General features: G+C 38.4%; 1 protein-coding gene and 1 long non-coding RNA gene across 3 annotated transcripts; both read right to left on the minus strand.

Annotated features, from left to right (window-relative positions):
- Nucleotides 1–2,536: 2,536 nt before the first annotated feature.
- On the minus strand, nucleotides 2,537–22,346 carry RND3 (Rho family GTPase 3). The gene is made up of 5 exons (XM_007964953.3): nucleotides 21,930–22,346; nucleotides 21,377–21,464; nucleotides 9,217–9,326; nucleotides 5,954–6,088; nucleotides 2,537–4,578 (listed from the first exon to the last, which is right to left on the minus strand). The coding sequence occupies exons 1-5, from the start codon at nucleotides 22,077–22,079 to the stop codon at nucleotides 4,327–4,329; spliced, it is 735 nt and encodes a 244-aa protein (XP_007963144.1). The 5' UTR covers nucleotides 22,080–22,346; the 3' UTR covers nucleotides 2,537–4,326.
- Nucleotides 22,347–24,195: 1,849 nt separating this feature from the next.
- On the minus strand, nucleotides 24,196–72,559 carry LOC140712566 (uncharacterized). Of its 2 annotated transcripts, XR_012094184.1 has the most exons (5): nucleotides 72,514–72,559; nucleotides 58,870–58,944; nucleotides 57,019–57,143; nucleotides 25,750–25,844; nucleotides 24,196–24,373 (listed from the first exon to the last, which is right to left on the minus strand). It is a non-coding gene; the product is annotated as an uncharacterized lncRNA (long non-coding RNA). The 2 variants fall into 2 exon arrangements; XR_012094185.1 differs by lacking the exons at nucleotides 57,019–57,143; nucleotides 58,870–58,944; nucleotides 72,514–72,559 and adding an exon at nucleotides 25,973–26,310.
- Nucleotides 72,560–144,179: the final 71,620 nt, after the last annotated feature.

Raw genomic sequence — 144,179 nt, forward strand, 5'->3', positions numbered from 1 at the left:
AAAAAAAAAAAAGTCCAAAAGTAAAGTCCTGAAGAGTGAATTGGCTTTGCCATTTCTGCACATTTTCATTCTGGGGTTCACCAGAATAAAAATTTCCCTGTGTTCCCTGTGTTGCCAGTGGGGCAGAGACAAAGAGCCTTAGAATTTGTTGCTAGCAAACACTTTTTAAGAGATCTTTTGGACTGCCAAAAATATGTATTTTCAACATTAGATAAATAACGAGTTCTCCATGTTTAACCAAAATGCTTACTTTGTCTTTTTATCACCTCCTAAGAATTAATTTTATTTTTATAATTGAATTTTATATCACTTATTTCAAACATTAATTTCTTTTTTAATATGCTCAGCAATTGAAGATATCACAGCAGAAAGAGAGTACGAATCTATAATAATGCCAACATATTTTAAAACAAAGAGATGACTGTTTAAGAGCTGTTCATGCTCAACTGTGGAGGAAAATTTTCTCCTACTGGACTTCTAACCAGCCACAAAAACTTATGCTCATTGTGCAAACACTGCCATGATGACTGGCTACCTTGTCATTCACATTGCCTTGCTACAATCACTATAAATGGGCCACAGGCATTAGGATGCACTAGAAAATTCCTGTTGCAATGATAGCATCACATATGTGGTGTAACATATGTGGCTATTGCATTAACGTGCCTGGCCATGTATTGGAATATTTAGTGCCTGCTCATTTTCTATGATTCAGTTAATGTCAATGGAAATGACAACCAGATCTGGTGTACTATAGTTTGGTGGTGGTGACTGTCTCCCACTACTACATTATAAATTCCCCATGTCAGAGATCGAATTTAATTCATGATAATGTGCCAAACTTAGACAAGTGTCAGGCATGTAGTAAGCACTCAATAAATATTTGGTGAATAGAAAAATGATAAAAATAAAAACTTTGAGATTAGCAGAATGCTGGTGTCAAAATAACCCAGCAGAAAAAGGATAAGCAGCTTTAAGAGTTTCAGGAGGGTTAGAAGATGAGGTCATTTAAAAAAATTCTTTCTAATAAAAATAACTCCCCGAGTTATTTCTAAGTCTGCACCTAAGACAGACTCCCTGCAAGACTAGATTCTAAGAAACTGTTCTCGTAAAAGATTAAAATGAGACACAGTGTAAGTCTTACTCAGAGTTTGAAAACCACCTTTTTGTATTTAAAAAGGCATTAACCAAGATCATTAATCAATAGAAAGGAATGTTCACAGAATGCTGAGAAGAAATGTTTGCTAAGGCAAGAAGTCAGAGAAAAGGAAAGCATCCATGCCCAAGGCTGAAGACAAACGTTTCTCTTTTGCTTCAACAAATTAAAGCTGCTGGAAAAGAACAATTGACCAGAGGGGAACATTACTGTACAGCATATAAAATACTGCCAAGGTCAGCAAAACCTCAGCTTTTTACTTTTTTATTTTTCTATGCCAGTGATTGTTGAGAAATGAGTTTCTTGCAAGGCTGACTTAGACATTATGCTCAGAAGTTACTCAACACCAAGGATTTGGAAAGTACTTTTATTTCCTTTACTGTTTGATGACAACAAGAATGAGTTACAGACATTTTCAGTAAATCTCTGTGCTTAAAATTGTTTATAAGGCCATTTCATAATGTCAGTGTGCTTTAATTTGTTCACTCATGCTGGATTCTCTGCTTCCCCCTTTGCTTTGGGCTTCTGAGAATTATTTCCAAGCAAATAACTATACCTCCGAGATTCCCAAAGCCACTCAGGAAAAAAGAAGCCACAAGGATGCATTTTCTTTATATGAAGTGGCTTAGCTGTGTAGAAAGAAGCACCGTTTTAAAAATCCCACATAGAGTATCTTTGGACACTTATGTAAAACTTGTATGTCAGTATTTTAGCTGAAGACTGAGAATCAACTGGATTTATGGGGAGATAGTCCTCTATTTTACGGTAAGTTCTATGCTTACTGTACATCTCCCAGGTCAGTGGGGAAACTTGTATTATGTTGTACTGTGTTATTTAAAGATGCTACTACCATATGCAAGACAATTTGTTTTGCTTTTTTTATCCTTCCAATTGTTGCAAAAGCTGTGTGCTGGGTCATCCCCACAACCACTGTGAACAAGGACATGGACATGCCTTGCGACGTGGCATGGGTTAATGACCAAGGCTCAGGACCCCACAGGGCACAGAGGCAAACTAGGCTTGTATTAGCATTAAACCTGTGACTTGAGACTGCATCATACTGCTTCATTCTTAAAGACTTGAAGGACTTCCGTATTTTCTACAAGTTAATCTTAGGCAGTATCAGGGCTGTTTTTCGTATATGATCAAATCACTTAATCTAATTATGCCCCATTTTTTTTTCCTGTGATTTGAAAGCATCATGAAAACCTTTTATATATGCAGGTTTATCTGTTACTACTATGAAGAATTAAAAAATTCCAAAGTCTTCTTATTCAGAAAATGTTAGGCCAGATTCTGTAATCACCTATGTTAAAGAACAAAGCTAAACAGCGAAATCAGGAAGCAGGTAATAAAAGACAGATCACATTTAGACAAAGACATGGTTACTTTTTTATTTGAAGAAAAAAAAAAGTATGGTTTAATAAATACTGCAGAAACATTGACCAAACAAACATACAAAGTGACTTCAACAGTTTAAAAAATGCAACAAAAGTTCTGCTTTATAACAGTTATAACTTATTTTCTTTTTACAATATTTAAATACAGAAAGCACTCGCCAGCTATTTTGTAATACTGCCCAAAGCATAATGCTGCATCAATCAAAGCATATTATGTTGGTAGAATGTCTGTATTTTATGGGAAATGACTGGAATCGTATTTTCTTGCAGAGACAAAACAAAGTGCTTGTAAGACATAGAACTGAGTGTTGTAATTACCTTAATCTCTCCTGCCACAATTTAAGGGGAGCACAGCTTCAACACTTCAAAAACGAAGCATTATCATGGGAAAGAAAGCTCGTTTTCAACAAGCGCCAACAATAAACAGGTCAGATCTGGTTTAATAATCTCTAAAATGAACTGGTCAAAAATATCTGTAAACTATTTTAAATGCTTATTATTTTACGTAACAACAGCGACCAAGTGCTGAACATGGACCTTGGCTGTGTCTGCTCAGTGAGGTTTTAGCAATCACGCTCTAGAAATGCCCTGGTGTTGTGTCAGGACTGAAACTCTATTATATAATCTTCCACTAGGGATTCTCTAAAGCTTGGGTAAGTGAGTTCTCTCATCAATGTTCATTTAATGAAAGTGAAATAAACCAACAGATCATCAGATGCTGCCAGTTTTGGAGCTCCAACCCAAAATAATAGTCCCTTTGCTTTGTATTTTTGGTAACTTAATTCCAGACAGCTTAACTCACAAACTGTGCTTTCCGCTACTATTCTTTCCTTCACTCATTACCTCTTCTGGTGAAAACAGTAACTACCTTTTTTCTCTCCTTGGATCATTCTATGACGTCAAACCAAGACACCTTTTATTTGACTTTGCATTTTTATCAACGATGGCAAGAAAATCACACAACTTCTTTTCTAAACAGCGCACAAAAATATTACATTGAGCAATTTACCACTTTTTAATGACAATCACAATGAAGAACAGAACCATCAGACTGAATAAAAATCGACACTTTTTTTTCCTAGTTGATCTATGCGATCTTTGTAGTGCTGGTCTACAAATCTTGCAAGATTGCAAAGGCTTTCCTTAGAACCATCCTACTCAGCTATCTTCAGGAAGGCAAGATTTCAACGCCTCATAAAGTTTTCCTCTGGATATATCCCCATGGGTCCTGATACAATTTCCATTTTAATGATGAGCTAGAAAGAAATTAGATCACATCCTCTAGAAAACTAAATGCTAAGGTCACAGTGCCAGTTCCCCAGTGAGGACGGTATATTAACATATACTTTTTGTAAAGGAGATTAAAACATTTAAAAATGAAATCAAAGTAGAGATCCATGAATAGATTGTAACAAAAACAAACAAACAAACAAAAAACCAACAAAAATGCAAGCACCATTCAGAGTGTGATTTTTCTTCTTGGAGGTACTCGCATCCTCCCTCATCTTCCTCTAGCTCATTTGTATCTCCATTTTTTTGGCATATTTTTCAAGTCACACTTCAAAACTCTTCCATGTATTCACTTCTCACCACTTGGTCTGCATGCCGAATCTAAGGACAGGATTCCAAAAAGATGAGTATCCTCTCAAACACCTCCGAAGCCTCTGGTATACATGACTTTAGCTGTGCACTTCATTTAGACTTCACCTTTTTGTTTGCTGTTGTTTTTTACACTAGATTCCTTTGTCCTCATTAAAGATAATGAAAGATTCACATCACAGTGCAGCTCTTCGCTTTGTCCTTTCGTAAGTCCGTAGCAACTGCCGAGAGTTCTGGTCTGCTAGGCATGTGTGAAATCCGCTTTGTGGCTCTCTGTGATTTGTTCCGCTTAACGTTTTTATTTGTCTTATTTACACATGCCAAGGTGGCAACATGAAAAATGTCTCTGACACTATTTTCCGACTGTAAAGCTGAGCATTCGATATAAGTAGCTGCTCCAATCTGTTTGGCCATATTTGCCCCCTGAGAAGCAAAAGAAGGGATTTTAATCAGCAATAAGACTTTGGGGGAAAGTTAGCTAGTGTCTTCTAATACCACAAAATAATAATGCATTGCACAACGTTTACTGATATGTTAACTGAATTTTCCAAGTGTCACTGCAAAAATAAAAGTTGTTAAAATTTGAACTGCCTTATTTATTACTTCATAAATATTTGCAGTCAAGAGCCAATTGCTAAGATATCCAACTCTCATGGCTCATTAGAGGTGTTAGAGCTCTGAATAAATGATAAAGGCTGATCTTAACAAATGAGGACACTCATTATCAAACACTTAATATGAGGTGATTCAAAGAAGTATAGAGTGGAGCTAACGAGGTGATTCATCTTCACTATCAACTGCAAGCAAGAGTTAACTGGTTACTCAGGCTTTCCAGGGTCACAGCAAGCATGGAATGGCCCAGAGAATCTTACTGGTGAAGTAAGTTAGCTGAAGGTCATGAACATAAACTCCACATTTTCCACACAGCTCTGGCTGTGGCGATGTGGCCTTGAGAACCTGTTCCAGCGTCTCCTGGGGGACTCCATTTCTCTTTTCTTGAGGGTAAATGGCATTCAAGACTAGTGACTAGGTTGTACCAAAAACAGGGGCAATGAATGAAATTTAAAATTGATTTTGAAATGTACGTGATTGTGTCTTACTTAGGGCCAAAATAAGTTGAGGAAAGGAATACTACTATTGTGACACCTGTTATATCAAACACAAAATACGTAATTTCTAAGTGTGAACCATACCACCAATATACGCAACAATAAACATGTGCACATCAACCAAAACTACTTATTTAAAATACTAAATTTTTGCTAATGAGAAATGGAAGACTAAGAAGACTGCAGTATTTAAAATGATGATTCTTAATACAATTTTGGTATTTCAACATGAACTCTCTTTAGATTCTGGTTGTAGGTTTTACGAGAATGAGCTTTTGAAATTGATTCTCATTTCTACTTGGGGGAAATGCATATAGAAATGAAGACTCTCTGAAAGATGGTGTTACGGAGTGCTCCAGTTTACTGGAAACAGCCTTATTATTGTGCTGCCGACTGTAAAATCAGATTACCTCTCTTAAAGAGTATTACTGATTTTGACCACATTCTCTGTTAAACCTATTGAACTTTAAACATACTTGGAGTTGCAGAAATATACAAGGTTAGCATATCAACTGTTTATGTACCCAAATATCATGTAATTACACTAATAAATGACAGCATTTTAAATTTCACAACTGACCGCTGGCTGAGCATTTAGAAAAGCAGCTACTTTTTACTTTATTTATTGTGACAGTCCATCTCTTTCACTCTTTCTAAAATCCACTTTTGCACATGGGCAACATATATACCTGGTCATAGGACACTGGCGTCTGCCTGTGATTGGAGAGTTCTACTAATGTACTAACATCTGTCCGCAGATCAGACTTGCAGCCGACCAAGAGCATTTTGGTATTTGGACAAAATTCCTGGATTTCACCTTTCCACTATGACAGAAAAAAAAAAGATTAAAAATGAACAAAGTAATGGCATCCATATCATAAAAACCATTTCTCCACTGGCAGACATTAGAATGAAACTCAAAAAAGATGTTAAAAAAGAAGTGTCCCTTGAGATGAAGAAGCAAACTTTGCATTTATCTCCTGAATAGATGCGAAGTTTTACAACTTTTTAAGCATTAGAGAATGATTATGTATATTATGATCGATTCTCCCTCTCTGTGACTCATCTGTTGCTACTGAAAGAGATTTGGTAGATGTTGTCCAAAGGTAGCTTCAATAATGTCTTAATTATTGGCATGTCTCTGAAAGATAAATGTGTCTTAAGAATAATTATATATCCTAACAAGTGACCACATCCTTCGATGTGTGGATCTGATCCTCCTTAACTAGAAGGCTGGGGATAAGGCAGAGGCAACACTAGCACAAGTATGCATTCCCTGATCCCATCATGAAACAGTGAAGCATGCCACTGCGAGCTGAGGCTCTATTTAAGTACCTGAAATAGTTACTAAAACAGAACATCCTGCCTTGAAGGAGTTTCTATTCACATGGTTCCATCAACACAGATCATGACATTTGCAAAGGAACATCTCTTGGTGATCAGGAAGGCAGCCGGTCCTGTAGCTCATATGCCTTCGAATTAGTTTAAAACTATTTCAATCTATTCCAATTTGTCTAGTTGTTTCATGATCTAACAAGAATTATTAGAACCCTCAGCAATGCCTGGCTTGGAATTCCAACTGTCCTTTTTAAGAACAAGCAAGTGGCTTTTTGTAGCTTCATTTCCTCAAGCTTGAGCTCTGCAACAGCATGGGAGTCAAGGGTTCAGGGCGGTCACAGGAGATCTTTGGCCTTTGAGGGCAGGGCCTGGAGAGGCTGAGATGGGGAAGTGGCGCCTGACTCTTCCCACCCACATTCACAAATATGTAAGTGTTCTACAAAGTACTGTGGCCGTGACAATGATGATTAAGACATAGCTGTGTCTTCTGGAAAGAAATTCACAGAATACTGGGGGTGATGAAGTCATGTATTAAGTATAACACAAGATAAGAGGGACATCCTGCAAGAATAACTTAAAAGATCACTAGAGGAGACATCTCCAAATCTAGGGGCGTACTTTGGGTAATGAACTCTAGTGCAAACCAGTGGATTCAAAGGAGTAATATACTTTCCATAAGAGCCCATTGTGTTCACTTCTTCCTTTTTTCCTTCCTTCCTTCCTTCCTTCCTTCCTTCCTTCCTTCCTTCCTTCCTTCCTTCCTTCCTTCCTCACTGCCTCCCTCCCTCCTTCCCTCCCTTCTTCCCTCTCTCCCTCACTCCTTTCAGAATTATGTAGGAACACCTACCATATGCTAGGTGGCACTAGCATTGGAAGTGGAAGGTGAACTGGAAAAAAAAAAAAAAGAAATTCTTCCTACTTCAAGTCATTCTAACCTCCTCTTTGATAGTGAAGGACTTAAAGGCTTCCATTAATCAAGACAAACCACAGGGGTTATCATGAGCCTTAAACCTCACAGGAATGTAAAACATACTCATTAATATCTATAAGGCCAAAGTCACTATTCATTTGGTCTTAGAAGAAAAAAGCAAAATAAAACAGGAGAAAGGCTTTTCATCATAAATTATGGATAGCCTGATACTACATCAAATAAAATCTCCAGTAAATAAGCAACCCCTTTTATCTCCAGACAGAACTAGACATGTTGTTATGTTGCTCTTCAGCTATGTAATGACTTTGGCCTCCCTCCGCATGTCTAGCAATTGTTTACAAGCATTAAAGACAGGAAAGGTGTATTCCTGCCTGGATTTGACAAGCATTAGCATTATTTGTGTTAGATATGTATTACCCAAAATTGAAAGGAGCTAAAAAGGGAAAAAGAGCCTTTGATCTATTAAGGAAGTCATATTTTATTGAACTCTGTTTGTAATATTTAGTAGAGACAGAAGGATGATTATACTTCAAATCCTGATTTCACAATGACACACAAGCCAAGCAATCAAATATAATAGAGTAATGTAAACTAATAAAAACACACAAAATACAAACAAATTCCACTAAAAATTAAAACCAAAAAAACAAAACCAACCTAGGCACACCTGCATGTTTGTCTTTCTTAATCCATACCATACTCAGACTGGGCTGCATGGCTCACCCCTCAGCTGACACTGCCTTGCTCTCAGCCACGTCTGGTGTCTAAGCCAGTGCGTGGAGGAGAGGGAGTGCTCCACCAAGGGTCTGATCCTGAAGCCCCACAGCACACAGGCCAGGTCTGAGAAAACAGCTAGTGGCTAATAAATGCTGATCCATGGACTTACACAGCACGGGCCTTCTACAACTGCCTGCAGGCTGAGTCCCTGCTGCTGGAGGTCAAGAAATGCCCCTTCCTCCCACTGGCCTCCCTACTTCCTGTGACCCATCCTGTAATAGGTCCTCTTCCTCTTGATCTCCCTCTGGTTCCTTCCATCCATAGCTTCCTTAGTTAGGTTCCTTCTTCACCTACAGAACCTGTCTAACCTTTGACTCCATAAACTATGTGTACGTTATAACATATAACATGTTTACAAGCACTGCTTCTACATTACTAGAAAGATACCTGATCATAATTACTAGACAGATACCTGATCATCAGACAATTCACATTGGATACATCCCTATTCCTCCTATACTAGTTCCATTTCTGTTTCTAATACCATAACTAAAACACAGCTTATTAAAATAGCCATTATTGCATTCCTTTCACTAACTGACTTGAGGTCAAATGTAAATCTGTAAACTAAGGTGCAATCGGTTGAGTCACTGAAAGAAGGAAGGAAGACATGAATATGATAGTAATCAAATATAACTGTTTTCAGCTGTACTATTTTCTCCCGAAGGACAAACACGCAGGCCCTTGAAAGGTATTCTGTTTCAGAGCTTCATGAAATAAAATTTCAAGCATGTTCATCTTCAAAAAGTCGAAACCCCATTTTGGTGTGAAAGGGTTCTTTCTAGTGTTTAATTACAAATTGTAAGGCAGGGAATTGACTAGAGTCTTTGAGTTCCCCAGCAAACCCCATGTTTCTATTTATATATCACCTAGTACTGAAGTGTGTCATCATTCCCCAGCACTTGCCTTTTTGAGGACACTGTCCAGGGTCTCTGGTCTACTGATGTCAAAGCAAATCAGCACGGCATCCGAATCAGGGTAAGAGAGGGGGCGGACATTGTCATAGTAAGGAGAACCTGAGAAGAAACAAAGATACACAAATTTTCAGATGAGAGTCCCCTTGTCTGTCATGCATTAACTCTACCCTTTCGGGCTAAGTCCTTTGACTGTCACATCATGACCTGACCCCCACTTCCCCTAATTCTTGGAAAAGAATTCAAACAGACACACAAAAGCCTGCTTAGAAGCATATGATGAATGAAGCCTCACATGTATCTGACATAAATTCAAGAGGAGGGCCTGGATCTTAAGGTGAAATCTGTATGGTTCAAAGACTAGGGCCTGAAGTTACCTGGGTGAAGTAGGGAAGCACCTGGGGCCAGGTGGTCTTGAGTGCAAACCTGCCTCCACCACCAAAGAGGGAGGGGGCAAGGTAGCTTTAGGACTCTGTGCTTCTGATTCTTCACTCATAAAATGAAGATGCTGACAACATACGTACCTGAGATTAAGTAAACCCAGGCAGTGCCTGGCTTTTAGTAAGGGATCAATACATATTCACTATGGGTATTATGGTTGTATTACCACTACTGTTAAAAGCTGAGTGGTAAAAAGAATCAGAAACTGAACTACTTCTTGGGAAAGAGACCTAAACTCAAGATAAATCTGACAGCAGGATGGGGGTGAATGAGGGAGAGCGGAAGAGGGAGGGTTCAACAACTACGCAAAGAGAAACCACAGTGTTACCCCATCTCCAAGTTGTAAGTTTAGATAGGCTATTGACCTTTGAGCTTGCTTATTTTAACTTATTGCCAAACCCTATACAGATTTTCTTCCTGTTACAACCAAGAATGTAATAAATGTCATATAGGATCATGTCATTTTACAGAGTCCCATCTCTGAGAGTGACGCTAAGGCATGATCCAAGGATCTTAACCTGAATTAAATCCAGGGTACCCTAAATGGCAAAGGCACCAGCCAATTACTTTAACCACAGAACTCTCTAGTCAATCAAGGAAGTTTTTCTATTTCTTTAAGAATTCCAAAGGATGGGCAATTACATGAGGCCAATAGTTATGAAGTGATTGACTAGAAAACTAAATACAGCCTGTCAAATGCTGCTTGTTTAAGAAATCGTTTTAGGTATACTGACATTTCACAAGCATCACATGAAAATGATTTTACTAGGCAAATATATACACACGTATGTATCTGACTCCAGAGCAGAAAAAGAAAATCTAAACCACCAAACTCTTTTTAAAAGTCTATTTCAATTTGACATCACTTTCCATTTTGAGCAGAAAAACAGGACATGTTGTCCCCTGATAAATCAAAACCTCAACAGGCAAAGTCAGGAAGAGAGACTTAAAAAGCAGCTTTAAAAAATATCACTGTTTATATTTCTATCAAAACAACATTTGCTTGGAGGCTGTTCTTGTGATCTAAAAGGCACTGCAGTCAGGGGGCATCACCCTCTATTCACACAGTACACTCTGGGTCCCTGGCATCCGCTGCAGAACCCCAGGCAACAGTGCAGCTTTTTCCCTAGCTGCTTTACGATGGAGAGTGACAACTTCAAGCCACGTGTGTCTGCTAAGCAAGGAAGAAAAGAAAGTTACAAGAATCAGGAAGACAAGTGTGAATAAATAGAGAATTAAGTCAGAGCTGTTCATGAGCTGCAGCAGCTGCCTACCCACATCTGGAACCAGAACCCTGGCAGAGCAGAGGCTGACAGCTGAAAGATATTTCTCAAAAGCTTAAAGGGTTTAGAGTTTAAGAAGTCAAGTCATTTTAAGTATGAAGGTATATTAGAATGAGGCTGTCTCTGAAAATGACAAGCTGTGGCTGCCTTTTCAGTCGCTGAAAAGGTGAAACTCTGAGGTGAAGAGAATAATTCACAAATAGTTCACTCATTTGAACATTTGAGAGGCATCAGAAACTAGATGGTTGAACACTATTTACAGCTACATTAGTATTTCTGTATTACCTTTGAGAAGTTCACACTTTTGCAACTAGAACCTTTCCTGTTTCTGTGTCCAAAGTCTAACTCTAGCACAGCACCTGCTGTAAACATTTGAATGACTCTTTCCAAACAGGGAGTCAGAAAATTCTAGATCATAGAGTGGAGCTCCAAATACTGGACACATAAATGAGAGTTTCCTCTGCTCCTCAAAGTCAGCAAGAGACGACCTGATCCCAGACCCAGGAAGGCAAAGCTGCCAACAGTTAGGATTGTCAGAAACCTAAAGAGGCTTCAGAGATCTCTTTTCCCAGAAATCACTTACAACAGGAAAAACCACTGTCTCCCTGTGGAGAGCTTCCAGTATAAGCAGACCTGGTATCTTTAGAGGACAGTTTCAGGTACCTACCAGCTCCTTTCAGGATACGATCTGTATGATGTGAGGGGACTCACTGCTAATTCCAGATGTAAGACTACTCTATGACAATGGAGACCATCTTTTCCAAATACAAAAATTAGGAAACGCGATTGAAGAAATACAAAGAGGATGAAAGAGTTTAATTGAAATTGAGACTGCCCAGGAAAAACCTGAGGAATGGTTTCAACATTCAGGTCACCATGTGACTGCTGGGAATACCCCTCCCTTTGTGGACTATGTTTCCCGTCTCCCACCCATTTTATGGCCACAAAGGAGATCTGGCTTTGTGCTCAGCTCTGTGTCACCTGCTGGAGACTGCTACCTACTAAAATCCAGCAGGCTGGCTTCTGTGCTTAGTGCATATATCCAAGTATTTGCAAAATTTAGACTCTGGCCTGATTTTAAAATGAAACAGGGTTCTCCAGTTAAACCAGATTCTCAGGGAAGTTTGTATCTGCTTTTGTTTTTACCTGGTTAACAGTATGAGTGAAAATACATATGTAGTGCAAAGGTTTATAAGAAATAAACCACTGTGCTTGTGGAGGTAGACAGGTAATTTTTCAGAGCTTTAACATGATCTAATTAGGGATGCCACTTTGATCCCATTCTATTACTTTTGCTAATGAACAGTGCTGCTTTTAGATCAACACAAGTGTCCAAAGGTACTAGTAAAACTGATTCCCATATTTTTTAGTTATAAGCATAATTTGACTGGCAATGACAAGAGTAATTTATTTAAAATAATAAGACCATTTATTCACTATATTTTCGATAGGTTAAGTTTATCCTGTCATAGATAGCAGTGTCTATTGTCTCTATTTTTTCATAGTGAAAAATATTTATATAGAATTATCAAAGAACTGTCGCACCAGGAAAGATGTAATTCATCAGCTCAGCAGGACTTTCAGGATAAAAAAAACAAAGCAAAACAAAAAACAAACACGCACACACACACACACACACACACAAACACCTCCTGTGTAACATTACAGTGTTTACTCTGTGTTTAAGCACTTGGAATTCTTCCTTTTCTTCCCCAGAAAGTCCAAGAAACTGCACAAAGGAAGTAAGGCAAGCAAAGCTGGAGAGGGCATGGTGGAATCACAGGCATGCGTGAGATAACACAAGCCAACAGAAAAGGAAGAGGAATTCCAGAAATGATTCTGTGACGTGAGAAGCAATATAGAGGAGCAGAAATGTCACCAAAGGAAGGAGCTGAAAGTCAGTGGGTAAAGCAGGAACAATACCTGCCCCTAACTCCTATATCCCTCCAGGAAAGTCTTACAACACCCTGCGAAGCCAAACAGAAAACAAAAAAATTAACTTCTATAGGTATTTCTTAAAGATGCACATGAAAAACTCCCAAGGTGCTAACTATAGAACTAAACACAACACAAGCAGGAGGACTCAACAGTTTTTACTCAGTATGAAAGTATTCAACTTTCAGTGCAGTACATGGTAGGTGCTGATATACATAGAGTACGTGCTCTAGAATGGACTAAAGTCTAGTAACATTTAGGAACTGCGTTTTGCTTGTCAAATAAAACTCTTTTTCAGCATGTGGAATAGCCTAATGCATGTGGAAATTCTCAGATGCAGCATTTCTCTGGTACTGTATGAAACTTTTCTAAGCTCACAACCCTATTCCAAGCTCCTTTTTAAGTAACCTGCCAGACCTCTGAAGGGAAAACTTTGGGAAACTCTATATTGTAAAGAAACAACTACACTATATATGCAAAATGTGTGCCGCCCTCACCCAGAAAACATAATTGAAAGGCTTTGCTGGGGATAGACTGGAACAAGTGTACACTTGGGGTTCTGTGAGTTGCTCAACTTTGGCAAACATCAGCAAAGTTCTAGAGTGCTTTTGAAATTTCAGATCTACCCATCTTTATATTCAAGATCATTAATTCTGGGTGAGAACAAAATTTCCAGCCAAAGAAGAGTCACAACGTGCCTCACCCAGAAACTAATTCTTCAGACACATACCTGCTTGCTGAAGTCACCCTTTCGCAAAGATAGAACACACCATATATGTACATACTTAAATGTATATGTAAGAAGATTCATGCCCAAAAGGGAGGCTTTATGGAACCTTTTGCAAAATACCAGTTTAAACACTGTGAGGCTTTAGAGGAGTCAGGGAACTGGAAACTCTTCTTGTTGAATATTTCATAAATATAATTTATTTAACTTGAACCTTCATTTGAAAAGCTTCCCTCTTCCCCTTAAGAAATTTTTACCAACAACAGTAAGTTAAAGCTCTTGCATATTTTTGGCAGAGAAAAGTAGATTAACTTTTGGTATTTTTAGTGACCACCACGAGCACATCTGAACCCAGCAGCAGCTAACATGTGAGAGGGCCTGATCTGCCCAATTATTACAAGATTGCATTTCCTCATGCCATCTCTAATCACAGTAAAAGGTTTAAATTAGCAGCAATCTCAAGAATGTGAATCAAGTCTGGGCAGAACTTTGGTGTCTGACTCAGTATAAGACTGTTCAGTTCTTGTTTCAAGTAGTCTGCACAACAAATACCATGCCTGCAAATATGCAACACACACTCCCAGGAAGAATATTTTGTTTGTTTCTTCCATGGATTCAGATAATAGGAACTATGAACAATCTTATAAAATTTTGTGGGCATTTACATGTTGCTATTAAGATGGAATAAATGTTTTCTATTTCTGGGGGCAATGCAGATACAAAATTTGAAAGTCACACAGCTAGATATGTTTGGCCTTTAAATAAAGGTTTAGCTCTAAACTCCTAATCTTATTGAGATACTTAAAAATATGTAAGAATCAAAAAATTTTACTGACAGTGGAACCATGGTTAAGTCAAGAGCTTTAGGGATAAGAGTGTATGTATATGTATATGCCTAAAAGTAAATAGGGATAATGGATTCAAGGTTTTGTTTCATATGATATCTAAGAATCAGATTTCTTGGAGTAGAATCCCATAAGTGAATTCATCTTTCCACAAACTATGTCATCAGGCTCATTTTTCAAAACCAAAGTGCACAACACCTGGTCAAACTTCTGAGGCAACTACGTTCCATGTCAATAAAATGTCTGCCTTCCCAAGAGAGACTCTGAGAAAGTGGCCAATATGTAGCAACTGAGAAGTCATTTAAAGGACATCAGAAAATGACTGAGCCACGACTAATTCATTTGGCACAGCCCGCCAGGCACCATGAGCTAACTGGAGAAAGTATTGGTCCTTGGTGTCGTATTTACATGTAAAAGAACTGGATTAATGAGGAAACATCTGGTTATTTCAGGTGGTATCAGAATGACCAATTTGGATGCTTCACTGAAATGTGCAACTTAGCGAGAAACCAGATTGGAAAAAAAACAGCACTAAATGGGGCTAAAAAAAAAAAATCTACAGACAGATTTTTAGACATAGAAAGAGCATTCATATCGCCATCTCCCTTTTTTTAGGAGGTTCCATGGTTTAAATGGAAATTATCGCATGCTGGACAAATCTCCAAATGCAGTTTTATGTGCTGCTTATTGGAAACCACCATACAAACTATCTGTTTTACCTTAACCCAGGTCTCTTACAGAGTTTCAGTGTGGAAACTCAAGAACTCAAGTTAAGAATTAAACCTAGTTTTGAAACCCTAAGCTCCAATGGATCATTACTACCTGATGAAATGCCTGGTTTCCTGCAATTTCACACTTGATATTCAAATCCCAAGCATCCATGCTTCTCTGGCTCCTTCATAAATTCTTAACCTCTTCCTTTCTCCAAGAAGGTTAATTTAAGTTATAATTCTCAGCTTCCAGAATCTTGTTTTCTCTGAGAGCCACTACATGTAAGCAAGTTTCCATGTGGGAGGGATGTTAGAAATTTCTTAGAACTTAGTCAACTTCTAGAAAGGAAAGGAATTGTGGTGGGCCTCAATGAGCATTAAGTCATGAGTTAGGGAGCCTGGGCTACCCAGGTGACCTTCAACAACTCTTTGGATCTTGTTGCTCCTGGAAAAATCCAGCTTTAGAACCTCCAGGCTCACCCTCCTATAAACAGGTATTACAGCACTAGACAGGAGGAAGTTTTTCTATGTCCTCTGTTTGTCCTGTGGGTATTCAAAGAAGGTTGTCAGGGAAGAAGGATGTCTTTACCCTGTTCAAATCTCAGTCTACAGGCATCTCCTCTCACCTAAACACCTGACACTTAATCTGGGCTCCTCATTTGATTTCTTCTGTTCGTTTGGGAAAGCCTGAATATTTTAAATGTTATTGTCACTTGTGTTTTCACCATGTCTGTCTTATCACATGGTGAAACTGTGAGTACCTAAGGGCAGAAGCTGCTCTCGCCCAGTTCTGTACCCCTCCCATAGCATCTAGCAGATTGTATGCACACAGAAAGCACTAAACCATGTTTACTGACTTTATAATCATTTTTATGTCTTGTCTAGATGTGTTCATTTATACCCTAAATCACCAAAAAAAAAAGGGGGGGAGGGGGAGAGAGAGAGCAGTGATCTCTTTTTAAGCTGCTTTTCTGGATTAATTATATACTAATCTCCAACACTGCTGAACCATTTCCATCCCTATTAAGAAATATTTCATTAGAGAGCTTGTCACCAAGACCATTCTTCATACTTGATGTATAATAAGGTAAATATAACAACTTAGATAGACTTCTGTTTATAGAGAAGTTTGTTCTCATATTAAGGCCATTGGGTAATTAAGATATTTTTCCTCCCTTTTTCTCTAAGAAATAAAGGATACTACCTTAACTGTTAATAATGCTAAAAACTTAAATAGGAAGTACTAACTTTAGCACTCAGGGCTTGAAAGAAACTTGGATCATGACAAGATTCAAAAGAGTGTTCATGAGGCAATAGCATAGTTATTGTGGGGAATTTTAACGGCTGAATTGAATATATTAAAAGTAATAATAAGCCTTAAATAAAATGTGCATTAACTTGCCTTGGTTAAAAGCTGGAATGAATGATTATTACTCCCTAAATCACATGTGCTGAAATTACACTGCAATCAAATCTCTCAGAAAAAGATATGGTGATCCTTAAATGACTATGTTTCTATTATTAGTAGGCATTTGGCTTCATGCTACAAATTACTTCTATGCTTGGCAAATGTGGCCAATTTTGAAGCACAAGATATTAGAATTACTTTGGTCTTACTTATTACTTCACAATTGAAACTATTATCCATTGTTTTGCCGAAACTCATTGGGTGAAATTTGAAAATCAATGGGAGCATTTCTGCAACTATTAAGAATGTTCATTTTATAATGAAAAATATTTTTTAGGAAAATAAAGAAGTTATGGGTCTTAAAAATTCCCTCTCATAGATGATTCCTACAGCATTTTTACAAAGGTTTTGTTTACTTTTGTTGGGGGGCTGGAGTACTGTAGCCCTAAGAATCGACTGGCAAAATGCCTTTTGTAGTTGCTTTAACTGGTGTGTGCAATGGGAAGGGGGGGTAGCTGTTTCCTATCTGAAGAGGATCCAGAGGATCTATAAGCCCTAGGATGTCTGACAAAGGAAAAACATTGCAACCAAGTGGAAAAGGGCACTGGGGTTCAAGGACCTGACAAAATTGGGTACATTATGAGTTGTCAGTGAAATACACGCTAAACTGGAAGAGCTGCTTTTTCTCCATTATCCCACCTGAACTGTATGCTTCTTTTTTTTTTTTTTTTTTTTTTTTTTTTTTTTTTTTTTTTTTTTTTTTTGGAGACGGAGTCTCGCTGTGTCCCCCAGGCTGGAGTGCAGTGGCGCGACCTCGGCTCACTGCAAGCTTCGCCTCCCGGGTTCACGCCATTCTCCTGCCTCAGCCTCCCGAGTAGCTGGGACTACAGGCGCCCACTACCGCGCCCGGCTAATTTTTTGTATTTTTAGTAGAGACGGGGTTTCACCGTGGTCTCGATCTCCTGACCTTGTGATCCGCCCGCCTCGGCCTCCCAAAGTGCTGGGATTACAGGCGTGAGCCACCTGTATGCTTCTTAGGGGCAGGACCATGCTTAATCAACACTGTATCTGTAAGGTCTAACAGAGGGCCTATTTATAGTGGATGTGGAAAAAAAGGAAGAGATGGATGGAGAAAGGGAGAAAGGAAGGAAATATTAAGTTACTGTGCCTCAAAAAGCAGGAAATTAATTATTATTATTATTATTTTTTTTTGGTGCAAAGCGACTTCACGTATCCTACTTTCACTTGATAGTCTTACCCACATCCAAATTATCAGAGTTTTGCATATGCATGATCATGACTGCTAGAGGCAAAAGTAGACCCCTTAGGAGAAGCTGTCCAACTAAAGAGGCCAGATAAGAGAGGAACTACTTCTGTCTTCTAAATGGTTGCCCTTCTGCTAGGAGGGTAAACAGGGCAGGAAGTATCATTCAAAGGACAATGTTCACCCCGTCTCTCTCCCTATATAAGAGCAGTCAGACACACCCAATTTTTCCTGTATAAGTCTCTTTCACAAAGTTCTAGCAGGGAAATAAAAAGTGCAATTTATCTGACATTTAGAACTTTATAGACTTGGCTTGGATCTTTTCTCCAGAGTTAAATTGATGGCCTTTGGAAAAAATAGATGTATCAAGAGGCATAAGGCATATGCAATTATTTTTACAATCTGAACTAAATAAATATTTTAGTGGGCAAAGAAAATGTCAAACATTTACCAAAATATAATCCTGTCCAGAAATTTGCCATGAAAAGCTTGGAATTAAATGGAAAAATGTTAAAGATCCTTGAAATAATTAGTTGCTGATGCAATGGTTCCTGCTATATATAAACAACAAATCACCTTTGATGGAAACAGGCTATTCTTAGAATTTAAGTAAGCAGTGCTTGGTGACTGTGTTTAACTAACTAACATTTCTCCTTATGAACAACATAATGGAATTCTAAATAATTCCCTTATGCCTCTTTTTTCCATTTGTTTAAATCTAAATTCTAACTAAGATTTCATTACTGGATAATTTTGCAGTACAAAATTTTCTTAATCACATTTTCAAACCTTTATATTTTAGTTAAACACACATAGGTTTTGGTTTCATTAAATAAAAAGACAAGTGATTATTTCACTACAAACTTCATTTCAGATGATTATCTCTAATTCGGTGAAAGGCAATGTTTATAAAGTTGCCATTCTTTGTGCACAGGTAATTCAGTGTGAATAAATGTCAGGTAACCTCATCTCCTTGGAAACTATGCATATCATTACTCATTTATTCATTCATCAGATTGTATTGGATAACTACTGTGTGCAAGGCATTGTGCTAGATGTGCAAAGTCTGTAGAGTTTTGATTAAATGCATGAAGATACCTGAAGTGGTATTTATCTGCACATTCGACGGACAGCCTCCAACTATAAACTGCCCACATTTTATTTTATTTTCTAACCTTTATCAAACAATGTGCCTTTTCTCCCCTAAAAGAATCAATTTAGCCCTTTAGGCATCGAATTCAAAATATCCGTTGGTGGTCCTGTGACTCTCCAAGCTTGAGATAGGAAACGTATAGCCCAGCATTCCTATGATCCCACCCGTTCCCCCTCCCTGTCCAAATGGGTTTCATTCCTAAATCCACCAGGAAGCCTGGCTCTGCCCAGAACCCGGCTTGCTTTGTAGGCTGTAAAAACCCCAGCACGGGATGCCAGATCCCCTAAGACTAAGAGATGAAGTCAGCCAACATCCTGGGAAACAAAAAGACCTGCCTGTCCAGCGTAATGAAGCCAAGAGGTGTACAGTGGGAGAGACCCTGCACATCATCTAGCTCAGTGTCCTCTTTTTACAGATGATGAAAATGAGACCCAGGGAGGCAGGGGATTTGCACACAGAAATCCATGGTAACCAGGAGCTAAGATCTAAACACAGCTTTGTATCAACGACTGGATCAGACCCACTGCTCCACCCCGTGCCAAAATAATTTTTATCGTGCATTAGGTCCAGACAGGGCTGCAGGTCGAGGCAGGGAGTACTGGTGCTTATTATTGGTACCACACCAGCTGTGCCATCCAGTAGGCATAACAAATACATACCATGATGTCTGGGAATCAGAGCCCAGTAAGTACCAGGCTGTATAATAATTCTGATGATGGGACCTACTGAAATAAGGAACCACTTGAATTCTGTCTACCAACACCTTCTCCATAGTTTCGAGTCTGTGTACAATCTCCACCAGAAAACACGGCGGCAAAGACCTGATTCTGCTGCCCTTGGAACGGCTGGAGAAAGAGCCTGACTCCAGGGGGAAACAAAATCAGCCCTTCTCACTGCAGCAGTCGGAGCATCTGGCACCGACCGTGAGAGGCGCTCGCTCGTGCGAGACTTCTCGCTTGCCTTTGTGCTGGGACTGCCTCTGGCGACCCTGTCAGTCTGGTTCCTTTCTTGCTCTCTGATCTCCCGCGTCCCCTCGGGGGCTCCAGCGGTTCAAGCTTAGGGTTATGGGAAGCTCACAGGAACACCTCCACGAGGCCACTCCCCGCTGGGCGCGGCTCCACCTCAGGGCCTCTCCGCCTAACAGCAAACCTGCTTGTTGGCACTTGCGCGTTCCTCCTCGCTAGTTTCACCCCGGATTTGGCTCGGTCCACCAGCAATCCAGCTCCCTGCTAAATTCCCAGCCCTAAGCGCAGGGGCCTTTACCTAGCCTTCCCAGTGGGTCCTGCTTTTGCACAGCCGACACCCTTCTTGGAAACAAACTCGCTGGACACCGCAGATTAGGGCAGCGGGTGCCTATGTCCCAATCCAAGACCTCACATGGTGCTCCCTTGCCGCTCCCCGGCCTTTGACCTGCCCCAAACCCCTAACTCAGCCAGGGGGCCGGATGCCTTCCCACCGGGAGGGTACCTAGCCCTCCCTACCACCGCGCGGCAGGTAGGTGGGTGGGCGCACGGGAAAGCAATAACCCGGCCTTGAACCTCAGACCAATGAATATAACCCACCGCGGCGCCAATAATTCAAGTAGACTGGAAGGTCAAAGGCGAATAGTGTTGCCTGCGGCCTTGGAAGCAAGCAGAGTGGGGGATGCAATAGAGGTCAGGAGGGACTGGTGTGGTGAAGGGGGAACGGCGTGATCACTGGGATGGAGTGAGGAAAAAGGGGAGGCTCGGTACAGGTGGCAACCGAGGCGCCGCGGGCGGCCAGCGGCCCTAAGAGGAGGCCCAGCAGCTGCCGGGCCCCTGCGCCACCAGCGCATTCCTGGCTGTAGGCGTCACGGGCGCCGCGGCTGCCTGCGCTCAGTTTCTCTCCCCCAAGAGCGGCAATTGCACGTAACCGCGTCGCCTCTGGGATTTTCTCCCGCCTCCCATCACCCCCGCGGCGCTCCCCGCCTCCCTGCCAACCAGCAGGTTAGATCTAGGAGGGGCGCCCGCCTTGAGCCGGGTGGTTCCGCCGAGGCGCACGCAGCGCCGCTGCAACACCCTTCAGCATCGGGCCACCTCGGCCGACCCAAGGCGACTTGACCACGGCTCCGCGGGCAGATTGCTCCGGGCCACCTAGTCACTAGTGGCTCCAACCGCGGGGTCACCCTGCGGGCACACAGCGCCCTCCTCTCCCCACTGCCATCTCCTCGTCCACGCTGTCGTCTGCCGCCCCCGCCCAGAAGGGATACAATTTTCGCCCACCAGGGACCGTGGGAATCCTTTGGGAGGGCCAAAGTTAATGGAGGGGCGCAGACGGCTTGTAGCGCGCGGTTCCCGAGACCCGCCGCGCATCCCCCAGCGGCTGGAAACCCGCCCCAAGCGCCACGCGGTCCTCCCACTCTTACCCGAAGTGTCCCACAGGCTCAACTCTATTCTTTGTGTGTCGATTTCAAAACTGGCCGTGTAATTCTCAAACACTGTAGGAACATAATTCTGGATAGACAAAATGGGCGAAAGAGGGCAAAGAGGTTATGTTTAAATGCACGACACCCGTTGAACACCCTTCGCCTCCCAGCTCCCCAATTAAGAAAGAAAACCCTCACACATCAGACCACACACTAAGCACATAGACCCTTTCCGAAACCCCTGTCCTACTCCCCACCCACCCGACCCGGCTCTCACAGACGTGCTGACCCGAATCTCCCAACCCCAGGTTATGCACACAGGAACGAACAAGTTTCAGGAGCTAACCAGCCCATGTGCAGGCGCGTCCCAATCCTAAACGTTTCCAGCGCACTTTCCCTTTCCCCGCAGTCTAACCAGGGGAAAGTAGCAAGGGCGAGAAAGACTTTTTTTTTTTTTTTTTAAGCAAAAACGGGTGAAAGCGGGGAAGCCCACCTCAGGACTGGAATCCCACTGGCCGACCCCCTCCTGGAAGCCGCGGCCGGCCACACTCACCTCGGGGAAGCAGTCCTTGGCGAAGACATGGAGCAGCGCAGTTTTTCCACACTGACTGTCTCCCACCACAACTATCTTGCATTTCACGTTCTGATTAGGATCCATGATAGATTTGCTGGATAATTTCTGGCTGGCTCTTCTCTCCTTCATTGATGTTGCCTTATTTTCTCTTGGAACAGGAATTTTCTCTTAAGAAGAAAATATATTTCTCTCTTTATAAAAAGCAGATATAAAAATAAATCGCAAGGCTGATGGGCAACCCCTGAAACGCGGCGCAGACGAGGAGGAGAACGAGAGGAGGAGGTTGGTTACTCCCCTCCAACAAGTTTTAAGCCTGACTCCTCACCGCGCCTCCCAAGTCCAATTCCAAGCCGACTGCTTTGTTTCACGCTCTCTGCGCGGCTTTATAGGCCCGGCCTTCCAATCCTCTTCTTTCTCAATGAGAGGAGGAAACTGATCTGCCTCCTCCCCTTTTATGGAGCCTGGGAGTGAGCGCTGTTGCGTTGCTTGCCGAAAATGTAAGCAGTGCGCCCTCTAGGGTGCCCGTTCGGGATCTATTTCAGACCAAGGCTCTGGGACAACATGAAGACCCCAAAGATGCTTTGCTGACAAGTCCACAGGGCAAGGTGGGAAACTGGCATCTGTGGATATTGATTTGAACTACAATCCCTTTAAATATAGTTTAATATAGGGGCTTATCTGTAGAAGTCTCATGACTTTTTATGAAAACAAACATTTCCCACCCAAGTTAAAGCACAGTATAAAACATAGGAAGCAAATCTTGGGTGGAGAATGGTTGAGTGGTTCTATTTTTTTTTTTTTTTTTAAATGGTTTGTGTCAGGTACATAGGCCATGGACCAACAGATTAGCCTCATTATTCCAGATGCAAGAACTGACTTGGCTGGGTCACAGCAGTACACTGGCTTCTGAAACCTGTCAGGCAGAAAGGTTTTGAGGAGTGGGTACAGGAGGTGGGAGGGGAGAAGAAAGAGAAGTGGAAGATGCCCATCACTGAGTGACAAAGGCCATTGGAAACTCAACCCTAGGGACCCAAACACTTGTCAGCTTAGTTACACCTCCCCACACTTGCAGTTAGGAGACTGGGGGTTGGCGGGGGGCAGATGTTGATATTATCTGTTAATTCTTTTTTTTTTTTTTTTTTTTTTTGAGACGGAGTCTTGCTCTGTGCCCAGGCTGGGGTGCAGTGGCCAGATCTCAGCTCACTGCAAGCTCTGCCTCCCGGGTTTACGCCATTCTCCTGCCTCAGCCTCCCGAGTAGCTGGGACTACAGGCGCCCGCCACCTCGCCCGGCTAGTTTTTTGTATTTTTTAGTAGAGATGGGGTTTCACCGTGTTAGCCAGGATGGTCTTGATCTCCTGACCTCGTGATCCACCCATCTCGGCCTCCCAAAGTGCTGGGATTACAGGCTTGAGCCACCGCACCCGGCCCTGTTAATTCTTTATAGCCTCCATCTTCCTGGAATCAAAGCACCCTAGGCTTGACTCAGAAGGCACAAATATCTTTAGCTGAAAAATGCAGGTACAACCCTCCACCCTCTCCTCTCCCCTCCTCCACATCCATCTCTCTAGCCCTCCTACTCTTCCCCGCAAGCAAGAGTCTTAGAAAGGACCAGAATAGTCCACACATTTGTTCTTTTTCTATGAGAAGTCTTTTTCTCATCTTCATCTCCTGCACCCCAAATGCTCAGGAGGTTTCAATTGTTACAATATAGTGGGACATTGGCGAAAACCAACTTATATGGTCCCCTATGGAGACTCCTAGGCTTATAAATGAGAAGAAGATGAGGTGAAAACAAACAAAGCAGAAAGTTCAACATGGGAAGTGAAAAGGCACAATGAAGACTGATCAAAAGCACTGTTGTAAGTAGTGGACTGGTAGGGCCCCTGAAGCCTAGGGGATCCAGGAATGATGTCCTATTTGGGGCTGAGAAAATTGAAGCCCCCTCAGAGAGCACAGACTCAGACTCGATCGGTGGGTCTGTGTTTACACAAGTGGAGGGTTGACCCACAGACAAGCGGGTTGCTGGCCCTGCTAGGGTTCCTAGAGCAGCCTTTGCCAATGTTTGTTCTTCCGAGCTGTAATTCCCTGCTGACACAAAGGGTGCCACAGCCCAATTAGTAAGGGTGACACTGTACCAGCATCACCATTGAAGATTCACCAAACACACTGATGTTACAAACATTTAGAAAACCTAGAGAAAAGCAGACTATTTAACATAGTTTAACCTAGTATTTCCCAAAACTACTTAAACACAGGAAACATTTATTGAATTATTTACATGTTTGTTTGTTTAGTTGTTTAAAAAGCAATGGGCATAGTGGTTGGGGCAGATCACAAAGAGGTGTATTTGGGTCTTCAACTTCACATTTTCTGTATGACCTTGGGTGGATTATTTAGCCTCTCTGAGCCTCAATTTCATCATCTGTAAAATAGGAGTCATAATGGTAATTAGGAGGAAATGCAAGTGAAGTTTGTAGAATGGTTTCTGACACAATAAAGAGTCCTTGACCTATATTGTAGTTTGCATGTAAAACCTTATTTGTACTTTTCAGAACTGTTGAATGTGTCTTGAGAAATTTTGGCTTCATTAGTGGACTCACTAACTGGAGCTGGGTCCATCCCATCTTTTGTCTTATTTTTAACTTCCAGAGATATGATTTGATCCTCCATATTTCTGAACTGATGTAGCTTATATGGTTAAATCACTTTAACAGAAATAATTAAGAATGTTTACAAATTGGCCGATCAATGAATAGGGTAACCATATAATTTATCATCTAAGCTGGGAAACTTTTGAGAGCAGAAGAGGCACTACCAATGACTGTGGCTGGACAACAGGGGTAAACAGGGTCTACCCCAAGCAAAACAAGATGCATAATCACTTCACCATAGAATCATCTGGAATCATAGTGGATGACTATTTTTGGAAATCAGGTGACCTGAATTTCCAGGAATCTGCCAGTTGCTGAGCAAAATTTAATGGATGTATAATAAAGTAGAAAAACCAACTGCCTGAAGTCACCAGGATTTGAATCCCTCTAGGGTAAAAATTCTTCCTTTTCCTTTTAAAATCTCTAGTGTTCAGTGTGAAGTGGATACTTAATATATTTTAAAATTCATGTAACATTTAGTTTAACAATGATTTATTCGGCGTCTGCTGTAAACCAGGCACTGTTCTAGGAACTGCAGATATAGCAGTAAACAAGACAGACCTGTTTGCTACTCTCAAAAAGCATACATTCCAGGCAGGAGATAGACAATAAATAAAGAAGTAAGACCATCCCATGTTTTCTTCATAGAAAACAGGGCGTGGCATGATTAAAGCACAGTAGGCTAGGGATCAGACCCGTGGTCCAGAAGAAGGACGCTCACAGGCAGTGGAAAGGTTATAGGCTGGAGGGAAAGGGATTGGTCGGTTTGAGGAACAGAAGAAAGGCCAGAATGATGGGGGCCCACTGAAGGAGGGAGAGCGTAGGTTGGGAAGCAAAAGCAAACAGGCGGGGCTGAATAATTGGCTGTAGAATTTGGATTTCATTCTCAGGGTAATGTGAAGTCAGTCATGGCAGGACTTGGAACAAGGTAGCAGCATGATTACATGAATGAATGAATGAACGAATGACTCCAGTTCTTGGTCTGCACTGTCACTCACTAGCTGTGAAACCTTGATGACACTGCTCATCTTCAATGAGAATATGGGATCCAAGTATACCTAAATTCCTGGAAAAGACTAAAATTGTAGACTGCAATAAAAGGTTTACCTTTAAGAAACACATTCATTTAGAAAATGTGACGCCTTACCTGAGAGGATAGTATATTACCTAGTGTCCTTCCTTTTGTGATTCTTGTTTGTCTTCTTTTGTCTTCCGGTTACTCTCTCCTTTTTCTGATTTATCCTTAAGACCAAGAGAACAGAAAACCAATAATAAATAGTTATCTGTGATTTCGTTAATAGAACACATTCAGTTGCCCTAAAAGGTTTGAGTTTAAAAATTAATTTCTTCGTGGCTAACCCTTTACTTACCAGAGGAAATCTCCCCTCCCATAGAAACTACATCCCCTTTGACACAAAAAGGGTTGATTCCAGGCCTGGAGAGAGAACTAACTGAGAGAGAGTCCCCATCTAGGGATAGCACGAGACTGATAAACAATTGTTTCTGAGATTTGAGTGACTACAAGTCAGGGACTTGGGTTTTAGTCCAGGCTAAACCAATGAACTATCTGTCCTTGGGCAAACACTGACTAAATTCTTTTCCGCAGTTTCATCCTTACAGAGGATGATAACATCTGCCTCCTTTAAGTTGCACAATAGTACCGCTCAGAAAATCAAGTGCCCTGCACTTTCCAAAATTCTTCTTTAGAAACACACTACAGGCACCTCCCTTTTCATGTTCAGTGTATTTATGGAGATCTCAGCCCACAGTGGAATATTGTAAGGCGTAATCCTAATTGTTTATTCATGGTCACCTGCCTCTCTTCAGATTCCAGCAGAAGTGTTTGAAGGAGCAAGTGCACAATGAGGAGGAAGCACTGGTCTCTTATGGTCAGCATCAGTGGAGCAGAGAGATGGCTGACATCAAAGCAAGAAAACGTGCAGGATGCCTTCATAGACGTTATGTCACAAAATATGGATATGAGCCATGGGCATTCTCTTTGAGAATTTAATAAGATGATGGGTATTAAATAGTTTCAAATATAGGCATTTCAATACAAAATTAAAGACAAGAATGTAAACTTGTAAACTGTTCTGTACTGAAAGGTGGCAATTTCACATTGTCTCTTTTTGGGGTGGTCAGAAGAGGGTGATCACTGTTAGTCTTATATAGCATCAACAAAATAGAAGGCTTTTTTTTTTTTGAAGTGAGGAATTGAGGAAAGAAGATTCATAAAATTTAATGGATTGAACTGGTTATTTAGGAAGAATTTGTTTTCTTGGAAGAGAATCTTTTCCTTTATTTTCTCTTAAAATTATGCCTATTTGCCCTCTTAAGGACATTGCACTAAGTTCTCTAGGCTGTGTGGTAAGAGCACTCCAGTCTAGGTTGAAACATTCAGCCTTGTTTTTTCTAATGAATGCTGACTGTGAATATGATTTACTGCTGCCGTGTTGACTTAGTCCTCACTCTTTAGCCAACAGGAAATGACACAACCATGTGAGTACTGAAAAAGAAGTCATTTTGAAATTGATCATCCCTTTCTCTGTTTATGGTTAATTTGACAAATAGTCCATTGCATTCTTTAGAAACCCAGACCACATGATTTTGATTCTGTATATTATAGGGTACAAATAACCCTTTCCACCTGCCCCTCTCAAATTTCAGATCTTTGATGCCTGATGCCGTTTGTTTATACTTCAATATTTCCTAGGTAAACAAAACAAACAAACAAAAATACAAAACTATCAGACCCATTAATTACTTTATCTACTAAACACCCAATTATACTTTATGTCAATTTGTCAATGAGATATGAAAAATATTTAAGGAATTGCCCTAAGAAAACATTTTAAAGGATGAGTTCTTTATACATTATTCTCTTGAAGCATGTAGTATGTTCCAAAGATACACCTTTTCCAGTATTTTAGGAGTAGTCAAAGGGAAACAGAGATTATTACTGAGCACCAATTAGGTCTTCTTTTGGAGATTGCCAGAGCTTCATTGCCAAGCTGATGAGATGTACTGAGTGGAGTTATTTATGGCTATGTGTACAGTCAAGTGGCATTTAATATTTTAATCTAAGGCTTAAAAGAGAGATTTAAAGATGTCCTATCAAGTCTCTACAAAGATCTTATGTGGAAATTTTTGCCCCCTCTGTTGAAATAGCAACAACAATAACAACAACAAAAAAAATGTGAAAACTTAGTTGAGGTCTGTGTTAGTTTAATTTAAAAAAGCAGTAATTGTTAGGTCAAGCTTATTTAAAAAAACACTTAGTAGCCACTATTTTATTATTATTGAACTCAAAGTGAGGAAACAGAAAACAATGGCTAGGATACCTTGAAGAGAGTCATTAGCTCAGGCAAAGGCAAAGGCAGAGAGTAGATTTTAAAGCATTTAACTCAACGTGTTCTGTAGAAGAGTAGTTGTCAAATAGGTTTGGACATGGGCTACTACTTTGGCTGGCAAAACTAACCAACCAACAAAGAAAAAATATAGATGATCTATAGGATACTGCACCCAGGATGAGAGGGGAGATTACAAAAATTTTGATGGCAAACCTATAAAGAGATGTCTAAGCTTTGTACTCTGTCATATTTATTTAAAAGTCAAGTGCCATAGATGGGATTATATTAGAACTTAAATCCTGAGCAACCTGTCAACAAAGGCTATAATGGCTCACTAGTGTTTCCTGGCACTGAATTTGAAAACCACTACTCTAGACAAGTTTATTATTTATTTATTTATTTATTTATTTATTTATTTATTTATTCATTTTGATACGGAGTCTCTGTCACCCAGGCTGGAGTGCAGTGGCGCAATCTTGGCTCACTGCAAGCTCTGCCTCCCGGGTTCACGCCATTCTTCTGCCTCAACCTCCAGAGTAGCTGGACTGCAGGCGCCCACCACCACGCCCAGCTAATTTTTTGTATTTTTAGTAGAGATGGGGTTTCACCGTGTTAGCTAGGATGGTCTCGATCTCCTGACCTCGTGATCCGCCTGCCTCGGCCTCCCAAAGTGCTGGGATTACAGGCGTGAGCCACCGCGTCTGGCCAGTTTATTATACTTTTGGTGGGCAGAGGGTAATGTTTCCTTTTGACACAACTGATTTGACTTCAGCAGAGCAGATTCAGTAATTCAGATCATAGTTTCAACTAAATTGGTCGCAGCCAACTAGACTTACCAATCAGTTTATGGCTTACCTGATAAAGACAGTAGAAATATGACAGTATTGATTCTTTCCTTTTGTCACAGAAATGGGAACAAAATTATTTTATTCTTTTAATTATTAAAATACTTTGTTTTCATTTTAAATAGTCTAGTTAAATTTTTTTTATATCCAGGCTATATAATAAAACCCCAAATCTTATTCTTTCCTTTGAAGGACACCAGTTTGGGGGAAGAGGGCATCATGGAAAATATACCCAAATGCTCAAAATAGCACTCAAGAATATCTAAGGTAACGTAGATCCAGATAAGGTCTTGAAACCAGTTATTTTTGAAAAAGTACGTCAGGAAGAGGAAAAGTACTCTTTCATCAGTGACCGACAATAATCTTGCATTCTATAAACATCTTCTAGTCCTGGGGGTCTGCTGGGCACTGTTCCATCACAAGCTCATAGTAATGCTCTCTGAAAGGCTGTGTTGACTTAGTCCTCACTGCTTTTTACAGTGCTAGCTGAGGTATTACTTATTGATAACTGTTGGATATGACTATGAACTGTTAACACCTTAACACTGGCCACATAAGCAGAGGTCAAATGATTCATCGCAATCTGATTCTGGCTCTTGTCTAAGACATTTCTGTAGGTCACATCATTGTTACCAAACCATGGCAGACTGGCCATAGATTAAAGGAGTATGAAAGCATTTTGATGCCATTTCTGGTGACTAGGAAGGTATATAAGTTATATAAGAGAAAAAAAAAAAAAAAAAAAACCTACTGTCCTGTTCTTTAAAAGCAAAGAGGAGGTCCTAATACATCAATAATATAACTTATCTTAATTCTAACAGAGCAGAAAGCTATCGTCAGCACATCGTATGAAGCCATTGCTCTTAATAAATATTTACTGAGGATTTATGCCAGTACATTTTGTTCCGGCTTACATAGCCTTCATGCTGCCTCTGAAAATGCCCCATAGTGCTTCCACACTGTCACAGCTACACTATGGAATCAATCAAATGACTGCTCTCCTGAGTACCCCATGTCATCAAGTCCCACATATAGAAGTCTTAGTTAGTAATAGATGAAATCACTAATGGCTCTTAACACATTGGCACCAGGGCACATACGCTGGTTCATGTAGAATTAAGACAGACATATGAAACTAGATTTTGTGGTACATCAGAAATCTTGGCATGGTGGGGAAAAGAAAAAACAAAGAAATGTGAATGCATTTATTTTTTCATTAAAAAATAAGAATTAAAAAGAATAGCAAATATTAGCCTTCCAAAAGAGAGGTTTATTTATTATAAAGCACAATGGAAGTCATTCAACTTTGATGCATTTTCCAAAAAAGCTAACTAGCTGTTGCTCAATTAATATTTCTTGGGAACTTTCCAAGAATGGTACTTTCCAGAAAAGTCTGAAATACATGAATTTGTGGTTTAATTTTCCCCCCAGACTTTTCAGTTTGCATTTTCAATAGTCTTGTTGAATGCTTCCTGGCCTATATTTCTTGGTCCTCCTTCTACTCCCCGGCTATTCCCTGCTAAGCCTCTCTCTGTTTATGTGCCTTCCTCACAACACCTGCTTGCAGAAAATTAACATGGAGGGCCTGGAAAACCCTTCCATGTTAATTAACATGGAAGGTGAGGTCAAAAAGAATTGCAAAAAAGAGAATCAGAAGACTTTACAGTTTTTTGGAACTCACCTACCTGAAGTTGCCTATGGACTATAACACACCTTGAGTCCTCCACAACTGACCGATGTGGATAGAATTTTTCACAGGGCTCTCAAACATTCCCTGGTGAATAAATAAACTCTGGAAACTGCAATTCTAACCATAAAAGTCTCTTTCTGTAACAGTCCAGAATGGCTGGGGCATAGGCTAGGGCATGGGTGCAAGAATAACAGAAATCCTTTGGACAGCAAATTATTTGGGTAATTCCAGGTCCCCGATGTTCACTGTTCCCATATACACAACAGCCCTGAAGGCCTTCACTACTGTGGAAAAAAAAGTAGTTTGCATTAAAATATAAACAGAGTATTAGACTGAAAATTCAGTCTTCCAAAGGAAATTTGGGATATAAACAAGATCTCTACATTTTCTAAAATTACACAATGACTGCAAAAAATAAGGTTATAATTTGGAGAGTAAAATTTTGCTTGTATCTTGAAAACGTAAATGATCCTTAAATTCCTTCCAGAAAAAGAAAAAGAAAAAGTCAGCCTTATTACAATGAGTACAGTAATTGTAAATGAATGTTTGTGCTCACGTCATGGAATAGATGCATGCCAGTTGTATTCAGTGATGCAGTGCATTCCACTCTCTAATCTTAAAACCTCTGTAGGGAAGTTGCTGTAAGAAACTGAAATGCAATTTCCTTGCAATAAAATTCTTTCTTAGGCACGACGCAGCCCTAAAGGGTTATGGGCTCGGGCAAGCAGTTAGTTAGTCACTCTCTTCTTTCTGGTCTATATCAGGTTGGAATATATATCAAAGGGAGCCATAAAGTGGTTGGGGAGATTAAAAGGAAACAACAACAATGTTTAGACTGAATGTCTTGATAGTCCATCCATTCCCTTCTGCTTTGAAAATGGTGAGTAATTATAGCTTTAAGAGGCATACAGCTACAGTGACTTCACGTGGTGTTGGGAATAAAGATATTTGGATTTTAGCCTGAGATTTCCACTAACAAGCCGTGTGTTCCTGGGCAAATATTTAACGTCTCTGGGTGTCAAGTTCTCCACCTGTACAGTTAGTGGGCTGACCTGTAAGACCTCTGAGACCTCATATGGCTCTCATATGCCATGGGGTATTACTTAGTTTTTAGCTCAGTTGAAATAATTGTATCCTCTATTGCCTGCCTTCCCAAAGCCTGCAGCATGCAGGCTCCCAAATGCAAGATTTGGGGCACCCGCTTCATTTTCCTAGGCCCCAGATTCTCTGCAAGCAGTTCTGTATTTGGGCTTATGAATTCAACTATGTGACATGTTGAGATCATTGATCAAAAGGCACTGGATTTCTGTCTCATCTAGATAATATTTATAAGGCATTGAAAAAATTCATTCAAATCCAATTCAAAAGAGTAGATTTTAACATGAGCAAGCAAACTGGTTTCTTCATATGTGCACACACAAATATACCTGCATAAATATGACATATCATACATGCCAGATTTGGGGGTTTGAAGAGCTTCGTTTTATACTTTATGTCATTGAGGTACAGATCTTGAGTGTACCAACGAATGAATTTTGACAAATGTATATGCTCCTGTTATCAATATCCCAAGCAAGATACAAAGCACTGCCCAGAAAGTTTTCTCATGCTCCTTTCTAATCAAACTGTCTTCTTCCAGAAACAATTATTATCCCCACAAATTAGTTTTGCCTATATATATATATATATATATATATATATATATTTTTTTTTTTTTTTTTTTTTTTTTTTTTGGGACGGAGTCTCGCTCTGTCTCACAGGCTGGAGTGCAGTGGTGTGGTGTGATCTTGGCTCACTGCAAGCTCCGCCTCCTGGGTTCACGTCATTCTTCTGTCTGAGCCCCGTGAGTAGCTGGGACTACGGGCGCCCGCCACCACGCCCAGCTAATTTGTTGTTGTTGTTGTTGTTGTTGTTGTTTTGTATTTTTTAGTAGAGACGGAGTTTAACCGTCTTAGCCAGGATGGTCTCAATCTTCTGATCTCGTGATCCACCTGCCTCGGCCTCCCAAAGAGCTGGGATTACAGGCGTGAGCCACCGCGTCCTGCCCAATTTTGCCTATTCTTGAACTGGATGTATTGCATAATATAAATATCTTGTGTAGCTGCATTCATGTGGTTGCATGTATTTGTAGTTTGTTCCTTTTTTGCTGAGTAGTATTTCATTGTGTGAACATACCACAATTTGCTTATCTGTGCTTCTGTTGAAAGACATTCGGATTAATTCCAAGTTTTTATGATTATAAATTAAGTAGAGTGACCATTTCTTTTACACAACTTTTTGGACATCTTTTTACCTTTGCATGTAAATACCTAAAATTAGAATTGCTAGGTCAAAGGTTATGTATATGTTTAATTTTAGGAGAAATTGCCAGTTTTCCAAAGTGGTTGTACTATTTTACTTTCCACCGGCAATATGAGTAATCCATAGCTCTACCTTCTCTCTGACATTGAGTAGTTTTAATCTTAGGAATTCTAATGGATATATGACTTTTTTTTGTACTTTTAATTTGCATTTCCCTAATGTATTTAATATATTTTCATATGTTTACTGGCTATGATGAATATTTTATCCTGGTATGTGGCTAGACTTTTTTTTTATTAGTGTCTTGAATTTTTTTTTTTTTTTTTTTTTGAGACAAAGTCTTGCTCTGTTGCCAGTCTGGAGTACAGTGGCACGATCTTGTCTCACTGCAGCCTTCTGCCTCCTGGGTTCCAGTGATTCTCCTGCCTCAGCCTCCTGGGTAGCTGGGATAACAGGTGCATGTCACCATGCCAGGCTAATTTTTGTATTTTTAGGAGAGACAGGGTTTCATCATGTTGGCCAGGCTGGTCTCAAACTCCTGACCTCTGGTGATCCACCCGCCTCGGCCTCCCAAAGTGCTGGGATTACAGGCATGAGCCACCCTGTCCGGCCAATGTTTTGAATTTTGATAAGTCCTGTTTATCCACTTTTCCCTTTATAGTCAGTACTCTTTGCATTTTATCTATAAATTGTTGCCAGATCATAAGTTCACAAAGATAGTCTCCAGTTGTTTATTTTATAGATTTAACTTTTACATTATGTCTGTAATACTTCTCTGCTTAATTTTTGTGTATAATATAATAAGTTAGTCATATCTCTCACTTTTTCTTGATATGGATATCCACTTGATTCACCCTCTTTTGTCGACAAGAATAATCATTATAATCATTTTACCAATAAATTTTATTGACAGTTTGTAAAAAAAAAAAATCTTTTGACTATAAATGGATGGGACTGTTTCTGGGCTTTGTATATTGTATCATTAATCTATTATCTAGCCTTCTATGAATACCACATTCTCTTGATTGCTATAGCATTGTACTAAGTCTTGAAATTATGTAAGTACTCCAACTATGTTATTCTTTTGCAAGAGTGTTTTACTGATTCTAGGCCTTTTACATTTCCATTTAAATGTTAGTTTTAAAAAACATTCCTGCTGGGTATGTGATTGGAATTGCATTGAATCTACAGATTAATTTGAGGACAGTTGGGATATTAACAATATTGAGTCTTGTAATCCATGTATATGATATATCCCTCCATTTATTTATTTTTAATTGAAAAAGTATGTTTGTTTGGGTAAAATCAAAGTATTTATCAGTAAAGTCCTCTGAGGTGCTCATATAGAAAGACACTATAGACATATAAAATATCATTATTGTTATTATTATCATTAATAGCTAGCCTGGAACTTTAATGATTTTCTTTTTTTCTCTCTCTTGTTCTCTTTAAATTTTTTTTTTTTTTTTTAATTTCCATAGGTTTTTGAGGAACAGGCGGTGTTTGGTTACATGAGTAAGTTCTTTAGTGGTGACTCGTGATATTTTGGTGCACCCATCACCCAAGCAGTATACACTGAACCCAATTTGTAGTCTTTTATCCTTCACCTGCTTCCCACCCTTTCCCCTGAGTCCCCAGAGTCCATTGTATCATTTTTATGCCTTTCCATCTTCTCAGCAATACTGTGTAGTTTCCAATGTACACATCTTGCACATATATTGTTAAACATACCCCTAAAGTATGTTTTGTGCTATTGTGTTTAATTTCCAATTGTTGATTGATAACACATAGAAATAGAATTGATATTTGTATATTCGTCTTGAATTCCTAAACTTTAATCAAATCATGTCATCACTACTTATCTAGTAGATCTAGTAGATATTATCGGGTTTTATGGCTTTTCTTATGGGGGTAGATTCCTTAGGATTTTCTTCATATACAATCATGTCAAAAATGAAAACAATTTTAATTCCTCTTTTCTAACTTTTATGTCTTGCAATGATTAAGGCAAGTACAATGTTGAATCAAATTAGTGAAATAAACATACTTTTTATTTGACTTAGTGGAAAATGTTTAGTATTTCACCATTAAGTATAATGTTAGATGGAGATTTTTCATAGATTCCTTTTATTGTATTGAGGAAATTATCCTTTACCCCAAGTTCGCTGAGACTTTGTTTAATTTTGTTAAATGTTCTTTCCATGTCTATTGAAATGACCATGGGATTTTTTCCTTTTTGATTTACATGCAAAAATCAACAAAAAGTTTTTTCAAAAAGTTAATGAAATTGGCTCACGCCTGTAATCCCAGAACTTTGGGAGGCCGAGGTGGGCAGATCATGAGGTCAGGAGATCAAGACCATCCTGGCTAGCACGGTGAAACCCAATCTCTACTAAAAATTAAAAAAAAAAAAAAAAAAAGTTAGCCAGGTGTGGTGGCGGGTGCCTGTAGTCCCAGCTACCTGGGAGGCTGAGGCAGGAGAATGGCATGAACCCAGGAGGCGGAGCTTGCAGTGGGGCCAGATCACACCACTGCACTCCAGCCTGTGTGACAGAGTGAGATTTTGTCTCAAAAAAAAAAAAAGTTAATGAAATTAATAAACCCCTAGCAAGATTAAGAAAAAACAAAGAAATCACAAAATATCAAAGTCAAGAATAAAACAGGAACTACCACCACAGATCCTACAGACATTATTAGAAGGATAATTTTAAAATACATTATGAATAGATCTATGCCAACAATTTTGACAACATAGATGATTTACATTGATGTTTGAATGTAAACCAATATTGTTTTTTTTTTTTTTCTTGACACAGTCTTGCTCCAGGTTGAAGTGCAGTAGCATGATCTCAGCTCACTGCAACCTCTGCCTCCTGGGTTCAAGTGATTCTCCTGCCTCAGCCTCCTGAGTAGCTGGGATTACAGGTGTGCACCAACACACCCAGTTAATTTTTGTATTTTTAGTAGAGACGAGGTTTCACCATGTTGGCCAGGCTGGTCTTGAACTCCTTACCTTAGATGGTCCGCCCACCTCGGCTTCTCAAAGTGCTGGGATTACCAGCATGAGCCACCATACCCAGCCCAATATTGTATTAAGATAAGCACTATTTGGTCATGATGTCTTTTGTAAGAATTTACAAAAGAATCCCTTTTCAGATTTTGGTATAAGGGTTATATGGCCTCATAAAACTAATTGATATGTGTGCACTGCCCGTCACCACCACCCCCGACCCCTGCCCACCATCTATTTTCTAGAAAAGTTTGTGTAAGGTTGATTTTTGTTTCTTTTTTCTTAAATGTTTGGTAGAATTCACTCCCAAAGACATCTGGCCCAGGAGTATTTTTTTTGGGAGAAAGTTATAAATTACACGTTCAATTTTTAAAATATGTATACTATTATATAGATTGTATATTCCTTCTTTTATCACTTTGGAAATTATATATATATATATATATATATATATATATATATATATATTTTTTGTTGTTGTTGTTGTTGTTGAGACGGAATCTTGCTCTGTCGCCTAGGCTGGAGTGCAGTTGCGCAATCTCGGCTCACTGCAAGCTCCGCCTCCCGGGTTCACTCCTGCCTCAGCCTCCCTAGTAGCTGGGACTACAGGCGCCTGCCATCATGACCGGCTAATTTTTTGTAGTTTTAGTAGAGACGGGGTTTCTCTGTGTTAGCCAGGATGGTCTCCATCTCCTGACCTTGTGATCTGCCCGCCTCGGTCTCCCAAAGTGCTGGGATTACAGGCAGGAGCAACCGCGCCCGGCCGGAAATTATATTGTTCTGCTGAGATGGAGTCTTGCTCCCTCTCCCAGGTTGGAGTGCAATGGCGCAATCTCGGTTCACTGCTACCTTCGCCTCCCAGGTCAAGTGACTCTCCTGCCTCAGCCTCCTGAGTAGCTGGGATTACAGGCCTGTGCTGCCACACCTGGCTAAATTTTGTATTTTTAGTAGAGATAGGGTTTCACTATGTTGGCCAGGCTGGTCTAGAACTCCTGACCTCGTGATTCACCTGCCTCAGCCTCCCAAAGTGCTGGGATTACAGGTGTGAGCCACTACACCCAGCCGGAAATTATATTTTTCAAGGTATCTGTCCTTTTCATCTATATGGTCAAAATTGTTTACATAGAGCTGTTCATATTTTTTTATTATCCTTCTAATGTCTGTAGGATCTATGGTGATAGTTCCTCTTTTATTCTTGACTTTGATATTTTGTGATTTCTTTATTTTTGCTAAACCTTGCTAGAGGTTTATTACTTTTATTAACTTTTTGAAAAAACTTAATTTGTTGATTTTTGTATTCGTTGAGATTAATTTATTTATGTTCTTATCTTTACTTCCTTTCTTTCAATTACTTAAAACAATTTGCGTTTCTTTTTATGAATTTTTAAGGTGGAAGAAATTATTGATTTTAGAACTTAAATATAAGCATTAAAAGCTATGAATTTACTTTTAAGTTCTGTTTTAGCTGCGTCTTACAAATTCCAATTTGTTGTATTTTTTATTGCTCAGGTCAAAATATTTTCTAATTTCTTTTGTGATTTCCTGTTTGACCAATGGATTATTTAGAAATATGTTGCTTAGTTTCCAAATATTTGGAAATTTATTGATATCTTTTTATTACTAATTTTTACTTTAATTCTGTTGGGGGTCAGATAAAATACTCTGTGATTTCAATACTTTTGAATTTATTGAAAGGTTTTAATATTGTCTTTTTTGTTAATATTACATGCATGCTTGAAAAGAAAGTATATTCTGCATTTCTTGGATAACAGACTAGACAAAAGTCCATTAGATCACATGTTGATGGTGCTGTTCAAATATAATATAATGCTATTGGCTTTAAAAAAATTTACTTGTTTTATGATTTGCTACAAATAAGCTGTTGAAGTCTCCAATAATGATTGTGAATTTGTCTATTTCTCCCTTCAGTTTTGTCAATTTTGTTTTATGTATTTTGAGGCTCTGTTATCAGATGAAAATTTAAATTTACACATTTAAATTCTTTTTGAATAAATTCAACCTTTTATCATCACAAAATATGTCTCTTTATCTTGGATATTGACTCTTGTTTGAAGACTATTTCTCTGATATAAATGAAGTCACAATGGCTTTGTTGTGAATAATATTCACATGATGTATATTTTTTTCTTTTTACTTTTATACTGTTTGTGTCTTTATAATTAAAGTGGATTTCTTATTGACCGCATATAGTTGTCTTGTGTTGTTACGCATTCTGATAATCTCTGTTTGTAATTGGAGTTTTTGAGCTCTTTATATTTAATGTAGATTGACAGAGTTCAGCTGGCTATAGTTTTTATTGCCTTTTTTTCCTCTTCCATGGGAAGATTTCTTTTGTCATATATTGTCTAAATAGATTCCTAGGTGTCATACTCTCAGCTTGAGTTGCTTTCTATCTCTCAAGGAAAGGGGATCAATGGAACATATTGCTCTAAATAGAAGCAAATAAACTGGGAAGTGGAAAATAAGTCAGTTGGGTACATAGGTTCTAGGGTGGATCACACAATTCATGGTCATTTTAAAGAGAGGACTTATCAGAGGATCAGTGTCAACACTGGTGGTTCTTTTCCAGGGCCAGCACCACCCCTGACAATGCTAAATATTTTCTTTGGTGATTTGTGGGAATAATAATTAAGGGAGTAAATAATGCATTGTCAGATGGAAAGGTTAGCCAATTGTTGTCCAGATCATATATATAATGATATGTTGGAGGAATAATCATTAGTAAACAAAAGGCATGCCAATACATATATCTTCAGCTGATACATTGAAAAACAAAGTTAAACATTTCAGAGCTCATGAAGATGAGCAAGATTAGCAGAAACAAAACATCTTGAAGTCAACATGGATAATAAAATTACTATTTCACTGCAGGAGTCCAATAATTTGAAAACATTATTTTGAGACTACAATTCAGACATAGTAGTAAAACATGTCAGAATAATGACATTACTTACATACTTAGCACCAGCATACTGTGTCCAGTTCTGGATTCCCTGATTAATGTGGGGGAACTACATGAATTTCAGAGAAGAATTAGAACTTTGACTTTAGATGCACAAGAATAATTACAGATAACTGTCAAAACTTCACATTTAACTGATACTTAGCCTCAGAAAGCTTGAAGCAAGTTATTGGAAGCCACATAGTTAATATATGGCAGAATTGTGACTACAGCCTTGACTCTTAATCTCTTGTCTATTGATCCTTCCAGTTCTCAATGTGAACTACTAATTCTGAAATTAAAGGAGATGAGAAAGTATGCAGGGTAGTGAGATCATTTATTTTAGAAAGAAAATGGCAGTTCAAATACAATATCTATCACTGTATTAGTTTGTTCTCATGCTGCTATTAAGAAGTACCCGAGGCAGTGTAATTTATAAAGGAAAGATGTTTAATTGATTCACAATTCCACAAGGCTAGAGAGGCCTCAGGAAACTTACAATCATGGTGGAAGGGGAAGCAAACACGTCCTTCTTCATATGGCAGCAGGAGAGAGAAGTGCCAAGCAAAGGGGGAAGAGTTCCTTATAATACCATCAGATCTCATGAGAACTCACTGTCATGAGAACAGCATTGAGGTAACCACTCCCATGATTCAATTTCTTCCAACTGAATCCCTGCCATGACACGTGGGGATTATGGGAACTACAATTCAAGATGAGATTTGGATGGGGACACAACCAAACATTATCAATTATCAAGCCTATGAAATATTCTAATTTAAAAGATAGTGACTAGACATTCTTCATCTTCTTTAACAAAGAACTTCATTTCCACTGAGGACTAAACGAGGAAATGCACAAAAATGTGCAAGAGGCAGAATTTAGGAAACACATGAAAGAACTATTCCAAATAGGAATTATTACTAATTAGTATGGTAGAGTATAATATCTGGCCCTTAGAGGTTTGATTCTTTTAAAAATTAGGATATAGTTTCACCTATATAAGATGGTAAAACTTACAGATGAGAGAAATAAACGAAATATTTGTTCAAAATCCCTAAAATTTCATACTAGATATTTTTATTTGCTCTTATTTTTTGCTTGTTTCTATTTTTCTTGCAAGATCATTCCAAGAAAAAGAAACAAAAGTTGAGGTCAATTGAATGTTCCTGGTCTTAGTACTATCTAATGCCATTCCTAGAGTAAGCTGATTTCCTGCTAAGCCTTTACTGTGATATTACTGCTTCTATCTTTTATTGTAAACTATAGAGTTGTGGTGTTAGGTGGGACAATTAAGCACTCACCCTGGCTGACCAAAATGTGGTCACAAGATTTTTTAGAGAGTATGCTATTGCTTGTCTATGGCAAATGGAATTTTTGATAAATACTGTAACAAAATTTTAAATTGTCAGATTGTTAATTGTTCAAAATAATAACGTATTATTAGTTTATGGGAGAAATAAGATCCTCATGCCACAAACTATGTAAAAAACTAAAGCTAAATTACTTGTAGTGACTTTTGCTTACGTGACAGTTTTAAAATGAAAAGCAAATTCAAATAACATTAAAATCTGTATTACATAATTTAAAAGATATATAAACTGGAACAACTGCAATGATCTTAGAAATTAAAGATTTCTTTTTGTTATTTATTTTTTCGCAGAGTCCCTAGCATGAATAAAACAATATAGCATTTTTGATAATTAAAAGTAAATTTAAGTTCTTTTTTGTTTCGTTTTGTTTTTTGAGACGGAGTCTCGCTTGGTCACCCAGGCTGGAGTGCAGTGGTGCGATCTTGGCTCACTGCAACCTCCACCTCTCAGGTTCAAGTGATTCTCCTGCCTCAGCCTCCCGAGTAGCTGGGACTACAGGCACATGCCACCATGCCTGGCTAATTTTTTGTATTTTTAGTAGAGATGGGGTTTCACTATGTTGGCCAGGCTGGTCTCAAACTCCTGACCTCATGATCCACCTGCCTCGGCCTCCCAAAGTGCTGGGATTTCAGGCATGAGCCACCATGCCCGCCTGAAGTTCTTTTCTAGACAAATACTTTCAACCAAGAAAAATAACTGTGTTTTAGTTCATTTCAAGGTTGATTCTTTTCTATTAGAGTGTTTACAAATGATTCTGACAAAGTTCACACAACAAAAGCATTATTTTTCTTCCAAGAATGCACCTCTGTAATAACAAAATGAGCATCAACCAAGGGATAAAAAAAGTTTCTTTTCTTGAATATATGTGGGGTCCATATGTTACCAAATTTATAAAGAAAGAAAAACATTCACTATAACATCTCGTTGTTTGGAGTGGCATAAGTGTTTTTAAAAATATCTAATATTTTAATTTTTTTCCATTGAGGAAATGTACATCCCTTATAGTATTTTCTAAAATATTTTGCTATGTCATAGAATCTGTGGCATTCATGTTTTGGGCCCAGTCATATCTCCATATAAAGAGAGGAATTATGTATAGTTGACTGGACAAAAGCTTGAACAGTGGAGTGAATATTTGATGGAGAGCTGGTTTCAGATTTTGACTCTTCCTGTGAATGAGCACTGTGGGCGAGTCATTTTACCTTTCTCTTCTTTGTGCTTGTGGACAATGGCTCAATTACATTCTTTTGATTCTAGTAACAAGAAAAGTAACATTCATCTCTGACTTACCTGATATCTTTGCTTGTCCCTATGGTTACTCACTGTGAGAGAGGGCAGAACACCCTGGCAAATGCAGGAAAGCTTGGAGTGACCACATGGCAGCCCTGTAGGATGCCCACAGTAGTCTTCCACCCTACAGGAGACACTTATACCCCTCTCTATTTTGAACAAAATGAATCTTAAGAGATCATCTTTAATGGTTGTAAATAGATGAATATTGCCATTGTTCAGTTTAAAACGACACATGTGGTAAACATTATCTGAATATTAATTCCACAATGTCTTACGATAATTAGAACTACACCAGAGTAAGATCTTACCTCCTGAAACCTAATAGAGTGAATTTTTTAAGAGGGTACTATTTCCAGACAGTCAAATATTTCAGACAGAATAGCACCGGATCTATTTTGAGGACTCCCGTGAACTTCCACAGCATAATATTTTATTTACTTCTGATACTTTTAATAAATATGGAGAATGTCTTAGCTCAGACTCCCCTAATAAAATACCATAGACTGCATGGTTTAAACGACAGAAATTAATCTCACAGTTCTAGAGGTTGGAAAATCAAAAATTGAGATCTGGCAAGGTTCAGTTTTTGGTAAGGTCTATTTTCCTGGCTTGTAGTTGGCCACCTTGTTAACGTGTCCTCACATGGCCTGTCCTCTGTCCATGTGCTAGAAGATATTTCTCTCTCTCTTCCTCTTCTTAGAAGGCCACCAGTTTTATTGGATTAGGGCCCCACCCTCGTAACCTCTTTTAACCTTAATTACTTCCTAAAGACATTATCTCTAAATATGGTCACATTAGGGGTTAGAGCTTCAACATATGAACTTGGGATAGAGAAGGGCACAGTTCAGTCTGTAACAGAAAATAAATATGGAGATTTATTGGGAGTGTCTCAACTGCTGAAATTTTTTTTTTTTTTTTTTGAGATAGAAAATTACTTAAATGTGTAACTAAATGTGACTTGATTTTTAAATTTTGGTAATATTTTTAAAGATAAAATACTTTTGTGTCTTTGCCCAGCTTTGACAGACTTTTATATTTATAAAATACATTCAGACATTTCATAGATTAGAAAACAACCTTTGTTACATTACTAGCTTTTGGGTTCAGAAAATCACCATAGCATTAGAGTGCCTTTATAAGAACTATGAGGTGCGTGAAATATCAACATGATATAAAGCCAGAGAGATTGAGTTCTGTACCTTCACTATAAAAATTATAAAACCAAGGTGTAAAGAAAGCCATAGGCAAATTAGCAACTAAGGCACTTATGCAACCTTGACCAGCCTTCTGACACTCAACTTCACCTTGCTTTCCTCAGTACTCCATCCAGCAATCTTTCTTGCTTCTATCCAGGTTTTTTTAAAGTCCAGAATTAAATTTAAAACTCTGCTGCAGGATGTATGCCAGCGTAACCTGTCTACAGCTGAGCAGATTTTTATGTCTGTGAAGTGGTGGCACAACTTTGACCTTATATATTGATCCATAAATCTGAATTTCAAAGTAAATAGAGATTCTTAGGAATTAAAAAGGTCATAAGATGACCTTATTCAGAAGAATTATGTAATAAATATGACATTATTGTTGGCAGGTTTAGTGCTCATCAGATGGACTAGAATATTGATAAAATATATTATAGGTTATTTTATGAAATACATTGATATAAGTTAAGTAATCAACAACGATTGTCATTTATTCAGTACCTATCAGGAACACAGCATTAAATAGAAAAATGACACAATGACTCTGCTTCCCAAATTGCAAACAACCTTTCAATGGCACTTAAAGTATTTTAAACTAATATGAAATATATTCATTGTCTCATAAACAAAGGATGTTTATAACAAGATCATAATTAAAATTGAAAATAAAATCACAAATATTGTAAAGCTAGTGAATATTTTATTATATCTCAAACCATTGTAGTGAAAACTGCCAATTTACTACTCAGTACAAGTCAGACATAGGGGTGAGGTGGAACCAAAGGGAAGGGAAAGAGGAATGCTAAATAAATGCTTATCCTTTGGGATGCTAAAATCCACCTGATGTTAGCCTATTAATTTGCTTAACCACTACTGGTCTCTTGCCCCAGCCTGAGTGCCTCAGTGAGATAGAGAAAGGTAACTCTCTGCTTTCACAGTGAGTTGTAAAATACTTTTGCTAATAATAGTGTAGGTAAGTGCCTGGTTCAGATGGGATTAGAGCAAGGGCATGGAACATTCCTGCTTTGGGTGGAAAAAAGATCTCAGTGGTGTTACTGAGCCCAAGTGTCATACAAAACTGCTGAAAAGCAATAATTAAACTTACACCTTTAACTTTGTTAAATCAATTATCTAAAAAGCTCCACCCCTGTGGAAAAAAATAAACCAGTGTGAGTCTGCTGTTGACAACTACAGTGATTACATGGGACATGTGGTTTGAGATTATTTGGATTAAGAACAAATTGTATGTATGCAGTGTTCAACTACTCAGGAAATATTGTGATTCTTCTAGACATGTTCACTATTATATGATATCAACCTATCTCAGATAAAGCCAAAGGTGTCCCCAGAAGGGCATCAAATCATAGTTTATAGGTCTATGTGTTTATAGGTCTATGTGTGTGGTTTTTTTTAATTAAGGTGCTTTATTTTAGATCTTTTAAAAATTATTTAATTTTTATTTTATTTTATGATGATGATTATTTTTCAGAGACCGGGTCCCACTCTGTTACCCAGTCTGGAGTACAGTGGCACCACTATAGCCCACTACAGCCTCAAACTTCTAGGCTCAAGCAATCCTCCCACTTCAGCATCCCAACCAGGCGGGTAGATGTTAAAATAAAAAAGTTCTGAATTATAAAACTTTCCTAAATGCTACTTATAAGGAAAATATTGTCATATAGGGCAAGTGGAGGATAGAATGGACTATATTGAAAACATGAAGATTTTCATAGTCCACGGGAACAAACCTCAATATAGCAACTATTTAAGAAACCAGAGACCTCATTCAGTCTTGAAGAAAGAAGACTAATGGATAAAACAGCCAGGTGTTAAATTCAGCACCTCCTGTTGAGGTTAAGGAGATTGTAAAGAAGAATCTATGTCCCTATGCTTTTCTTTGATTTGTCTAATAAGTGTGCGTGTATGTGTGCACATGTTTGAAGTCTTCCTTTTTCTTATACCTCAGAGTCAGCACCTGCCTCTTTTCTCTATATGGGTTTGTCTTTTAATGTGGATTATAAGATTCTCTAAGGCATACTCCTGCTGTGATACAAACCTATGATGAGTGCTCAACATATTAGACCAGCCTATCAATTATTAGCCTCCTCTCTGGAAGCAAGAGTGGCATTTACCGACTGATTTTTACCAGACAGCTAAAGGGTCATCTTCCTAGGAAAATTGATTATTTTTATCTAGAAGAGATTATTTTTCTAAAGAAGAGTTCACTCTGCGTTTGCTCTGCTGAATTGTCACTAAGAATTATTTAAGTCCAAAACATAACTAGTCTCCGGTCACCTCAAGTTCTGTAGATATACCACACAATTACCTAGAGGCATCTCAATTAAGTGAGCATGACTGTCCCAATTAGGCAAGAGTCCTAACTATTAAATATCATTAGACTTAATTTGATGCCCTGGGAAAACTCTTGATGAAACCCATCCCACTAAGGGCAGAGCACTGTCTGCTTAAATCCAAAGCAACATGCTCAGAACACACTTCTACAGTGAGGTTTATCAAGCCTCAGATAATATCATTGAGGATCACATTCTCCAGGTTTATAGAAATATAAAACATGAATGCTGAAAAGAAATTTGAAAATATTATTGCATTTGACCCTCTTACTTTAAGATGAGGAAATAAAAGCCTGTGAAGTTGTGGTTAATTAGTTCAGAGGAATGAGACTAGATTTTAAACCTCCTGACTCCTCCAGACAAGGGCTCTTTATGTGATACTATCATTCATCCTAAACAATGTCAGCAACTGAGGCACATCTCTAAAGTGATGACCTCTTAACATAGTTATGTTGTTGGCCATGGTACCAAAATCATAAAATTACAATACTTTGAGTTCTAATTAATATTTTAACCTTAAGGAAGCCAATCTTACTGTGCCTGATTTTTATTATTTGTAAATTAGAGATAATTTTGTCTATCTCATGAGGTTGTGAAGATTAAAGAAAATGTTGCTTGACAAGGTGCTTGTAAAAGGTAAAGATTTCTGTAACTATAATGCTAAACTGGAGGTGAAAATTTGTCTTTAGAAGCTTATCTGTGATTTTTGGTTCCAAATGGGAGATCAAGTACACGTGTTTATCTCTCTCCTATCACTCTCCCTCACCCCATGAAACCTCACTAAAATAGTAGTAGAGAATAAAGAAGATAAAACCCCAAACAGTAAAATACAATACAATACAATACAATACAATACAATACAATACAATACAATACAATACAATATAATACAATAGTAGTACAGAATAAAGAAGATAAAATCTGAAACAGTAAAAAAAAAAAAAAAAAAAAAAAGGTAGGGGTAGATATCAACAGACAAGAACTTGTAACAGATTTCTGAAGACAAACAGGAAATGAAGGAGTGGTGGTGGGTGATGCAGTTTGCCAGTGGACAACACAGTCATGAGTTCACGTGGAGAGATCCATGACTCTGGCTGGAGTTTATCGTCACTTAAGAACTCTGAAAAAGATTAGGCCTCAGAAATAGAAGATACTATTAAAGGTAAAGAAAAAGCTGTGGAAATAGCAAAAGAAAAATTAAATTCTGAGTATAACCCAGTTGATCTCCAGTAACAAAATGCCTGGCATCACGGTATCTATCCACTGTCATTACCACTGCCACTGCAACCACAGCAACCAAAGGACATTTTTCTAAAGAAGCTGAAGTAACTATTCAGGAGAAATTAGGGTAGATGGTGTGGGAGTTGGAAATCCATATCAAAACTCTCTGTACTCTGACATTTAGGGACACCAAAGCATGATAGCTCATTCCTTGTTAGTTCTTCCTGGAGAGAAGATTGTTGGTTATGGAGATTGTAAAGAAGATCCCTGCTTCTATACTATCACCCAGAGTGAAATTTTATGTTGCCTTATTCATTGGTATAATAATAATATTATTCATTAATATAATAATAATATATATTATTAATATAATAGATAACAAAGAAAGAAAGTTTTTGTGGAAATCCTATAGCATGAAAGGGAAATAAATAAAAATATTAACCTCAGAGAAAATAAAATAATCCAGGAAACTGAAAAGGATAAAACAAAAACCTCTAAATAGTATTCTTAGATAGATTTAAGAAGATGATATTATGTCCATCAAAAAACATAAGGATAAGAAAATGACAGAGAAAAAGAAAGAGCTTCTGGAATTTAAAAATTAGTGCTGAAAGGAAAAGAAAAAACAAAGCAAAATTTATAAAAGAAGTATTTAAGTAGATAAAATCTTTTAGAAAATAGTCAAATGACTATAGATGGAAAAGAAAAAAGATATGTGAAAAGATTAAAAAAAGATAACCAATCCAGCAAATATATTATCCAAATAATGAGTTTCAGAAAGAAAGAATAATAAAATCAGATGAGAAGATATATTATCAAAAAAATTAAAAACGTTTCTTGTAGAGAAGGACATAGACATTCATATTGAAGGAACTCAACATCTACACAAAATCAGTGAAAACCACATATGTAGGAACATCTGCTGGAAATTTCAGAACACTTAAGATTAAAAAGAACTCTCTAAAAGATTCCAGAGAAAATATATATAAATTTAAGTATATATTTTATATATACATACATACACACACACACACACACACACACACACACACACAGACACACACATGGTTGACTCTGAAACATGAGGGTTAGGAGCACTGACCTGCATGCAGTTAAAAATTTGCATGTAATTTTTGACTCCCCCAAAACTTAACTGCTCATACCCTACTGTTGACCAGAAGCTTTACTTATAAACAGTTGATTAACACATATTGTGTATATTATATGTATTATACACTGTATTCTTATAATAAAGTAAGCTATAGAAAAGAAAATATTAAGAATCTCATAAGGAAAATACGATTCATGTATTCACTATTCATTAAGTGGAAGTGGATCATCATAAAGATCTTCATCCTTACTATTTTCATGTAGAGTAGGCTGAGGAGGAGGAGGAAGAGGAGGTTTTGGTCTTGTCTGAGGGATGGCAAAGGTAGAAGAAAATCCACATGTAAGTGGACTCATGCAATTCAAAATCATGTTGTTCAAGGGTCAATTGCACATACATATTATATACATATACATATATCTAGATAGATAGATAGATAGATGACAAATAGATAGATCACTCTGGATATGATAAGCCAACAAAACAATGCCTTGCAAGCTGGAAATGTGATATACAAACCAGCCAAACTATCAAACATGGTATCAGAATAAACCTCTAAAGAGAGTCAACTTTCCAAGCAAACTTTCCTAGGAGTTGTTGTTGTTGTTGTTGTTTGTTTGTTTTTTGAGACGGAGTCTCGCTCTGTCGCCCAGAGTGATAGAGTGCAGTGGCTGGAGTACAATGGCAAGATCTCGGCTCACTGCAGCCTCCGCCTCCCAGGTTCAAGCAATTCTCCTGCCTCAGTCTCCTGAGTAGCTGGGACTACAGGCACGCACTGCCATGCCCGGCTAATTTTTGTGTTTTCAGTAGAGACAGGGTTTTACCATGTTGGCCAGGATGGTCTTGATCTCCTGACCTCACAATCCGCCTGCCTCGGCCTCCCAAAGTGCTGGGATTACAGCCTTGAGCCACTGTGCCTGGCCTTTTCTAGGAGTTTTTGAAGATATTCTTCAGCAAAAGGAGGGAATGGGCAAAGAAAAAGAGGTGGGAACTCAAGTAAATAATCTATCCAAAGCAAGGAAGCGGTTGAAGGAAGTCAAAGAAGGACAGCTGCCCAGCAGCCCCACAGAGCAACCAGGACAGAGGGAAGGAGGAAAGAACTCTTATTAGGATCACTCCGACAAGGGCAGAAATGAAACTACAGAGAATAAATGATAAAGGAAGAGTCTGATAACAATTGAAAATATGATAAAAGCAAATGGTTCAAGAACAAAAAAAGCAAAAGTATCAATAGAAAAGCTTACTCAAAAGGAAATTCCAATGAAACATGTATAATTGTGCTAATATAAATAACTATTACTGATTTTCAACCTTTAGAGAAAACCTAGAGTCACAGCACAGAAAACTGAACTATGCTTATAGAATACAAATTTCCCTGTGCTTATAGGATATTATGGGCATGTCAATGTAAGAATAAAATTATAAATGATAGAAACTGGAAAGTTTGTAGCCAGGGAGAAAAGCTATAGGAGATGGTGGAAATGAGTAATGCCTCTGCTGAGAAAGTGTGGAGTCATAAGATACTTACTGTCTTTGGTTGAATAAGAAATAAAACCTGTAAATATAATTTTTCTTAGAGTTGCAAAGTACTGTTTAGAGGAAGCAAAATTAATGATGTAATTACATTTGGGAGAAGATCAACAGTGGTGGTGGAGAATGTAAATAAACTAAATTCTTTTTAAATTCTACAGATAAACTCTAAACTTAATAAATCAAGTTGTAACAGTATAAGCATATTGCTTAGAAATACAGGGTTAACTAGCTAAGGAATACAGGAGTTAAAAGTTGTTCCTTCATGAGAGATTAGAGAAGGAAGTGATGAAGCAAAAAAAAGGCTGTTCCTTTTTGTAATGTACTTTAATGGACATTGTTGGTTGACTATCCAGCATCTATCCACCCCTTTTTCCCTCCTAAGAGAACCCTGATTTTGTTTTTATTCGTGGAGCTCAAGGGAGGCCAGTTGTACCTAAAACTCGAAGGATGATCCTACTTCTTCTGACTAGGATGCTGGTTTGCCCAGTGGAATGCAAAAGGAAGGGTTCTGGGGTATGGAAGGGGATGTTTTTGAGAAAGGTGCCCCCTGCTACTGAGAGAGAACTATAGGGAGATATATCTTGATGGTGTTGCCATATCCAGATAGGACACCGAGAGCCACTGCAGCCATTTAAGGGTGAGATTCACACTGAGAATAACAAAACAGAGAACTGGAAAGAACTCAGGCTTCCCGACATCTGTGAGCTGCTGAATCAACCAACCCTGCCCTGCCTTTGGCATACTGTAAACTGAGATCATAATTGCCTATTTTTTTTTTTCTCTGTTGATCAAGTCTTTTGTTCTTTATAGCCAAAACCATCCAAACCTATATGTAAAGTCCTCCTGTATGGCTTGATTTTCTAAAGTACATGCAAGTATTATATTCATTAAAAACACTTAAGATAAAAACATAATATTTAATGTTACAAATTTTACTCCAGGCATACAAAGTCCTAGCTCTGCATATCACATCTTTAAAACATTGTGTTTTAAATGATTATCAAATGGCAACTAAAGTCATTGCAAAAATTTATAAAAGTAAAATGAACGTCTCTGGTTGTCTCTTGTCTCTGTTACAGGAGTCGATAGCCATTGACATTATGCACCTTTCCAGATAACTAGCATGCATAGTTTTTGTGATTATGTATTTTACTAAAAAAATTAGAGCATACTATAGATACTCATCTACAACTTTCTTTTTCATACATTATGTCATATACACACTTTCTTGTCTATTAACACATAGTCAACTTATTCTTTTTTGTGACTGTGCAGAATTCTGCAGATAGGCCACAATTTATTACAGTTGCATCTTATTAATGGATATTTAGCTTGCCTCCAATTTTTCACTAATACAACAGCAAAAATGCTACCAGAAGCATTCAGGCACATGCTCTTTTGTGCAAATATTTTTCTAACATTAATTCCAAGATGTCAAATTGCTGGTTCAAAGGATATATGTGTTTTCAGTTTTAATAGATAGAATGGAAAACCTCAACCCCTGAAATGGGTGTTACCATTTTACATGCCCACTAACAATATATGAGTAGCTATTTCCCTGTATCTTTACCAACCACTGATCTTATTGATCTTTTAAAATTTTACTTGATGAAATGGGCAAACCTGCTAGTTCACTGGTGTTTTAACTTGACTTTCTCTAATAATTCCCTCTTCTTTTCATATATTTATTAATCGTTTATATATTTTATTTGTATCTCTCCATTATTATGACTTTTCTATTTAGCTATTAGTCCTTTTCTTGTTACTGTGTAGTTACTTGTCTCTTTGGGATATTCCTTTATTATATAGGATGCAAGTATTTTCTCCCAGGCTATTGTTTGTTTTAGGTTTTTTAATTTGTAAGTATTTCAATATTACCCTCCAGGGCCTTAAACACTTGGGCAAGATTATTTATTTGTGTGACCTTTCTCTTTACATTAAAAATAAATCAAAGCAATACCAAGCTATTGAGCCAATTGATATTGAATGCTCACTCTGTCCAGTAATCACAGAAGATACTAAGGTGAAAAGACAATCCTGATTGCAAATGGCATTTGTACAAGAAGCAGATAGACCTATAAATAAACAGTTCTACTCCAGTAAGTTTATAACATAATGTACGTTGGGGACAGGACAGAAAGAACACCTAAAACTACTTATGGATTATCAGGGAAGAACTCACAGAGAAAAAATAATTTTTATTTCTATGAGTTCTTAACTTCTTAAACACATTGATTTGACTGTTGCATTCTTAGTATATACCTGTATTGTGTGAGTCAAATATAATTCACAACTCCTTTATAGACTTTTCTTTTAAAAAACTTTATTCTCAAAAATTTTAATAAATTCTTTAAAATCTATGTATCTTATTGCCATTAAATTATATATTTTTAAGGAGCAATTGAAGGATGAATGTTACGAATGTGAGAAAGATAGTTCCTTTGTTTGCTTTTCTTTTTTTGTTTGTTTGTTTGTTTTCTGTTTTTTGAGATGGAGTCTTGCGCTGTCACCCAGGCTGGAGTGCAGTGGCACAATCTGGGCTCACTGCAAGCTCCGCCTCCTGAGTTCACACCATTCTCCTGCCTCAGCCTCCCGAGTAGCTGGGACCGCAGGCACCCACCACCACATCCAGCTAATTTTTTGTATTTTTAATAGAGAAGGGGTTTCACCATGTTGGCCAGGATGGTCTGGATCTCTTGACCTCATGATCTGCCCACCTCGGCCTCCCAAAGTGTTGGGATTACAGGCATGAGCCACCGCGCTCAACCTTTTCTGTTTTCTTAAAGCATTCATTCTAATATTTCTACTCTGATTTTTCAATAATCTGAAATTTTTTCATATTTACAGAAATATGAAACACCTAGCAACTTTCTAGAAACAATTATATTCAATTTTCAAGACTAATTTATAAATTCATGTGATTATGAAAAATAACACTTCTCCCCAATTGCCTACACAGTCTCTTCATCCAAACATACTGACTTTTAAAGAAGGAAAGCATGTTAGAATGTTTCTTTTAAATCTTTAGAAACCTCCTTTGATTGGTTTCTCCTTTTTTTTTTGACTTTGACATTTGCCTAGTCTTGCATCAGCTATCCCACAGACAACTTAAAATAAAATGGTGAACACACTGCTTATAGTGTCTCAATACCTCTTTCACTGTTTAAGTTATTCAGTAAAATTGGTAGGCTAGCTTACTATCAGCAAGAAACCATGGGGTCTTGAAATACTTGTAACATGCCAGTCCTCAGCCCAGTTCTGTTACTATGACCTTGATAGCATCTGCCATTCTTCTCCACCCATTCCTTACTCGGGTCAGTCTTTTATCAATATTTATCTGCAAAACACAACTTTAGTCTCCAAGCATCTATTACTACATCCCAATAAAGACAGAGCATAACCTTTGAATGCCCTGAATTTTCTAATTAAAAAAATGTCTGAGTAAATTGGCTCTACCTGTAGTTCTAAGCAATCAGAGATTTGTTTATAAATAGCTCTGGGGGATTTCACCATATGACTCCTATTAATGGAACTTGTTGAGCTAATCTCTCCATGTGACATTACAAATACTAGCTTCCCGTCCAACTTTGTTTGGAACTTTTCTGTATTTCTTTTACTGTTAGAATAAGAATTGTAAATCTGGAAAGGATTTTCAAGATCAATCAATTCAGCCTTCTAATATTACAGATGAAAAAATAGGTTTCTAGGGATTGTTACTGACCGTTAAATAGCTACATTTGAATAATTTAATCCATTGACTTTACAAACTGACTTGGAATTTAGGGAAGATGTTTATAGGCATAATCTACATAAAAGATATGAAGTAGCAAGCAAAACTGGAGCATGGCCCAGGTTACTGAATTCAGTGCTTCAAAGATTTTCTGTTACCCTATAAGCATTATTATTAATGGTTGTGTCAGTATTTAGAAGTTGCCCAGTTAAAAGATTATATTATAGAGTATATGTTAAGGCTCATCAGAGAAGTCAACCAAAGGTTCGTTATTATTCATAGGGTTAACATGGTAGAATCATCTCTCTAGAGTGTTTTTTTGCCATGGCTACCAAAATGTAAAGTCTTAAAATTTCAGTAACATCATAAAAATTAGATGTTACAAGTTTTAGCTGAGTGGGTTCCTACTGCAGAGGTTATAATAAACTCCTCTTGGATTTTTAGTGAAGTTAAAACAATTCCAAATAGCTTTTGAATAGATGATGGCCAAGCCACAAGATATGCAAACAGCCTGGCTTGTATCTGGCATGCCAATGATTCTCCCGCTGTTGTAACATTTCAGTACTTCTTAGTCATTTGCAGAAATTAAAATTCTTTATAGGTTCAGTCAGTTTAACTAGAAAAAAGTGAGATTCCTGTGTTTCTTTTAGGATTTTGTTTTTTCATTTTCATTTCCGGTATGGAAGACATTGGCTTTAAAAAAAAAGAAACTTTTAGTAATTTTTTTTATAAATGACATTTTAACACATTACTAGGATTACACAGGCACATGGTGTACTTTGCAAGCCGTTGTTGCCCTTTCAAATGTCTCGTCGGTGGAGAAGCAGCATTTGGCATTCATTCATGTATGATTCAGGATCTTTTGAGTTTATATTTGTGGTGGCCATTGTGACCTCGGTTTTAGCAAAGGCCATACTATTTCAATTGGTATCTTTCTTTTATCTTTATCTCTTTAACTTCTACTCCAATTAAGGTAGACTGTTTTGAAAACCAACAGTTTTTACATTCTGTTTCTTCTCAGGAAGGGGCAAATATGTGACTAAGTAAAAGAAATTAGTCAGTATTGGTATTACATGTTCAAACCTGAAATTTTCTCAGAAAAGAAGTTCTTTCTTAATGTATATATTTCTATCTGGAAAATTGTTTTTTCATCAAAAGTTTTTTTAAGAAATGAATGATCATGTATTTAGATTCACAAACACTACAATTGTATATGTGGGAGTTTCTTGTTTTTTTTTGTTACTTTAATGGATTTTAATTTCTCTCATTGCCTACACAACAGATGACTTTCATTTCACCATATATTGGGTTTTATCATGGTGGAATGATGATTTAATGATTGCAGCATAACTATTCATGTTATTTTTACTTTGTACTTCCTCAGGAATGTCTCATTAAATGACATCAAAGCCTGATTCTGCAATTAGAAAAGCGTTTATATTAACTGGATTTTGAAAAGAGAAAAGAACAATAAAACCACCCCCAAATTCTTCAAACAACAAAAGAGAAAACACAGCAATTCCCCCTCCCCAAATTTTGGCATTTGTTCACCTCTTTTAACCCTTGCTTTTTTGTAAAATAAAAACATACTGGAGAAATTGTTGTGAACAAAAGGTCTTAATTGCAAAAAAATTTCTTTTAGGAGTGTTTAAAATAAAATGACAGAGTAGATTTATGGAGCCTGGACAATGTATCCTTTTCTCATATTTTCCAGTTTTGTAAAGCCTAAGTACTCGTCTAGAATCTGAATTTAGTAAAGCCAATGTTGGACTCTTTCACATACATTCTATAAGGATATTAGTAAACTCATGACAAGCAACTAACCAACCAGGCAAACAAAAACATATTTAGAAACCCAAGCTGTAAGGCACAGCTCATGCACATACACACAAAAATTTCATCCCAAGGTATGTGTGAGCTCTGAGGGAAGAATCAGCACTCTAAAGCAGCCGAACCCCCTGCACAGTTAGGAATGAGCGGGGCTTCTGGCAGTGCCTTTTAAAAAGGCACAGAGATTTGTGTATGAGACATATTTCTGGTGCATCGATGACAGGTGGCTCTTCCCCATCTGAGCAGGATGGATGGAGGGAGTCAGGTACGATAGCTTACAATTTTCAAATACTGTAATTTTTTTAATAAAGATGGAAACCATTATTTTTAAAAGCATGTGGTTTCCATAGTGCATATTTGATTTATGACTAAGGATTCTTTTTCTCCTTGCCATGTTAGTACCCTCATGTAATTAAATAGTTTTCCTTTGGAAACTTAGATTGGATGGAAATCTGTTCTACCAAGGTAGTGAACATGGCTTTGTCAAAATCTCTGTGTGTTTGTGAGTGTGTATGTTGAAATAAGTGCAGAACTGTGATAATGATGTGGACAACTTGGGTTTACAAAACATAAAAAATATGGAAAATAGGACATTTTCTTTCTTGAACTTGAGGTAAAAATCTCTGTCCTTCCTCTTCACTTGGCAGACTGAGAAAGAATGCTGGTCTGAACAACTCAGAGAATCCTGAGTTTCATCTGTACCTTAGTCTTGTCAAAATGACATGGGTGTGTGAGCTTAGCTGGATTTAACTGGATGTGAACCCGAGTACGTATTACAAATGCAAAACAAGTCTTCATTTTTTTCACCATAAAAGGTATGAACATAAATTCCAAAGCTGATTTTACATGAAATGACGTGGGATAACACTATTACTTCCTTTTGTGGACCTGTTTCTCCTCCCACAGGACATAAAACTTCTTTACCTCTCTCAAAGCTTGTCAGTGCAAGCCCATCAACATTTACCTGTATAAACTTATAATTAAAAAATATACCCTAATCCTTTAGAAACTAATTCTATTGAGTATTATTCACCCTTTAGAAGAAATCCCTTAAAGATCTAAAGAGTGACAGCCTCATTAAATTTTCATTGCCCACCTTGATGCTTTTCTATTTTTGGAAGTATCCTCTCACTTTTTCCTTTACATACAGGAACACAAAAAGAAATTCAAAGGAAGGTACCTTGAAAGAAGAATTTCATTAAACAATTATCAAATTAGAAAATTACATACTTAAATATCATGCACACATAATAAAATGAGATATGCATGTGTTTGCATGTTTATATGAGGCTATACATATTCTGATATATATAAATATGCATAATTTTCTCATACAACATAATTATAGAAAATTATGTATCTAGCCAATTCGTCATCAGAACAATTTTCTTCGTATTTTCTTTCTCCTTAGCTAGAATGGCCTATGACAACCCTACCTTCATCTTCTGCAGTTTCTCTCTCACTCACTGCCCTCCTCTGACTCTCCCCTACCGTCCTTCACATTTTATGCCTTCCTTGCAGTGCCAGCTCCTTCCTCCTGCTCTGATTCTGTTCACTCTCACCTTCTTCCCGAGTCTCAGATACTGGGCAAGACTCCAATTGTTTGTGGATGGACAAAACAATTACATAGAAACTCTAATAGAAACAAAGAAGATTCCATCTGAGGTTGTGAATGGTCCTAGACCACGACTGGTTCTCTCCACCTGTTTATCATTCAGCCACGAAGAGGAGAATATGGCATCACTCTAAGCAGCATTTGGTTGCCAAAGTGTGCTTCCATGCCAGTCCACTGGCTTACCAAAAGTCCAGTGTAGTCAAAACACTTCCCTTTAGAGCACCTCCACAGTCTGCAAGAAGGGAGAGACTTCCAGGCCTTGGGGAGACAGCATTAAGGCTAAGCTCAGCCTTGCAAATGTGTTCCGGAGTGCAAAGCAATACTCGGGGAACTCCAGCTCTGTCCCTACAAGCCTGAACTCTAAGGAAGGCCATGGGAAATCCCCACCCTCAAGCTTAGTGCACCACACTGAAGCTGGCAGAGCCTGCCTCTTCCCCCGCTGCCACTCTGTCCTACCCTGGCTCTCTCTCTACCCTGACAAGACCTGCCAATCTCATATTCTGTCATCAGCTCTCTGGATAGCTACCTTTGGCCTGTCAGAGTGGATGCTGAAGTATTCAAACAGTTCCACCTTGGCTCATGGCATAAAAAGTCAAGGTGGGGTTTTCTCAGAGATTTTCTTTTCCCTCCCCCTCTCCACTTCCCCTGTAAACCCACCGGGGCAAGGTTGAGGCTCCTCTGACAGCTTTTCTCAACCTTTTTTCTCACCATTGCTCTGAGCCTTTTTAGACATGTTTTTCCTAATACATTAGGACCAAGTTAACATTTCCCTGTAACAATTTAATACCACAGATGTACTGTATATCTGCTTATGTACTATATGTATAATCTGTGTTTTATACATAACACAAGTTAGACATTTTGACCCCTTCAAGAACCAATCTTCACCTCTTGGAAGTGATATCATCCCCACTAAATGCATGGTCTATGGATGTTTTGGTATGGCTAAGGTAAGGCTGACACTGAATTTGGTATAACCAAGGTCCCTAGCCTTTAGGCCCTTACCTGAGATATTCTTCTATGCACACCATCTCACTGTACTCTTACAGCTCTAGTGTATTTCAGTTTGTATCCTCAACATTGGGAAGCACCAGGAATATCCATAGGGCTGCCTGGGTCCAGAGGTAGGGCTGTAGTGGAGATGAGAGTGGTGCAAAAATAACGGGTTTACAACATTATTGTGGAGTTAACCACCATACTATCCCGAAAGAATTCTCCTGACCTCAGGCCGATTGTGGCCTGGTTCTTTATCTAAATACTTAGGGATACAGCGACATTGCACACCATATGCAGTGTTCCCAATATAACAAGGATTGATGATGGAGTGGGCTTACCTGGATTCCCAGCACAGGAAAGTTGGGGGAGAGTGGGGAGGAATGAAATGTTGTGGGCAGACCCAGTGAAGAGTGGAGAGACGATAGTCTCAGTATGATAGCAATAGGCATCACTAGCTTTTCTGGAAACCACAGACCATGTGATATGGTTTGGCTCTGTCCCCACCCAAACCTCATCTTGAATTGTAGTTCCCATAATCCCCATATGTCATGGGAGGAAACCAGTGGGAGGTAATTTAATCATGAGAGCAGTTACCCACATGCTGTTCTTGTGATTGTGTGTTCTCACAAGATCTGATGTTTTTTTTAAGGGGCTTTTCCCCCTTTTGCTCTGCACTTCCCTTTCCTGCTGCCATGTGAAAAAGGACAGTTTTGCTTTGCCTTCCACTATGATTATAAGTTTCCTAAGACCTGCCCAGCTTTGTAGAATTGTGAGTCAATTATGCCTCTTTCTTTATAAACTACCCAGTCTCAGGTATTTCTACATAGCAGTATGAGAACAGACTAATACAGTAAATTATTAACAGTAGAGTGGGGTGCTGCTATAAGGATACCCGAAAATGAAGCAACTTTGGAACTGGGTAACAGGCAGAGGTTGAAACAGGTTAGAGGACTCAGAAGAAGACAGGAAATGTGGGAAAGTTTGGAACTTCCAAGAGACTTGGAAAGCTCATAAGACAGGAAGATGTGAGAAAGTTTGGAACTTTCTAGAGACTTGTTGAATGGCTTTGACCAAAATCTGACGGTGACATGGACAATGAAGTCTAGGCTGAGGTGGTCTCAGATGGAGATGAGGAACTTGTTGGAAATTGGAACAAAAGTGACTCTTGCTATGCTTTAGCAAACAGACTGGTGGCTTTTTGACCTTGCTGTAAGATCTGTGGAACTTTGAACTTGAGAGAGATGATTTGGGGTACCTGGTGGAAGAAATTTCTAGGCAGCAAATTGTTCAAGAGAAAGCAGAGCATAAAAGTTTAGAAAATTTGCAGCCTGATGCTGCAATAGAAAAGAAAAATCTATTTTCTGGGGAGAAATTCAAACCTGCTGCAGAAATTTGCATAAGTAATGAGGAGTCAAATATTAATCACCAAGACAATGGGGAAAATGTCTCCAGGGTATGTCAGAGACATTCACAGCAGTCCTTCCCATCACAGGCCTGAAGGGCTAGGAGGGAAAAATGGTTTCCCAGGGCCCTGCTGCTGTGTTCAGCCTCAGCACTGTGTCCCAGCTACTGCAGCCATGGCTAACAGGGGCCAAGATACAGCTCAGGATGTTGTATCATAGGGTGAAAGCCCCCAGCATTGGCAGCTTCCATGTGGTGTTGGTCCTGTAGGTGTGCAGAAGACAAGATTTGAGGTTTGAGAACCTCTGCCTAGATTTCAGAGGATGTATAGAAATGCCTGGATATCCAGGCAGAAGTTTGCTGCAGGGGCAGAGCTCTCATGGAGAACCACTGCTAGGGCAGTGTGAAAGGGAAATGTGAGGTTGGAGCCCCAACACAGAGTCCCCACTGGGGTACTACCTGGTGGAGCTGTGAGAAGAGGGCCACCGTCCTCCAGGCCCCAGAATGGTAGATAATCTCTTGCATCAGCTTGACCTGGATGTGAGACATAGAATCAAAGGAGATCATTTTGGAACTTTAAGGTTTAATGACTGCCCTAATGAATTTCAGACTTGCATGGGGACTGTAGCCCCTTTGTTTTGGCCAATTTATCCCATGTGGAACAGGTGTATTTACCCAATGCCTGTTCCCCCATTGTATCTAGAAAGTAATTAACTTGCATCTAGAAAGTAATTAACTTGCTTTTGATTTTACAGGATCATAGGTCAAAGGGACTTGCATTATCTCAGATGAGACTTTGGTCTTGAACTTTTTGAGTTAATGCTGGAATGAGTTAAGACTTTGGGGGACTGTTGGAAGGACATGATTGTGTTTTGAAATGTGAGGACATGAGATTTGGGAGGGACCAGGGGCAGAATGATATGGTTTGGCTGTGTTCCCAACCACATCTCATCTGGAATTGTAGTTCCCATAATCCCTACATGTCATGGGAGGGAGCTGGTGGGAGATAATTTAATCATGGGGGTTGTTACTCTCGTGCTGTTCCTGTGATAGTAACTGAGTTCTCATGAGATCTGGTGGTTTTATAAGGGGCTTTTCCCCCCTTTTGCTTGGTACTCCTCCTTGCTGCCACCAGGTGAAGAAGGACATGTTTGCGTCCCCTTCCATAAACCTTTTTCCTTTATAAATTACCCAGTCTCAGGTATTTCTTCATGGCAGTGTGAGAACTAACACACCATGCTTCCCTTTAAATATGTCTCCTCCTTGAACTTGGTCTATACAATGCTTCAAGGGGTGGATATGGTCAGAACTGCACTTGAGGAAGCTCAACCACTATTTTTTAAATATATATATTTAATGACTTCCAATTGTCTACAAGGTGAAGTTAATTTTTATTAAACTAGCATTTTAGGACCGACACAGAATGATCCCACTTACTTATCTGCTACTGCTCTCTGCTCTGCAGTCTATATCCTCCTTGTAACATGAATTCTAAACTAACTATGACTGAAATACAACTTACATGCCTTTCCTGATGGTACGTTCTCTACATGCAATAAGCTTCCCTTCAATTGCCACCTATTCAAATCCTGCCCTTTTTACACATTCACGGTCAGCCTCTAGAAAGTAATTTCTGAATCCAAAGAGATATTAATTCTTCCTCCTTTGAACTCTCATTTCATTTCCTTGTACAAGCACAAAAGAGGAAATCAAATTATAATAAAAGGTAAAATTAGGTGTTTAGCTTCCCCACTAGACTGTAAGTTCACTGAGAACAAGAATTGGAATATCTGTGAATCTTATTTAGTGTCTAGGGCTCATACTGAGGACACAATGAAAGTACTGAATTTCTTGTGTTCATTCTGTTGTGTTGTTGCTTCTGGACAAGAATAGGAAAGAACTTTGCTGGAAACACCACTCAGATCATCTCCTCTATGACTGATAACGAGTCTTGAGCTGACTCTAATACTAAAGACTACAGATTTCTTTAGATAAGCAGAAGCAAGATATATGTTTCATTGCTGTTGCAGTCTGTCGACAAAAAGAGTCAAACTCCAGTCAAATATTTAGAGAGATTTATTCTGAGTCCAATATGAGCGACCATGACAAAGCCCTCAGGAGGTCCTGAGAACATGTGCCCAAGGTGGTTGGGGTGCAGCTTGGTTTTATGCATTTTAGAGAGACATGAGACTTCAATCAAACACATTTAAGAAATACATTGGTTTAGCTGGGTGTTGTGGCTTGTGCCTGTAATCTAGCACTTTGGGAGGCTGAGGCAGGTGGATCACTTGAGGTCAGGAGTTCAAGACCAGCCTGGTCAACATGGTGAAACCCCATCTCTAGTAAACATATATAAAAAAAAAAATTAGCTAGACATGGCGGCACATGCTTGTAGTCCCAGCTACTCAGGAGACTGAGGCAGGAGAACCAGTTGAACCTGGGAGGCAGAGGTTGCAGTGAGCCAAGATTGCCCCACTGTACTCCAGCCTGGGCAACAGAACAAGACTCCTTTTTAAAAAATAAGCAAATAAATAGGTTCTGCTCAGAAAGGTGGGACAACTTGAAGCTGGGTGTATGTTGGGGGTGAAGGGGGGGTTTCCAGTTTACAGGTAGACTTAAAAATTTCCTGGTTGACAATTGGTTGAGTCCATCTAAAGACCTGGGATCAATAGAAAGGAATGTCTGGGTTAAGATAAGAGGTTGTGGAGACCAAAGTTGAATCATGCAGATACAGCCTCTCCAGGTAGCAGGCTTCAGAGAGAATAGACTGTAAATGCTTCTTATGAGACTTAAGGTCTGTGTCGATGTGGATGCTGGAGAGGTGTGATGAGACATGTCCAACTCCCACTTCTCTTCATGGCCTGAAACAGTCTCTCAGGTTAAATTTTAAAAGAGCAGCCTGCTGAGGAGACAGTCTATTCAGATGGCCGAGGGGGTCTTAGAATTTTATTTTTGTTTTACAAGTGTTTTTGTTTCATTTTGCTTGCTTGCTTGCTTTCTTAATTTCCTTGAGGAAAAAGGAGTTGGTAGGACTGATGAGCCATGTAACCTGGATGGTTTGTCCTTTTGTATCTTAATACAAAGACTACAGATTTATTTAGATAAACAGAAGCAACATATATGTTTCATTGCTGTTGCAGTCTGTCGACAAAAAGAGTCAAACTCCAGTCAAATATTTAGAGATTTATTCTGAGCCCAGTATGAGCGACCATGACAAAGCCCTCAGGAGGTCCTGAGAACATGTGCCCAAGGTGGCTGGGTTTTTTTAAACTCCTATTTACTACAAAGCTTAAAATAGCCCCTTTAACTGGAGCTAATGCGAATCCTTCACATGGGTTACTGGGCCCAAAAACTCAACTCAAAGAATCATTTGTTTCATCTTTTCATTTTGCTTTGTTTATAAAATTTTGCCAGATGATAGTTTTCTGGGTAATTTCCTTGCTGTCCAGGCCCTCAGATTATTTAAAGTTAAGCAGTGTAGCTGGATGCAAAACTCTAGCTTTTATTATGTGTATAGAAGATGTTATTGTTGTTTGTTTGGGATATTTTTACATTGTTTTCAAAGGGACGGGTCATATCCAAATCAACTGAAAAAAATAAACTTTCTAGGAGACAGTGTTCAGATGAAGGTCACTTTATGCTTGGGATTGAACAGCAAAGCAGTTGAAATTTGAAGTGTATTGTTTTTGTCTCCCCTTTTGGTAACCATGGGAATAGCAGAGTAACATATACAAAGCTTGTGGGAAGGAATAACCTTGGAAATTCTTCTACTGAAGAATGATTTAAACCTTGTTGTGACACATGAATCACTGGGTGGTGCTTTCTGTCAACATTCTTTGCTCTTCTGAACCAGAAAAGCCAGTATCTGCCTGGTTGCTGGAGGTGCCACTGCTGCTGGGAAACAGAACTGTGACAGTGGAATTCTTCTGAAATCATTTTGAAATAGTTGCATGCACTTAGCAAATCCCATATAATATTTTCATCACAGGTATCTTTTGGACATATTATTGATATTCTGCTCTATAAAAAATGACATTTTGAACAACTTAATTTTTATTAACTCAGAGAAAGAAAAAATATTTCAAGAAATTATTTTAACACCAGAACAATATCTAGGTATTGTATGTGATGGAATACTGTATTTCTTTCAGTTAATTTTACTTCATTATCTTCAGTCTGCATCTCCTAGAGAAGATCGAGATATATATATATATATATTTCATTTTTTAATTCAAGTGATTTGAAGTGTTCTTCTTTTCTTTTGTGGAAATTATTGCTTTGTATTATACCTTCTCTTCAAAAACAAGATTAAATGTAAAACTATATTAAAGATGTCCTAGAGTTTATTAAAGTAGGTCTCTGTAATGGTTTTTGCCTATTAAATAGGAAGATGAGGGTCTGAGAAAAATATGTGGCTAGAACATGCAGTCAAACTAATTTTTTTATTTTCTTATCTGAATATTTTATCAAAAATCATTTTGTATTTTGTTTGCTGGCTGTATTCTTTGCATAAGAACTTGCACATCACACTTCAGATTACATTTATTGACACAACTTCACTATAAATCATTCCTCTGACAATTCCACAAGCACAGTGGCTCACACCTGTAATCCCAGAACTTTGGAAGGCCAAGGTGGGAGGATTACTTGAGGCCCGGAGTTCTAGACCAGTCTGGGCAACATAGCAAGAGTCTGTCTCCACGAAAAACAAACCAAAAAGCAAAAATAACTTTAGAAATATTTTTATACATTAATAGGTTATATTAGCTTTTCCTTCACTGGCTCTTTTATTTTTATCATTCCTTCACTAGCTTTTTTTTTTTTTTTTTTGCTAAAATGCTAATACGTGTCCATCTAAGGCAGCATGTTAAATGTCTAAACTCAGAGGGCACCTTTAACCCCACTTTCCCCATGCCCAAGCAAAGTTTCCAAACATCATCACCTTGTGCTGTGATACTCAGTCATAGGAAATCTCCTAATATACACACACACATACACACACACACGTAGAGAGAACATGAGCGTGTTGAATTAAGAAAACTAGGAAAGAGTTTATATATATGTATAAATACACATATATATTATATATAATATATAATATATACACATACATATATATTATATATAAATATAGTGTGTGTGTGTATATATATATGTAGAGAGAGAGCTAAAGAGAGAGCTAATAACTGGCTTTAGTCTTTTGCACTTAGATGTGTCTTTATTTTGTTCTCATGTCCAATCTCCTTTAGCTTGAGAAATGTTTTGGCTTGTCTCTTTTGCCCACTCTTGCCCATTCAGCACATTTGCATGCATGAGCTGGAGCTACTTGACTTTGGGACCCAGATCCTAGGACCTCACATGTAATCAGGATGTGAATGCAGACATTCCGTGCTATTGATTCATCCAGCTAATCTTCCATTGTCACTAGTCAGTCACTGCAACACCACTGGATTTTATGAATCCACTTGGCCTGTGAATATTGAATACTGGAAAAAGTTTCTACCACTTAAACAAATTTTCAGTTGGCCTTGCTTGTTTGCACCACTCACATCAACCTGCAAGAACATCTGCAATACTGACAAGACTGTGATTTCCTAGGAGGCAACAATTGATTTATCATTGTTTGTTGCCCTGTGCTTTGATCAGTGCACAGTGTATTACATATGCCCAGTAACTGACAAATGAAGAGCTTCCTCTCCCCTACCTGGTTTGATTAAAAAAACTCTGTTTCTGTAATCACTTGGAAACAACTGTGAACTTATAACAGGAAGTCTCTAACTTCTACCCTGATTCTATTACAGAAATCACTTCTGGGGTTATGTGAACAGAAACCCATAAACCATCTATGGAGATGAAGTCACCACAGTGCTGTGTTGGACTTCATCCTGTGAGTGTAGGGTAGGGAATTGTCTTCTAGGAGCAGGTGGTCATGGTATAGTGTGGGAGGGAAGAAGACAGAGAAAGAAGATAGTTTTCTGGTACCTGGAATTTTGGCTTTATCAAAATTCCAAAATAGATCAAGCTCATTTGGGATATTCGTTCACATTTTATTTTTTTTATTACTGGCAATTGTCTCTCAAATCATGCTGTGCTTACTTGCTCTCCACTCCCACAACCTACCTCCACAATGACTTTTTGCTGTTCTATACTTTCACTATAAATTCTCTGCAGGGGTGAGTGATGAGAAAGGCTAAAAGAAGCAGCTGATTTTAATGAGAATGACAGCAGCCCTGACTAAACTAATATCCACTAAGGTTTGAATGACTAATAGTATTATTATTCCTCTGTTATTTGCATTTCGAAGTCTTGCCCTGTAGCGAATTATACCAGTTCCTGTTTTCACAAGTTCCTTTCTCCACGTTTATACTCCACATTCAGTGTTTGGAACTGAAAGAGTTGCTACACATCTAAATATTCCTCACAATGTCTGTTCTGAATCAGCATTTTTGCATAAAGGTGAATGTGGGTTCTGTGGAAACAGGGAATTCTGTGAGCCTGAAACTCTGATGGATGGCTTTATGTTTAGAAGTCAGTAATGCTGGTATGTGGGAAAATGTTGCTGTTCAGATCTCATTTTGGTCTCCATTTCATCGTCATTGCAGCTTAAAAAATAATCCAATGAAAATCTTTGATGGGGAATGTAGCCTCAAACAAGTTTTCTTTATTCTTTTGTGATTCTAGAAATGTGATTATATCAATTAGGAAGGGTTTAAGTTTCTTGAGTGTCTCTAGGGAGTTTCATGTTTTACTCTTTGGTAATGCCCATAAAATTATGAGTGTGAACAAGCTTCAGACATCAGAAATCATCGCCAGCCTCCTTGCAGGGTCCAAAAGAAAATAATATTCTTTAGGTAAATAATATGTAATGTAAAAGGAATATATGAACTGCAATGGTATTGTCTTACCTTATTATCCTTTATAAATAATATATAAATTCATATTACATATATATTGTGTATATGTTACATGCACACAAATTTACATGTAGAATTAGATATATATAGCTGAGCAAATACACATAAAAAATACCTATTTGTTGCATATATTTGTTATATTTTATATATGTGTATGTATGTGTGTATATACATGTATTAAATGCTACATAGACAGACAAAAATATTGCTACTTCTGAAGTACAATGATCATGTTAACATTCCAAGTTTGAATGTAAATTAATCTCCAGCCCTGTAACCAACTCCAATTCCCAACTCCTCTTCTCAACAAGGGGCTCTGCTGAGGAAGGCTAAACAGCTGTGTGATTGAGAACATCCCCCACTCCCTCCTGCCCTTAGCCATGTACTTTTAATCAATTTTTTTTTTTGAGACGGAGTCTTGCTCTGTCTCCCAGACTGGAGTGGAGTGGCGCGAGCTCGGCTCACTGCAAACTCTACCTCCCGGGTTCACGCCATTCTTCCACCTCAGCCTCCCGAGTAGCCAGAACTACAGGTGCCTGCCACCATGCCCAGCTAATTTTTAATTATTTTTGTATAATTTTGTATTTTTTTTTTGTATTTTTAGTAGAGATGGGGTTTCACTGTGTTAGCCAGGATGGTCTCCATCTCCTGAACTCGTGGTCTTCCCGCCTCGGCCTCCCAAAGTGCTGGGATTACAGGTGTGAGCCACCATGCCCAGCCTTAATCAATTTTTAAATTAGACTGTAGTATGAGTTAGTGTATTATCTTGTCTTGTTGACACATTCTTTCTTGTTCAACTTGCATACCTTTGAGTTCTGAAACAGCAGACTCTTTTCTATAAACGTGGTCCTTACTGTTATTTTCAGTGTTTTCATTTGGTCAACAAATATTTATCAAGGACCTATTTTGTGCAGATGCCAAGATAAGAAAGACATCCCTGTTGTCTTCAGTGAGCTCTGAGTCTAGAGAGAGGAGTATTGTCTTGTATTATATTATGTGCATAGAACTATGTATTATGACTATATGTTCATGTTTACAAACTTAGAATTTTTCTGTTAAAGGTATTTATATTCAGATGTATTGAAATGTGAGCTAAGTACATTTGTAGATCTTGAACCAAATTTTTTAGAAAACTATAAAGAAAAGATAAACAAAAAATAGTGCTTTTAGCCTGTGAAGAAAAAAACAAAAATGTGCATTTTTCTGACAATGATTGGTGAGTTTCCAAATATATATAGCCTAAGTTATTAAAGTTAAATAGTAAAACAATGTATCTTTATAAATTCTTGTGTAACTTTGTCTTTATAACTATGTTATTGATCAAATGTGGTTTCCCTTTTCTAGGGGTAAAAAAGGCCTTTAAAAATCTCATATAGCTTGTTGATGATCAAGTCCCTGTAGAAAGTAACGTTTTGATGAAGAAAGTGAGAATAAATCAGGAACATATGGATTTCATTTACCTCCAAATGCACAGACTTTTTAAGAGGTTCTGAGGGAAATTCCTGGCAAAATGCTCCTGATTTAGAGTATAAAACATATCCGAAAAATACACAAAAAGGTGGGCAACAGAAAAATTTAATATATGGAGTCTGCCATACATTGAATTTCTCACTCAAACATGTCTAGAACTATTCTGGAAACACACAGCCACATCCTGGAATGACTAGTCCTTGCTAAAACTTCAATTCTGTGTTAAATGTGTGGACTGGCTCAAAAGGCAGCCGGTTATACACGCTTACAAATATTACCCTGAAGAATGTAGGATTTCCAACACGTGACTTGGAAAACCCCTTACTAGTGGCTGGGGTTGGTAGAAATGGAGCATGTGTGCACATGTGTGTGTGTAAAACAGCTAGCAACCTATTTTTAGAAATAGGGCACTTGCATCTCAATAATGCATTCTCATACCTTTTCTGATGTATTTGCATTAATTTCACTTACATGTGCAATGCTACTCAATTGTATACCTCATTAACATGTTATGATAGTCTTCCTGAGAGGCACGCATGAACATCTCAGCCATCGGAAAGGGATGAGGAGGAGATCAGAGCACCTTCTCCCTCTCATGTAGGGACAGTGGCATTGTTTGTGAGGTTTCTTGCCTCCCTGCTCTACTCTTTTTCACCTGTAGCCCATGTAGGAGTGATTCCAAGCTGTCTGAAAGAGCAGTGTGTCTGTGTATATGTTACATGCACACAAATTTACATGTAGAGTTCCTCAAAGCAGCATAGTTCTACGGTGCTCTTGTAAGCCTCCATGGAACCAAAGTGCATCATCCTTCTCTCCTCCGTCTCCTTCAAGGCAGGAGGAGGACACTAAGCAGCCCCAGGGATGGATGGATGACTGGAGGAAATGATTCACAAAACAGACTCAAAAGAGGGCAGTGGCACATGATGGGTGGTCCTCAAGCTTGATTTCCTGGAGGACCAGATAATCAGAAGGTGGCCCAAAGCATGAGGCCCCTGGCTTAAGTTCCCCATAGCCTCCAAGTGTTTGACACTATAGCATTGTGCCCAGAGATGACTCCAGTGGTCTTAAAATTGAACCTGAGCCTGGGGCAGAATAGAAATTGGAATCTCTGACATCATTGCCTCTGTGATCCTTGTGAGCAAACTGCCTCTCTGCATGTGGCTCCTCTGAGATCCAGGCTTCCCTGGAGCCCATGAGGTGCAGAGCACCTCCATGACCGCAAAGAATAGATGAACTCTTTTCCACACTCTGTGGAAGGCTCTCTGTTCAGTCTTCATTTGGGTGAATATTTTTCTTTAGTAAGTACAGTCAGACCTTCTTGAATCATAACTTAACATTTTTGTAATAATGCCAGGAATTAATCACTTTCTGTTGCTCACATCTTGATTATACATTCTTTCTTCAGAACACTGTAAGATATCTGATCTTAAATAACAAGGTTTTGGAATTTACAAAACATTTGTTTCATTCTTTTCTCACCCAAAAACAGAGAGGCCTGATTCTTGGCGTTGGCCCCATGAAGAGGCTAGCACCAGTCTTTAAGGTGCTATATATATTTATATAACAGTTTATATAACCTAACAATATTTAGATTTTATAATGTAGTACAGATTTTTAAAATATTTCTATTTACAAAAATTGAGTGGGCTTATATATGTATAAAGATTATATGTATGGGTGTGTGTGTGTGTGTGTGTGTGTGTATACATATATATATATATAATTTTTTTTGTCCTGTAAGGTAGTGAATGGATTCAGAAGAAGGTAAATTGATTGGCATGGGCAGGAGAGGGCCTCAGGAGAAAAATAATCCAGTGAATTTTGTGTAATAACTCATGAAATGACTTTAAGGCTTGGGGAAGTACAGCTATAAAAGAAAAGCCTGTCATGTGTAAAGCAGTACAATTTTTGTAAGCTTAATTTTCTGGAGGAAAAAATTTAAAATATTTGTTTTTGTCTCTCTCATAAGAGTTCACAAACTATCTTCTATCTTTTGTATGGAAGTGAGTGTGCTGTCTAAACTTGTCTCAACCTACTATCAACGAACCAGGTAAAAATGGAAACAGGCATCAGAGAGTCATGTTGTTTGATCAAGTGGTCTCTAAACAGTTGGTTAGGTTGACTATCCTCAACAGGAAATGATTCAAAGGTAGCAACATTGACCGCTTTTGTTTTTGTTCTATTTTGTTATTTAATCTACATGACATCATGGTGCTAAAAAGTAAATCCCTGGTAATTTGTAAAGGTATTATGTCTCTCTGGCCACTACAATACTCCCAGATCCAAAAGCCAGGTGGCGGGGTCACAGAAGGAAGCTGCTCCCTCACTGATGTCCCTAGTGTCTCCCTGCCTCCTGCCTGGCATTCTGTATTTCTGTGCTAGGTTAGATGCTGTCAAATGTGTTGCTTTTCGCCAGCCCAGGTACTCGGCATCTGTCTACACTGTAGATTATTATGCTTTCTACTTCCATAAAAAACAAGCAATTTGTCTGTATCGTTCTCTACACCCTAGAATACGCCATCTTGACCAATAACCAGTGAGGCACAATCAACTGTGGATCTCCAGCTAAAACCTAACTCCTTTGTCCCCTTCCTTGGTTGACGGAGCTTCCCTTCCTCCCAATCAGAGCCTTGCAATGATAACCAAACTCTACGTATTCAATGACAGTCATAGGTCATCAAAAAAATCAGAAATTGTTCACCTTAATACAATCTGCTGACCAAAAGCCATGATATGAAAGCAGCAGGAATTTTTGATTATTTTCCTCTGCCTTTTTTGAGAAAAAAAAACAGGTGGGATGGAAGAAAACCAGTTATAATTCAATAGGAAAGAAGTTACACGCTTTTAGAGAACTTTCAACCCTTCGTGTGACTTTTTGGGAATAACCAAACCATAAAGGCCAATTAAGTTCCACGTGTCTGTGGGGTGTGTCCTGTAACAAGTCAAGAGGTAAATGAGACAGAAGAGCAATACAAAAGAAGAAGCCCCCTGCCCTACAGAAATAAAATGCTCCCCAGAAGACAGTGGGAAAGATTCTTCTTAGAAAAATGGGACCAGCATGGATGCAAGTAAATTGTTGGACATAATGATCTTAATAAAGACACATCCATATAAGAACTTACAAGGAGTTCCCCTAGATAATAATTACAGGGAGTAAATAGATATCCTGTAGCACATCATTAGCAATATTTTTCTAAAAGTCTAATTGTTATTTGTCTAGAATTCCTGCAGTTGTGATAGTATGGTGATGTGTAGGAGCACACATGAGCTTATTCATCTTGAATATTCTAGTTCTCTTTCAAGAACAACTTAGAATGGCAGCAGTTAGAAAGTTAAAGGATTCTGGACACGTCTTTAATTTTACTTTTTTTGAGTTTCCCTTAAATTATTTTTAAAGAAGGAATTAATCCTTAAATATTCTTTTAAAAATGTTTAGTTGTTACAGATACATACTAGTTGTGCATACTTATTGGGTACATGTCATATTTTGACACAAGCCTGCAACGTTTAATTATCAAATTAGGATAATTGGGGTATCCATGACCTCAAGCATATATTATTGGTGTTAGGAACATCCAGAGTGTACTTTTTTAGTTATTTTGAAATATATAATAAATTATTCTTAACTATAATTGCCCTATTGTGCCACCACATGCTAGATCTTATTCCTTCTATCTAACTTTATTTTTGTGCCCGTTAACCATTCCCTCTTTATCCCCCCTCGTCACTACACTTCCAAGCTTCTGGTAACCATCATTCTACTCTCTCTCTCTCCATGGCTACAAGTTTTTATTTTTAGCTCTCATATATTAGTGAGAATGTGCAATATTTGTCTTTCTGTGCCTGGCTTATTTCACTTAACATAATGAAATCCTGTCATTTGCAGCAACATGGATGGAACTAGGGGACATTATGTAAAATATTATTTTTATTTGTTTATTATACTGACTTCCTTAAATTTAAAAATGCTTTTAATTTTTTTACCTAGTAAATCACAGTCTCCTGATGGATTACTGTATTAGTCTGTTCTCATACCACTATAAAGAAATACCTGAGACTGGGCAATTTATAAAGAAAAGAAGTTTAATTGACTCAAGATTCTGCAGGCTATATAGGAAGCATGGCAGCTTCAGCTTCTGGGGAGGCATCAGGAAATTTACAATCATGGTGGAAGGTGAAGGGGAAGCTGGCATGTCTTATATGGCAGGAGCAGGAGGAAGAGGAGTCGGGGAGGTCCTATAAAATTTTAAACAACCAGATGTCATGAGAACGATATCAGAAGAACTACAATAGGGGGATGGTGCTAAACCATTAGCAACTGTCCCCATGTTCCAATTACCTCTTGCCAGTCTCTACTTCCAGCATTGGGGATTACAAGTCAACATGAGATACGGGTGGGGACACAGATCATCCAAACCATATCAGCCACAATGCCAGGTGTTAATCCTCTTGTTCCTTTTTCCTGGCCTATGGGAATTCCCTTCTTCTCCATCAGGGACTTATAATGAAAGAACTTCTTCCACTTCTTCTATGACAATTATGACACCAAGAAAACAGTAAGTCATCAAGTACAAAAAGAGCTGAAAGAAATTCTGACAAAATGTTAAGAGGATATTAAACCTCCATAAGGCCATCTACTCTTGTCAACCTGTGATTAAATAGAATAAATGGTGGCCCTCAACTCCCTGGGACAAAAGATATTAAAAATAGCTCAGAAATGCTACCCAGACTGGGTGCAATAGCTCACATTTGTAACCCCAGTGACTTAGGAGGCCGAGCTGAGAGGACTGCTTGAGGCCGGTTCAAGACCACCCTAGACAACATAGTCACATCCCATTCTACCCCTCAAAAATAATTTTTTTTTAAGACAGAGTCTCTCTGTCACCCAGGCTGGAGTGCAGTGGTGCGACCTTGGCTTACCACAACTTCCGCCTCCCGGGTTCAAGCAATTCTCCTGCCTCAGCCTCCCAAGTAGCTGGGAATATGGACATGTGCCCATGCCAGGCTAATTTTTTTGTATTTTTAGTAGAGATGGGGTTTCACTGTGTTAGCCAGGATGGTCTCGATTTCCTGACCTCGTGATCCGCCTGCCTCAGCTTCTCAAAGTGCCGGGATTACAGGTGTGAGCTATCACGCCCGGCCAAAAATAAATTTTTAAAAAGAAATGCTATCCAAAGCATGTAGACAATGAGCATTAGGGTTAAATACTCATAAAGGATGGACTCCAGTTTTAATTGGCAAGCCTTGTCTACATTGACTCTTCCAAAGGACGACTCATTGAAGGTAAAATCTGGATGTTTTCTTGCCAGTAATGGTCTGGAATGATCCAACCCCATGAAAGATTAGAAAAACAAGAAATTGCCCATCAAAACTCACCTAGGCTCTACATATCTTTGGGCTATTTTTAAAACTTAAAGGGAAATGTTGTCTTTATTATCTAGATTTTAAGTTCCAAAAGTTAACTCTAGCCATGTGCACATTTTGTCACATTTCTCATCAACTCCCTCAGGAAAAGCTACATTTTAAGATGGTTGCATGTAACATGACATCATCCAAAATAAACCGAAGCAGATTTTCTGAACACGCTGCACATGACAACAAATGCTACAACTTGACTGGTGTCCAACATGGGAAATACTTCAAACGTTTGAGAAAAGACATTAAAATTAAAGAAAACAAAACGCCAGGGTTATTTTCACAGGAAACAAAGAGCACTTACCAAAATCACCATCTTTTGCTTTGCCTTCAGCATTGCTAGGTTTTCAGTCTGGTTTTTTTTTTTTTTTTTGGTCACATTGTCTGTATTTTAGACACAGGAAGTAAGACAGCCAAAGGCAATATTCCTCACTTACTCACGCAAAGTCTCGTGATGAGCAGAGGCGGAAGTCATGGAATAAACAAAAACAAATCCATGACCCTCAGAACCATGGATTTTAATTATTTCACACAAGTAAAACGTTCCAAACATGTGTACTGACATGTGTTCAGTGGACAACAGCACTTGGAACTGAAAGCATTTCTCCCATATGAGAAGTATGGGAAATGTAAATATCCTGGTTTCATGTTCTTCTGATCCTGGGGGAGGCTTGGGGGCTAACAGAAATCTTTAGATAGGAAATTCACAAGTGCGAGGTAGATAAAATGAGTCTTTCTTTAGTCCCCTCTCTCACAGGCTTCACCACTTTGGGCCTTAGTTTCCTTATCCATAACTGAGTGCTGTGAAAACGACATTATCTAAGATCGTTTTCGCTGTAAATTTTGAGAGTGTATGATCCTTTCAGAACTTCCTCATGAATTCTGTGGGTATGTGACAAACTTTATCTCGCTAAAGGAAGCGCGAGTTTAATTTACTCACTATGTTGTTTGCCTAAGTGTATTAACCTCTGTGCCATGATTCTTAGTATTTCCACATTGTAGATGATTAGTCCAGGGATATCACCCAGCCAAATTCCCTGTTCCTATAGAAGGCAACACCGGCGGTATTTGCAGTCTCTCAGGTTTGCATTAACATTTCTTAGAAATGGAGCTGCTGTTAGATATTTCACAATCCAATTAGAAAGACTGCGATAATTTTTACAAGTTGTATATCTTCTGCAATTTACATCTCTAAGTGACTGAGCAGTGACTAATGTGAAGGCAAATATTATTTCATTACCTCAGTTTACTTGCTCCACACCTCCAAGATATAAATGACTGATAATGCTTATGAGTTGGTGTTAGTACATTATAGCCCTAAATATCCTCTCAGTGTTTTTTGTTTGTTTGTTTGTTTTTGAGATGGAGTCTTGCTCTGTCGCCCAGGCTGGAGTGCAGTGGCGCAGTCGCGGCTCACTGCAAGCTCCGCCTCCCGGGTTCACGCTATTCTCCTGCCTCAGCCTCCCGAGTAGCTGGGAGTACAGGCGCCTGCCACCTCGCCCAGCTAATTTTTTGTATTTTTTACTAGAGACGGCATTTCACCGTGTTAGCCAGGATGGTCTCTATCTCCTGACCTCGTGATCCGCCCGCCCCCGCCTCCCAAAGTGCTGGGATTACAGGCGTGAGCCACGGCGCCCGGCCCCTCTCAGTGTTTTAAAACACATCTTCCTAAGTAAACTCATTTCGTTTCAGGCTTATGTTTAAGGAAGTGAACTTTTTTTTTTTCTTTTAAATCCCTTAGTCACTTTAATAAATGTGTTTATGAATGTTAGGGAAAGAATCAGCAGGAAGAAGCCTTATTAACTCAAAGGAAAGTTAGGGCAATGACGTTGAATAAAGAAGAAACATTGTTTTTTGTTGTTGTTGTTTTTCCTTAAGACTCGCTCTGTTGCCCCTGCGGGACTCCTGAGCTCAAGGGATTTTCCTGCCTCAGTCCCCTGAATAGCTGGGGCTATAGAAAAAACAAATTTGTCATTGTTTGGGGCAAAGCCCTACACATATATTCCAGATAATTTCCATGTTTAAAATTTATGCCACTCAAGTAGCTAATTTTCCTAGTCAGTTTATATCTACACGAATAGGTAAGAAATTGAGACTTCCAGTTAAATATGGAGAGATATACTTTTATCTCAACCCTCTCCAAAAACCTTACTAAAGAGAGTAAAACTAACAAAGGCATAAACAGTGCACTTAACTGCTACTGAGCTATAACTGGTAAGTGTTCAGGACTCTTGAAAGCTTGTTAAATTATTGGCAGCTTGAAGACGGTCAAAGTAAGAGTGTCTACACCACTGGAAATGGGCAAATGCTATAAATCAGAGTTTTTCCTTTCTTTTCTTTTTTTCCTTAGAAAGTCATTTATTGGCACTGAATAAGCCCCTCAGAAAAATGACCATCAGGGACACTAGGGAGGTAAAGACAGCAGATGGACATTATCAGCATGAATTCAGAAGCTAGGAAGCAGATATTTAAGTGGTAACTGATTTATCAGACTAAAGGAAACAAGGGAAGCTTTCAAAGGGGGAAGGTCTATTCCTCACTACCACCACCAAACAAACAAACAAAAAGTTGTTCAATGCAGAAAACCCTGGAAAAGCTTGAGTTTGAGACCTTAGTACCTGTGGAAGTAGAAGGGCAAGGTGGGACTGAAAGCAAGAAGAAATGTTGAAAGTCTATTAAAGAAGAAATTGGGTCCTTAGAACCCCTCAATTACCACACCCAGTCAGGTGATTATTCCTCTCATAATCTGCAGATAAGAGTTTAATAAGATAGACTGTAAAGTGTGGTATGCCAGAGTTACTGAGGGTTAGTCAGTCTGACATGCTGTACCAAAAACAGGGGAGTTAAGTGAAAATTAACATACTGAATGGAGACACCCAAACTCTCTTCTTTCGTTCAACTACCAGGATGTTGGCAACTAGGTTCATAATATCCAGGTATGAAATTGAAGAACTATGCCGGGCGCAGTGGCCTGCGTCTGTAATCCCAGCACTTTGGAGGCGGAGGTGGGTGGATCACACGGTCAGGAAATGGCGACCATCTTGGCCAACATGGTGAAACTCCGTCTCTTCTAAAAATACAAAAATTAGACCGTCGTGATGGGGCGCACCTGTAGTCCCAGCTGCTCAGGAGGCTGAGGAGGGAGAATCACTTGAACCTGGGAGGAGAAGGTTGCAGTGACCCAAGATCACGCCACTGCACTCCAGCTTGGCGACAGAGTGAGCGTCCGTCTAAAAAAAAATAAAAAAGAAGAAATAAAAAAGAAAAGAAATTGAAGAACTAAAATCTGAGGAACTACCCTAAGCTGTGGAGAGTGGTTGGAGTGCTAACAGTTGGGGATCCCCCCAAAATGGCCTGGTCCCCACCAGATTACCCTGTGGTTCCACCCGACTACCCTCACCCATGTGAAAACCAAAGTTTCTAGTCAGCAACTTATTTTTAAAAACTTTGCATTTAAAATGTCAGCTGACGACCAAATCAATAGATATTACAGGAAAAACTTACATAAAGAGCCATGACCTAAAGAAACAAAGAAAGAAAGAATCTGGAGAAAATAGAGACAAATTAGAGAGTAGGAAAATATTTTAAAACTAATGTTTTCAGAGGTATAAAAGAAACAAGAGCAGCAGGCTATGAAAAGGATCACATGGAGAAAAATCTTTGTAATTAAAAATATGTTAATTATCTTAAAAAGTTAACAGGAAACTGGTAATATAAAAAAGTTCAGGATAAACTTTAGAAAACAGGACAAGATAAAACAGGAAAATTACAGATAAAATTTAAGACAGATAAAGAATAAAGTGTAATGTGAGTTATAAGAAGAGAGAATTAAACAAAATTGAAAAAAAAATTGTCAAGCAAATAATACAGAAATGTTTTCCAGAATGGAAATGAATAAATTTTCAGATTGATCGGTTCAGATTTTCAGAAAAATGAATTTCAAATACTCAACTAAAGGCACATGTATATAAAATGCTAAAATGCCAGGAATAGAAGGGTCACTTGAAAAGACTGAAATTAGAAAAGATTTCTAAGGTCAGAAAGCGACCTTAGAAAGTAGAAAATAACGAACAAATTGCTTTGAAAACTTGAGAGAAAATGATTCCAGCCTAGAATTCCATGCCAAGAAACTTTAAAAGACAAGTATGAGGGTAGAAAATAGTGGACTAGGCTGGGCACAGTGGCTCATGCCTGTAATCCTGGCACTTTGGGAGGCCGAGGCGGTTGGATCACGAGGTCAAGAGATCGAGGCCATCCTGGCCAACATGGTGAAACCCGGTCTCTACGAAAAATACAAAAAATTAGCTGGGCATGGTGGCATGCGCCTGTAGTCCCAGCTACTAAGGAGGCTGGGGCGGGAGAATCGCTTGAACCAGGGAGGCCGAGGTTGCAGTGAGCCGAGATCGCACCACTTCATTCCAGTCTGGCAACAGAGCGAGACTCCATCTCAAAAAAGAAAAGAAAAGAAAATAGTTAACTGCAGGTAGAAAATAAGCATTTTCAATTGCAAGGTCTCAAAAAATACGTCCACATACCATATTTTAAGAGCTATTAGAGGATGTGATTGTGCAACATGAGGGAATAACCCAAAACAGAAGTAGTTAGAGGATCCAGGAAATAAGCATTGAGAAACAGAAAAGAAAGAAAATTCCCAGGATCATGATGAAGAAAAGTTCTAGAACATCAGCTGCCTGTGGTCTGAGAGAAACCAGTCTAGACTGGTGAGGAGGTTGGAGGGCTCCAGTTGGAATAACCAATATGCTGGAATACCTAGGACACTTTTGGCAGAAAGTTTAGGGATGAATTAGCAATTGGTACATTAAAAAGTAAGAAAAAAAAGAGGTAATGCTTAACTCCAGGGAAAGCAAGTTACACAAAAAGAAGCGTAATCATGAGTAATATCTGTGACTAGTATTTCCATTGTAATAACAATTTTCAGGGTAAGGTAAGTGCATCTGATTTTTTGGTGAGATGAGAAATAGCACATAGGTTGAGAAAGCTAAATGTTTAACTTTCCCAATAGCAAAGCAAGAGATAGCATCTACAACTGGCTTGCTTTTAAAATAATGTACATGTATTACTCTGATTAAAAAAAAAAACCAATGGCATATTTTTTAAAAAAGAAAAGCAATTACTTGGAAAAATGTAAACCAAATTCCATCACTTTTCTACCATAACACGTTGACACCATTATTTGAACAATTTAGATATTTTTAAAAGTTGAAAATCATGACTTGAATTTTATTCCAGGCTAAAAGATTTGACTACATGTTACTTCCAAAGTGGTCAGGCCAATTCTCAACTTACTATGACCCTCTGAGTAGCAAGATTAATATTTCCAAACTCTCCGAGATTAAAATTCTATGCAATTGATTTGTTGTACCAAACATGTCTATTCTCCCCTACTGTACTAGTATGCTAACTTTAGAACTCGGAACTCCCAGGAAAATAGTCTAGAATGTATCACTTTCCTTTTACCTGTACTGTTTGTCTGTCTCATATTATCTAATGGCATTCTTATTCCCTATTTAATATATATTTCTAAATATCTATGAAAGATTAAAATTTGAAGGGAAAATTTCAGAGAATTCAAATCCTTAAGGTCAACTATTTGCTTAAATCAGTTTTTCCAAGAACTGCTAAGTCAAGTTTAATTCTTTCTTAAATATTATTACATATACCTATCCTCTCATGCCCGTGCCAATGAACCAGCTGTTTTTGAGAAGGCAAGAATTTTATCTCTAGATTTTATCTGAACAAGTTTTCCAAAAGAGATCATTGTAGAATGAAGCATACCTGCTGGTGACCTCTTCGTTTCTAAGAAAAGAATTAGAAATATTTGTGTGTGTGTGTGAATAAACAGTGCCTGACAAGACCTACATGGTTGCTGAAATCCATTGTTTCAAATATCAGAGCGAGGCCTTACGGTTTTCCTTTCTGGAGGCACAGTTCTGCCAGTGTCATTTCTGACTTGAGCATTAAGAAAGTCAATTTCCTTGACTCTTAGAGCAATAATTTTGGAGGATTGTGAACCTTTTACAAATGTGACTAGATAAAATAGTAGGTACAAATACAACAATAAAACTTGGGAGGATTTCCAGGCTTTGGACAGTACCTTGAATACAGCATGCATTTTTAAATATGTACAGACCAATTATCACAAAAAGAGAGAGAGAAAAAGAAAGAACATACCTATATTTTTATAAAACTGAAAGAAAGGGCTGGGCACGGTGGGTCACACCTGTAATACCAGCACTTTGGGAGGCCGAGGCTAGCGTATCACCTGAGGTCAGGAGTTTGAGACCAGCCTGACCAACATGGTGAAACCCTCTCTCTACTAAAATACAAAACATTAGCCAGGCATGGTGGCATGTGCGTGTAGTCCCAGCTACTTGGGAGACTGAGACAGGAGAATCACTTGAACCTGGGAGGCAGAGGTTACAGTGAGCCAACATCTTGCCACTGCGCCAGCCTGGTGACAGAGCAAGACTCCATCTCAAAAAGAAAAAACAACAACAACAACAACAACAAAAAAAAACCTGAAATAAAGACACATAGATATATTTGTTTTATTTATTTATTTTTTTAGACACAGCATCTCTCTCTATTGCCCAGGCTGGAGTACAGTGGCGTGATCATAGCTCACTGCAGCCTCCAACTCCTGGGTCTGAGAGATCCTCCTGCCTCAGCCTCCTAAGCAGATGGGTCTGCCGAGACATGTGACCATGCCTGGATAATTTTTAACTTTTTTGTACAGACAGAGTTTCACTATGTTGCCCATACTGATCTCAAAGTCCTGGCCTCAACATATATTTAATATTTTAGGAAACCTTTTCATTTTAAGTGAGTTCTTTTTGAAATACAGATAGTTAATTTGTCTTATTTGTTTTGAAATTTTGTAAATAAAATATTTTAAAACAAAGTATATACACACTTTAACCATGTATGGACTGATTTATTAAAAGAAAAAAATCCAGTTTAGAAATTATGATTTTCAAGCTCCAATGGGTAGAAATACACAACACCTCTAAAACGGTATCAGTTTTCTGAAGGGGAAAAGTGATAAACGATTTCAGTAACTCTTCGTCTATTCTTTGAATATTTCACGAGAAAAGGTAAATGAAGGTTGGAAAGAAATTGTCCTTAAAAGTCCAGAAGAGTATTGACAAATACTTATTTTGAATTTGATTTCTTTTGTTCCATTTCCTAATTTTATAAAACCATCTGGAAGAGTGCTGCTAAGGTAAACTGAAGAGTTCCAATGATCTATGTTATAGTTTAGATATCGTAGTAGTCACCATAGTTGTAACTTCAACCAACTGAATTTTAGCCTGAATTTCATGCTTTCTGTTCTTATATTTCACTAAATAGCTTTAGATTTTTTAAATTTAAAGTTCCTTATGGCTTTCTGTGTTTGAGTTCTTCTAGTTCTAGATTATTTAATTTTCCACTTTTATATAGTGTAGTTCATTTCAGAAATGAGATTTTTTCCTTAATATTTGTCTGATTTTCAGTATTCAACAGGTACTAAAATTGCAAATTTGATCAAGAGAATAAGTATTGTGGTATAAGGGGAAGTGTATTTAGTATAAAATAATAACATCTTCAAAATAAGTCCATTTTATGACTATTAGTAAAGCTACGCTGATGTTATTCTCTATAAAAATATCTTTTTCATTTTTAACCAAAGTTTACTTCTTTTATTTATTTTATTATAAAATAAAATATCAACCATAATAAAAAAACATATTAAGAGTATTGTTAGCCCACATAAAAGGAATGAACAGGAAATAAATGCAAGCAATAATAGATACCAAATTTAAAATGGTGATTCTTGGCAGGGAAGTAAGTTGATATAATTGGAAAAAAGTACACAGGGTCTTCAATTATTTAGACAAAAATGTTATTTCTTAAGTGAGTTCTCTTTGTAATACTGCATTTTGTATGTATCCTAATATTGCATAAACTTGTAAACACACACACAGAGTCAGCAAAGCATGTGAAATTTAGAGTAGCTCTGATGTTTCCACATTCCTATGGTTCACAAGGAACAAAACCAGACTTAGTATTTAAGGACTGTGTAGCTTAATATCTCTTGCATGAGCAGGGGAGGTGCTGTTTGAAGGCAGTAGTAATATTGCCAAAACCTAAGAGGTCACACCACTCTGTATGGGACAGTTTGGACCACTGGAGAAAGATGGGCTCTCAGTCACCCTGGAGGTGAAACAGGGAAGTCTGAGTTGCTTTTTCTCTCATGCTTTACTCTGTTGGACTTGGATTTCAGAATAGATGAATGCCCTAGGTGGTGAGTGCAACATGTCATCTTCTATGGTAAACCAACCCAGGAACTACAAATGAGGGAATTACTTTATGCCATTCCCTTTTTTTTTTTTTTTTTTTTTTAACTTTATGGCAGGAATAATCTCTGTAAACATGTGAGATCCATTACCTAGTTTTATGTTACAATTTGGACTTGTTTCTTTTTATTACCTAAAAGCCTATAATAAGGAATTGTTTATTCTCTCACACCCTATGCCTAAAGGTGGGATTGGAGCCAAATCTTAGCATCCCTATATTATTTGAAGACCGTTATGTCTCCATCTTGTCTAAATAAAATGGCTAATACGAACCCATTTACAAGAATTAACACAAATAACTATTTAATAATTGTATTCCTTGAAAGTTGTGGATAAAGGAGACATTTGTGAATGTAAGAATTTTTTAAAATACACTGCACATTTATTATTTAATAAATCAAGGAAGAGATATCACTATTTGTAAGGTAAATAATCATATCTTTATCTTGTCTGCAAAATTTGTTTATTTATTTATTTATTTTATTATTTATTTATTTTTCGAGACAGAGTCTTGGTCTGTCGCCCAGGCTGGAGTGCAGTGGCACAATCTCAGCTCACTGCAAGCGTCGCCTCCCGGGTTCACGCCATTCTCCTGCCTCAGCCTCCCGAGTAGCTGGGACTACAGGCACCCACAACCATGCCCAGCTAATTTTTTGTATTTTTAGTAAAGACAGGGTTTTACTATGTTAGCCAGGATGGTCTGGATCTCCTGACCTCATGATCCGCCTACCTTGTCCTCCTGAAGTGCTGGGATTGTAGGTGTGAGCCACCACGCCCTGCTCTGTATATATTTATTTTTAAAATGCTTTACAACTATGTTGGTGATGTTGACTCCAATTTTTGTGGGCAAGTTGCCAGAACTTGTCAGTGGAGCTTCCTAAGGTAGCAAGCAATTGTAGTCAATTGTGTTAATACAAAAGCTTAACCAGTCATGCCAGCAATCTGCTTTTACTGTGCATTATCCGGTCAGAAAATCCATACTTTGTATGTAGACTGAACAATTGACAGTTTGCTATTTTATTCTACCAAGTGGGTATAGACCCAAGTAGTGAGGATAGTAATTGTTTTCTGTTTAAAAACTAGAATCCCAGAAGCAGCAAGTAAAATGGTGAAGAGACCACAATATAGCCCAGACCATCTGACAATTTCACTTGACCTCAGCCAAGAGGCCGACAAGCAATTAACTGACCATTTCATATCATTGCAATATGGATTATTCTCTCACCAAATAGATCTGGTGATCATATGCATGTGTTGTTCAACTGTCAAAAGAATTATATTTATTTTTAATGCATTCATTTTCTAATTAAAGTTTAGAAAAAAGCTTCTCTAAATGCTCATATTTTATGATGTAGGGTATTAGGCTGTGCTAATGAACTTGGAGTTAATCACATTTCTTAAAGTACAGAACTGACTTAATAAAGTTTTTCTCTCTACCAGCATTGTTACGAGAAAAATCATTTTATTTTCATTCTTAAAAGGACTTCATGCATGAGATTGCCACTCCGCAGAGTATTTATCAAACATGGACAAGCTTACATGTAATCACCGTGTTGAAAGGTAAGTTAAAGTAGCATATAACCTATACATAAGAAGCAAAATAAATATTCCAACTGTAACCTTACAGAAATGTCCCACTATATAGGGCAAAGGGTCTTCAACTGGAGTTTTTGCCCTTGATGGCTACCCCTCTGCAAAGTGTCTAAAAAGATAGCATCTTCCAGTTAAAATTGTGGTACAGTTTGTTGGTATTTTGAAAGTAATAAATTACACATAACTAACATTTTAAAGAAGTTTTATCCTTCTTAAGCAGTTTTTGATCATGCCCATCTTATTCATTTGAGTAATTACCTATACACTGCAAGCATGAACATTCTTGTGATCAAAAATCCTTCAAAACTACCTCCTTATTGCAATTATTTACAGAGAGTTACTGGAAACTGGAACTAGAGAATGATAAAGTTAGGAAAATGTGGTGGTGTACAGATCTACATGTAATAATATGATCAATTTTCATAGTTAACATAGTGTATCTTGTTAGCTTATAAATGTTAAAAAATATTCATTTTCTATTAACCAGATTCTTGGGCAAAAAGTTAAATTGTAGAAATGTCATACACATTCAAAACTTTCCTTTTTTACTTAAGTCCCCTATTTACTCATGTCTCCTCTTTTGTTATATCCATGGTTAAAAACACAGACTTTGGCTGGGAATGGTGGTTCATGCCTGTAATCCTTTGGGAGGCCAAGGCGCGTGGATCACAAGGTCAGAGGTTGGAGACCAGCCTGACCAACATGGTGAAACCCCTTCTCTACTAAAAATACAAAAATTAGCCTGGCGTGGTGGTGTGTGCCTGTAATCCCAGCTACCCAGGATGCTGAGGCAGGAGAATCATTTGAACCTGGGAGGTGGAGGTTGTAGTAAGCCAAGATCGCACCACTGCGATCTTGCACCCTGGGTGACAGAGCGAGACTCCATCTCAAAAAAACAAACAAACAAAAAACAAAACAAAACAAAAAAAACCACAGACTCTGAGTCAGGCAGACAGACCTGGGTTCCAATTCAACTCTTTCTGATCTAGTTTCTTTACCATTCTGATCCTCTAAGTCTCTAAGTCTTCATCTGTAGAACATTAATAATAATGCCAACATCATAGGGTTATTGTGAGAAATTCCTGCCTTAATACATCTGAAATGCCTAACTCAGATCCTGCCAGGTAGAACACAGTAACAAGGGGATCTCCAAATCATCCTTTAGGAAGGAAGACCCCCACCTTTAGGAAGACCACGGTGGCAGGCGCAGTCACTGTAGAGGAAGTTGGCAGCAAGGACAGTAGCATCACTTCCACCCCTCCTACCACACCAGATGCTTTTTTCCCCTACCAAAAAGTGTTCACAAGAAAAATTTCTGATGTAATTCTGAGGGTATACACAATGTACGGACTCAGGAGTAATTTTTGTTCTTAGAGATATTTATATTTGAATGAGTGGAAACCAAAAGAATGATGTGAAATTTAAAATGACATGAAAAAAATAAAACCCTAATACAGAATTTCAGGCATCAATGAAAGAGATAGCCAAGGTACCCTGTAAATTCATGCTCTAATAGTTCTAATTGTTTGCCTATTGTGGCTATCTTGGTTAGGAATTATTTCATTACAAAGAGCAGAAAACTACACATGTGATATGAAGAAAAATCAAAGGTAAGGGATTTATTAGGAGGAATCAGTGGTATCTCATACAAACCACGGGCAGGACACATTTCTCTACTCACGTCGGTTTAATCTTTTCTTTATGGAATCTGTTCTCAGTTTTTCTTGGCAAATGGGCCAAACATGATCATCCCTGTCCTGGAGTATTTTAAGAGACTCTGAGAGAGTCATTTTTGGGAGTTTGTACCTCTGTCCTTCCATCTGCCACCTTGTAACAAAGCTTTCTGCCTTAGGTTACCAACTATCTGCTGCAGTAGTTGAAACCCATCTGCCTTAAATGTAAGACAGGCAATCTAAAATGAGTCTAAATATTACATCCATTTTTGGCATACACTATAATCTGCCTGGGAAATAAGAAGCCAAAAGATTTTATTTCTCTTAAGCTAGTCTCCTCTTTTTACACACTTGGTTTAGGGGCATGAGGAGTGGTGTTAACTTTTTGTTTTACTTATACGACATAGATGTGTTCTCTGTAAAAATACCTTTATCTGTATTTGTATCTACATCTGAGTCTACACCTGTATCTGTATCTATATCTGGATCTATGTCTATCTATCTGTAGATCTGATACAGGAATTTTTGCCCCTTAGTTCAGCTAAATCCGGGTTCTTGTCTCACAACCAGGAAAAATTAGGCATGTGGACACATTGACAGGTGAGGAGTGTGGAATTTATTAAGCAAAAGGAAAGCTGTCAGCAAAGAGAGGGGTCCTGGACACAGGTTTCCACCTCACAAATTGAATACCAGGCTACCACACACAAGCTGAAGAAGCTAGGCTCTTCCCCTGCATAAGGAGCAAATTTTTGGTGGCTCTACCCTGTCTTTCCAATGTGCCTGCAGGGCCTTCGTCTGAGCCACTGTACACTGCGTGTGTTAAGGGATGAAATTTTTCACCATGGGCATGTTTAGGCAAAACCCTGGTACACACTGACCTGGGTAGGTCAGAGGTTCTCCAGAGACCCTCCCTTATCTCCCTAGGCATTTGTCTGTCTCTTGCCACTATCTTATCTACATATTTTAGTTCCAGCTCTGGGGCTAGAAAATTAATCTTTAATCAAAGAGCATACTTGCTTTCTGTTGTTTCTCAATGCTCAGGGAGACTGAATGACAATTTGGGTCTGAATGACAATTCACCAGTGCGGCTTATGGGCCCATGCTGGTTCAGGGGTTATTCTCTATTCTAATTAACCAGGGACAATTAGCAGGGGCAGTGGGACTTAGACTTCTTAAGCACAGAAAGTGAGGGGAGAAGACTGCAAAAGAAATTTACAGGCGTATTCTCCAAACAACAATAATCCCACCACCTAAGGCATCAGGATTGCATTTTCAGTATGCATTACTTGGGACATTTGTTTAAAATGCAGCTTCCAGTGCCCCATCTTTTAATATGGTTGCTGATGTTGAAAAGACTAACATGACACATTTTTACATGTTGGTAAGGTTCGTACTCTTAAGCTGTGGTAAATAAAAAGATATCTGAAATTAATCTTTTCAGTATAAAGAGGTATTTTTAGTAACATTTTCTGAGTGTTCTTGTGGAACTAACAAAATGAGAGTGGAAATTCCTTTTTTTTTTTTCAAGATGGAGTCTCGCTCTGTTGCCAGACTGGAGTGCAGTGGCGCAACCTTGGCTCACTGCAATCTCTGCCTCCCAGGTTCAAGTGATTCTCCTGCTTTAGCCTCCCGAATAACTGGGACTACAGGTGCATGCCACCACTACCAGCTAATTTTTGTATTTTTAGTAGAGACGGAGTTTCACCATGTTGGCCAGGATGCTCTTGATCTCTTGACCTCATGATCCACCTGCCTCAGCCTCCCAAAGTGCTGGGATTGGAAATTCTTTAAAAAAATGATACATGAGGTTACACATTTGATTAAAGTGAATCATATAAGAAGTAACCCAAAGCTTAGTTACAGGGTTATTAGGCTTTTATTATTCCTGGTAAATATTATTTAAAATTTAAACCATCTTTCATAAGATATTGTCTTGAAACTCCGAGTTTCCCTTATTGTAACCTAAAAGCAATAATGAATTATATCTAGCTATGGACAATAACCCAAGTAAGTCTTTCTGCGGGTACTTTTCAGTGTCATTCTGGTATGATAACTTGAAAATAGTACTTGAAAAACATTACCTGCTTGTTATGAAAGATCCAAAAAAAAAAAAAGAATTGCTAGCTCTATTTATTTCTGGATAAGAAATATAGTTATAAAATTAATTATGACCATCACCTACATAAAGAACTAAAGGGATTCAGTAAAGTCAGTGCTAAAGTTACACATTCATTTGGCAAGATTAAACAATGAAAGATAATCTCACTTTCCAATGTATCAATAAGTTGCCTAAGATCATGCAGCTAAAACATGGTACAGCCAGAACACAAACCCAGGCCATCTGCTTCCAAAGCCCATTAACTCTTCAGCCCACTAGGCTTTTTCATGCATTTTTTTTTCCCCTCCAAATCATTTAAGATCTCTTTCTTAGAAACTACGAGGATCCATTTACAACATTACTAATTATTAAACAAATTTGGATAAATCTACAGTCAAATCATTTATCCCCTGAAACATGACTATACTTAGTGGGCCTTTGCCAACTTGTTTCTCTAAGCCTCAGTCTCATCAACTGAAAATGATGAAAATAATGGGCTCTATCTCGTCAACATTCTTATAAGGATCAAATGCGTGATATATGTGAAGTGCTTTGCACAGAGGCTGGCAGGTGAGAACCACTCAGTAAATTTTAGCTACTACTTGTATACTTGCAGAAGATAGACATACTCAGTTAGCAATAAGGTGTTTAAGGTGTGCTCTATTACTGTGTGTGTTTTCATTTCTAGATGAATAACAGATTTATTTATTTATTTATTTATTTATTTATTGAGACAGAGTCTCACTCTGTCACCCAGGCTGGAGTGCAGTGGCACGATCTCAGTTCATTGCAAGTTCCGCCTCCTGGGTTCTCGCCATTCTCCTGTCTCAGCCTCCTGAGTAGCTGGGACTACAGATGCCCGTCACCTCGCCCGGCTAATTTTTGTGTGTATGTATTTTTAGTAGAGATGGGGTTTCACCGTGTTAGCGAGGATGGTCTTAATCTACTGACCTCGTGATCCACCCGCCTCGGCCTCCCAAAGTGCTGGGATTACAGGTGTGAGCCACGGCGCCCAGCTGATGAATAACAGATTTATTTAAAAACACCTTGTGATGTCATAGAAACTTCGGATGTAGTTATGATTAACACTATTATTTCCCCTAATAAATTTTTCTTATAGCTGTTCCTTTTCCAAAGATAACTAGGTAAACTAATAGGGAGACAGATGATGATAATGAAGATAGGTAGATAGATAGATATAGACAGATCATAGATACAGATGAAATAACACAAAAAAATATATAAAAATGAATGCATACAGTACAATTTATAGTCATGCAACTTTTAGTGGAATGTCTTATGTTTTTCTAGTTGTTTGCACACATATTTTTTTGAATGACAACTTGAGTCCTTTTCTAGTTAAAGGAGTATGCATTTCCCTTCTTAAAAGGAGTGTACATTGTTTCTCTTCTTAAAAAATACATTTAGTATATTTATATATGCAGTCCTGCAACCTTTACCAGACCTACTTTAAATTTATTCTGTGACTGGATCCTGGACCTTTCTTCCAGCTGAATAACCTGGAGAAATTTCTGCTTTCTGGAGGGAAGCCACTGCTTGGGATATAAAATGTTTAAATGCTCTTACACCTCTCTCAATTTTTAGAGTTACTGGCTATGTAACACTTATTTCTCCCTGTTTCTGTGTGCTGTCTTCCTCTCCCCACACATCTTCTTTGAAGGATTCCTGGACTGCAACTCCTCCCCCATCCTCTTCTCCAACATTCTGAGGTGCTTTCCCTATTGTTTCCACTGCCAGCCAGCAGATTTTCCACTTGGAGAAAGGAGACGAGAAAAACTGAATCGTGGTCTAGCCAGCTTGCCTTCCCTAACTAGTTCTTTGTGTCTGATAGAAGGGAAACTTCTGTCTGCTACAGCATATTATTTTGGAATTGTGCTGTAAACATCCTCCTCCAAACTACACCATACAGAAACACAAATAGTGTTAACTCCAGTCTGTGTCCCTTGGTACCTGGGCTGCTTCTTGGCATCACAGGTTGAGTTGACAGTGGCTTCCGTTAGTGGGGCTGAAATACGTGGCGAAGAGTTGTCATGAGGACCATGTGTTTGTGGAGAGGGCTGTGTCTGCCTGGGAGTCATAAATGGGACATGTAAGCTCTAAAGTTTCCTAAGAAGTGTTAATATTTAAGAGTAAATCCAGGAATTTGTAAATCAGCGGTTTTACTTTGAACAGAGCTCCAGCCAGTTGTGACATCGTTGAGTAAATTGGCAGCCTGTTTGCTGTTGTTTCCTCTTTTTGAAATTTAACCTCTTGGAAAAACAGCAGCCTGGGCTGTTATATGTCTCAACACAGACCACCAGAATAGACCGCTTAAAATTGTTTTTTGATCTGCAGTACCAGTTCCCCTCTAGCAACTTTCTTTTTCTTCTTTTAAATCATTTTGACAGGACATCTTTGCTGGGTGCAATTTCTGTGTCCTTCGAGAAGCTGGGGGCAGAGCATTTAGGATGGAACATTCACTCTTAGGCATTTCCTTGAACTCACATTGTAAAGAAAGAAAGTTCTTCACATTTTCATGCCATGAATGGACACCTTCTTAAAGCCAGTTCCATGATGTTTAATTCTATACTTTTCAAATGTCAGACTTTTTAATGTTGTTTTTTGAGCACTTGAAGACTTAGAATTAGCTGGGTTTGAATGATTAACAATGATAGAGGTAATTATTATAATAATTCAAGCCATTGTTATAAATAATATGTGTTTAATATATCACAGCTTTATCACTTTTACATTAGAAACAAAAGCTTACCAATGGTTTCAAAAAGAAAAAAAAAAGCTATATCATTTTTACATTATAAAAAAGCTTACCATTTGCTTCAAAAGAAAAGTTCATAGGGAAGAAGTAGGCTTTGCAAAGAGATCAGTTCTAGGATATTCACACCCTGAACAATATGATGACTCATGATATTTCTCTTGGATTAGAATTGGTTCAAATCTTCCTTTACCACAAGCAACACACTATACAACTAGTCAGAACCTACATTTTTGGCTTCCTTTTTTGCCTCAACTGTCAGTTGGTAGAATTCAACAGAAAAGAGATGTTTGAGACACTCAACCACGTTGGTAAAGTAATGTTTTGTTTGGAAATACTACAAACTGCTGCTTCAAAGTGCTTAATGAATGGGTATGTGTGTGTTTCTACATATTTTTAAGGAAACTAGAAGAGAGGAAATACAAACCTACACATGAAAGAGTCATGCCAAATTAAGTGCTCTGTCCTTTTTTATAAAGACATTCCGACAGGAGTTTGCCAAAACCCTATTGCAAATGAACATCACAACTTCTCCTAAACAAACTGAGAAATTCTGTGAATGGATGCCCAGTGTTTGCATGTGAATTGCCAAGAAATCACTGCCCACGGGATAGAAGTAGGAGAAAAAAAAGTATTGAAATGTCTGTATATGAGTGTACCAACATCCTGCAGTTCAGACCATGGCTTCAAAGTCATGATGATCCCTCATTTATAAAGCCTTTAAATAGCAGGCAAACAGTGGCTCAGACAGAGTAGGAATTTCATAATATCTAGTTTCTTGTGGAAAAAGAATGGTTGGTGTCTCTTTTCCAAAAACCTGGAAAAATATATTTTAGCTTATTTTTCTATCTAGAGTTAGTTCAGTTTCACTTGGGGTCTCAGAAGCTAGAAAATTCCAACTATTAGAATAATAATCTTATGGATTTTTATTTTTAAGACTTAATTAAAAAAAATTAGTAAAATATTTTTAAGCAGATTTTCACTGACCATGCTTGTGATAGGCAGCATGCTAACTGCCCTTAATACTACCCAATAAACTTAGTATGTTGGATCCTTATGAGCTAGGTAACTTAGTTCCCATTTTACAGCAACTTAATACATTTTTAAAGAGTTCAGGAAATTTGTCTCAAATTACTTAAGTAGCCAATGGCAGGTCTGGATTTTGAGCAAAATTCTATCTTACTCGAAATCCCGTGCTGCTCTTTATGATTATATTCTAATGAACCCCTTATGTGAATAATAAGGAAAAGCTTAATCTTGCTTGACTCTAAAACACAAATTAAAAATTCTACTTATGACATAATTTTATCCATGGAACCAAATTAGTTATGTATTTGGAAAAAAAAAATTTATACCTTCTATAATCTCTTGTGCTATTGTGGTGGCATAAACACTTCTACTATCTTTACCCTTAATCTGATCAGAGGCCTACAAATATCAGGCATAGATGTGCTGCAACCTCCTTTCCCTTGCTCATGTCAGGCATCACTAGTAGAAAACAGCACGTTTTACAGAGAATAGCCTCAGCCTCATACTTCTCATCACAGTGCTCCAAATCAGCATTACCAGTAATCTGGGTTTGCACAATCCTCAAACACATATTTGCCATTAAAGATTCATCTCATTCTGCACACTGTTATCAGAAGAATTCCCTCAAAGTATTGCTTTCATAATTTCACTGTTCTGATCAAAATTAGTCAATGGCTCAATACTGCCTACTACTTATAATCAGGTCCCTAAGCTCTTCCCAGGTCTTTCCAAAAGCTTCTTCTGGGCCTTTTCTTTACTCTTATGAATGGACTTTTACCTCTCCTGCTCTGAAGTTTGCATTGTCTTGCCATTTGTGTGTTTATTCTTAATTAAGAATGTTGCTTTGGGCCGGGCTTGGTGGCTCACGCCTGTAATCCCAGCACTTTGGGAGGCCAAGGCGGGTGGATCACCTGAGGTCAGGAATTCAAGACCAGTCTGGCCAACATGGTGAAACCCCATCTCTACCAAAAATACAAAAATTAGCCAGGGATGGTGGCATGCGCCTGTAATCCCAGCTACTTGGGAGTCTGAAGCAGGACAATCACTTGAACCTGTGAGGCAGAGGTTGCAATGAGCTGAGATCATGACACTGTACTCCAGCCTGGGCAACAAGAGTGAGATTCCATCTCAAAAAAAAAAAAAAAAAAAAAAAAAAAAAATGTTGCTTTGTTCTTCTGTGGTGAGAAAATCACACCAATCATTTTACAGTCAAATTCCCAACTATTAAACAAAACTGATTTCATCTTTTCCCAAATCCTCAATATAGTAGAAGTTCTCTAATTTGATGAAAGCAAGACTAGTAGTTGATTTGCCAATCAACTACAACAGCAGCAAAAAAAAAAAAAAAAAAAAGAGAAAAAAAAATGATCAGAGAAGGAATCCTAACAATGATACATATGCTTTATAAATACTCTGATTTAAAATGTTTAAAACTACACATGTGTTATTTCATTAAGCTGTTGATTCAGGGGCATATTTTCCTGCAATTAAGAGTCTGCTAATAACAATCCTACAGCATCTTTCTTGCATACAATTCATCCATAATGCATCCTCCATGATTCCCAGTCTTGGTTTATTTAAAATAGAGCGAGAACCTTCCAAGTATTTTGAGTGTGAAGTCTTCCTATACACTTTTCTGATTTCTGCCCCAAATTTTAAAAAAGTTTTCTTGCAATATTCAATTCATTAGTAATTGTTCTTAGCCATTCATATTTAAAAGTCTTCATAATGCAATCAATTTAGTTTTCATACAAAAAATCTCATGCCTCACTTTCTGTACGATATTTCATTGATTTATGTTACATGATTTTAATAACAAGTGCCACTGGCAGTTTGGAATGAACACACTTAGGCTGCACACTGTTCAAGTGGCCCTAGCAGAGGGGTGCATGCTAGCTCTGAGCAGACAGTATGCTATGACAAAGGTCAGCGTGTTTGATGGGGTGAATGAAGATCTGAATGTCTTCCAGAGTATTGGTTAAGTGGATAGTGAAGAGAGATTATTCTCATTTATATTTGTAGTCTATATCATTACTCGACTTTGATTATACACTGCTTTTCGGGCGATAATTATCTTTCTCATCTAAACTGCTATAGTTGACTCCAGGGACATTGTTTACAATTCCTTTAGGGTCTTCCTCATAGCAAAGCAGGGTCTTCCTCATAGCAAAGCACAGCGATATTTTACATAATATTTATGTATTTATATATACAGTATTCATTAAATTTTCTTTGCTCCTTACATTCAAATAGCAAGGTAGAAGTAAAGAGGCTTTTTAGAGCTACCCAGAAGAGAAACACTCTGAAGGTTCACAACTTGAAACAATATACAATAATTTGGACTGAGACAATCAGACCATAGAAACTTTTAGGAAACTAAGGGTATGGTTCCTGCATTCAAAATTTGGATACATTATGGATATGATATGGTGTCCAAAGCACAAAATGAATTAGTGGCAACTGGGGTAACTGTTTAAGTAAATAAATAAATAAGATTTTTTTCTCTGCTAAAATGTGACTTAAAATAACATTCTAGGAGTTAAAAATTGAAATAATATTAAATCATAATTGAATTGAAATATTCTAGAAGTTAAAAAATTCTTTAAAACCTTTTCTAAATTGTCTAGTTATTGACAAGTCACTCTATCATTTTCAACTTAACAAGAGAGAAATGGAAAGGCTGGGAGATTTGTCCAAGGTCACAGATCAAGTGATCTAAACATAGACAACCAACCACAGGGTACCCAAAATGTTCTTGCTCAAAAGACTTAATAGCTTTTACCAAAAATAACTACTCCAGTCAAAGAGAAAAGGATAATTGCTACTTCCACAGACAACATAAGAAACCGACATCATTTCAGCCCAGAAAGAAACATTAAATGACCACCCACACACCCCATCACATATTTATCTCCTCCAGCTGCAAGACCCTCTTCTCTTTGGCTTCTCATTGACCTAGAAAGAAGAACTAATGAATAAATAAAGTCTAAAACAGATGCAAAGGCAGTCTGCATAAAAAGTACACTGCTGTGGGTTAGCAAAAATGTAATCTCTGGGTCAGCTCTTTCTTGCTCACTGCTGCTTTAGTCAAGAAGTCCAGCCAGCTCTTTGCAGAGACTGTGGTGATGCCACATCTGCCAATGCAAATATCTGGCTGTGCAGGACAGGAAACCTTAGCCAGGCCTCAAAAAGTCCTCAGCTTAGGCAACAGACAACCTTTGGCTAGCACTAACTTAACTCCTTTTTTTTTTTTGTCTGGACAACGAGTGGTTCCTGAGGCAGTCATGATTGACCAGATGTGTAGTTGTGTCTGATGCCCACACTTAAAAGAGCGCTCTGGCATGAGTGCTTGAGATTCATTCATTGTAGATGCATTTCTTTAAAACAGAGGTCAAGGGCCAGGCACAGTGGCTCACGCCTGTAATCTCAGCACTTTGGGAGGCCGAGGCAGGTGGATCACGAGGTCAGGAGATCAAGACCATCCTGGCTAACACAGTGAAACCCTATCTCTACTAAAAATACAAAAAATTAGCCAGGTATGGTGGTACATGCCTGTAGTCCCAGCTACTTGGGAGGCTAAGGCAGGAGAATCGCTTGAACTTGGGAGGTGGAGGTTGCAGTGAGCCAAGATCGTGCCACCGCACTCCAGCCTGGGTGACAGAGCGAGATTTCGTCTCAAAAAACAAAAAAAACACAGCAAAACAAAAAAACCAGAGGTCAAACTGGTGACTCACAGTCCTATTTAGCCTTTAGATGGACTTCGTGTGCCTTTATGGCTGTCTACTTATTCATTTTTAAAATATGTTTAATTGCATTTAGATGGGCAGTTGTCAATTTCTGTGGTGTAAATACTCTAGATTTTGGGAGAGGTGCAGTATTTCTATCATACAGATGTGATAGAAATAAACTCAAATGCATATATAGTAGTCACATATAGTAACATAATTAGTGATGTGTTTTAAGCATTACTTTTTAAAAATAAATGTAATTTCATTGTAAGTTTGTATAATTTAAATTTTCATAATGGTCACGTTTAATAATCAGCTCTCAAAATTCCTGCAAATGTAACACTTGACTCTTGTGAGTCAAGATAAGCCCACTGCTTCACGTGCTTGGATAACATATCATGATGATAGCAGCCGTAGCATACGGTGGTTCAGGCTCTGGAGGCTGAATTTAAATCCCATAGCTATGTGAGCTTGTACAAACTACTCAACTTCACAGAACCTTGAGTTTCTCAGATGGAAAAATAAGTTAATGTTTATTTTGTGAGTTTACAGTGAGGAATAAATAAAATAGTATATGTGAACGGCTTAGCACTAGATTTGGCACATAATAATCACTCAGTGAAAAATGAACATGTATTTATTTTAACTCAAGGCAGAAATTACTTCATCTGATTCGTTTTGCTACTACCGCAAAGACCTAACTGCAGCACCTCAAAGAAATGAGAAATTTCATGAGTAGAGGAAGGAAAGGAACCAGGGAGATCAGAAAAGACCAGGATGAAAGGTAAGATGAAGGCACTGAGAAAGAATGAGAATAAAATAGGATCAAAGATACAGAAATAGGATAAGAGAGTAAAAAAATGCTGTTGCTTTTCCTAGTGCAAACCATGTCTATCCTATCCATTAGACATTCATTCTCAATTTCTCACAAAGGTTGTATAATCTCTGCACAAATTACTAAAATCATTTCTTGAAAGAACAGTACCAAATACCAAACATTCCCATCCCATCTCTTTGGCTTGAATAATTAATGTTAAGCATGGAACCCATACTCAACCAGTTAGATTCTCTTGTCTTAAAATTTGGAATTCATTCCCAGAGACTGAAGTGAAGCAGTGTTGAGAGCTGCCAGTTGGGCAGCTCTGACTGGCCATGAGCAGATGAGGAAAGAAAACCAATCTTCAGAGTTGGAGAGAAACAAAATAACAACACACAGATATGAACATCCCTTAGCCCCTCACAGAAAAAAGGAAAACAGAAGACAAATGATGGCTTTTCTTTCCTGTGAAGCCTGGCTATATCCCTTAACTTGGTTTCTATGAGATAAGCCGTTTTCCTTACCATAAACTTCCTTTACCTAAGCAAGCTTGGGTGGATCTCTTTTCCTTACAGCCAAATGATTCCTGACCAGATCATCCCTGCTGGTTCTAAAGTTCTATGAAAATGTACAAAAATCACAGTATTTGTAAAATACCAGAAACTTGAAGGCATGTGATTTTAGCCCCTTTGATTTACATATGATCAGTGGAGTCCACAGAAATAAATGACTTGCACAGAGTCCATATTTAACTAGTAATTGAGCTATTCCAAACCTCAGCTCAGCTCAGCTGGGCCCCAGGCAGCGCCCTCTGCAGTAAAACGAAAATGGCATGGTTCTAATTTTGGAGTGGCAGCATGTTCAAGATGTGCTGACACTGTTCTCAAAGGCCAAATCCCATTTTCCTTTTGTTTGCTGTCTCACTTTATGAATAACGTCAGAACAGAACAGAAACAGGAAGCTGGTCTACTGAAAGACAAGGTTAAAACAAGGGCTTTGAGGTAAGATCAACCTGTGTTCAAATCCTCACTCTTTTCCTGGCAGGCTGTTTGACTATGGGCAAGAGCCATGACCTTTCCAAGCCCCAGGTCCTCTTTGAAAAATGGAGATAAATAAAATTATATAATTTATTGTGTTGTTGGAGGATTAAATAATATAATGCATAGAGGTCCCTCAATGTAGTGAACACTCACTGAATGTTACATTGTTCTTGATCTTAGTATCGTCAATGATAATTGGTCAGGCAGGAGTCAAGAATCAATTCCAGTGGGTATTTTCACCTTGAGGTTGCAAGGACTTCTTTCCTCAATGTAAGTTTATATCATTATATTATCAGTACCAACATCTACACATGTATCTGTATCTTTTTTTTTTTTTTTTTGAGACAGAGTCTCGCTCTGTCACCCAGGCTGGAGTGCAGTGGCGCCATCTGGGCTCACTGCAAGCTCTGCCTCCAGGGCTCCTGTCATTCTCCTGCCTCAGCCTCCTGAGTAGTTGGGACTACAGGTGCTTGCCACCACACCTGGCTTTTTTTTTTTTTTTTTTTTTTTTTGTATTTTTAGTAGAGATGGGGTTTCACTGTGTTAGCCAGGATGGTCTCGATCTTCTGACCTCGTGATCTGCCTGCCTAGGCCTCCCAAAGTGCTGGGATTACAGGCGTGAGCCACCGCGCATGGCCTACACATGTATCTTTCTACCTGTTACCAACTGGCCCTTCAAATACACTTACTAAACCATTTCTTAAGAATGTGAATGACTTCAGTCAAGAATATCATTGGGATTTAATGTGCTTTGAAAATGGAAACTTTTACACTCGGTGATTAAAAATTTGGCACTTAATGTAATAAACCATGAATGTTAACGGTCAGCATTAAAACACATGATACCTATCCTGGAGCTTCTATAAGGCACAGCTAACAATAATCACCAGGCTTGCAGTTCAAATCAGGAAATACTGTGTAAGCACAGCTACACTTCATTAATGCAGAAGAACTAAACTGTTTTCAGCTAGAAGGAATGTGTAATGCAACATAATTAAGTGGAGATTGATCCACCTACAAACTTTAATTGACATTATTAAAGCTTTGAAATGCCACGAAGCAGTGTTTATTAGCAAGATCAAGGTAATCGAGGGCAGTGATTCTCAAGCTCCTATGGCGTAAGGATCAACACGAGGACCTTATAAAAAGTGTCTTTTCCCAAATCTCCCCTCAAGAAATTCAAATTCGGTGATTCTGTAGTGCTGACCAATTACTTATATTTTTATCAAACTCTGCAGGTAATTATAATCCAAATAATCTCAGTAGAACTCACTTTGAGAAACACTGATCTAGAATCTCAGATTGAGTAACATTTCGCATGGGAAGGAAGAAAAGGCTTTGCAAAAGAGAGAGCTCTTCTCAGCAGGCTGGGATGGAATGCAGATCTAAGCCTTAAAGAAAGAAAAAACCCCAACAACTCAAACTAGGCAAGTATTTTTAATTAGTCATACCTTGACTCTCACTGAACTTTAGAGGGTAGGTTTTGTGGAAGCACCAGGTGTATTAGTTCAGTCTGTCCCAAGGGAATACAATGTCTCATGTGAAACAGCAGAAGGATAAAGGAATCCCAGTGTCAATAAATCATGCAGTGGACAAGAGAGGTATTTTTTCAACAATCTATAGATATGAATATCAAGCATACATTTCTGCAATAATGATTACCAAGTACTTATTTTAATAACATCTCAAAAATGAAGGGATTCTAAATTCCAGTGATAATACATTTCATCTGATACACTGCTGTTGAGTCTACCCACATCAAGGGAAGCAGCAGTAAAACTTTGTACAATAGTGGTTGGACTGGTGTTTGGGGCATTATAATTGTAATCTCATCCCTAATAACAACTAACTCTGCAATTTTGGGGAAGTCGTTTCACCACTCTGAATCTCAGAGTGTACTTGGTATCTTGAAAGTTCCCTTCTGTTCCAGTGCTCTGCAATAAAGTGCCTACTATGAGCCATACACTGTTCTAAGCACTCCACTTAGAAATGAACCTGTTTAATCCTCACAATCATCCGATGAAGTATGCGCCCATACTTTAAACAATCTCCCTTTATAGATGAGCACAGTGAAGCACAAGAAGGTTAAGTAGCCTGCCCAAGGTCATTGTGATGGTTTATCTTCTATGCCAGCTTGGCTGGGCTACAATGCCCAGATATTTGGTCAAACATTCTGGATGTTTCCATGGGGGTGTTTTGGATGAGATTTATATTTAAATCGGTGGACTTTGAGTAAAACCGATTGCTCCCATAATGTGGGTGAGCCTCGGCCAGTCAATTGGAAGGAAGCCTCAATAGCACAAAAGACCGCCATCCCCAGAGTAAGAGGGAACTCTGCCAGCAAACTGCCTATGAACTCCAACTGCAGTTCTCTCCCGAGTTGCCAGCCTGCATCCTTCTCAATCAGATTTTGGACTCATCAAGCCTCCACAACCATGTGAGCCAATATCTTAACATAAATCTCTTTGGCACGCTCTCTTTTTCTCTAAATCCTATTGTTTCTGTTTCTCTGGAGAACCCTGACAAAAACAGTTCCACAGTAGTATGGTGGTGGAGCCAGGCTTTGGTCCCAGGCAGGCTAACTCTGCAGGTGGAGGATGAGGACTACTCTGTGCTTCCAGAGGTTAGCCAAGCATCCCTTTTAAGAATTCAGATGCTTCAGTGAATATAGACTTTTAAATAGTATTTGGTCTTAATGGTTTTTCTCTGACTATCTGCACCGATGACATCATTCAATTGGGCATAATTAACTAATGCAAGCAGTGATTTGGAAGAATTTAACATCATCCATGTTTGATCACAGTAAATTGCGTGTTTGGGGAACATCCCTATCTTTCAGAGTTAAATGTAGGAAGTAACTACTTTCTTACAAAAAGTCCCTTGTCAAAAAAGGAAAAAATCTTTCTAGATGTAAGACAGTCTGACTTAAGTGTGGCAGTTTTTCTCTTCTTAAATGTTTACCTTTCTCTCCACTCAGTAGACACTGTCTTGAAAGTCTTGCAATTCCTGTTTGTAGTGGGTAGATTTTAAAATACGATCACTTTTAAAATCTTATCTTTTTTTTTTTTTTTGAAACGGAGTCTTGCTCTGTCGCCCAGGCTGGAGTGCAGTGGCGCCATCTCGGCTCACTGCAAGCTCCGCCTCCCGGGTTCATGCCATTCTCCTGCCTCAGCCTCCCGAGCAGCTGGGACCACAGGCGCCCGCCACCATGCCCGGCTAATTGTTTGTATTTTTTAGTAGAGATGGGGTTTCACCATGTTAACCAGGATAGTCTCCATCTCCTGACCTCGTGATCTGCCCACCTCAGCCTCCCAAAGTGTTGGGATTACAGGCGTGAGCCACCGTGCCCAGCCTATTTTTATTTAATCAAATGATAGTAGGCTCTTTTGCTTCCTTTGTAATGTGTGCGTGTATGTCAATACTCACTTTCCTTCTCAAGATCCCAATTTAATCCTTGACCCTTAGATAAAGATGACCCTAGAAACATGGCTATGAACTACCTCAAGAATGGACATCTTCAACCAAGTCAATTAGCAGCAACTGTCCAAATACCTGGTAAGAAGGAAAAAAAGCTAAAGGTATCCTGCATCTTTTTTTTTTTTTTTTTTTTTTTTAACTTGAAGTTAGTTTTGGAATCCTACAGAGAAGTCAACAAACATTTAAGAGTCAAGAGAGGCTGGACGTGGGGGCTCACTCCTATAATTCCAGCACTTTGGGAGGTCGAGGCGGGTGGATCGCGAGGTCAAGAGATCGAAACCATCCTGGCCAAGAGATGGTGAAACCCCGTCTCTTCTAAAACTACAAAAATTAACTGGGCGTGGTGGTGCATGCCTGTAGTCCCAGCTACTTGGGAGGCTGAGGCAGGAGAGTCGCTTGAAACCTGGTGGGACAGAGGTTGCAGTGAGTCAAGATCACACCACTGCACTCCAACCTGGCAATAGAGTGAGACTCTGTCTCAAAAAAAAAAAGAAAAAGAGTCGAGAGAAGCCCCTGCCTTCAAGTGTACTCAGTGTTAAGGACTGCAGGGCCTCCCTGGTGGAGGTCAGCCATGTCCATTATAGATGTGTCTAGTTTGAGCACCTAAAGGTTGATAACTCAGGAAAGGCAGAGTGCCTGTAAATGAAGGAAACCCTTAGCTAGGGTTCAAGATCATTGAACTGTTTCTGGTTTTTGTTTTGTTTTTGTTTTTTTTTTCCGAGACAGAGTCTCGCTCTGTCGCCCAGGCTGGAGTGCAGTGGCCGGGTCTCAGCTCACTGCAAGCTCCGCCTCCCGGGTTCACGCCATTCTCCTGCCTTAGCCTCCCGAGTAGCTGGGACTACAGGCGCCCACCACTTCGCCCGGCTAATTTTTTGTATTTTTTAGTGGAGATGGGGTTTCACCGTGTTAGCCAGGATGGTCTCGATCTCCTGACCTCGTGATCCGCCCGTCTCGGCCTCCCAAAGTGCTGGGATTACAGGCTTGAGCCACCGCGCCCGGCTGTTTCTGGTTTTTATACATAGACTCATATGCTGTCTGTAGCTTCCTTGACCCAAACTATCAACTCTGAAACATGAAACAGTAGAGGAAGAAGAAGAAGAAGACTGAGTTGTTCTGTTTTAGACACAGGCTGAGTCCTTGCAGCCAGATTCAATCAGTGCAAAAGAGAAGGATTTGGAACAATTTGGTTAGTTTCCTTCCATCCAAATGTCTAGACACCCAAAGGGTTGTGCGGCCTGGCCTCTCACTATTCCCGTTAAAAGCTTCTCTTCACGGAAAATGTCATTGGTTATATGGTTTGTTTGTATTATGTTTGAACTTAATATATACTATTCTACCTTTGTCAACATTCATTCCCATTTTCTGTAAGCTTTAAACTATCCCAGATGCGAGTAAATGTGAATTTGCTGGAATGTGGCTGGCCTCTGTAATCTGGTTGCACAATCACTACTCTCCCTCTCCAAATTCTGTATAAAGTCAATTTTAAGTATGCATTGTCTGGGGCATTTATATCCTGTAGATTAAGACAGATGCCAAAAGTGTAAAAAGGTAACCTTGATCTATTATTATTGGAGTCTATGCAGCTTAAAAGGAAAATGGACTCTCAAGTCTGAATGCTTATCTGCTGTTCTCAATCACTTAATGCTCCAAACTGTATGCTCCCAATGTCCATTCTTTAGTTGGTTGTCAAGGTACTTCCCACTAGGCGTTTAGCTTCTAGTATGTTCTGTTCAGAAAATACCCAGAGCTTCAAGGATGTCAATTTGGGTATCAAATATATGAATCCAGAGCAAAGTCACCTGCTACATAGTTTTCTTCAGCACCATAGTGTGATCACCTTCCCTGTGTCCAAGCTCTGCAGAGGTACAGAGTGTCTTGTCTGATAAAATTGTGCTTGAAAAAATGACACCCTAAATTGACTATGCAATACTGGCAAGACATGGGGATAATAAAAATGCATGGCCCATGTACCTTTTTGCTGAGATTTAGATATTCTTCCCCATCCTTAATCCTCTGCCATATTTTTAATATTTTTGCTTTTTTATATTAAGCTCTAAATATGAAAGGATGAGGAAAGTCACAAACAAGGAAGAGCAAAGAGAATAAAGCTAATATAGGGAAGCATTAGCCTGGTCTCAGTAGAGAGACACAGTTTTGTATATTGTTTATGAGTTACCCAGATAGACTATGTTAACAGACCAAAGAAAGAAGATTTAAAGAAATAAATCTGATAACTTCAGAAAACATAGGGTGATCCTGAGGAAAATATATTTGCTTTTGTCCAAAACAAGATCAATACCATCTTTTAAAAGGAAGCTTTAGAAAAAAAAAATCTCTGCATGTTGTATAAGCTTCCTGGAGCTTCCCAGTATCAATAGCTCTGTCTTTATACTGGCATTTTAATTGACTTTCCCTCATTTTTTTTTTCCTTTTGTTGATCAATCTTTTTAATGAGCAATTTTGTGTAGTCAATTAGATCTAATTCTGTTGATAAAGAAAACTGAAAATAAATGGAGTCCTAAAAGTTCAGCTTAAGCTATTAAATCATTGATTAACCAAATAAAAACTACACCATATTTTTGGTTTAACCACTTGTTTAAGTTATATGTCAGCCTTTCTTCTATAGAGGTTGAGAAACTTGATTAATGAAAGCTGTTCTCTGTGGAAAAAAAGAACTTAGTTGTTCCATATGTCATAGAAAGGCTTGGTTGGAATTGAGCAGACTGTAATTCTTTCCTTTCTGGAGGGAAATACGAAATTCTTTCCACAGCTGTTAGACTCTGATCTCAAAGCTAAATTAATTATTTTTATCTTTAGGATTTTTCTTCATTTGAGATCCACCATAGCAGGGTACACTCATGTCTAGTGGAGGAGGCAGCTGCAAACCTTGTGTAAATTTCAGGATTTTGCACTTACCTAACTCCTCTGAGTACCCAACTCCCCACATACCTAAAACACCATTGTTAACAATGTGGGTCTTTAAATCTTCTGAGGCTTCAAAAGCTGCAATCAGTTCAAAACTGTAGCTTGATCAAAGGCCTGTGTGTAAGGAAAAGAATGCTAAAAAAAAGAAAATCTTTTGGAAAAATCATAATTTTGCCTCAGGCTAGATCTGAAGTACTAACCTACTGAGTTATACTTCCGAAGTTTAGAAGAGTGCTGTGTTTTCATCTTGGATATAGAAAAGTGGTGAATTGCCTTTGATTTCTCCTTCCTTGCTTTGAAACAAAGCAATTGTGAAAGTCTAATGCAATTGCATTCTAGCCAGTGTCCAGTGAGAAGATTTCCATGGGGCTCTTCAGCATCGTAGATTCATTCACTGCCCTTAACTGGCTTGTTGAACAAGGAGGTGTGAGTTTGGGAGTGGGTGGTTAAAATTAGTATATTTGGCACAGCAGAGAGTTGTCCATCACTGAAAAGAGAGATGATGAATATTGGTTCTAGGAATCTTCTCCTGAAATACACAATGCAAGGAGAGCTAGTAATGGTGAATGAGGAATGGGGCCAGGGATATGGAAGGCTGGACTACCCAGGACTTGAGGAATGGGCTATATCATCCCATTCTGTATTCATAATGTACAACTGACAAGAGATCTTCATACTACTGTACTCTGACCCTCTGTCCGTTTTATAGACTCTAATGTCCTCATTTTCAAGTAAGATTGTGTGTGTGTGTGTGTGTGTGTGTGTGTGTGTTTTAAGTTAAAAGGGTAGTGGAACAAAAGTTGTTTGTACCTCTGCTTCCCCTCTCCTAAGAGAAATAAATTGTCCTTAGCTTTCTTTGCTATTACTTCCATTTGTTAGCAAAATTTGACTTTTACAGGCTTATGCTGATAACTAAGCCAGAATACATGAAGTGAGAGATATACAGATTCATAACTGAAATGTGTAAGGGATTTACACAAAAGGATACAGTTTATGGTTTAATTCCTCAAGGAAAGTATCGTATGCAAGTGAGTCATTTTTGCATGACCTCAGCCGAGAACAAGCTGGATTGAAAGAAATTCCAAAGGCATGGAAGAATGTCAGTCAGTTTACAAGAGGTATTTGGAAAATCATATATTTATTCATTCTGACACACCCCAAACACTGGATTTCACAATGCAGGAGCAAATAAAAATAAAGAACAAAACACCAATAAAGGAGTAGAATCTTACCTTAATAGGTAATGAATTATCAAGTGTATACTACAAAGGAAAAAAAAGGAAATAGAACAATGCTGTTGAAAAAACTTTATGTGATGATGAAAATGTTTACACCAACACTATTCAATACCAGTAGTCACTAGGCATATGGGGCTATTGAGTGCTTAAAATATTTCTAATGTGAATAAATAACTGAGTTTTACCTTTTTCTCTAATTTTAGTTAATTTAAAATTAACATTTGGCTAGTGCTTCTCTCTTAGCCTGTCTCAAAAATAGCACTAAAGATGAAGAATACCAAATTCTTCTCTAAAATCTTTCACAATTTCATTGGCTGATCTCTGCCAAATATCTCCTTTGTACTTTATTTTCCTGTCTTTAAAATGGTGCTTACAAGTCATGGTCTCTAAGTAAAAACGTTAGTGACATAATATGATTTAAATATAAGATTATTCAATATAAATGTCCTATTGATAGATTTCTAATCTAAGAGGTAAGATATTTGGAAGTTAATTTCAACTTGTATTGAATTTCTTGGGGTAGCATAATTACAGAAATGATTATGAAAAGTTCTCTCTGCTCAAAAAACTTAAACAAACATAGAAAGATAGATGTTAGGCCAGGCGCGGTGGCTTATGCCTGTAATCCCAGCACTTTGGGAAGCCAAGGTGGGTGGATGACCTGAGGTCAGGAGTTCGAGACCCACCTGACCAACATGGAGAAACTCTGTCTCTACTAAAACTACAAAATTAGCTGGGTGTGGTTGCATGCGCCTATAATCCCAGCTACTTGGGAGGCTGAGGCAGGAGAATCACTTGAACCCGGGAGGCGAAGTTTGCAGTGAGCCGAGATTATGGCACTGCACTCCAGCCTGGGCAACAAGAGTGAAAAAAAAAAAAAAAAAAAAGAAACTCTTGTCTCAAAAATAGATGTTGATATTATTTCAATTAAGCAATAGGAAAATAGATGAAGGGGCAATAAACTCTGACTGGGAGAGTGTATTTGTCTATCTTCATACTGCTGATAAAGACATACCCGAGACTGGGTAATTTACAGAGAAAAAGAGGCTCAGTGGACTCACAGTTCCATGTGGCTGAGGAGGCCTCACCATCATGGTGGAAGGCGAAAGGCACATCTTACATGGTGGCAGACAAGAAAGAATGAGAGCCAAGTGAAAAGGGAAACCTCTTATTAAACCATCAGATCTCGTGAGACTGACTCACTGCCATGAGAACTGTATGAGTAAAAGCACCCCATGATTTGCTTATCTTCCACTGGGTCCCTCCAACAACACATGGGAATTATGGGAGCTACAATTCATGATGAGATTTGTGTGGGGACACAGAGCCAAACCTTATCAGAGAGAATTGGGATATTGAAAGACAAAGTTGAATTTGGGCTGAGTGTGACAGAGTAGGAAGGAAGGCCTTTCTAAGCAAAATAGTGTGGCATGAGCACAGGCATAGAGGGAAAGTCAGAGCCTTCAGTGCATGCTGAATTAGTCTGGTCTGGCTCTAAATGGGGCCTAAAATGCCCACTATGGATTTGTATTGATATTCTGGAGGCAAGGGAGTTAAATTAGAGCGTTTTGGATAAATGAGAAACAAGATAAGATCTGTGATTTTGAAGAATAACTCTAGTGTTAGTGTCAATGAACTTTCAGAGAAAGATGTGCAGGGATGAAGATTAGTTGGGAGAATATAGAAAGTGGTCAAGCAAAAAGTGAAAAGATTGACTAGGATCCTAATGAAGGATCAATAAAAAGCGAGCGTATGAGGATTGAGTAAAGTCCACAAAATCTGGTGACCCAACTCGTGTGGGTGTTTATGGAAGACAGCAAGACAAAGGTAACTAGGTTTTAAGTTTGAGTGGCTAAGTGATAACATTTATCAAAGCAGGGAGCAAGGAGAAGTCTGGGCTTGTTGATTTTGAAGCATTAGCTTGGCATCCATTTAGAGATTAATGAATAAATACAGACATGAATGTGAGTCTTCCCATAGACATTAGACCTGCATCAGAATCAACATGTCCAAACCTGAGCAAACATCTCTTGGATGTCCAACTGGGTGTTGGAAATGCAAATCTTGGGCTCAAAAGAGAGGTCCGAAATAGATATGTGATTCATCTGAGTAGAAATGACACTGGAAGTTATAAAGGTGTGACTTTAGTTAAGAAGAGAACATTGTGTAGCTCACAAAAGAGGATAAGGGCAGGTCCTTGGGGGCAGGAGTCAGCAAGGGAGATGGAGAAGTAAAAATAGAATTTGAAGAACTCAGGAAGAAAGTAATCAAGTCAAGAAAATAATAGATTGTATATACTGGAATCTAAGAACCAAATAAAATGCAAACACAAAACATGCTGTTAATTACTTTCTGTAAATCACTTTCTACCTGAGCAGGCCCCAGAGTGGGACAAAGATAGGGAAACTCCATGTAAACAGGGGTCGTTTGACAGAAAGACCAATGTCTGGAGGTGGGTAGGGTTTAAGAAGCAATAGACACAGCAAAAGAGGCGTTCCCTGCGATGTGAGATCTCATACAGTTGAGGGGAAGATGGGAGTGGGGAGATGCTTTTGGTGCTCACATCACATCCCTGGACCCACTTAATTAGGCAGTTGAGACACTGGGTGAGCCAATGTTAGTTATCAGCATTGTCAAATAATCAACGATCAGTTGTCTCTTTCTATCTGGACCCTGAGCAAGTAGCATCAACTCTCTGAATCTTGGTTTCCTCCCATCAAAAAGAGGTTTAATTATAGGATTCATAGCAGTGAGGATTAAATAGGATGATGCATCTGACACAACTGGGGGTTAATTAATATTAGTTCCCTTCCATTTTTGCTCCTCTTCATGGCTTTGTATCAGGCACACCCAGCCAATGAGTGTTCCTAATGTGTCAGTGGAATGCAGTGTTTCCATGTTGGAAGAAATCTCAGGCCCCTGACAAAGGACAATTTTATCTCATCTGAAGCCGGTTCGATAAATACTTTGTTGCATAAATCAATGAATAATCACGAATCAGTCAATCAATCCTGTTCATTTAGCTCCCCCATCCAGGTCCTAACACTCTTGAACCACCTCTGACTGCTTGGAAATCAGAAATTTTGGGGTCAGTTTCTCCCCATTCACTTTGAAGCTTATCAATTCTAGCTTTGGGGGCATACAATTTAAAAAGAGTGAAAGACAGCCAAAAAGGTAACTACCTACATCAGACAATTTAGAAATTAACTGTTTTTATCCCATATGGCAGCAGAGGTATTAATGACTATTTTCCAGGGTAACAGAAATAGGATGCGGTGGGGTCAGGACTGAGAATTTTTTCAAGATAATGCCTGAATGGTCACACCATAGGGTCTGTATAATCCACTGAGAAAAAATATCATGTATCCGAGTAATTGAAGTCAATCTGTGTATGGTGGTTAGGGAGAAGAATTATGGGTTAAGTTGATCTATCAGTCTGATCTGTATTTTATCACTGAAGGGGAAATATAAATATAGATTTAAGAGGTATGTTCAAAGCTTATATCAAATAGTGCTTCTCTATAATGAGTGAGAGAGTTCAAAATATATGCTTTACTTCAGAAAATTGGCACATAAGGGAGCTAAATGAGCAGGATTGATTGAATGATTCACTGAGTAATTCACCCTTCTATGCAACAAAATATTTATTGAACCATACCATGTTCCACACTAATTACCAGGAGCTAGAAAAAACTGTGGAGAAGATAAACAGGATCCCTGTTTTCACAGCATGCAGTCTAGTAGGTAGGATGCGTACTGCATAAGTAACTGTAAGTAAGATCAGTTTTTTGTTTTTTGTTTTTAAGACAGAGTCTCGCTCTGTCACCAGGCTGGAGTGCAATGGCACAGTCTCGGCTCACTGCAACCTCTGCCTCCTGGGTTCAAGTGCTTCCCCTGCCTCAGCCTCCCAAGTAGCTGGGACTACAGGTGCGTGCCACCACACCTAGCTAATTTTTGTATTTTTAGTCGAGATGGGGTTTCACCATGTTGGCCAGGATAGTCTCTATCTCTTGACCTCGTGATCTGCCTGCCTCAACCTCCCAAAGTGCTGGGATTACAGGCGTGAGCCACCACACCCGGCTGTCAGATCAGTTTTATGAAGGCATTATAGACCCACACAAGAAGGGAGGCTTCACCTAACAGTGGGAGTATACTAACAACAATAATATGATTAGAGATAACAGTTGTTCAGTGTTTACTATGGACCAGGCACTGTTTAAAACATTTTACATATATCATTTTTAAAAATCTACTTATCAACACTATGAAGTAAGTACTATTATTACCTCATTTTAACAGATGAAGGAACTGAGTCCCAGAAAGGTTCAGTAACGTGCCAAAGTTCGCATGGTCAGTATGTGGCAAAGGCAAGATTTTAATCCAGATGTGAGGCCCAAAAGTACACACACTTAGTAACTGGAATTTAGAAAAACAGATATATCTAAGCAATTTAATACATTGATCTGTTTTATCTTGTGTATTTTAGGCCAGGAAGAGACACAGAGAAATCCATTTTTAACAGCCTGATTTATGAAAGCTGTTATTGACCAGCTACTTTGGCAACTATAGTTGTAATACTTTTGACCTGTATTTTTATTGACTGCCATCTAGTTTTAGTGTCTGTCTAAACTAAAGTTTTAGTGTCTGAACAGAAGCCTGATCAGGCCCTAACTAGTGTGTACCTTCATAAGCCACATGACCTGTGTTTGTTCTCATGGGAACAAGAACAGCAAGAACGGTAGCTGTTCCTCAGAACACAAAAGAGAAGATAAGCCCAAAAGATAGACTGTGTGAACTGAACAGGCTTTTTCACGGCCTTTCCCACACTTGCTGGTATCATAGAGGTGATGCAACCTGAGGCTCATGCATGATATCAGTGTCCAACTGATGTTGCATGAATTGACACTCACTCTTCTATGGATACTGGAACAGATGCTTTTGGTGCTCACATTACATCCCTGGGCCCACTTCTGAATCCTGTGCAGTTGTATGGACAGTTCCATGTAGGCTTTTTGCTCTTCTGCTGCAGGGCTTTCATCAAAATCAGGGCAACCTACTCAGCCCAGAAAGTGAGTGCAGGGGAGCTTTGCAGTGAAAGCTAAGCTACCAGGGACAACTCTCAACCCATGAGGGATGGAGCTACAACGTTATTTTAGTCTGTACAGTTAAGTCACAAAAGATGAAGCATAAAGACAGGAAGACAAATATTAGGACAAAACACATAATCATCCAAAAACTGGATGGTGCCAGGGAAAGGAATGAGAAATATAACAATATGTATTTTGTCATTGCTCATAGTAAGGAATGAAGAGTCCTTCAAAAGAAATAGAGGATTAAGGACATTGTGTAATGGCAACCATACAGAACAAATATGAAAACCTTTTAAGTCATATAGCCACAAAGCAAAGCAAATACAAATCTTACGGAAAATCATATAAAGTAAGAATAAAAACTGAGATGAAGGTGGTGTGAAATATTATATACTTCTAAGATCAAGCATTATTTTCACATTAATAAATGTATTAATGGACGAATTTGCCTATTCAAAATCCCCAAAAAGGATATTTTTGGAAATTATAAAGCTAAATTTAATTGTAGGCTTTATACAACAGATACTTAAAACAAAACAAAAATAACTAAGAGAAGTTGTAAATTAAAATATGGGAAAATGCATGTGAGGAAAATGCAAGCAAACAATTAGGAAAGCAGGGGTTACAACCTTAGTATTAGAAAAAGTAAATAGGGGCCAGGTGCGGTGGCTCATGCCTATAATCCCAGCACTTTGGGAGGCCGAGGTGGGTGGATCACGAGGTCAGGAGATCGAGACCATCCTGGCTAACACAGTGAGACCCCATCTCTACTAAAAATACAAAACTTAGCCAAGCATAGTGGTGGGTGCCTGTAGTCCCAGCTACTCGGGAGGCTGAGGCAAGAGAATGGTGTGAACCCAGGAGGCAGAGTCTGTAGTGAGCCGAGATGGTGCCACTGCACTCCAGCCTGGGTGACAGAGCAAGACTCCATCTCAAAAACAAACAAACAAATGAACAACAACAACAACAAACAGAAAAAGTAAATAGGGAGAAAAAAGGCATTTGATGATACAGTTATGGTCAACTTAGATTGGTAAAGAATGAAATTTACAATGGTGTTCAGTAATTAGGGATAGCCATATACCAAATAATGTAGTATTAATAGTCATAAAGTCAATAGCACAGGAAACACAAAGAAAAAAGAAGAATCATACTACAAGAAAGAGACTCTCACTATCTGTATTAGCCTGTTCTCACATTGCCATAAAGAAATACCAGGGACTGGGTAATTTATAAAGAAAGGAGGTTTAATTGGCTCATATCCATAGGTTTAAGAGGAAAAATAGTGGCTTTTGCTCCTGGGGAGGCCTTAGGGAGCTTTTACTCATGATGGAAGGCAAAGTAGGAGCAGGCACACCTCACATGATGGGAGCAGGAGGACGAGAGAGAGAGGAGGGAGGTGCTACCTACTTTTGAACAACCAGATCTTGTGATAACTCAATAACTCACTATCACAAGAACACCACCAAGGGATGATGCTAAACCATTCACGAAGAATCCACTCCATGAATCCAATCACCTTCTACTAGGCCCCACCTCCAACACTGAGGATTACAATTTGACATGACATTTGGGCAGGGACACAGATCCAAACCACATCATTCTGCCCCTGGTCCCTCCCAAATTTCATATCCTTCCCTGATTGCAAAATTCAATCATGCCTTCCCAACAGTCCCCCAAAGTCTTAACTCATTCCAGCACAAACTCACAAGTCCACAGTTTAAAGGCTCATCTGAGACAAGGCTAGTCCCTTCTTCCTAAGAGCCTATAAAATCAAAAATAAGTTACTCCCAAGATGCAATGGAGGTATAAGCAATGGGTAAATACTTCTGTTTCAAAAGGGAGAAATTGACCAAAAGAAAGGTGCTACAGGCCCCATGCAAGTCCTAAACCCAGCAGGGCAGTCATTAAATCTTAAAGCTCCAAAATAATCTCCTTTAGCTTCATGTCCCACATCCAGGGCACTCTGGTGCAAGGGTAAGCTCCCAAGGCTTTGGGCAGCTCTGTCACTGTGGCTTTGCAGGGTTCAGCCCCCACAGGTGTTCTCAAGGGCCGGCATTGTGTGCCTGCAACTTTTTCAGGCACAGGGTGCAAACTGCCGGTTGTTCTACCATTCTGGGGTCTGGAGATGGTGGCCCTCTTCTCACAGTTCCACTAGGCACTGACCTAGTAGGGGTTCTCCATGAGGGCTCCACCCATGCAACAGACTTCTGCATGGACATCTAGGCTTTTCCATACATCTTCTGAAATCTAGATGAAGGCTCAGAAGCCTCAACTCTTACACTCTATGCACCCACAGGCTTAACACCACATGGAAGCCACCAAGGCTTATGGATTGCACCCTATGAAGCAGTGACCCAAACTGTATCTGGGCCCCTTTGGGCCATGGCTGAAGTGGCTAGGATGCAGGGAGCAGTGTCCTGAGGCTGCACAGGGAGGCAAGGTCTGGACTTGGTCCATAAAATCATTCTTCTCTCCTAGGTCTCTGAGCCTGTGATGGAAGGGGCTGCCACGAAGGTCTCTGAAATGCCTTTGAGGCCTTTTCCCCATTTTCTTGGCTATTAGCAGTTAGCTTCTTCTTTTTACTTATGCAAATTTCTGCAGCCTGCTTGAATTCCTCAACTGAAAATGAGCTTTTCTTTTCTATTGCATGGCCAGACTTCTCATTTTCCAAACTTTAAAAGCTCTGCTTCCCTTTTAAATACAAGTTCCAGTTTTAGGTTATTTATTTGTTCACACATATGAACATAGGTTGTTAGAGACAGCCAGGCCATATCTTGAATGCTCTGATGTTTAGAAATTTCTTTTACAGATACCCTAAATCATTCCTCTCAAAAGTTCCACAGATCCCTAGAGCAGGGACACAATACAGCTAGGCTCTTTGCTAAAGAATAGCAAAAGTGACCTTAATTCCAGTTCCCAATACGTTTCTCATTTCCATCTGAGACTTCCTCATCCTGAACTTCATTGTCCATATCACTGTCAGCACCTTGGTCACAACCATTCAACAAGTCTCTAAGAAGTTCCAAACTTTCCCTCATCTCCTTGTTATCATCTGAACTCTTCACACTTTTCCCACCTCTACCCATTACCCAGTTACACAGCTGCTTCATTTTCAGGTATTTTTATAGCAATACTCCACTCCTCAGTATGAATTTTCTGTATTAATTGCTTCTCATATTGCTATAAAGAAATACCAGAGACTGGGTAATTTATGATGAAAAGAGGTTTAATTGGCTCACGGTTGCACAGCCTGTATAGGAAAGACAGTGGCTTCTGCTTCTGGGGAGGCATCAGGAAACAAAGCAGAAGAAACTTTGGTGGAAGGCAAAGCAGGAGCAGGCACGTCTCACATAGTGGAAGCAGAAGAAAGAGGTGGGGGGAGATGCTACTCACTTTTAAACAACCAGATCTTGTAATAACTCGATAACTCATTCACTCACTATCAGCACTAAGAGGATGATGCTAAACTATTCATGAAGGATCCGCCCCATGAATCCAACCACCTCCCACCAGGCCCCACCTCCAACACTGAAGATTACGAATTTACATGATATTTGGGTGGACACACAGATATAAACCATATCACTATCATTTTATGTTTAATCAAGTTTTTAAAATAAGGATATAGGGGACCTAAATAACATGATTAATAAGACTCTTCTACTTGATTTTCTACTCTGAAAGCAGAACATGTTTTCAGGTACCCATGGAACAATCACAAATCTTGGCCACGAAGAAAACTTGTCAAATCCTAAAAATAAATAATAATAAAGGTAACAATCTCAGACCTATGTATTACACTAAAATTAATGTAGTAGAAATTAAAAAATAAACAAAAATACCATGCTACCTCTAAATTAGAAGAATCTTTTGAAAAAATACTCTTGGGTCAAAGATTCAAATACATATTCGCAGGATGGATTTGGTTGGAGAGGTTCTTGGAAGAAAATACCTAACATGAAAGTCTTACATCAATAAACAAGAAAGAATACAAATAGATGAGTTAAACATTCAGATTAAAAAGTTAGGGGAAAAACCCACAACAAATCTTATAAAAGTAGAAATAAGTAATGAGATAAATATAAAAATATACATTAAAATAATGTGATAACACAATTACAAAATTTATAATCATTTCTGAGTTATTTTCTTGAAAAGTCTATAAAATTTCAATCTGATAGCTAACCTAATTATGAAAAAAAGACAACTTAAAACTACTTAAACAAAAAATTACAATATGAGAAGTTCCCAAAAGCATATTGAAATAAACTGAAGATGCAACTTAGCTCAATACTTTGCAAGTAAATTTGAAGAAGTTAATGGAATAATGACCATTCAAAATTATCACATTCTAATCCTTCAGATTTGTAAATGTTACCTTATTTGGAACAAGTGTCTTTACAGATGTGATTAAGCTAAAGATTTTGAGATGAGATTACCCCATATATCCAGATGGCCCCTAAATGCAATGACAAGTGTCCTTTTAAAAAAGAAACAAACAAGAAGAAGGCAAGATGACCATAGAAGAACAGACTAGACTTATGTGGGCCACAAGCCAAGAAACACCTAGAACCACCAGAAGGTGGAAGAAGCACAGTACAGAACCTCCACTAGAGCCTTCAAACAGAGTAGGGTTATGCTGACACCATGGTTTCAGACCTCTGGCTTCCAGAACTGTGAGAGAGTGACTTTCTATTGTTTTAAGTCTTCTAGTTGGTGGTAATTTGTTACAGCAGCCCAGGAAATTAGTAACAGAGTGAAATACTTGAATCTTAAGTGCACAATTCTCCACATATTTTTAATTTAAAATGTTGTATCTATCACTTCCATTTCCTTTTTTCCATGCTAACTCCTGTCCCCATAGTCTCACCTTCTAGCCCCCATTTATAGCACATGCAAAGGCCCTGGGGCAAGAAAGAAAGTAGCCTGTTGAAGAAACTGGAAGAAGACCAGGGTCTCCAGAGTATAGTAAACAGAGGAGTGGGTGGCACCTGATAAAAGTTTTTCCTGACAAAAGACAATTCCCAGTGTAAAATGAATTCCGGTACCAGATATTAAGCTAATGTGTACTGACTCATCTATGCACTCTTTACCTGATGTGGTTGCTTAAGGTCTAGGTGAGTTACACAAGGAAACAATTAGCAGATAGCATAAAAATAAAAATAGTAAGGACAAATTAGTGAAGCAGAAAGATCTCCTTTATAACAAGAGTAGCTACATTGACTTCAAGTGCTTCAACCCAAGAATGGATTTAAACAAACACGTACGACACATTAAACATTGGAGCCACAAATGTGCTGTTTCATAAACAGTGGCAGTTACTTCAACATCTCAACCTACTCAGTATATTCAAATAAAATTAAAAGACTTAGAGCAAATGATTGCTTCTGCCTATTTTTATTTCATTGTTTGGCTGTTTGCATTACTATACACTCAATATTTTTCTCATGGATTATTAAAAGAAATCAGAAACAGCTGCTGCTAGCTGCAAGATTATTTGAAGTACCATATCACTCCTCTTAACACACACACACACACACACACACACACTAGCACTGAACCATGGTCAAGCAGGCAGTGATGAAAAATGTTCAATCAGAAATAATGTGCATCCTGCCCTCCCTCTGACTCCAAGATAAATACATCAAGTCTTTAAAGGGCAAAGAATTAACAATTGTTTTCATCCCTTTCTTTTCTATTTCCTTAAAATCATGGATACTCTTACTTTAGTTTGAGATTTTTGTTGAATCTGCAAGTGTATCCAGTCTGCTTCCAGATTAAGTCCCCAATATTATTTTTTAGTGTCTTCATCTACTTTTGTGGGTTAGCACTATCTTGCTAGCAGTTACTTAATGAGGTATATGGTAATATATTTGGTACAGACTACTTTGCCTACATAACTACTCAGGTGCAACTATTTTCCTCTTCTAATAAGAACTTGTACTCTTCAGATCCAGGCATTTCAGATCAATGTTGTCTTCTGTTTTCTAGAAAGCTAACATATAATTCAAGGAATCTCTATTATATATTTATTATAATACTCTTATCATTTGGAGATGTATTTGGAAAACTACATCTCTTTCCCTTTGGTCCAGCTTGGTTTAGATTAGAGAAGTATGTGGGAGCATTTCCCTTGCCCATTGGAATGTGGGCAAGGGAAATGAACAGACATTTCTCAAAAGAAGACATACATGCAGCCAACAAGCATATGAATAAAGCTCAATATCACTGATCATTAGAGAAAAGGAAATCAAAACCACAATGAGATATCATCTCTCACCAGTTGGAATAGCTATTATTAAGTCAAAAAATAACAGATGCTGGCAAGGTAGTGGAGAAAATGGAATACTTATACACAGTTGGTGGGAGTGTACATTGGTTCAACCATTGTGGAAAACAGTATGGTGGTTCCTCAAAGAGGTAGAAGCAGAATTGCCATTCAACCTAGCAATCCCACTACTGGATATGTGCCCAGAGGAATATGAATCGTTCTACCATAAAGACACATGCATGTGAATGTTCACTGCAGCACTATTCATGATAGCAAAGACATGGAATCCACCTAAATGCCCATCAATGACTGATTGGATTAAAAAATGTGGCACATATACACCATGGAATATTATGCACCCATAAAAGAGAACAAGATCATGTCTTTTGCTGGAACATGAATGGAGCTGGAGGCTATTATCCTTAGCAAACTAATGCAAGAACACAAAACCAAATACTGCATGTTCTCACTTATAAGTGGGAGCCAAATGATAAGAACTCATGAACACAAAGAAGGGAAGAATAGACACTGAGATCTACTTGAGAAGGGAGGGTGAGAGGAGGGGGAGCAGCAGAAAAGATACTATTGGGTACTGGGCTTAACACCTGAGTGATGAAATAATCTGTATAACAAACCCCCACGACATATGTTGACCTATGTAACACACCTGTATATGTACCCTCAAACCTAAAATAGAAGTTAAAAAGAATTTATTATAGTTAATTTATATAGCATGTTTCACACAACATTCAGCTTCAACTCCTGATATAGTTTTTGTTTTTTGTTTTTTGTTTTGAGACAGAGTCTCACTCTGTCGCCCAGGCTGGAGTTCAGTGGCGCAATCTCAGCTCACTGAAAGCTCCACCTCCCGGGTTCACGCCATTCTCTTGCCTCAGCCTCCCAAGTAGCTGGGACTACAGGCGCATGCCACCATGCCTGGCTTTTTTTTTTTTTTAAGTAGAGATGGGGTTTCACCATGTTAGCCAGGATGGTCTCGATCTCCTGACCTCATGATCTGCCTGCCTCAGCCTCCCAAAATGCTGGGATTACAGGCGTGAGCCACTGCGCCTGGCCTACTTCTGGTACAATTTTATGAGTTGGGGAGGCATTATTATCACATTTGACAAATGAGAAGTGTGATCAACATTGAAGTGAATCGACAAACGCTGAAGTGGTTGGGGGAGAGCCTGGAGAATTGGGTACCCTCACTCCTCACCTGGGCCTTTACTCATGAATCATGAACCTCTGCCTTAAACAACTGCCTAGGGAAATGTGACTATGCTTATTCCGTCTCTACGAGAAACTGTTCAGGAGGTATAAGGCAAGTGACTCCCATCACAAGCGAGGGACTCTTCAATAAGAAAAGATATATATGATAAAAGTGACATCTCATTTAAGTATTCATGGATGCTTTGCATGTTCAAGGAGCTTTTCCAGGCACTGGGAATGGAGTAAAGAGTAAACAGGTGCAATTTCAGGCCTAAAAGAAAGCAGAAGCTTGTAGAAAAATAGGCAATGAATTCACAATCACAACAATAATCACATAATGAAAAGTATTTGGGGATTCTTTCAAAGATAGGCACAGATTTTATGAGGCACAGATTTTATGAGTAAGTATCTGAAATCAAGTCTATATCACCAGGTGAAAACTCCTTGAAGATATGATACTTAATTTGAAACCTGAAGGCCAGAAAGTTGGAATAGGACATTTTAGGCATCACATGTAAAAACTCTGCAAGAAAGAAAGTGACACTTTTAAAATGCTGGAGGAAGGTCAGTATGTCGACAGCATGGTCAGTAGGGGTATAGGTCATGGCTACCTTCAGAGGTAGACCCAGGCCAGTTCACAGAGCCTTGTGGGTTTGCTAAAACTTTTGAATATTTCCAAAGTGAACTGTGAAGGCACTAAACAGTTTTACGTAGAGGATTAATATGCTCTAACTTCTCATAGTAAACAATCACTTTAGCTGCTTATCAGAGAGAAGCACAAAAGTTGAAAGAAGAATTAGGAAGTTCAAACTAGAAATATAATAGATAGCTGGTTGATATGGTTTGGGTCTGTGTCCCCACCCAGATCTCACCTTGAATTGTAATAATCCCCAAGTGTCAAGGGCAGGACCAGGTGGAGATAATTGAATCATGGGGGTGGTTCCCCCATACTGTTCTCATGATAGTGAGTGAGTTCTCATGAGAGCTGATGGTTTTCTAAGGGGCTTCCCCCTTGGCTGGGCGTTCATTCTCTCTCCTGCCACCCTGTGAAGAGGTGTCTGCTACTATAAGCTTCTTGAGGCCTCCTCAGCCATGTGGAACTGAGACAATTAGACAACTTTTTTCTTTACAAATAACCCAGGAGGGGGCGGAGCAAGATGGCCGAATAGGAACAGCTCCAGTCTCCAACTCCCAGCGCAAGCGACACAGAAGACAGGTGATTTCTGCATTTTCAACTGAGGTACTGGGTTCTTCTCACCAGGGAGTGTGGGACAATCAGTGCTGGTCAGCTGCTGCAGCCTGTCCAGCGAGAGCTGAAGCAGGGCAAGGCATTGCCTCACCTGGGAAGCGCAAGGGGGAAGGGAATCCCTTTTCCAAGCTAGGGGAACTGAAACACACAACACCTGGAAAATCAGGTAACTCCCACCCCAATACTGCGCTTTACCAAGGATCTTAGCAAATGGGCACACCAGGAGATTATATCCCACACCTGGCTGGGAGGGTTCCATGCCCACAGAGCCTCCCTCATTGCTAACACAGCAGTCTGCGATCTAATGCCAAGGCAGCAGCGAGGCTGAGGGAGGGGCGCCCGCCATTGCTGAGGCTTAAGTAGGTAAACAAAGCCCTGGGAAGCTCGAACTGGGTGGAGCTCACAGCAGCTCAAGGAGTCCTGCCTGTCTCTGTAGACTCCGCCTCTGGGGACAGAGCACAGCCAAACAACAACAACAATAACAAAAAAGCAGCTGAAACCTCTGCAGGCACAAACGACTCTGTCTGACAGCTTTGAAGAGAGCAGTGGATCTCCCAATACGGAGGTTGAGATCTGAGAACGGACAGACTCCCTACTCAAGTGGGTCCCTGACCCCTGAGTAGCCTAACTGGGAGACATCCCCCACTAGGGGCAGACCAACACCCCACACCTCACACGGTGGAGCACACCCCTGAGAGGAAGCTTCCAAAGCAAAAATCAGACAGGTACACTCGCTGTTCAGCAATATTCTATCTTCTGCAGCCTCTGCTGTTCATACCCAGGCAAACAGGGTCTGGAGTGGACCTCAAGCAATCTCCAACAGACCTACAGCTGAGGGTCCTGACTGTTAGAAGGAAAACTAACAAACAGGAAGGACACCCACACCAAAACCCCATCAGTACGTCACCATCATCAAAGTCCAGAGGCAGATAAAACCACAAAGATGGGGAAAAAGCAGGGCAGAAAAGCTGGAAATTCAAAAAATAAGAGCGCATCTCCCCCTGCAAAGGAGCGCAGCTCATCGCCAGCAACGGATCAAAGCTGGATGGAGAATGACTTTGACGAGATGAGAGAAGAAGCCTCCAGTCCATCAAACTTCTCAGAGCTAAATGAGGAATTACGTACCCAGTGCAAAGAAACTAAAAATCTTGAAAAAAGAGTGGAAGAATTGATAACTAGAATAATTAATGCAGAGAAAGCCATAAACGAACTGACAGAGATGAAAACCATGACACGAGAAATACGTGACAAATGCACAAGCTTCAGTAACCGACTCGATCAACTGGAAGAAAGAGTATCAGCGATTGGGGATCAAATGAATGAAATGAAGCAAGAAGAGAAATCTAAAGAAAAAAGAAGAAAAAGAAATGAACAAAGCCTGCAAGAAGTATGGGATTATGTAAAAAGACCAAATCTACGTCTGATTGGGGTGCCTGAAAGTGAGGGGGAAAATGGAACCAAGTGGGAAAACACTCTTTAGGATATCATCCAGGAGAACTTCCCCAACCTAGTAGGGCAGGCCAACATCCAAATTCAGGAAATACAGAGAACGCCACAAAGATACTCCTCGAGAAGAGCAACTCCAAGACACATAATTGCCAGATTCACCAAAGTTGAAATGAAGGAAAAAATCTTAAGGGCAGCCAGAGAGAAAGGTCGGGTTACCCACAAAGGGAAGCCCTTCAGACTAACAGCAGATCTCTTGGCAGAAACTCTACAAGCCAGAAGAGAGTGGGGGCCAATATTCAACATTCTTAAAGAAAAGAATTTTAAACCCAGAATTTCATATCCAGCCAAACTAAGTTTCATAGGTGAAGGAGAAATAAAATCCTTTACAGATAAGCAAATGCTTAGAGATTTTGTCACCACCAGGCCTGCCTTACAAGAGACCCTGAAGGAAGCACTAAACATGGAAAGGGACAACTGGTACCAGCCATTGCAAAAACATTCCAAAATGTAAAGACCATCGAGGCTAGGAAGAAACTGCATCAACTAATGAGCAAAATAACCAGTCAGTATCATAATGGCAGGATCAAGTTCATACATAACAATAGTAACCTTAAATGTAAATGGACTAAATGCTCCAATTAAAAGACACAGACTGGCAAACTGGATAAAGAGTCAAGACCCATCAGTTTGCTGTATTCAGGAGACCCATCTCACACGCAGAGACATACATAGGCTCAAAATAAAGGGATGGAGGAAGATTTACCAAGCAAATGGAGAACACAAAAAAGCAGGGGTTGCAATCCTAGTCTCTGATAAAACAGACTTTAAACCATCAAAGATCAAAAGAGACAAAGAAGGCCATTACATAATGGTAAAGGGATCAATTCAACAGGAAGAACTAACTATCCTAAATATATATGCACCCAATACAGGAGCACCCAGATTCATAAAGCAAGTCCTTAGAGACTTACAAAGAGACTTAGACTCCCATACAATAATAATGGGAGACTTCAACACCCCACTGTCAACATTAGACAGATCAACGAGACAGAAAGTTAACAAGGATATCCAGGAATTGAACTCATCTCTGCAGCAAGCAGACCTAATAGACATCTACAGAACTCTCCACCCCAAATCAACAGAATATACATTCTACTCAGCACCACATCACATTTATTCCAAAATTGACCACATAATTGGAAGTAAAGCACTCCTCAGCAAATGTACAAGAACAGAAATTATAACAAACTGTCTTTCAGACCACAGTGCAATCAAACTAGAACTCAGGACTAGACACTCAGTCAAAACCGCTCAACTACATGGAAACTGAATAACCTGCTCCTGAATGACTACTGGGTACATAACGAAATGAAGGCAGAAATAAAGATGTTCTTTGAAACCAATGAGAACAAAGATACAACATACCAGAATCTCTGGGACACATTTAAAGCAGTGTGTAGAGGGAAATTTATAGCACTAAATGCCCACAAGAGAAGCTGGAAAGATCTAAAATTGACACTCTAACATCACAATTAAAAGAACTAGAGAAGCAAGAGCAAACACATTCAAAAGCTAGCAGAAGGCAAGAAATAACTAAGATCAGAGCAGAACTGAAGGAGATAGAGATACAAAAAAACCCTCCAAAAAATCAATGAATCCAGGAGTTGGTTTTTTGAAAAGATCAACAAAATTGACAGACCACTAGCAAGACTAATAAAGAAGAAAAGAGAGAAGAATCAAATAGATGCAATAAAAAATGATAAAAGGGATATCACCACCGACCCTACAGAAATACAAACTACCATCAGAGAATACTATAAACACCTCTACGCAAATAAACTAGAAAATCTAGAAGAAATGGATAATTTCCTGGACACTTACACTCTCCCAAGACTAAACAAGGAAGAAGCTGAATCCCTGAATAGACCAATAGCAGGATCTGAAAAAGAGGCAATAATTAATAGCCTACCAAACAAAAAAAGTCCAGGACCAGATGGATTCACAGCTGAATTCTACCAGAGGTACAAGAAGGAGCTGGTACCATTCCTTCTGAAACTATTCCAATCAATAGAAAAAGAGGGAATCCTCCCTAACTCATTTTATGAGGCCAACATCATCCTGATACCAAAGCCTGGCAGAGACACAACAAAAAATGAGAATTTTAGACCAATATCCCTGATGAACATCGATGCAAAAATCCTCAATAAAATACTGGCAAACCGGATCCAGCAGTACATCGAAAAGCTTATCCACCATGATCAAGTGGGCTTCATCCCTGGGATGCAAGGCTGGTTCAACATACGCAAATCAATAAATGTAATCCAGCATATAAACAGAACCAAAGACAAAAACCACATGATTATCTCAATAGATGCAGAAAAGGCCTTTGACAAAATTCAACAGCCTTTCATGCTAAAAACGTTCAATAAATTCGGTATTAATGGAAGATATCTCAAAATAATAAGAGCTATTTATGACAAACCCACAGCCAATATCATACTGAATGGGCAAAAACTGGAAAAATTCCCTTTGAAAACTGGCACAAGACAGGGATGCCCTCTCTCACCACTCCTGTTGAACATAATGTTGGAAGTTCTGGCTAGGGCAATCAGGCAAGAGAAAGAAATCAAGGGTATTCAGTTAGGAAAAGAAGAAGTCAAATTGTCCCTGTTTACAGATGACATGATGGTATATTTAGAAAACCCCATTGTCTCAGCCCAAAATCTCCTTAAGCTGATAAGAAACTTCAGCAAAGTCTCAGGATACAAAATAAATGTGCAAAAATCACAAGCATTCTTACACACCAGTAACAGACAAACAGAGAGCCAAATCATGAATGAACTTCCATTCACAATTGCTTCAAAGAGAATAAAATACCTAGGAATCCAACTTACAAGGGATGTAAAGGACCTCTTCAAGGAGAACTACAAACCACTGCTCAGTGAAATAAAAGAGGATACAAACAAATGGAAGAACATACCATGCTCATGGATAAGAAGAATCAATATCGTGAAAATGGTCATACTGCCCAAGGTAATTTATAGATTCAATGCCATCCCCATCAAGCTACCAATGAGTTTCTTCACAGAATTGGAAAAAACTTCTTTAAAGTTCATATGGAACCAAAAAAGAGCCTGCATTGCCAAGAAAATCCTAAGTCAAAAGAACACAGCTGGAGGCATCACGCTACCTGACTTCAAACTATACTACAAGCTTACAGTAACCAAAACAGCATGGTACTGATACCAAAACAAAGATATAGACCAATGGAACAGAACAGAGTCCTCAGAAATAATACCACACATCTACAGCCATCTGATCTTTGATAAACCTGAGAAAAACAAGAAATGGGGAAAGGATTCCCTATTTAATAAATGGTGCTGGGAAAATTGACTAGCCATAAGTAGAAAGCTGAAACTGGATCCTTTCCTTACTCCTTATACGAAAATTAATTCAAGATGGATTAGAGACTTAAATGTTAGACCTAATACCATAAAAACCCTTGAAGAAAACCTAGGTAATACCATTCAGGACATAGGCATGGGCAAGGACTTCATGTCTAAAACACTAAAAGCAATGGCAACAAAAGCCAAAATTGACAGATGGGATCTAATTAAACTAAAGAGCTTCCGCACAGCAAAAGAAACTACCATCAGAGTGAATGGGCAACCTACAGAATGGGAGAAAATTTTTGCAATCTACTCCTCTGACAAAGGGCTAATATCCAGAACCTACAAAGAACTCAAACAAATTTACAAGAAAAAAACAAACAACCCCATCAAAAAGTGGGCAAAGGATGTGAACAGACATTTCTCAAAAGAAGACATTCATACAGCCAACAGACACATGAAAAATGCTCATCATCACTGGCCATCAGAGAAATACAAATCAAAACCACAATGAGATACCATCTCACACCAGTTAGAATGGCGATCATTAAAAAGTCAGGATACAACAGGTGCTGGAGAGGATGTGGAGAAATAGGAATGCTTTTACACTGTTGGTCGGATTGTAAACTGTTTAACCATTATGGAAAACAGTATGGTGATTCCTCAAGGATCTAGAACTAGAAGTACCATATGACCCAGCCATTCCATTACTGGGTATATACCCAAAGGATTATAAATCATGCTGCTATAAAGACACATGCACACGTATGTTTATTGTGGCACTATTCACAATAGCAAAGACTTGGAATCAACCCAAATGTCCATCAGTGACAGACTGGATTAAGAAAATGTGGCACATATACACCATGGAATACTATGCAGCCATAAAAAAGGATGAGTTTGTGTCCTTTGTAGGGACATGGATGCAGCTGGAAACCATCATTCTCAGCAAACTATCGCAAGAACAGAAAACCAAACACCACATGTTCTCACTCATAGGTGGGAACTGAACAATGAGAACACCTGGACTCGGGAAGGGGAACATCACACACCGGGGCCTGTCATGGGTGGGGGGAGGTGGGAGGGAATGCATTGGGAGTTATACCTGATGTAAATGACGAGTTGATGGGTGCTGACGAGTTGATGGGTGCAGCACACCAACATGGCACAAGTATACATATGTAACAAACCTGCACGTTATGCACATGTACCCTAGAACTTAAAGTATAATAATAATAATAAAAATAAAAATAATAAAAAAAATAACAAATTACCCAGTCTTGGGCAGTTATTTATAGCAGCGTGAGAGCAGACTTACACACTGGTAGATTCTGCTTTTTCCTGGATGACTTAATCTTATTTTGCTAACTTTAATAATCTGAGATTCCAGATACCTTGCCACATAAATAGCTATTTTATTCTTTATCTAAAGTTGATTTCTTATGAATGTTATTACTCTAGAAACTGTAAGTGCCTTCCTTATATATGTGATTTATGCAGAGACATTTTGGTTATTAGAGATGATATTAGGAAAATATCAATTTTCCAGGATTTTTGGTTAACAAATACATTGTAGGACTCACATTTTTGCAGGGTTCACAATTATCTCTACCACATTTCTCAAGAGGCTCTCTGGTAACTTTCATTCCAGATCAGTGACAAAGATGACAGAAATTGTTGCTATTGTAGCTCATTTACACGCAAGATGAAACCAGCGGGACAGATGTTCCTAAAAAGAATAAAACGTGATTTAAGAAAATAACTCTCTTTGAACTTTGAAAACGACATGGAGGAAATTTGGATTCTGATTTCAAAAGGCAGGATTTGTGAAGAGTAATGATTTTACAGCATCCCACCCCACTCCCTTCTTTCTGGTTGAACTGATGGATGCTCCGACCTACAGCATTTGTACTGATTCTACATTGATCTTTTTCTGCATTGGGCCTGACTTAAGGGAATCTGACAGCACTAGGCCAAAAAATCAGTAACATTTATTAGGCCCTTGGTTACTGAATAAGCACAGAGACAAAGAAAAACTTAACTGAAGATTGTGTTTATACACTTGACACGTGTCAGGTAAGATATCTGGTTCACATACAATAAAAATGAAATGTGGATTTCTCTGGAACTTGCAACTTACAGGACTTACTCAAATGAGCATTAAAAAGGTGCAACCTGACTGCTTTTCTCTATAAAGGAAGGATATTTAAATTGAGACAACGGAGAAATGCACATTATACAGATACATCTTCCATCTAGAAAAGAATTCTTGCCTTTTTTCTTTTATTGGCACAGACAGAGAAGAGGAGTGGTGTGTCTGTTTGTTTGTTTTTCAAACGTTTAAATGTCACTCAAGAGAAAGTTTTTCCTATATTTCTATGAGACTTGTCTTATCACCAGAATTCAAATCTACAATCTCTTATACACAATTCCAAAATTGAAAATTCTGAAACTGTAAATGTTTTTGCAATTTTGGCTCTAAAGCTCTTTGAGTGGCAAAATCTGCCTTAATCTTCATTCTACTAAGAATATTTATTTCACTGTATAAATTTTAATATATTTATTGTGTGGTGTACCCTCAAGCCTGTATTGCAGAATATTTAGAATATACACTGTATTTCCTTTCTAAAATCTAAAATATTTTGAATTTTCACCTAAGAGTTTTGGATAAAGGAATGTGAACCTATGCCACAGAGAAAAGAAAATTCAGCTCACTGAGTCTGATTCCCTCCAAGCTCCTATCGCTGTGGGCAAGTGCTGAAAGACTCGTCATATTGGGAAATGAAGTCCTTGTCCAAATGACCTGATGAATCACTTCCTTCCTTTTTGGCCAGTCTGGTCTGTTCATGGGTCACTGAAGACAGGAGTCAAAGAATCACTGTGTTTTAGAACTGATGTGCTGATCTAAATTTTAGATTCTAAAATATGCTCTGTTGACTATGCTGCATTGCCTGGTAACAAAGACAATCACAATGAGGATTCATTCATTCCATAAATATTTACTGAGCACCTATTATGAAATGTCAAACATGTTGTAACAGAAAAAGAACTCAGATACAAGTCAGGAGAACTGGGTTCAAATTGGTTTAGCCATCTAACTCCTGTATAGTTTGGCAAGTCACTTAACTTCTCTTTCTCTCTAGATACTTATGATAATTAAATTTAATAATATACTCAAAAGCACATTTGTACATTTTATTGAGCTTCTGTGCTAAATGCCTTACATGTACCATATAAAGAATTATTATGTGCAGAGAATAAGATTGGTGGACATACTAGGATGTGTAAAACACCCACCCTCAAAGAGCAAACTGATAGAGGAGTAACATATGCACCTACAGAACTATGGCAGGCTTTTATTTTTTTTAATCACTGATAGGCAGCATTAAAATAATTTTGGAAGATAAGCTGCTCTGAGTCCTTGCCAGAAAAATATGGAAGGGGGAAGGGAGAAAGAAGCATCTGAAAGGAATTTCATCTAAAACAGCTGCCTTGCTAAGTCCCTGTTTCAAATTGCCTGTTAGCTGATCTGACTTAAGACTTTTTTTTTTTTAATCAAGAAACAAAATCTGTGGGGTTTGCTAGTTCAATTCATTTGCACATTTCTCACAGCTACATATGGCAGGACTGGAATGATCAAATTTCCTTCAGCTTTATCATAAATCACAGAGATTCCAATGTGTCCTTCACAGCTTTAAGTTTTCAAAACCATCATGACTAATGAAATATTTATTCTGAGACCTACAGCCACTTGCATGGAGTCACGTTCCTTAGAGGAGAGACTTTGACAAAGAGCCCATCAAAAAAGCAGCTGGGGGCCCCCGACCCTGGCCCCACTACCCTCCTCCACTTTTGGCCTTTGCATCTGCCACCTTCAGGTTACCAAATGGCATCTCTCATAAACTGTGAGCACAGGCCTTTTGCTCAATTCGACAGCTTTCACTTGGAAACTAATCAAACTTTAAGGATTCGACTTAAGAGCAGAAAAAGGCTTTCTCAAGGTTTTATTACTTTGTAAAATGTATTAGGTTACAAATCAAGTTAATTTTAAAAGAGAACCTAGTTATTTTTATGCTCCTTTGCAATGTTTCTTGGCTATTCCTCCCATCAAGAAGTGAAATCCATTTCTCCTTCTCTTGTCTGATCTGTCTGTATGGCCAGCTTTCACCAACAGAATGGGACAAGAGTGGCAGTGCCAGTTCTGGCCCAGGTTTTAAGGGTTCTTACAATTTCTGCTTTTGCTCTCTTGCAACACTGACTGAGACTGCCATGTAAGGGAACTGGCCCAGTCCCTCTGAGGACGAGAGCCCATTGAAAAGAGAGCGTAAGTGCCCCAGCCAGCAAGACAAGTGAAGCCATCTTGTTCCTTCTGGCCAGGATGACATTCTAGCTAAATGCAACCATGCAGATAAGCCCAAGTGAAGGCAGCAGAAAAGTTACCCAATCCCCTCACAACATTATGAGAAATAAATTATTGTGGTTTATGCTTCTATGTTTTGGGGACACCTGTATTCTGGTTTTGGCCTTGCCACTAATTAGTTGTTGACAAGATGTTTGATTCTATGTAGTTTATCTCACATCTCAAAGGTGCAAACGTGAACTATGTAAAAACTAAAGTCCCTTCTTGTTTCTATGTTATGGAAACTTCTCCCAAATCTGCAAACTTGATGGCAGAAAGCTGTAAAGGTTCAGTAAGAATAACCAGGTCAGGCACAGTGGCTCACGCCTGTAATCCCAGCACTTTGGGAGGCTGAGGTGGGTGGGTCACGAGGTTAGGAGTTCAAGACCAGCCTGGCCAAGATGGTGAAACCCCTCTCTACTAAAAAGAAAAAAAATATATATATATATATATATATACACACACACATATATAATATATATATAAAATATACATATATATACACACACACACACACACAAAAATTGCTGGGCACAGTGGCAGGTGCCTGTAATCTCAGCTACTCCGGAACTCCAGAGGCTGAGGCAGGAGAATCGTTTGAACCCAGGTGGCAGAGGTTGCAACCTGCTGAGATCGCGCCACCGCACTCCAGCTTGGATGACAGAGCCAGACTCCATCTCAAAAACAACAACAACAACAACAACAACAACAACAACAAAAAAAAAAAAAACAGAGAAAGAGAGAGAGAGAGAATAACCAGCAAAAAAAATCTTAGTGGTGGCTTCTGTTGTGGTGGGATAACAAGCATCTCAAAAACATGCTGGCAACCATATAAAGTAATTGTTACATGCAACATTGAAATGTAAATTAGAAATTCATGCTTTTGGGAAAAGTAAGGGACTTGGGTAGACAAAGTATAGAAGAAATAGATTCTGTTTGAACAAGAATTGTTCTGCTTTGTTTTCTATCATTGTGGTTGAAGAGCATTTTGCAAATGAGTGCGGGTAGTTAGCTATTACCATGGGTCAGGTGCACACAGTATGCGTAAGTCAACTGTCAGGAGCCAAAATGAGTCCATCTGCTCCCTTTAAAAATCTTTTCCAGTTATTCATTTCTGCTTTTTTATGCACCAACAACATTATCTCTTGCAGATACTCTGCATAATTGGTGATTTCTGATTGCCTGCTGAAATTCTGTCTTGATGCTGGTGGTAATCATTGCCTGATGGGAACATTTCATTCTTCAGCATGTGTAGTCATAATTATTTTAGATTCCTATGTAAAGTTAATCAACCCTAAAGGGGAATCCCTGGATGTCACCACAGAGGTAACATCTAACATTTCTGCTATTTTACTTTGTCTGATCTTTGTTGAATAAGTAATCATCTTCTGTTTACAAAACTAGCCTAGTAAAATTGAAAGTATTATGTGAAGCATAATGTGTGTCTTTGGCAGATAAATATACCTAGTTATTGATATGTGCTGAATATCATTATTAAAAAAAATAGAGTTACACTGAATGAATGAAATAGGCACCAGGTAATGTATTTCATTCTTTCTTAAATTGCCTAGAAAGGCTAAGTTAAACAAGGAAGTATTAGCAATTGCCTTCCCTGGTACTTTCCTCAGATTTTTCTTACCTGCCGTGACTGTTACCAGTAATGCTGAATGGAAAATTTGTGACATTTTCTATAATAAGACAATTTCGACACCAACATAACATACAATATCAAAGATATTTCTAGTCTCAAATACCTGCTGCTATGGCAACTTTCAAAGAACTCACTTTTCAAAATATTTGTATATACCGAGAGCATGTTAAAAATTTATTGACTTTTCCAAAACTCTCTGATTTGAATTAAGACCTATTTTTATCAACCTGTTAAAAATTATTTCTGTTCATTATAATTTTTGTCAACTAGTTTTAGAGGTTAAACCCTAGGAGATAAGAAACCAAATAGATTAGGATTTCAAGAATTAAAACAGGAGATGATTGAAAATATTACATGTATATTGAGATTCTGATGCAATTAAGGCCAGCGTTGTTTGGCGTTCTCTGTTGGAAATCATGCCCAATAGATGTAAACTGTAGGATACTATGTTATGGTTTTTGGGTTTTTTTTTTTTTTTTGAAGATTAAATATTAATCCTGTGGCTTTTTCTCAGAACATATAGGCCAGTTTTGGGAAGTAACGACAGGTGTAGAAATTACAAGGGACTACTCTATCCACATCCGCACGTTATCACGTTTGACTGGTGTTGGGCAGTGTTAATTGCTGGAGTGAACAGTCTGTTTTTGCTGCGGTGGGAGTCATCTCTCTGATCTCTTTGAAAGAAGCTGTGTACGTTTAGGAAAGAAAGCAGACTGTAGGATGTTGTCATTGCCCCAGTATGGCTGTATGTACAGCTAACATTCACAAGATATCAAGACCATGAAGAAAATATTCCAGAAAACTAAATTTTCTCCATAACTTTCTAAAGAAAAGCATTTTATGAAAACATTCTGCCTAGTGGCTGAAGCTTGCTGTACATAAGTGTGTTAATAAGATGAAAGAACTTAACTATAGGAAACTTTCTCCATCTCAGGAAGACTTAATGATAAGCTTCTATGCTATTTTCAATTCTGTTTCATTGTTTCTATATATATATATGAATTTTTTTTTTTTTTTTGAGACAGAGTCTTGCTCTGTCACCTAGGTTGGAGTGCATTGGTGCAATATCAGTTCACTACAGCCTCCACCTCTCGGTTTCAAGTGATTCTCCTGCCTCAGCCTGGGGTTACAGGCGCCTACCACCACGCTCAGCTAATTTTGGTATTTTTAGTAGAGATGGAGTTTCACTGTGTTGGCCAGGCTGGTTTTGAACTCCTGACCTCAAGTAATCCACCCACCTCGGCCTCCCAAAGTGCTGGGATTACACGCGTGAGACACCATGCTCAGCCAATGTTTCTTTAATCTTTTAAAAACCCAATAATAAACCCAGATCAGATATTTTGCCCTGATATTTAAAAAATAAAAATTTATTTGAATTATGTATAAAGTCATTATAAAAGACACGGACTTTAATAAGAATCTCTTCATAGATAGAATTTCATTGATTTTTCTTCCAAAGTTCAGACAACTTTATTTATTATCTGAATTGTTACTGTCTTAGAGTTACAGTTGAATGTAGCTAAAATAGAACTGAAAAACTCTTTAGAATGTTCTGATTCTCTGTTGAATAAAACTTGGTCTTCAAGGAAAGCCTGGCCTCTCAGGACATTTACATTTCCATTATACTAACTGGAGGTCAGTATAAATCTGACAACAAAATGAAAAGTGCAAAATCCACCAGTGAGCTCAAATTCAGAGGGCAGATTCTGGGCTCAGCTATCCCATTCTTCATTCTATATTTCTGACTAAAACTCTTAGAGTCAGAGCTTCGTGACACAAATAAATTGAAAGTCTGAAGTGACCTACAACATCATCTATTCCAATCCTTTCATTTTAGAGATGAGTTGAGGCAGAGAGATGGTAAGGAACTTGCCTAAGATCACTTGTCTACTTTGAATGCGTGCTAGGACTAGAATCCCAATCTCTGGGGCCTGCTTTTCTCATTCACCAAATGAGTTTGGACTGGATATACTCACAGGTCCAGCTTTATTCTTTTATGTTGTCTCCATATACAGTAAGTACTGGAAGAGACCAAGGATCTGAATATCTTTGGTACCCCTGCTCCATCTCAAGGGACATTTCTATCCAAGGAGAGGTGGGAAGAAAGAGAAAATTCAACGTGCACATTTTGTCTTGGAAACTCCTTTTGTAACCCACTACTGATGTAGTCAGTGCTAGCAGGCTCATCCTGGATATTCATGAGATTAACTCATTAAAATATAACCCCAGTTTCTTAGGAAGAGAAGCCAAAAAAGCTCTCATTAGAATTGCATTTCTATTCATGCAATGTCTGGTTTTGCTTCAAAAACCGGCCAGTCCACGCCGGGTTTAAAGTTGCATCGTGGTTGCATGATGGATCATGGATGAGTGAACACATTTCAGCTCTCAAATATTTTTGGCCAGAGTTGAAAGTTAGAATGTATCAGGTAATGTGGCACAAAAATTCTTCCCAGCCCCATGTCCATTCCACCCTTTTAAGTAATAGAATCTCTAATTTTTAAATAGGCATGCAGCCTCTCAGAATATAGGTTTTAATTTCCTGTCTTCCTTTCAGTTAGTTACGGCCATATGACTAACATGACTAAGCTTTTCAGGATTTCTCAACATTGCCACTATTGACATTTTGGGATGAATAATTCTTAATTGTGGGGGGCTGTTCTGTGCCTTGTGAAAATGTTAGCACCATCCCTGGCCTCTTCCCATCAGATGCCAGTAGACTCCGCTGCCTCCCACCCCCCATCCCAGTTGCGACAACCAAAAATATCTGGAGACATTGTCAACTATCAGCTAAGGGACAAAATGTACCCCAGCTGAGGACCACTGAGTTAAAGGAATGCAAGTGAAAGCATCCTATTCCACTTCTAAGGAGTATCTTTAAATAGGATGTTCTTTGTTATTTCATCTTTCCTGCTGTGATGGCTGGAGCTTGAGCAGCTATTTAGGACAAACATGAGGCAGTGCATTATTAAAGACAGAAGTGAAACATGATATAGGAAGAGAGATTCCCTATGATCAGTGGAGCCACCCTACAGCCATAGGTCTGCACACCTCTAGACATTTTACATAAGAGCAACATAAACTTGTTTCTCCTTTATTTCCTTGTTATGTTGGGTTCTCTAATAAGGACACAGTTTTCTCTACCTTATTTTCAATCCTTTTCTGGTTTCCTAGAACACAGTTATGTAAAGAGGGAAATATTTATAATCACAATTCAGAAGCAATCGGCTGGTCATTAAAGAATCTAAATGTAAAGATCCCTCCTTCCTCACATAAATTTTTTGATAAGCCAAATTGAAGGTATACAAATGTAGATCAGCGGCTTGGAAACTTAGCTATATATTAGAATCATCTGGAGAGCTTTTAAAAAATCCTTATGCCCAAGCTGCACCCCAACTTCCAGCAGAATTTCTGGGAGTGGGACCCAGGCATCAGTGCTGTTTGCAATGCTGTTTGGGTAATTCCTGTATGTGCAGCCACATCTGAGCACTACTTGTGTAGAGCATTTTTCTTCAAGTTCCGCTTGCAGTTAATTAAACTTGGCTGCTCTTATTTGCCTTGTAAAGGTAAGGCGTATGTTACATCATGCACTGGAAATATTCTGCAAAATATTATGTTTTTGATTCTGGAGATACTCACATTTTAGGTGCAAATGGTTAGTGTGGGCCAGATATAATTTTGTACCAGTCAGAAAAATCTGGCTGCAGAAATATTTTGATATCTCATGTTGCTGAAAATAATCGAGCTCATTAAATGGTAAGTTCCATCCCCACTGTTACCTCAACACACACACACACACACACACACACACTTAACACAATCAGTAAAGGCTGATGAACTTGGGAGAAAGTAGTTTTGCTCTGATGGTTAAAAGTTAATAGAACGAAGTCTTCTGTAGGTGAATGTGTGGCTGCTATTGGGCTCAGATGAATTTTGAAACCAAATTAGATTCATTTTAATTTTCCCCAGAAGAATAAGCAAAACAACTGTCAGGTTGAATTGCAGTTTTTGCCATTACTCTAATGTAAATCAGACCTAGTATCATCCATGGTGCAGTTGTGCAATAAGAAGAATCTTCCATACCATCACCAACTCCATCTATTTCAATGAAGACAACCTTGATTAGGGATCAGGAGGACAAATGACAGTTTGCACTGTTCTTATTTCCTTTTTGTCCATTATCTTCAAAGAATATTTTATTCAATGTCTACTGTTAAAAGGTTCTTAATGAAGCTGCAATATATGCATGATCTGAGAACTATTACAACAGGCTGTCATCACAGAAACCATTCTCCAATAATGGGGTTTCTGTTAATGCTAAAGGAGGTGAAAAGAGGGAAGAAAGAAGAAAAGGGAACAAACATGCATTGCATTTCTACAATAAGTCAGTCACTGCAGTAGGCAAGTTATTTGTATTATCTCTAAACAGTAATTTAAAAACATATTAACACATCAAGGTACTTATGAGAGTTACAGTAAGTTGGAGGTTAAATAAACTTGAAAGATCATCTACAGGTTAGAAAACTGACTACTTGCCTGGGCTCACTTTGCTGCCTGGGACAAAACTGGGTGCAAAATGATGATCTCCTAGCTCACGGTGGGCATTCTCATTTCCTGCCTCTGTCCCTACCCACTCATTATTTACAGAATCTAGTGAGCGGAGGCTTTTCCTCTTCATCAAGAACAGAATAAGGAAATTGGTTTACGCTGCAATACAAAAGATTTAAGATGCAAGACAATTTCCTGATGCCAACATCTGCTTACCATAAGAGGACAACATGGGAGATCTCTTTTATGATATAATTGCTTGTCATCTATTTATGAGAGTAAATCTCAGTAGACTTGGCTAAAGGTAAAGAGTACAGGGTCTAGTGTAACAATTCTATGAAATGTCTTCAGCATCCGTAGCATGTACAGAGAAGGTTGAGAACTTTGCTTGGGCTCAACTTATCACCACCTGGCTGGCAATGGTCAGGGATGGCCTTATCATCATAGCTTATTCAAGACTAATAGCAACAATAGCCCATACTCATCTCACACGTACTGTGGATGAGCATTGCCCATGGCACTTAACATGTCTTTGTTTTATTCCCATTTTGTAGATTAGGAAACCAAGAAATTTATTTACTTAAGGTCATGTAATGCCATCAGCAAGGGTGGAAGCTGGATACAAACTCACATGGTTTTCTTTCTACGGTTCTGACTTTAAACTGCTAGCTGTGAGCTCTGTGCCATAAATACAATGACTGGTATTTACATTATTAATGTGGTTCTAAAAAGGACACATGCTCCAAATGCTATATTTTAGGTTCTATCAAGAAAATCAAGGCATCAGATTATTTCCAAAATCACAGTAAAGTGATTCTCAGAAATTGCCAGTCAGAAGTGAAATAGTCAATGGCGGCTAAGGTTTTTGCTATCATGCTAAGGTTTGGGTAGGAGAGGCTGCTCTGTGGCCATGATATGAACAGCACCTGGGGCAGGATTACTCACAGGGTTCAAACCTTGTTTTATCAAGGCTTAGTAGGAACTTTGGAAGTTAGCCTCTGGGAGGAACAAAAATGGGAGGGGGAAGAAGCATACAGCGTTCAGACTGGAAAAAGGGTTCCTCGTATATCAAAGCCATATGTTTCTACAATAGGTAGCCTCATGGTGAGCCCCCATTTTTCTGGCTTAGAGAAAAATTATCTGGATCTGTCTAGTGCTGTATCTATCTAGATCTGGAATCTTTTGAAATTCAGCAACTCAAAGGTAATTAAGTGACAGAGAAGTGGGTAGTTCATTTAATGCATGCTATGATTTGGATGCAGTTTGCACCGTTAAGTATCCTGTTGAAATTTGATCCCCAGTGTTGGAGGGGAGCCTGGTGGGAGAGGTGTTTGGATTGTTGGGGCAGCTACCTTGTGAATGGTTTGGTGCCATTCTCGTGGGGAGTGAGTTGTTGAGAATTGTTGTTGAAAAGAGTCTGGCACCTCTCTCTCTTCCTTTGCCTTCCTTCCTCTCACCATGTATGCCTGTCCCCTGTTCACTGTCCATCATGAGTGGAAGCTTCCTGAGGCCCTCACCAGAAGAAGCACATGCTGGTGCCATGCTCCTTGTACAACCTACAGAACAATGAAACAAACAAACAATAAAACCTCTTTTCTTTCTAAATTACCAGACAGTCCTTTGTAGCAACACAAACAGACTAAGACAAAGTGTTTCTCTCAGAATCTGCTGCTTGGTGAAGAGTTTGGGGAATGCAAGGAGGGTATACAAATTTAGCACCAAATGGTGGATTGGACAAAACAACATCAAATCTTCCTTTCAGCGAAGAGTCCTATAAGCCTAAAGGAAATGGAGAATTAAAGTTTAATGTGGCCAATTCTGGACATCACACAGCAAAAACAACAAATAACCCACATGCAACACCTAGGAGATGGAGCGGATGTGTTTCATGGTCCAGGCAGCTTCCGTACTCTGTCACCGCTTGGGAATCTAACAACAATCATAGCTAACGATGAAATGACTGAAAGCTCAGGCACTTCAGTACTATTTTCCTGAGCTAGCTGCGTACTGATTTAGACACATGTTTCAAAAGTGCTAAATGAAATCCTATTCCCAAATTATGAAACTAAATATTTTCCTTAGACATATCTCACATTGTTTCGTATATCAGGGAAATTTCCCATGACCCTTGGAGTCACCCCTATTTATTTGCTCCCATACACACTTTTTCTGGGATGTAAGACAATCCGGTTGAAAGCTAACATGTAAGTATCCAGTGGCATGTCAAACAAAGCTGTTATTTTATAAGGAAGAAGTGAAAGCTCATTTCAGAAACTGAAGCTTCTCAGGAATGAATTAAAATGGTTTGGTAGCATTCCTTGAAGCCTATCAGAAAATTACAAGTATTGTTTAGTTAGGAGATAGGAATTAACTAGTTTCTAAAATGCCTGAGTTTGGGATGAAGAATTTCAACAACTTTGTGCATTCATGATGGAGAATCCTACTAAAAAAAAAAAAAGTGCCACCTACATAGTTTTATCACTGTGAAAATAAGGAACGGGTTTAAGCTATTATGTTAACAGAGATTTTTAAGATACACCATGAAAAAAATTGCATTTCAAGCAGCTGACACACCAAAGGCAGTTAAATTTGGTTTAATTGTTGATTGCTTTGCAGAGTCAGAGACAGAAAATTAATTAAAGTCAATACTCAGTAGACTTGGTTGCTATTAAGTAGCATTTGAAATCTGATTTAATTCACAAAATGACTGATGGAAAGCACAACAGCCTAATTTTTCAAATCAAGCAAAATTTATTGTTTACCTCACTGATAAATGTTTAAATCTAAATGAGCCAAAGAACACCAACAGGCACAAGTGGCAAAATCAATTTAAAACTCACAAAGACCCAAAACAATTATCAAAGCAAATGACAATGGTAAATATTTTAGTGGCATAACAGCAAGGGGTTATATTGCTGAATACACTACTGTTCAAGCTGTCCCAATCACTTAAATTCATCATGTCCTTTCAAAGTACCCAGTATTCTTTCCGTTTTATTATTTTTCTTCCTTTCTTTCTCATTACCTTGAGCAAAAAAAAAATGATTTGTTTTCATCTCTCTAGCAAAGAAACCAGACAAGCAGCAAATGATAATAACAGTAGTGACATATTTAGGCTTGCCAGGGGGGCGGTGGGAGGGCGGGGATGTTAAACAAGAGTAGAAGACCGATACAAACATAAAATATTTTAAAATATGATTCTATATATTTCTATCTTATTAGACTCTCATTTCTACATCATGTTGGCTGACAATAGCATCTCTCTTCTAGCTTCTAAATGCCTATCTCTAAATTTCTAAAAATTAGTTTTCTAATGTTTTATGTACTGGATTTCACTATTCTAGATGGATTTTGTCTTTGTCTTGCCATTTCTGTGATGACTTCTCTGAGTCTTCACTATGACAGGATAACAAAGAATGCATAAAATTTCTGCATTTTAACATTGACTTTTCTATTTAATTTGTATACCGTTAGGAACGGGTAAAATATGTATATCTTTTTTTTTTTTTGAGACGGAGTCTCACTCTGTCACCCAAGGTGGAGTGCAGTGGCACAATCTTGGCTCCCTGCAAGCTCCACCTTCCAGGTTCACACCATTCTCCTCCCTCAGCCTCCCTAGTAGCTGGGACTACAGGTGCCCACCACCACACCTGTCTAATTTTTTGTATTTTTAGTAGAGACGGGTTTTCACCATGTTAGCCAGAATGGTGTCGATCTTCTGACCTCGTGATCCGCCCACCTCGGCCTCCCAAAGTGCTGGGATTACAGGCGTGAGCCACTGTGCCCGGCCATAATTCCTATTTTTACAACTTGTGGTTATGATGATAATATGCTGTAAGTTTTAATTTTATTGTATATTGTAAAATATATACTCAGTATTGAGGATTTTCTTTAATATGCTAGAGTTTATATTATTCAATGATTATAAATTTTTTGAATATTGCTTTTTGAAATACTGACCTATAGGGATGGTAGGTGCCATATATTATTCCCTCCAGCCTACAGATTCATTTCTTTATGGATTACTTTTATTTCCATTATTAACCATTGCTAGATCAGCTGGAGAACCTCCATTTGCAGCCTCAGGGCCACTCTCTAGCCGTCTCTACACTGTTCAGTGCCTGTTGGCAGAGGCTGCTCCACACACTGCATCAGTGGGCTCTGTGGCCCTCCATCTTCCTGTTGGGTTTGACATCTGGCGGAAGATCAGAAGGCAAGAAAAGGGCAAAGTTTGGGTGTTTATTCCCTCTGGTTTCCTCCCTGTGAGGCCTCTTTACATTGGCAGAGCTGCAACCAAAGGCCACACCTCTTGCCAGATAGTGCTTTCCACACAAGGCCCCTTTCTGGATTCCAGTAAAGGTTCCTTTCACTGTCACCTTAAGCCCGGACATGGAAAGCCTGCTGCTGCCACTACCTCTGAGGCATTGCTCCCTCGTTTTCAGACTGCTTATACCCTCTTTACAACTTTGTAAATCTTTTTTTTAATTAATCTCCTTAAATTACCCTTCTTGGATGTGCCATGCATGTTTTGTCAGAGCCTGGTCTGATAATGAGGCTGAATGTATTTCCATTTGTTAGGATATTTTTCTATATGATAACTTTCATGTATCATGATTTGTTCTCTAAAGGATTTGTTGTATTTTAAAATAATCCACAAAATATACAAAATAAAATAAAATGAATATTGGTAAGAAAAGGAAAAAAAAGACAAAGGGAAAAATAAGGGCAAGGACTTAACTAAAATTGGGAATTATATTAGCATGTGAGAAGTGGAAGCCATTTTGTCTCCAAACTTGCTAACAGACAAAGCCAAAGAGAAAAAATATTTAAAAAAGAAGTTCAGGCTGGGCATGGTGGTTCACGCCTGTAATCCTAGCACTTTGGGAGGCCGAGGCGGGTGGATCATGAGGTCAAGAGATCGAGACCATCCTGGCCAACATGGTGAAACCCCATCTCTACTAAAAATACAATAATTAGCTGGGCGTGGCCTGTAGTACCAGATCTGAGGCAGGAGAATCACTTGAACCCGGAAGGCGGAGGTTGCAGTGAGCCGAGAATGCTCCAGTCTGGCGACAGAGCGAGACTCCATCTCAAAAAAAAAAAAAAAAGTTCATAGGTGAAATACAACATTTGTCACATCAAGAACAGAGAAAACTCCTTTAAGGTAAAGAGGAAACAATGATGCAATAAATGGCATCTTTAACCACATTCTGAATGTCCCAATTAGATGAAAATATTTTCCCCAAAGTGACAAAATACTAATATCTGATTTGTGTAATGTTTGCTAAGAGGAATCTTTACTAGTTTAAAAACAAAGTCATGTTTTCATTTTCTGAGGTGATAGGAGCTAACTTTTAATGGGTTTTAACTTTTAATGAGTTATAATAAGTGAGTTTGGAGTCTTATGCTTTGTGTCTCTTTTTGTTTAAAAATATGTTTAAATAATTTCAGAATTGATTTGCAACCATCAAAATGATCAGGCACTAAGAAGAACAAAGCTAGATTAAAGATAGATTGCACTATGTATGTTTACTTAATCAACCTAGGATTAAAATGATTATACATGAGCAAAACTGTGGCATTGGGTTGGCATATATAGATTATAAATTAAGAAAACCTAAGAAAACATTTTTCCCCTAGTAAATTGTAATTATCACCACAGCCTATTGGCGGCGCTAATCTGGAGAGATGTTAACACCACTAGAATATAAACTCATACTCATCATATTAATAATATAATCATGTAGTGCTTTATAATTTGAAGAGGATTATGGTGCACACACACTGTTTTAATTCCACCACAGTTTGGTGAGACAGTCACTGCTGTCCTCATTTTTATAAATTAGGAGAATGAGTGCAAAAAGGTGAGGTGACTTGCCCAAGGTCTTACAGATGGTGTATGTCAGAGCTCAGAGTAGAACCCCAGAGATCTTTCAATGGGGATCTAGTGTATTGATTGTATCATAGTCTATGACTCAATGCTTAGGGAAACTGAGGGGAGAGGGAGGGAGGAGGAATCCTCATGTGGAAAAGCAATATTATACCTACAACTAGAGAGAAAAGACTCGAGTGTATAAATTCCAGTGATTGAAGTTTAGAAAGGACTTTAGAAACCATTCAGTTCAGCCCCATGTTTTGTAGCTGTACAAACCTGAAATGGCTAAGATTCCCCAAATGGCTTCATTTTCATTCCCTCTGATTTGTAATACTTTTCTCAAAGGAGTGCTAAGCCAAGGGAAAGAATCTTTCAATTAAATATATGTAAATCTTTGAATAATGAAGCTGGCAACTTGGAGTATGATTTTTCAAAAGGCATCTTTTGAATTAAAAGCAATCACAATTCATTTCTGGACGAGTCTTAAACTCAAGTGACAATACAGTCTACAGTCACCATTCCCGAGCTGCACTTAGGTGCCCTAGGGTGGTGCAGGGAACTCACAGGAGCTACAAGGTATTTTAAACTTTGGAGGGAAACATGGTATTAACTGACGTCTGCCAATAGCATGAGACCTGCTAGCTCAAGGTAGTTTAAACATTTAAACATAGTTTAAACATTATTAGATCATGCTACATTCCTTTCCATGACAGCTTCTTATTGTAAAGCTGAGTTTTTGGCAACTGACACAATAAAAACAAATATGGCACCACAATCAGTGTGAATTAGGAAATGAGGATAGCCATACCTAATCTGATTTCCAGGATTTGAAAAGCTGTGCAGTGCCCAATAGGTGCACACAGCCTGTTAGTAACTGATTGTGGCTATGTACCAGTGAACTAAAATATATTTTATTTTAATATATATGTATTATTTTTTAAATGGCTATTAAGTTGTTAGGACATAAAACTAAGTTGTTTTGACTTAGCTACTTAATAAATGAAACTCAAATATCTCTTGGCCTTGGGACAATGTGAAAAAAAAAATTACTGTAATACTAAAGGTACCATGAACACAAGCAAGTTTGGGCATCTTTGTCCTAATGGTAAAGAATGTGGACTCCAGGGTTAGCATGCCAGCTTCACCACTTACCACCTGTGCTACTTTGAGCCAAACCTCTCTCTGCCTCCATTTCTTCATCTATAATATGGAGCTTATAGTGGGACATACAACAATAGTTTTTGCGTGGATTAGTAAGTCAGCGTATGTAAGCTAGGTAGAAGAAAGCCAGTCACAGAGTATTTTTTCTATTAGTATTAGCCATTATGCTTATATGACAAGCTTTCACTACAGGCCTTCCAATTGCAGAATGTGCCCACTCAGTCAAATAAAGAAAATGCAAGCTTGGGGACGCTGCGCATGTGGAGCCTGTGACCTAGAGAACTTTCTTCCTTCATTCCTTTTATTGTTTGTTTTATGTGGAAGGAAGCATACCAGAAATTTTTTGGAGAAATTTCAGCTAGCATTCAGTGCTTTCTCAGTCAGAATTCCAGAGAAGGTAAGGCATTTCAATGTTTCACACACAGCTTCAGAAATTTTCATGTGTACCTTTTGCTTGGTAAACAGAACTGAAATAACTTCAGTCCCTGGCAAGGTGAGTGTCTGCACTGATCATCCTTTTGAGGAAATGACCTTTGAAACAATTGCTATACCTATTCCCACATCGAGAATTAGCTTTCACTTTCTTCTCTGTGGATCTTTATAGCTGTTCACAGCTATATTTTGGAAATGTCACATCTCTTGAGCTGTGTTTTGTCTGCCTTCCCATGTAATTATTAGTTTCTAAAGAAGAGGTGTATTTTATTTCTTTTTAAAGTTGTCTCTTTTTTTCTAACAATTACTGTGTACCTATTTTATGCCCCGAAAGTAGCATAATAGCTTCTAGAGAACAAAAGATTGTTTCAGATATTAAATAAGCAAAGATTTAACAATATGCAAATTAATTACAGCAGATTCATCCTATTATAAGTTATAGTTTTAGAAATTATTCAATGACGTTCTTAAACACAATATACTAATAAGCAAAAAGAATACAAAATTGTATTATCAATATGGACCTAGTTTTATAAAAATGGAAGTTAGATATATTTAGATATATGTATGTACACCCATTTTAGAAGTCTGAAAAAATACAGCAAATATGATTAGATATATGCAAAAACTTCATTTCACTTACATTTTGGTTCAGTTATTTTAACTGAAAGAGACAGAATATACAACTAACATTAAATAATAAAGATATTTCATCATCACAGATGTCTAGAGAAGGCTTACAAGCATTCCAAGGAACTAATATCAATATGTCATTTTATTAAAATTATTTCTAGCGATGGCCAGAATAAGTACATGTGAATACGTGATCCCTTAAGAAGTTCATTTGTAAGTCCACAGGCTTAGGGTTGCCTAAAATATAAACTATAGCAAGGTGCTGCTCTGTAAACTTCTCAGGGAAATGTGTGGCAGAATATAACAAATAAATCAGTTTACAAACCAGATATTTGCATACTTATTCTCATATAAAATCATAACTAAAGTTAATCCTCTTGTTATATTAGAGCACTGAAGCATAAAAACAATGAAATTAATGGTACATGAATGATAAGGCATCATGACTTGAGGTCATTGCCAAATTGTCCCAATAGATGTTAGTTTTAATAAGCTTGGAGATTTTAATAAATATTTATTTGGCCAACTGGAGATTGTGTATTATAGCATTAAACTGGTCATATTAATTATATGCTTTAATTATTTCTAGACTCCCATAGCTTTGGTTGTTACCTGGAATACCAGAAAATTTCAAGATTATAATTAAATGTGAGGTTTAATATCGTCTCCAGAGCAGGGACCTCGTGCAGCATGTGCTTACAAAGGATAATAACAGTTAATAATAGAAATAATCAATGATGTTAAAGTTAGTTAAAATCAAATTTTTTTTCAAAATTTCTCAATATAGCACATAATAAAATAAACCTAGTCATTTGGTTCATTAGTCATCACTCTTGATTTTAAAAAAGGAGAGAAGGGGTTAGAAATATAAAGGATAAGAAAATGTAATAAGAAAGTGAGTATTTGGCCAAATAAGAACAGAACTGAATAATATCTCATGTAACCATATAATTATAGGTGGGATATAAGGAAATATCCAAAGTGTGGCCTAGTGCACTCAGAAAAAATAGTATCACCCCCACGTTCTGTTATGAACAATTTCAAACCTAAAGGAAATTTGCAAAACTTGTACAATGAGCACCTGTATGTTCACCACCTACATTCTAGCAAATATTTTGTACCCGAAAGAAGCATTAGAAAACAGAGAAAAGAGAAGAAGTCATTCAGGGTGGCAGTTAAAAAAAAGTACAATAAACAACTATCCTTATATCAAAAATAAATAGTAGGAAATAAAATTAAATATAAGATCCCATTCACAATAACAGCAAAATACTAAAATATCAAGAAAACAACAAGAAATGTGAATGATATACATAAAGGGAAATATTTATTTTTCTGAGTCACATTAGATAGTAAATAGGAAAGCATACACTCTTGATTTTAAAAAATCACTCATCATTAAGATGTCAATTCACCTTAAAATAATGTTGAATTTATTTGCAATCTTAATTAAAAGTAATCAAAGTACCTTTTACAAAAACACTATTGAAATTTGTTTGAAGGAATACACTTGTGTAAAGTGAGGAAAAATATGAAAAAAATCTAAAAAGGGAGAAAAATATGCAACATATTAAAATGTTTCAAAAAGCAATGTTCAAAAATGGTGGCACAAGAATAGACAAGGAAATCAATGGAGGAATCTGTAAGAGCCAGAAATACATTTCTAGAAAAACTGAAATTTTAGTGTATTAAAATGGGGTTGCCAAACTGTTGGGGAAAGATGTACTATTTAGTACATGTTGTTGGTTCATATGTGTAGCTATTTGGACAAAATGCACTTACTCTTTACTTCATAATAAATTCTACACAAATTAAAGGTTTTAACTTTTCTTTTTAATGTAAAATAACCAAAGACAAAACTTTTTTGGTAATCTTGGACTAGGAAAGACATTTTTCAGTATAACAAAAATCTGTAAGTAATAAACTAAAATCCAGATAAGTTTGTTTCAAACACTTATGTTTAATGCAAAACATTATAAACAAAGTGAAACAATAATACCAATGGCAAAGAAAAATAGAGTTGTTACATATGTGACTGAAAGGATTAATTTAATACACAAAAACTTTTATGCAAATCAATAAGCATAAGGCAAATTACTCTGTAGGAATTTGGACAGAAGATATGAGAATGGAAAGAAATACAAATCAACAAAAAACACTGAAATTGCATGGCCTTGCTCTTGTTTTTAATAAAAACAAGATACATTGCTTAAGTCTTTTAAGAAAGACTTAAAATTTATAAATAATATTGTGCATTAATAAAGTCTAAAGAAAATGCATGCATTAGCTAAGAGGTTAATGAATTATATCTAAATTATTCGTGATTAAGAATTAAGAAAACCTAAACATATGGATATAAATAGGTGCCCAAAATATACCGTGAAGGGAAAAAGCAAGTCATAGAACAGCACATACTATGAGATGATTTTGTTAAAAAAAAAAAAAAAACGTACATAGACGCATGCCCTGCATAATGACATTTTGGTTAATGATGGACAATGGTGGTCCTGTAAGATTATAATACTGGGCCAGGTGGGAGGCTGAGGTGGGCTGATCACTTGAGGCCAGGAGTTCAAGACCAGCCTGGTCAACATGGCAAAACCCCGTCTCTGCTAAAATATACAACAAGAAGAAAATCAGTGGAGTATGGTGGCGCAGGCCTATAATCTCAGCTACTCATGGGGCTGAAGCACGAGAATCACTTGAAGTCGGGAGGCAGAGATTGCAGTGAGCCAAGATCACACCACTGCACTCCAGCCTGGGCAACACAGCGAGGCTCTGTAGCAAAATAAATAAATAAATAAGATTATAATACTATAGTTTTACTGTACCTTTTCTGTGTTTACATGTGTTTAAATACACAAGTACCACTGTGTTACAATTGCCTACAGTATTTAATACAGTAACATGCTGTGCAGGTGTGTAGCCTAGGAACAATAGGCTATCCCATCTATTGTAGGTGTGTAGTAGGCTATACCAGCTAGGTTTGTGTAAGTGTACTCTGATGTTTGCACAATGAAATCATCTATGATGTTTCTCCAAAAGTATCAAGTATCCCCATTGTTAAGTGACACATCACTATATACTCATATATATGTATGTTCACATATTTATATGTTTAGAAGTCCATATACCAAACTATTTTCAGTGTCAACTTCTCAGAAGTGAGATGATAAAGACAAGGAAAAAGAGTCATAGGGACTTTTATTTTTCTTCCACAAAACTTCACATTTTGGGATTTTAAAATTTTAATTATATAAGAATCTTCTTATTTTTTTCAATAATCATAGGCTAATAATTTTTTTTTTTTCTTTTTTTGAGACAGAGTCTTCCTCTGTCGCCCAGGCTGGAGTGCAGTAGCATGTTCTCGGCTCACTGCAAGCTCCACCTCCCACGTTAACGCCGTTCTCCTGCCTCAGCCTCCTGAGTAGCTGGGACTACAGGCGCCAGCCACTGCACCCAGCTAATTTTTTGTATTTTTAGTAGAGACGGAGTTTCACCGTGTTAGCCAGGATGGTCTTGATCTCCTGACCTCGTGATCCGCACGCCTTGGCCTCCCAAAGTGCTGGGATTACATTTTATAATGGAAGAAAATGTAAAAGACTAAAACACTTTAAGTAAAAAAAAAAAAAAATGATAAAAATAGTTGACAAAAAAAAAGAAAATCAATTCTGCAGCTTCTTTAGTGAGAAAAGACTGGGTTTCACAGCCCCGTGCTTAATGTGTCTTATTATATCTGAGTTAACTGTGTAGTTACACTGTTTCTATCTTTGTAAAGTCCTTGTTTAAGGAGCATGCCAAGCATTATTATAGATAGGTATCAGGAATAAGAGAACTCCACCTACCAACTGTGGTCTCAATTCTGT

The sequence above is a fragment of the Chlorocebus sabaeus genome, chromosome 10 (genome assembly GCF_047675955.1).
Source record: "Chlorocebus sabaeus isolate Y175 chromosome 10, mChlSab1.0.hap1, whole genome shotgun sequence".
Lineage (NCBI taxonomy): Eukaryota > Metazoa > Chordata > Mammalia > Primates > Cercopithecidae > Chlorocebus > Chlorocebus sabaeus.

What these genes read in the sequence shown, in the direction of transcription:
- RND3 (XM_007964953.3), bottom strand. Translation starts at nt 22,079, where the DNA reads ATGAAGGAGAGAAGAGCCAGCCAGAAATTATCCAGCAAATCTATCATG. An exon ending in CCAAGGACTGCTTCCCCGAG is followed by an intron (nt 21,465 to 21,929) that starts GTGAGTGTGGCC and finishes TTGTCTATCCAG; the next exon opens with AATTATGTTCCTACAGTGTT. An exon ending in TGGACAGTGTCCTCAAAAAG is followed by an intron (nt 6,089 to 9,216) that starts GCAAGTGCTGGG and finishes TTTCTGTCATAG; the next exon opens with TGGAAAGGTGAAATCCAGGA.